Consider the following 144,179-nt stretch of genomic DNA (forward strand, 5'->3'; position numbering starts at 1 on the left):
TGTGGTGCCTTATTAAATATATTTTGAGCTTAATAAAGTAAAAATAAAAACCCAGAAAACTATTTAGCAGATCACATTAAGGATGTCCAAACTGTTCCTAAGTTCTGTCTATAGAACTCACGTCTATCTGAAGTCCAAACTACGCTCAAAAGTAGATCTCCTTTACAATGCCTAAAGGACCTAGTTTTACAGTTGCTATGCAACATCTTAGCTCATTGTGTAGCACACTGGTTAAACCTACAGCTTTTACCCTGTTTCTGGTTCGAATCCCAGTCACTCTCTCTGATGGAAGAGAAATAAATAAAAGCATTAAACAGATCCAACTCCCAGTATCACAATTATAATGAAAAACAACATAAAATTGCCATCCTAATAACATCCTAATAATAAAATATTATAACATTAAGGACATTGTTTGGACATCTAAAACTAATTCTCTAAAGGATGTCTCAAAATTTGGACGTCTAAACAGTGCTGAGCATGATTCTACAAAGGACGCCTATCTTGGATGTCCACCTAACTTTAGATGCGCTTTGCAGAATCAGGGCCTTAAGGTATTATTTCTTCTTGTTCAATATTACTGGTAACATTTTCAACGGAACAGGATAAATTACTGGTTTTGAAGAATTACTTTAAATATAAAAGATGTTTTCTACAGGCAGGCAATTCAAATCTTTCCAGACAAGGCAAGAGCTACTCAAGAACATAAGAAACAATTCCTGGCCCTAAAATCCAGGGTATTAGTAATTGTAGCAACATTTTTCATGCACTTCACCCACAGATGTATTATTCACCTAATGGGAAAACATTTGATGTTTCTCATATGAAGAAATTTGTTTTGGAACATGAAAAGGGTAAAAAAGAACTAGTAGGGAATGATATATATTTAAGCCTAAGTTAGTGGATGAGTTTATCTAGTGATTACCTATAATTATTATTGTATTCTTGCGCTCTCTCTCTATGATGTGGACTTTAGAAAAATCTAAATCGTTTCTTGATATTTTTATTTAAAAATGTGCTTATGGTCTGTTATTTCTTTTCATGATTATGCTTACTTTGTTGTGTATATTAAATAGTTGAATATTAAAAAAAAGATTTTAAGGTCCTAGCTTCTCTCCCCAGGGGCACTGAAAATTAGTCTTTATACTCTTGGCTCTTTCAAACAATGGATTTGACCACCATTGAATGGTGAGGAAGCTGTAGCTTCTTGAATTCTGAAACCTTTTTTTAACACTATAATCTTCTTTTAAACTGCTGTATGGGGGGAATGCTCCCACATATTTCTCTGTACTTGTCTCAAGATTCTGTGAGCAGGTACTGTCACAGCTTCCTTAGGAAGGTCATCAAACTGAAGGATCTCCAAAGTTTCTGCCCTGGGCTGATCTTCAGTCTCCAAAGGAAATGAAATAAACTTAAAACATGAGTGCCCCTCTAGGCAGATATTTGTCTGTCTTGTGGTGGGGAGGAGTCTGAAGGGAGATCTGTTGATCCTTCCTCCAAAAGACCACTGATTCTTCTTCAGATACCCAGGAGTGCCCAGACTCTGACTCATAAGGACACTCTGTAGATGTACTCAATTTTGAAAATGTACTGACTGAAGACCTAAACACAATCTAAGCAGGCCATGGAATAGAAAGGAAGAATGGAACATAAAAAAGGGGAATTATAAATGATCCTCACTCACCAAATGACAGGACTTAACACAATGGAATAAAACTCACAAAAATCAAAATTTTGACATCAGCTGAGAATAGGTCGTGTATAACAGCAGTGTAATATTGTAAAATGTTGTTGTAAACAAGCTGGAAAACATTTCCACATGGAATTTTGTTAGATAACATCACCCATAGATAAGGTTATTGTATCCTGCTTGACCTTGAAAATCTAGGAATGCTTTGAATCAGGAGAGCCCATTGCTGAACACTTTTTCACCGGAGGAGCCTGCCTTCTCATCAAGCCCCCTCTGCACCGAGGAGAGGAGCGTGGGAGCCCTGCTCCGCCCCCCTCCCGACACAGGAGAGCCGATCTTTGAAAACATCCACACCAGAGGAGATCGCCTCAGCCCGTTGTGGGCCGCTGAAGGTCCCCCCAGTGATTTTTCAGGCAGAGGAAGGTGGAAGCCTCCTCCATTCAGTCCCTCCTTCCTCCGTTCCACATCTCTCTTCAGAAAGGGCCGCTCTGACATACCTTGCCTGGTCCAAACCCCCATTGTTACCCCACTCAAACCTCTTACAGGACAGTATCCAGCTGCTTTGATATTATCCAGTTGCCTATTTTATCCTGTTTTACCTTGATCTCCAGTTGTTCTGACTTTTACCCCATTTATTGTTTCAAAATACTACTTATTATTCCTACATGTTATTATCCTGCTACCAAGTTTGATTTTCCAGCTGCTCTGATTCTTATCCCACCTACTGCTGATCATCCAGTTCTTAACCTAGCAGACTACCCAGTTCACTATCCTGTTGCTTACCCAGTCTAATTATCATAGTGCACCCTCCTCTAAGCTCGGGCTCTAGGCCAACCTTCTTCCTCTTCTGATACAAATTACCTAGCTCTTCCCCCCGATAAAGCACTCCCCCCAAAAAAAAATCCCCCAAAAAAACACCTCATCATGAAGCCGCCTTCATGGCTCCTTCTCCTCCTGCTCTGCTCTTCTCCATACACCACCCCCTGCTTGAAACCTCCTCCCCCCAACCTTCCCAACCCCTCAATTGACTTTAACATCTGCCCTGGCCTCAAAATCCCCACGTTGCTGCGCACCAGAAACCATCCCTCCAAAAAAAACCCTCAAAGAGTCAACCACGCATCCCTAAAGCCTGTTCCCTCCGCAAATCTCCCCAACCTTGCTTCAGACTCGCTCACCCCAGTCCCAACACTCTATTGCAACACCAGATCCGCTTGCAATAAGATTCAAATCCTGAAGGACCTACTCGAAGACTCTGACCCGGGATTCCTATGCGTCACGGAATCTTGGATCACAAAAGATGACACATTTACACAAAATGAACTCTGCTCCCACGGTTATCAAGGTCGCTTCTCTCCCAGAACTAACCGAAAAGGAGGCGGTCTGGCACTAATTTACAAATCATTCTTCGATGTCCAGCTCATCGAAAAGAGCAGCCACACCTCTCTAGAATACATGCTAGCCTCGGTCAATGATGAACTCCAACCTCACCCACTGGGCATCCTACTTCTCTATCGCCCACCTACCCCTTGGAGCAAATCCTCTGATCTCGTTCTCGAAACCATTTCAAACGCCTTCCTCAAATTTCAAAGACTTTTGATCATTGGGGACATCAATCTCCACCTTGATGACAACACCAACAAGGATACGATTGAACTGAAGAGCTTCCTCACCTCTCTTGGTTTTTCCCCCCCTTCACCTTCCCCAATCCATGAAAAGTTTCATTAGTTTCCTAGTTACCGCCTACAAAACCGCATCCGACGACACCCGCTGGGAACAAGTTCCCTGGTCTGACCACTTCCTTGGGACCTTCTGCCTTCCCATTTTCATGTCGCATCTTGGGGCCCCTTCCCCCTCCTCTAATCCCATCACCTTTCACAAAAAAATTTCAAGCGATTTGTTCTGGACAAACCTTCTCAAACAACTCTCCTCTGCTCCCAAGCCTGCAGACCCCGAATCCAACTGGCTTAACTGGACCTCCCTCTCCAAGTCCACCTACCACTTCCTCGCCCCCCTTTCCACCAAATCCATCTCCTACCCTCGCAAAGCCCCCTGATACCTCCCTTATCACAGAGAACTAAAGCAGAAATGTCGAGCCCTAGAGCGCAAATGGAAAAAAAATCTAACTCCCCTATAGACAGACAGTCCTGGAGAGCCAACATTAAGCTCTACAATTCAGCACTAAAAAAAGCTAGGAAGAACTTCTACGGTGAGAATATCTCCAGATCCAACAACCAGAATAGTACACTCTTCAAAATCTGGCGCTCTCTAACCTCCAAAAAAGACTCCACCTCTCTCCCCTCCTCTCCCTCAGCCGAAGTCCTAGCAAAATTCTTCAATGAAAAGGTCACTACCCTACGTTGCTCCTTCCCACCTGCAATCTCCTACAACTCCCTAGTGCTCACTGACTCCAACCCTACTCCATTGGCCTCTAGCACTAGCCCAGCCGACAGATTCTGGGCCGCCTTTGAGCACGTATCCGAATCCCTCGTCCTTAAACTCTGTCTCAAACTGAAATCTTGCAACTGTTCCTTAGACCCTTTCCCCTCCTACCTCTACGAGGAAATACCCACTCAGGCCATCTCTTCCATTACCACACTCCTAAACTCCGCCCTCCATTTGGGCCTTTTCTCCCCAGAAATGGGCCATATCGCCTTAACCCCTCTATTGAAAAAACCCGACCTCGACCCTTCCACACCATCCAGCTATCGCCCAATAGCAAATATTCCTCTCCTAACCAAGATGCTCGAGACCATCATATCGACCCAACTCTCATCCTATCTAGAGAAATTCTCCATTCTCCTACCTTACCAATATGGCTTTCGCCCCAATTTCAGCACCGAATCTCTATTGACCTCCCTAATCTCCAAGGTTCAACAACTCCACTCCCGCAACAAGTTCGCTGTCCTCCTGCAATTTGATCTTTCCGCCGCTTTCGAAGTTGTTCACCATGATATTCTGATCTACCAACTCTCTGAGATTGGCATCACCTCTACTGTCCTTGAATGGTTCTCAAAATTCCTCTGCTCCCGTTCCTACATTGTCAATAGGAATGGCACCTCATCCCCCCCCTGGATACCAACCTGTGGAGTCCTGCAAGGCTCACCTTTATCTCCTATCCTTTTCAATATTTATATGACCTCTCTAAAACTCATCCATCTATCCCCCCTTGAAACAATTTACACCTATGCTGATGACATCCTTGTCCTTCTCGAGATCGACTCGAACCTCACTAATCTCTCAGAGAACATATCCTCTTGTATCTCGAACCTCCAATCTTGGGCTCTCACCGTCCAAATGAAATTGAAATGAATCCAAGACAAAACTACTTTGGCTCGGCCCAACATTAGCTCAGCTACCCACCTCAATCCCACTGTCCTCTGGCTCCACTCTGCAACTCGAATTCTCCAGTAAGGTCCTGGGCGTCATCATTGACTCTACACTGCCCTTCAACGACCACCTCAACTCCCTGGTAAAAAAATGCTACTTCAGCCTACACATGCTGAGGAAAGTAAGATCCTGTTTCCATCAAAAACATTTTGCCGTTCTCGTCCAATCCATCATCCTCTCCAGACTGGACTACTGCAACTCTATCTTCATAAGCTTAACGAAGAAAAACCTTCACAAACTCCAATGGATTCAAAACGTTGCGGCCAAGCTTATCTTTGCAAAGAGTAAATTCAATCACGTCTCACCGCTCCTTTCCAAGCTTCATTGGCTCCCGATAATTTCCAGAGTTCACTTCAAATGCATCTGCCTCACTTTCAAGATCCTCCACGGCATCCTTCCTCCATTAATTCCACTCTCTTGGAATTCCTCTAATCTTAATACCACCAGACCTACCCAAAAATCGAAATTATCCTTCCCCTCGCTAAAAGGCATTTCCCACCCAGAAAAACTGGGCACTTCCCTCCCCTTCAGATTCATCGATCTCTGGAACAACCTTACCTCCCCTCTTCGGAACCTGAGTGCTCTCCAACCCTTCCGTAAACATCTGAAAACCTGGCTCTTCTCAAAAACCTAACACTCCCTCCTCTTCTGACATCCTTGCCCTCTAATATTCTTCTTTCCCCGATCTTCACCTAACCCTTCCTTGGAGTTCCTTTCTCATTACAATTCCTGTAAACCGCGCCGAGCTCCACAAATATGGAGATGGTGCGGTATATAAACCCAAGATTTAGTTTAGTTTAATAAAAGTACTCCAGAGATATCTGTTCTGCCTAGTCTTGATCTACTACTTTTAGTCAGGCCTTGGCCTGGGGTGCTGAGACATAGGGGTCCTTTTATTACAGTGCGCTAACTGATTTAGCATGCGCTAAATGCTAAGGCATCCATTATATCCTATGGGCATCTTAGCATTAACGGCCTCTTTTACAAAGCCGCCCTAGCGGCTGCGCTAATGGCCCCGAAGCCCATAGAGATTTAAAGGGCTTCAGGGCTGTTGCCGTGCGGCTTTGTAAAAGAGGACGTAAGTGCGTGTTAATCTTTAGTGCACCATAATAAAAGGACCCAACAGAGTCTTGATGTCTCAAAGAAGCTTCGATGCACTAGAAATCAACACTGGTGTGGTCAACATGAGTTCCAAGACCTTTCCTGCAGGCAGTGCATGGGTCTCAAGAAATGGCTGGACCAGGCCTCATCTCAACACCAATAATGTTAAATCTGTAGCATTTTGTCAAACAAATACATGCTCCATCCTCTCCTCAAACTTCTGCATGAGCTGCTCCTTGAATGCTGCCATAGACAAAGGCATGGGCATCACAATAAATTTGGTGTCATCCTTAAATACCTAGAAAGTATTGGAATCAGGGTCTCGGGTCTATGGAGGCTGTTGCACCCTCTATGATTACATGGAGAATGAACAAACCTCATATCGAGGGCACTTGAAGGACATCAGTGATTTTAGTGCTTCAATTCTCTTAGTGCTTTGATAAAGGGCAATGCTTTGATGAAGGGCAATGTTGAGACAACCAACCTCCAATGGGTAACCATCATCGCACTTCCTCGGCACTGGAGGAAATTTGATGATGATCAATCCTAGTGGCCTTTATCTATGCTTGATGTCAAGGGTGATTGATCCTTGTTGATGCATCCCCAGCTGATGCTGCCTAAGGTGTTATCAGCATCGTAAAGCTTTTTCTTCTGGTTTTCTCTCCCATGAATCCCTCCCTTGATAAGTGGGAACATAAGAGTATAGTGAGAAGAGTCACAGCCAGGACCAAGCATCAATTGTGAATATTGATTACAGATATAGTTTTGTTTCACCAGGAATACCTTTCGAAGGTGTAGAGGGTCTTTGTAGATATATTAACTGGAAAAATAGCTGCAGCACAATCAAATGATTCGATGATAAAAAATTATCTGAATTGGAGCCCAAGGCTTAAAAATGGCTAATGGTGAAAAAGAGCTTGAAAGACAGCTGGCAAAACTACCCAGGGATGTCTAATGGGGGGGGGGGGGGAGACTGACGGTGATGGGACTTACTTACATACAGTGAAAAAATATACTCAAGAATAGCACAGAGGCAAGCACAATGTAAAACATGTCTGTTCAGCTCCACAGAAACAAAGGATTGAAAATGTCCGACATGACAACAGGAAAGATTAGAATAGGTGCTCAGGTTTAGTGATGAATTCTCAAAAACTCTGTACATTTGTATATGAGGATTTAGCTGTCCTGCTTGTCCTCAGAGAGCATACATTATTAGTTACTATGTCCCTAGGACTTTCTATAATATGCATTAATGGTGTAAGCATGCACAGACAGTGCTTAGTAACAAAAAGGCTAAATTAGATTGTACAACTACAGGATATGGTAGCAAGTACAGTAAAACCTTGGATTGCAAGTAACTTGGTTTGCAAGTGTTTTGCAAGACAAGCAAAACATTTTATTAAATTTTAAATTGATATACAAGCAATGTCTTGCAATACAAGTACATTCAGTATACACACATCATTACTGAGCCGATGGTTCTTCTTTCTCTGACACTGCAAGAATGTAGTGACTGTTCTATACAAGCAAAGTCTTACAATACGAGTACATACAGTATACATCCGTCACTTCACAACTGAACCGATGGTTCTTCTCTGACGCTGCAGGACTATAGTGACTGTTCTAAATGAGCGAGATCTTGTAATAAAAGTACGAATAGTATTTTGTATTAAAGTTTTTGGGTTGTGGGACGAATTGTCTGAGTTTCCATTATTTCCTATTGAGAAATTTGCTTTGATATATGAGTGCTTTGGATTACAAGCATGCTCGCAAACCAAGGTTTTACTGTATTTAGTTTTCTTCATAAGAAAGTAGTAGAATACTATCTAGAGTGATATAGTTATTAAGTGATGCCATAAGGGGAAAGAAATGCATAACTAGACTAAAATGATAAAGACATTAGATAAATTGTGAGCCCACCGGGACAGATAGGGAAAATGCTTGAGTACCTGATTGTAAAACTGCTTAGATAACCTTGATAGGCAGTATATAAAATCCTAATAAACTTGAAACTTGATTATACCAACTTCTTTGACTTGAGTTCTCAGTTTCTAAACAACTGGTTGCAGATTAGTATTTCAGAACGTCAATGGTAAAACTAACTGCACTAAATGTTGTAGTAAACACAGATCTAGTAAACCCATTAAATGAATGTATACCCACATTAATTATCAGTACAATAATTTGCACTGCTACTGCATTCCAAGCCAAAAGAAGAACGCACAGGATCCAAATGTAGAAAAACTGTGTAGTTTAATTGGACAAATAAAAAGCTTAACAGAATTTATAACGCTTCTACAATGCATAACATCAAAGTTGCCTCATAAATCTTTGTAGCTACTACAAATCAAAGCAATACAGTTACAAATTATAGAGCATCTGTAACTAAAAGATGAAATAATAAAAACATTTAATACAAATACAAAATGTTGGTGATGCAGATTTGTAAAAGAATGATCACACTATTTTATTTTGAACCCATTGAGGACAAAACTTAGGCTTTTGAATGGCCACCATGGTTGGGCCTTACTGAAGTGGATCAAGATCAAAACAGTAATTTAGATATTACTGGACTTTTTTTGTTCTTAGATTGCAGATGAAGCCTTGTCTCTCCATTTCACCCTCAAATTAAAAAAAAAAAAAAATATATATATATAAACAAGTTTACAAATCTTTGAACACAACACATTGAACATTCAACAGATCTGGATAACCTGCACTAATTATGATGAGCTTTCAGAGAACGGAATCAAGAAGTTTCTATACTAAACAAACGTTAAGAAGTCTATGAATAATTATTTGCCATAGTAGGGTTCTCTACTTCTTTTTAGCCACCTTTTTTGGTGTGGATTTAGTTTTGGGTTTTGAGGACTTAGCCTTTTTCAGCTTTGTTGCTTTCATGGATTTTACTTTAACAGTCTTAGATGTCTTAGGAGTTGCAGTCTTCTTCTCAACAGTTTTCACTTTCTTCTTAGTCACTTTGGGTTTTTTTGAGGTGGCTGCAGGCTTTGCTGCTTTCTTAGGCTTAGCTGCTTTCTTTGGTGTGGAAGTCTTCTTGACTACTTTCTTGGTACGTTTTTCAGATTCATCTGCCTTGGCCAGCCGAAAAGAACCTGAAGCACCCACTCCTTTGGTATGTTTGAGAATGCCCGAGTTCACAAGTCTCTTAATTGCCAACTTGATTTGTGAGTCAGCGTTCTCCCCAACGTTGTAGTAGTTTTTAATGTATTTCTGGATAGACTGACGGGAAGAGCCAGAGCGACTCTTCTCAGCCTGAACAGCAGCCACAATCATATCTGAATACTTGGGATGGTCCACAGACTTCTTGGTTGCCTTGGCCCTCTTCGATTTTGCTGACAATTTTTCAACCATTGCGAATGGCCTTAGGACAGCTATAGCAGTTACGGTTATGTTCTCAGATCTCCTTAAAAAAATGGTCCCCCTTCTTCAAGTGTATTTCAGCTCCGATTCTGTGGGATCACAAACATACCGCGAAGAGTCTTGCAGAAGGGACCTTTTTTGTGTATACTGAGGTGAGGTAGCGCGCTTATCAGTCAACCTCCTTCCTTGACCCCTTGTCGAAGCGCTTTTTTTTTTTTTTTAAAGACTGTCGCGATCCTCCTCCCAGGCCTTTCTCTCTGCGGGCCTATTCTCCAGCAGCACCTATGCCTTTTAGAATAACGGTAGGGCCGCACTCCTTCTCTCTGCGCCGCTTACTCTTGTGGAGTGTGAGGCACGCGCCGCTCTCCTGCTCCCTCCCTCTCTCGCGCGCTCTCTCCAGGCGGCTGCAGCCGGGGCCTTTGTAGCTCAAGAGCGGACCGCATTGAGGACAGGGCGTGCTGGCTGCTTGCGAAGGGGCAGAAATGGCGCCGCTCCGCAGCTATCTGTGTTTCTTGGCGGCGGCAAAAAGACGATTTCCCCCCCTGTGCCCGGCCCGGCCTCTTCCGGAGCGCCGCCCCTCGGCAGCCCGGTCCCCGGGGCCTCCGTCCCCGTCGGTCACGGGCCCCGCCGCCCCCTCTCGCCTTCTCTAGGCGTCCAAAAGGGAGCCGGGTTCCGGTGGCCCCTGCCCCATTTGGCCCTTTCGAGCCGGCGAGCGCCGCCCGTCTGTGGCTCCGGAGGGTTGAGGGTCCGGTAGGAGGAAGAGGCATCCCTGGCCGAGCGGATGGACCTCGCCTGGGGTCTCCAAAGTCCCTTCTGTCTCGACTGGAGCCCCGAAAAGCCACTCCAACTAACACAGGGAGCTGGGAGCTCAGTCTCTCTCAAAGACGGGTTCCTCTCAGGGGAGGGAACCCCAAGGGTGGAGGGGGACAGCGACTTCCCAAAAACCTAATGGGGGGTTCTCAGAACTCAGCATCTCCATGCCAGCTACCCTCCTATAGGGTATTTAAACATTTCTGACACTTTCTGTGGCAGAACACTGCAATTACTTTATTAACCTTGAATCTGAAGGTGTGTGTTGGGGGGGGGGGGTACTTTAGTCCATCAAATCCTAGATGTTTCCGAGTACGTGGCTCACACCTTTACAACACGTGTCATAAAGCAAAACAAAAAAAAAAAATCTTACGGAATAGGTCATGTTTCAGCTATAATGATAAATATTGTTTGTCAAGGCTATAAAGAAGGAAGATGAGGGGATGTGGTGCTTTTATGGATTTATGCAATGTTAATGATTTGTTAGCTTAATAGTATGACATTTTTAAAATTCATATTGATTGTTAACTGCTGGGGATTGTGAAGGTAGGCGATCTATAACTAATACATTAAATCTCTTTAGGACTTCCATATTGGTTGCATGTCTCTGTGTGTATCGCTGCTGCTGTTGTCTAATAAACACAGGTTTGAGATTAAAATGTATCCTGAGAATTTTTCCGGGCTGAGGCTTTTCAATCACTTGTGTGGTTTCTTTTTTTGGGGGGGCATGGGGGGGGGGCGGAGGAGGGATACTGCCACGTCAATTTTTGTTTGTTTATGTTTAGGTACTTGGGAGCAAGTGTTTGCTGCCCTTGCTGTCCTTTTACAAACACTAGGTTTCTGAAACGCAGGGCAACGCTGTCTTTTCGCAAATTTGAGATGAGCCCAAGTGGTTGGGAAAAGGAGCATGCACGCGATTATTTTGACCTCCCCTTTGAAGAAAGACTATACGTATCCTCCAGGCTTGGTGGACTCTACAATAACTGTCCTTTTAAGGACCAAAACAAAGCTTTAGAGCTTTTTACCCTCACCTATTGTTGTTTTCCCCTTTTACTGTGCTCTTTTTTCCTCAAAGATTGTAGTTCTAGCCCTTTTTCTCCATTTGTGTGAAGTAAGTTCATGTGTTTTGTTATGTTTTATTAACCTACCCTGGTCTTGTTTAGTACTTCTAATTTTAATTTGTTTTTTTTATGGAACTTTTTGCATTGTACACCGCCTAGAAATTTGATGAAGCGGTATAAAAATTTAAACAAACTTGAAACTTAACAGTTCAGAATCCAGCTACATATGCTGCATAGCTGTCCACACAGGTTCCCATATAGTAAGGATACACTGTTGTCAGCAGTCCTGCTGCTTGTCTTGTCAACAATGATGCAACAGGTGCGCATGCGAAGACTGGGCTGAAAATGTGTGGTGTTCTTTTAACTTGTCTGTTGGGAGCCCCTCCTGGTCGTCTCTTCAAGCTGAAAGTGCAAGTACTTTCCCCAGTATCTGGGCCAATAGCTGCTCTATTTCCTCCTCCCCCTCTCTGCAGATCTTACATATAAATGCTAGCGGCGAATAGAACAGTTCTTCGTCTTTGAGTTGCCCTCTGCGAGCTCTGCCTCGCATATTTTTCTTCGTCCTATTAGTCCTTTTGATTGTTATCGGTCGAGCTGAAAACGGATTACGGTACCTGTTTCAGTGTGGTGTAGCATGTAACCTGATCTTTTGTTTTGTGTTGTATTTTTTTTTTTTTTTTTTTTTTTTGCTTAAAGATACAGACTAATGAACTTCCTACAGCTCCGTTGTCCAGGGTCCTGCACCTGGCGTCGGACCAGTCGGCTTCACGCTTTGTTCTGGGACTTGTTAGTCCTGGATTTCTCGTTTAAAGAAAAAAAAAAAAAAGTTGGCCTGCAAACCTCCTAGATACTACCGTAAGCGATGAGAATTTGACACTTACACCCAGAAATTGATCCAGAATCACTGAGGGGACTCGGTAACTTAAAATACAACCAATCCGGTTGTATTTAAATAATAAAAGTAAGGTCCAATTGGCCCTTCGAAATCTCAGTGCAGCAGGTAGCTACATTTCAGGGCCGAGACAGCCTGGCACGTCTCGCGCCCCGCCCCTTTAAATGAACGTGGCCTCTGCTTGGCGTTTGGGTGGGGGGGTGGTTGATGTTAACTGGGTCCTGATTGGCTGGTTGCTCTTTCGCCCCCATGTGTGTTTGGGATCGTTGTCTTTCGCTGGTGCTGGGCTGGAGTTGAGAGAATCGGATCTAGTATGTGGGGCTGGAGAGTTTTGCGCGTTCCCTTCTCTTTGGGGCAAAACGGGCCTGGCCGCAGGCATCAGTCTGCTGTTTCTCAGCTCAAGCACATCTTAGACGGGGAGCTGGAAAGCATCAGAGGTGCTGGGACGTGGAAGAGCGAGAGGATCATTACTTCCAAGCAAGGGCCACACATCCAGGTGGAAGGCAGAAAGGGAGGTAGGCATTGATGCTTGGATTTGGGTTCCCATGTGAGTTTGTTTTGCCCCCATTGCTTATATGGCCTTGTAGTTCCTGTTTGGAACAGTTCTGCAGTTGGATCCGCCTGTAACGTGACTGTACATATGCTTTCGTAAGAAATAAACTTTCTTATCTGATCTGAAACAGTTACCTCGCCTTTATCCATATAACGCGTTTTTCGCAATGCAGTTCGTAAGAGAAATATTTAAACTATCGGTGTTTCTTAGATTTTCCTTTTGTGATTTTTTTTTGTTCGTTTTCTTTTTTTCATTTTGTTGGGGGGAGAGGTAGATTCAAATAATTTTGTGGGCACGACAGTTTTTATGTTGCAAACTAATAGCATCTACTTGGGATCTAACTAGGTACTTGGGACCTGGATTGGCCACTGTTGGAAACAGGATTCTGGGCTTGATGGACCTTTGGTCTGCTCCAGTATGGCAATTTTTGTCTACCAATCCATTCTTTTTTTTTTTCTTTTCATGCCATCTTAAGGAAATCATTTAATTGACCTTATGTAAAGATTGAATCTGTCTTTTTTTGTTCTTATCTTGTTCTGATTTTTATAATATTTTATGTATGTAACTTTTTGTAAACTGTTTTGGAAAACAATGGTATAGAAATTCTAAAAATAAATAAATTTACAAAATAACATTCTATGACCCGTTTGGACTCCGTACTGCAGCCACAGACTTTCTTTGCACAGCTCTGTACAGACTTTCTCTGCACTTAGCCTAGGAGTACAGAGCCCCCTGCAGTTTTTATTTCTGCAAGCAAACTGTGCAAAAGTCGCTCTGCTTTGCTATATTTTCTTTTTTTTCACTAAAGTTTATTTTCTTTTCAATGATTTTGGTGCTTTGAGACCCTTGGAGAGGTTCTCTGCCTGGGAAAGGACACAGTTTCCGTTATTCCAGACTGCTACACAAGGCAAGCTTCAGGTGGATGTGTGGAGCCAGCCTACTATGTGCCACCTTTGAAGCTCGGGGTCTGTCACCCTGGAAGCGAGTTCACCTGGCCTTGTCGGAAGTGCAGCGCAGGCTGTTTTGCGCCCTGAGTAACAGCCCTTGGGGTATCAGGGTGCAGGCTGCGTTTTCCTGCCCCCGGCCATCTGAGGTGGTTCCGTAGGGCTGGAGGTCTCAGTTCAGGTCTGCATGACTGGCAGCCCGAAGATCCTGAAGAATGGACTATGTGGTGACATATTTGAGGCAGTAATCTTTTCCCTTCATTTCAGCTGCATCCACAGAGCTGACAGGCAGGCATATTGGAGACTGTGAATATAGCCCCATTACTTTCTATGGGAGATTCGGGGGGAAGGAGGGGGTGTCTGAAAACAAGGGTTTTCAGAAGGTTTTAAGGATAGGGGTTAGGTCTCCCACCCCCAAAAGTCCTAAATCACAGGGTTTGGGGGGTTTTTTTTTGTTTGTTTTTAGTAATTTTGGCTCCACAAGGCATTTTAGGTGTGAATTTCCTGGCAGTGGCCATCTTGGATTTTTAGCAACCTTTTTTTAAATTCTTCTGCCTCACAACCCTTCATTTTTGGTTAAAAACATCAGGGATGAACTTTCCCCGACCCATAGACACACATTCATGACTGGATTGTGCTGCTTTTTCTTTTTTTAACTTTATTTAAGTCAACTTGGAACATGACATTGCAATGTACAACAACCAGTGCGATCGACAGAGGAGTGTCCATGCAGGGGAGAAGGCTGGAGCTTCGTGCTCTTCTGGGTCCTCTAGGGATGGGGAACCTGGGTCTGAGAATTGGGCAGAAAACCTCGCCCAGTGTCTCCTTTTAGCGGTGAGACAAAACGCAGGCGTATGGAGTTTAGGGACCTTTTCCAGTCCATGTCTGGGACTCACAAGGAGCTGATGCTGCCTCAGAGATGTGACTTTTTTGCAGAATTTGTTAGGCTCATGTGGAGAGCGTTTTTGACAGATCCGGCCAGTTCTGGTCAACCGATGGGCGTGTCGCAGACTTCTATGCTAGGGACCAGGACTCCCTTAATTGGCATGCTGATACCATGGATGCTGCATCCACCCTAGATGATATTGATATGCTCTGCAGCACAGTTAGCTAGGTGGTCTCAGAGAGTCCTGATCAGGGTGATAACCCTTTTGCCCGCAGGCTGTTAAATTAGCCTTTGTTCACCGTTTTATAGCGGATGTCATAAGGGAACTGAATTTGGAGGTTCAGCCCTCCATATTTTAATGTATTGTCATCATTTTTTATCCCAAGACAAGCAGGCAGCCTATTCTCACATATGGGTGATGTCATTGATGGAGCCCAGATGCGGAAGCCTCACAAGCAGACTTGCTTGTAGAAACTAGAAGTTTTGAGTTGACTGCACCGCGCATGCGCGAGTGCCTTCCCGCCCAGCGTAGGGCGCGTCTCCTCGGTTCTCAGTTTTCCGTGGATCCGAGAAGTCTGTCTTTGACTCTGCATTTAACTTTCTTACTTCGTGCCTTCTCTCACCACGGTTTGTGTTATGTACTTTATTTTTTTATTTCTAGTTTAAAAAAAAAAAAAGTTATTTCTTCCGTTCGGCTGCCTGGGCAGGTCGCTCAGCTGCTTCGACCTTGCAGTGGCTGTGTTTCCTTCTATGTCCCGGCCAGCGACAGGCTTCAAGAAGTGTAGCCAGTGTCAATGTGCGATTTCTCTTACAGACCCACACACCAGGTGCCTCAAGTGCCTTGGGCCACAACATCATCCAAAGTCGTGCGAACACTGTGCTATTCTTCAACCGCGAGCCCTTAAACATCATTTACTTTCAGTGGGGAAGCTCTTCCAGATGGATTCGACCACTTCTTCGACTCCGAAGGTGACCTCGGTCTCGCCTTCGACCGAGGGACCTCCTGCCTCCACTGCTTCAACCTCGAGCCTCATCAGACTTTCATTTGCAGCGGCTCTTTCCTCGACGATGTCTGCTGTATCTCTCTTCCAATCTCTCCAGAGGCTTGCTTTTTCAAATGCCCCCTCATCAGAAGGGGATTCTTCGACCTATGCTTGGGGTGCTCATCTCGATGGTCTCCGTACACAAGGCTACTGGACCAGTAAGGAACGAGCAATCTGTTAGAACTCAGATCGATTTTCAAGGCTCTCAACGCTTTTCAGCTACTTCTTCACGACCAGGTAGTCCTCATTCGGATGGACAACCAAGTCGCCATGTATTTTGTCAACAAACAGGGAGGGACGGGATCTGCCTCCCTTTGCCAAGAAGCTCTGAAGGTTTGGGACTGGGCAATCTGCCACAACACCTTCCTCAAAGCTGTCTACATCCAAGGGGCAAAAAATTGCTTGGCGGACAACTTGAGTCGTCATCTGCAACCTCACAAATGGACACTCCATTCCTTGCCTCTTCACATTTTTTCACAGTGGGGAACGCCTCAGATAGACCTCTTTGCAGCTCCCCACAACTACAAACTGCCTCAGTTCTGCTCCAGGATATACTCTCCTCACCGCCTCAAGGCAGATGCTTTTCTTCTGGAATGGACGAATCTACGGTTGTAGGAGGATCCAGTTGGACAGACCCCTTGCACTTCGTGTGAGGCATAGTCGCTTGAGGAAAAAAATAAGACGCTGGCAAACAATTGCTCAATCTGAGGAATGGCAAGGTAAGTGGAGCTCAGGTTCCTAGCTGCTACCATGCCGCCGCCATCTTGTTTCTCCAATAATTGGAGTGGCCAGCATTTTAATGGACTGGCCACATTGACATGCCAGCAGAGCAGTGGACCACCCTAGGGGGACTCAGCTGTGAACTTCATATTAAGGGTGCCAGGTACACATCTCACCATACTCCCATACATTATATGGTGAGCCTTCTACAACTCCCCCAGAACCTGTACCCACCTGTCTACCACCCCAATAGCCCTTATACCTGCAGGTGTCACCTATATGGTAGTACAGTGGGTTTTGGTGGGTTCACACTTTCTACAAGTGTACTGAAGACAACGGTCCAGGATGAAAGAAGCACTAAAAATGGCACTTACCTTTACATGATGAGAGTTAATAAAAGCAAGAACAAAGAGAAACTGATATGGCTGAGAAAATAAAACCAAAATAATTGATGTTCATAAAATGCAGAAAACTGAGAAGAGGAACACAAAAAGGAATATCAGATGAAACTGAAAGAAACCAAAAGAGATACACATTTGGAGAAAACAAAAGCAGAAGAACAAATGACTAGTAATGTAAGGAGGGTGAACAAATTTTTTCAGGTATGTTAGTGAAAGGAGGAAGGCTAAAAATGGAATTGTGAGACTGAAAGATACTGTGAACCACTATGTGGAGAGATGATGAAATAGCAAATGTTGCTATACGTCTGTGTTCACGGAAGAAAATCTTGGTGAAGGTTCATGATTGGCTGCCAAAGGTATAAATGAGAATGGAGTGGATATCGCACCATTCACAGAAGAAAGTGTTTAGGAACAACTTGAAAAAATTGAAGATAGACAAAGCCATGTGACCGGATAAGATACATTCCAGGACATTGAGGGAGCTCAGAGAAGTTTATGCAAATCCTCTTAAAAGATCTGTTTAATAAATCCTTAAAGATGGAAGATGTTTTGCAGGATTGGACAAGAGTGGATGTGATCTTTCTTCATAGAATTGGTGCCAGAGAAGAAGCTGGAACCTACAGTCAGTAAGTCTCACTGCTGTTATTGGAAAAGTAATGGAAGCATTTCTGAAGGAAAGGATAATGATTTTCCTGGAATCTAGTGGATCACAAGATCTGAAAGCTCGAAGTAGAAAACAAGTCTCTGGATGTCCAGGAGATGTTTATTCAAATAATTAAAAACCAAATAAAAGCAACCTCAGGATTTATTTAGGTACAAAATATGGCACTGATGGTACATGCTCACGAAAGTGAGATTCTGACCTGAAACACTGTCCATGTTTTGGCAAATATTCAGCCTTCCTCAGGGGTCCTAGATCGATACACAATTGTGTGGTGCCTAATACCTCAAGATGAATATTTAAGATGTGTAGTATACGGGACAAAAGGCTGAAGTTGCTTTTATTTGGTTTTTAATCTGTTTGAATAAACAATATCTCCTGGATATCCAGAGACTTGTGTTCTACTTTGAGCTTTCGGTCCTCCTTCGTCTTTACGAGGTCTGAGGCAACATAAGGATAAATTGTGTTAAACAAATCTGATTGAATTCTTTGCGCTGCCAGAAAATTTGGTCAAGGATGTGCATTAGATGTAATCTTAGATTTAAGCAAAGCCTTTGACTTGGTTCCTCTCTTGGATAAACTTGACAGGCTGAAGTTAAGACCCAAAGTGTTTTTCTGGATAAAAAACTGGTTGATAAGAGATCAAAGGGTGTTGGTTAATAAAATTCATTTGGGGGAAGGAACGGAGAAATAGAGTACTTCAAGGATCAGTGCTAGGACCAATTCTGTTTAATATATTTGTGATCAACATTGCAGAAAGATTAGAAGATAAATTTAGCCTTTTTGCGGATGATACCAAGCTTTGTAATTGAGTGAGCACTCCAGAGGAAATGGAAAACGTGAAAAGGATCTGCAAAAATTTTTAAAAAATGGTCTATTTGGCAATTAAAATTCAGTGCCAAGAACTTCAGAGTGATGCACTTGGGTAGTAGCAATCAGAGAGTCATGTGCTAGGAGGTGAGAGGCTGATATGCACAGAAAGGGACCTTGGGGGTGATAGTTTCTGAGGAGAATGTTTTGAAATGTGTTTTTGTTAATGTGTACATGTTTGGTTGTTTGTCTGTTTATACTTATGCATGTTGATTGTAACCTGCATAGATTTTGGGATATGCAGGATAATACAGGAAAGGAAGAGGCAGGGAGTTACGGATGAAGCAGTGCAAAGGTTGAAGAACCTTTAGTGTTTGCACAATAATCTCATTAAAATGTTTTGGGAAGGTTCCAAAAGACAAACAAACCACTATAAGAGAACTTAAACAAGCTTCTGCAGTAGGGATGGGCAGCTAGAAATTTTCATTTTGTATAGCTTCCTGTGTCATTTCCAGGAATGCTGAAGTTGATTCATGTTTCACTGGCCATTTTGTTGTTACGGAAGCAATGTTGTTAAGACAGCACACTCTTTTGAAAAGAGGGTAAGGGAGTTGTGTTGGCAAATGCGAAACACAACTAGCCATTTTCATCTGTTGACAACATGGGATATGTCCTATGGCGTTGCAAACATCCCATCTCTACGTATTCAGCAGTATTAAACATCACCATACAAATGCTTTAAGTTTCAAGTTTTATTTAGAATTTGATTAATCGCTTAATCATACCTCAAAGCGATGTACATTATTAAAAACTTTACAATTTTCAGGGGGAACAAACACACAAACAATACTCAACAAACATGGCACATTTCAAAAAGGGGAAAAAAGTATAAGAAATACAATTATTAATAGAAAAGAAACAAATAAGGGGTTAAACATCAGGAGAGAATAAATAGCCTGTGGTATTCAGCTCAAGTTATTGTTAAAATCAGTTTCTCTGTACATTTTGGTTATTAAGGGATAAGTGAATCAGGAAGCACTAGGAGCTCTGTTGCTACCCTTCATATAATGAATGAGGTAGGAAGTAGAGAATGACACGGTGAAAAAATTGGTCCCCGTCCCCGTCTCACCATCCTCTGCACCGCCCCGTCACCGCCATTCCCTTCACCGCCCCGTCATCGCCACTGCCACCCCATTCACCGCCCCGTCACCGCCACTGCAACCCCATTCACCGCCCCGTCACCGTCACCGCTGCATACATAAAAGCCTCAAACGGGTACGATTTTATATATTTTTCTTTATTTACGTATAAAGGAAACATTCTTTAAAACTTTAAAACTTAGTTAAATATTAGTTAATAACTATACAAAAACAAACACGACATGTACTTTTAATGCTTACAATGTTAGCCTACATGGTAATTAGACGCGGCTGCTGTACCTAATCGCGGCAAAGATCTCCCTGCCGTGATTAGCATAGTGACCACGGCTACGGCTGCAAGTCTCCCCTCCCCCCAGCGATCACGACAGGAGGGCACCCAACCCCTCCTGTATGCTTCTCCTCTGATCCTCCTTCCCTCAACCAAGCATCTCTCTCTCTCCCTCCATGAGTCCAACTTTTCACTCTCTGCGCTCTCCCCCTTCCCCAGTGTAAAATTTCTCCTTCCCTCCTTTCTGTCCTCCCCATCCATCTTGCCCTCTCCATGAGTCCAACACTTTCTGCCTCCTGCACACTTTCTCTCTCTGTCCTTGCCTCTTCCCTCAGTGGTATCCCTCCTTCGCACCCCACAACCCAACATGCTCTCTCCCCATGCACCATCTCACCTTCCCCTCCAGTGTGTAGCACCTTTCCTTTCCCTCCTTTTCTGCCAGGTTCAGCAGTACCTCTTCTCCCTTCCTTTTACTTCCCCCTTGTCCAGCAGTACCCCTTCTCCCTTCCCTGTTCCCATTGTCCAGCAGTACCCCTTCCCTCCTGTCCAACAGTATCCTTTCTCCCTTCCTTCTTCCCCTCCTCCCCTTGTCCAGCAGTACCTGGTGTACACTGGGCAGGAAGAGAAGCTCCGGCATCAGCGTCAGCTGACTAGCAACTTCCTGCAGCTGCATCTTTTGCTGGGACTCCTGTCTTCGTGTATCCGGCAGATATGCGAAGGCAGGTGTCCCATACGATGGGGGGTTGCTAGTCAGCTGACGCCGGAGATTCTCTTCTTTCCCAGTGTGCAAGATTGCGCCAGCGTCAGCTGATTTGGAACTGCCTGCTGCCGTCGCGTATGCCGGGACTTCTGCCTTCGCGTATCCGGCAGATACACGAAGGCAGGAGTCCCAGCATACGCGACGGCAGCAGGTAGTTGCTCAGATTTCGGGATCAGGTTGCTCAGTTGCAGTTGCCCAGATTGCGAGTTCGGGTACTAGACTGTGTATTCCTGTAGACCCCCCCCAACGGCCCTCCCGACAATCGCAGCAGAAGGGTACCCAACCCCTCCTGCTGGACCCCCCCCCAACGAACCCTCCCACCCCGGAACCCCCTTAGTCTTACTTTCCAAGTTGGACCGGACGGCTCCTCACACGTATGGCCAGCAGGCTTGCCTCCGTCCAAATGAGGCGGGCCCGCCCCTACCCTGCCCAACCCACAGGATCCTAGGGCCTGATTGGTCTAGGAACCTAAAGCCACTCCCGCTATAGGAGGGGCTTTAGGTGCTTGGGCCAATCAGGCCCTAGGATCCTGTGGGTTAGGCAGGGGAGGGGAGGGGCGGGCCCGCCTCATTTGGACGGAGGCAGGCCTGCTGGCCAGACGAGCGAGGAGCTGTCCGGTCCAACTTGGAAAGTAAGACTAAGGGTGGTGTTTCGGGATGGCGGGGTTTGTTGGGGGAGGGTCCGGCAGGAGGGGTTGGGCACCCTCCTATTGGCGATATAGGGGGCCGTTGGGGGGGCCGGCAGGAGGGGTTGGGCACCCTCCTATCAGTGATCATAGGGGGGCTGTTGGGGAGCTGGCAGGAGGGGTTGGATATCTTCCTGCCGGCGATCGTCGGGGGGGGGGGGGGCGGGTTCTATTGGCAGGAAGGGTTGATCTGACAAATGCAAGTTGGATCGAGAGTAAATGCGGCAAAGTGCGAGTTGGATCGAAAGTTGGAGGAGACAGACAACATGGCGGAGACATCTAACACCCGGTCACGAACACGGTGAAACACAGGTAAATAGCGGTTCCTAGAAGGGGGGACATTGGCCTGCGGGGACAAATCTATTCACCGTTTTTGCGGGCGGTGAAAGGATTTGTCCCCGCGTCTGCGGCGATTTGCTAATGAGGTCACCATAACCCGCAGCCAAACCGCAGCCACGCAGCGGTTCGCTGCGGGGATCGCTCCCCTTGTCATTCTCTAGTAGGAAGCACCCAGTACAAACTAAGAAGCCTACTTTTGAATTTTGTTTTAGTTTACTAATTTTCGAGACCACATCAAAGCATTTTATAGCCTTGTAGGAAGGGTGGGGGTGTAGAGAAGGGAAAGCAAAGCCAGGATGGAAGAATCCACCATAAAAACAGACTCCAAAAATGTGCTGGAATAACTAGGTCTTCAAATCAGCCTTACATTTAGCAAGTAAGGATTCATATTTCAAGCAGAATAGCAGCTGGTTCCAAAAAACAAAGTAGCCAAAATAGCAATACATGCTCTCGTGACGGAGGGAACAGGCAGCAGTTGGACTTGGGAAGAGCAAAGTGCTTAGAGAACAAACCAGTCGGTCAAATACATTCCTGCAATTTCTTAAGTTGCTGCCCTGTAATTTCCTTCTGGAAGGTGTCACATATTAATTTCAGGTAGAGACCTCCAAGGTGGCCTTGCTTAAATGGCAGCGACCTCTCAAGGCTCTGCTGAGGTATTGCATTGTGACCATCCAGGAAAATGAATTAGGTGTCACTGTTGACAATACATTGAAATCATCCGCCCCGGTGTGCACTGGTAGCCAAAAAAGCAAATAGAAACATTAGAAATTATTAGGAAAGGAATGTGGCTGGACAAATCACTTAACCCTCCATTGCCTCAGGTATAAACCTAGATTGTAGGCTTCTGTGTACAGGGAAATACCTACTGTACCTGTATTGCTACTGGAAGAATATGAGCTTTATCTAATAAACATCCCAAATCCAAATTCCCCAGTAAAAGGAGTTGAGCTCACAGAGCAACACAAATCACATCTTACTGTTGGTTTGCTGTCTGAAATAATGAAATTTATATTATGGAGAATGCTTGATTTTAACTGATAGTTGCTAAATATTCTAATTTTAGGAGTGCCTTAGGGACACTCAGTTTTGATTTTGGTGAGCAAATTGACACAAAATATATTTCACTGAATCCTGCTGAGGTAACTGTTGGGACAACTGTTATTCCTGGCACCTATCTTTCAAGGTGTTTCTGCTACCAGTACTGACATTTTGGTAGAAGAGCAAGGAGGGTAACAGTAACATAGTAAATGATGGTAGCCAAGACCTGAATGCCCAACTGTCACACTCATTATCAATTTATGATTAAACCAACAATGAATTCCCCCCCCCAAAAAAAAAAAACTACTTGATCATTGTCTTTCTTTGGTATTTCAAGAACGTAGACTGTAGAGGTCTGCCTGGCATCATCCGTAGTTTCCAATTACTTGAGTTGCATTTGAAGCCCACTCCAGCCTATCCAAATCTATCTTGTCATTTGTGGTACACAGACTGTAAAAGTCTGCCTGGCACTGTCCTCACATACCAATTACTGGAGTCTACGTTGAATCCCTCTCTAGCCCATCCTAAATCGGATTACCATATACAAGGCACCGACAAGTCTGCCTAACACCGATCTTGGTTCTTCACAGCCAGTCACCATCTACGCATTACTTGACACATCAAATACACATGCAGCCATTTAAGTTTGGGGGTTTTTTTGTTTGTTTTTATAAAACATTCATTTTCTAATTAGGAGATCCTCTGTGCTCATCCCACACCTTTTTGAATTCTATCACCGTTTTTGTTTTCCAGGCATTCCAGACATCAACACCTTCTCTGTGAAAAATAATTTCCCGACATTACTCCTAAGTCTACCACCCAGCAACCTCAATTCCTGTCCAGTAATTTTACCATTTTTTCCTTCTATATTAATATCTTTGAAGTATTTAAACGTTTGTGTCATATGTCCCTTGTCCCACCTCTCCTTTAGGGTCTATTTAGGTCTTCCACTCTCTTCTACAGTACATCTTTTGGTGCCTTCCTCTGTACCATTTCAAGTCTTTTTACATCCATAGCAAGATACACTTCTCCCTCGGTATTCGCGGGGGTTAGGGGCAGAGCTGGACTGCAAAGTGTGAAAAATCGTGAATAACTTTGTGCCGGCTCTGACCCACCCCTAGACTTTACCTGGTTATCACCGCATCCTTCCGTTAGTGTTTGCAGGAGCCAGTGCGGGTGCTTCGGTCTCCTCTTTCCCCGCTTCAGTGTTGGGCCAGGCAGAGTGAAGCTCGTTCCTCTCTGGGCTGGGCAGCCTGTGCCGGCCTTACCTGGTGGTCTAGCGGGGTTTCGGGGGCAAGAGCGATCTTCCTACGCTCCTGCCCTGTTTCGATCGCCAATAGGAAATGGCTGCCGTGAGCTCCCGTAGTCTCTTGAGACTACTACGGAAGCTCACGGCAGCCATTTCCTATTGGCGATCTGCACGGGGCAGGAGCGTAGAAAGATCGCTCTTGCCCCGAAAGCCCGCTAGACCACCAGGTAAGGCCGGGATACCAGGGAGAAGGCGGGGAAGGTCCGAAACAAAGCTTTTTTTTTTTCCCCCCCTAAAAAAGAAATCGTGAATAACCAAATCCGCAGATGTTGAAACTACGGATTCGGAGGGGGAAGTGTATAGCCTCTAAACTGAGCACATTGCTCCTAGTGGGGCCTCACCAACAACTGGTTATGCCTCTCTCTATACAACTACAGCCAACATCTTGTCACACTGTTTCATTTTTATTTAAAACATTTATGGACAATGTATGATAGAACCAGATAGCCATTTTAAAGAACATATGAAGTTAAGTGGTTGTGATGGTCTTCCTGTTTTGGGGTTCTTTTTTATCCTTGCTTATTAGTCATTAAAATCTAATTGCCATGGATGGGCTGCAACCTCTTCACTTTGACATTCAGTTAGCAACAACAACACAGGCCAGTGAGAGGAGAACTGGAGGTGGTGTCAACATCTGCACTGCCTAGTGCTTACTCATGATGACTCCGAGCCTCACCAAAAAATTAATTCTGGCTATGTCACTTCAACTACCTTCCTTGATGCCATAGTATTAGTGGTACTTTTCTTTATTCAACTATTGGTAGTTGCTAATATATGAAATCTAAGTAACTTTGTTCTGATAGTCCCCATTTAAATTCACTCGACCTTCCCAAGTGTGAATTTAAAACAGCAAATGCCGCTGAAAAATCATAACTAATAACCTGTTTGCCCTGTATTGCTGTGGGTATATGAGAATTTGGTTAAATTGGAAGTAGAAATCAAAGCAAAAATAGACTGAAAGACTTTGAAATCAAGCAAATGTAATTATTTCTAGCAAAGAACACGGTAAATTACACTACTGGGTGCAAGATCGGTTTTATCTCAATTTTGGAAATATATATAACGCCTTGCTCTTCTTATATGGTTAAAAAAAAAAAAATGGTCAAGAAAATCTATAACAAACTGAATGGGACAAAAATGAAAAAAATCAACAAGAGATTCCTGATTCCTTACACTCCTTTCTCTTCTAGGAATTCTGAATTTTTGTGCAAATAACTATCTCGGGCTGTCCAGCCACCCTGAGGTGATCCGCTCTGGCTTGGAGGCCTTGAACCAGTATGGGGCGGGCCTCAGCTCTGTGCGCTTCATCTGTGGAACTCAGGTATGTTAGTGAACATGCTGCCATTGCTGGGAGAGGGACAGGGAAGAAGAGGAATCGAGGCTTGTCCATTGTATGAATGGTCTGGGGCTCGTTTATGTTTGTTGTTACGTTTTCCATCTGTGCAGGCTTTTGAGAATTTTTTTTACAAATGATCTTTACTGAAAATAAAAAAATATACAATTCCATAACCCAGGGTGTTTTACTCTCTGGAAGCTTCGGTCCATTAGAGCATATTTCGATGTTTCATATTTCATTTAGAATCCAAGTGTTCTTCAACCGCCGGTCTACGGAATAATTATTTTATTTCTGCCGGTCCATAGGTGTAAAAAGGTTGAAAAACACTGAGCTAGATTACTGCAATATCGCCTACCTGGCAATTTCCCAGAAGAATATGCGGCAATTACAATTGGTGCAAAGTGCGGCAGTCAAGCTAATTTTGAGTTGAAGAAGTTTGATCATGTAACACCTTCCTACTGACTTCTACATTGGCTACCGATGGAGGCACGCGTGAAGTTTAAGTTTGGATGCTTTTGCTTTAAGGCACTATTTGATTTAGCCCCTAAATACATAACTGACCTCTTCTCTTTCTCAAACAACAGACATAAGAGAAGCTCACACTCGAATTTTGTTTCCCCACCGGTTAAAGGATGTAAATTTAAAAAACACCATCAACATCTTTCACATCAAGCGGCATTATGGGGCAAAGATCTGGAACAATTGCTCATGCCTACTACTTATGGGGAAGTTAGGAAACACCTAAAAACATATCTGTTCCTGAAGTATTTAGGCAACTAACCTGTACAATCCTACTCCACAAAAATTGATCTCTAGCGCTGTTAATAACTATTTTCTAACCTTGTTAATTCTACTTAATTTGTAACATCTTTTAACCATTGTAAACCGCAGAGAACTTCACAGTCCTACGGTATATAAACTGTTGTTATTATTATTATTATGATCATTTGAAACAGAGGGGTTTATAGCCAGTAGTTCTCAATGCTTTGCTGATAGCCGCCAGCATTATGCCTGAAAATTCAGTACCAAGCCAAATACAAGGCTTCTGTACTGAATTTCCAGATTTTCAGATCTGGCTTAACCATAGCCCATTAAGTGCTATTTGACACTTAACCCGCTATGGGCCCCGCATAAATGTAGAACTGACTTTTATGTGTTCTTATTTATGCGGTGACATTGGCCAGTTATGTGCTGAATATCAGCACTGAACCTGCCAAGTGCCTTCTCCACCCCTGGAATTCCCTAAAATAGTTGGTTTTGCTTTAGGCACTAACTGGTTAATTGCCAATACAAATAACTGATTAGCCCTGAGCAAGCAGCACCATTAGTTTGAATATCAACCCCAAAGACTACTTGTCAGAAAATACAAATGGCCAAAGGTCCAACTCAGTTTTAACAGTTTTTCTCTCCTCTCCCCTCTGCCAAATTCGCCCCTCCTCCCTCTCAGTATTCCACCTAAATCACAGAGCTGGAGGTTTTTTATCAAGGTCCAGGACTAATGCTGAGTTAATTTATCCATGAGCGAGAGTCATGATTGACCATTAGAATAACAGTAGTACATTTAAAATGAACCAGAGAAAATATTTCTTCACTCAACATGCAATTAAACTCTGACAATCCCATCTACAAACAGTCTGTTCTCAGTCTCCAGAAGGTGGAGGTAGTAAACCTGTGCAGTCTTTCCCTGGTTTAGTGTAGGGCCTATGGATTTGTTTAGTGGCCTTCTTGTCCCTGTTGTGGGTGCCGGATTGAGCTTGGGAGACCCTTTTGGGGGTCTGTCCGACCTCGGGGATGCCACTCGACTGGTCGAGTCCCTCCCCCGCAATTACCCCATCTGCCCAAAATATTTTGTGGCAGTCTGGTATCCCAGGCTTGCTTTTGGTGGACCGATGACTGGTTCTTGGTGGATCACAAGGTGGCTAAAATTGAGCTCGGTGCTTCTTATCTCTCGGATGCTTTGTGTTATTTTAATTTTGTGGTTAACATTATGTATTAATAAGATTATATTGTGTGTATATGAAAAATGGATGGAGGAAATTGCATTACAATTAGTATTATCAATATGGGGGTGGGGTCTGGGAGAGCTTGGGTGGGGGTGCTTGGTTGATATTTGTTAGACTTAGGGGGTACTTGGCTTGAAGAAGTTGAGAAACTCTGTGCTACAGAATCCCCTCCATAAGCTTCTGGTGCATAAGTCTACTTGAATTGAGTAGAAGCATTCCTCATGGTTGGAATTGGGGAGAGCACGTATGTTTATAAACTTGATTTGGAAACGTGCATACTAAATAACAGGTGAGCATGTGGGCTACAGAGGGTAATTTTTAAAGGGAATGTAACTTAGTGTATACCTTCCACTGAAAGTCTCCTTAAAGCAACACAGAATCAGAATACATAACATAACATAAAATCATATTTGTATGCAGTTTAACAAATTAGAGACTGAACAATCACAGTGATTTACAGATCAGTTCTCCAGAAACTTCACAAACAAACTAGATTTCAACATTTTCCTAAAATGCATGCGAGACGAGGAGAGAGATAATAATCTACTAAAATCAACATCCCAGCTAGTAGCTTGATGAGACAATAACCATTGCAGAAATCTTTTGTATACATAACTATGAACAAAGGGAAAAACAAATGGAGCTGCAGCACGCAGCGAACGAAGATTGGCAAATGTAATTTGCTCCACAAAGTAATTGGGTGCAGAACCAACCACTTCTTGATCAAAAAAATACTGCAAAGATAAGTAGCATGTTATAACATTACCCTTACTGTGTTTTTATTGCCTGGGGATTCCACGATAATGCGCCTTTTCAAGCTGGGGTGTTTTGGCCTTTCTGTTGACAAGTCTTTTTTTTTTCTCTTCCCCCCCCCCCTTTTCCCTTCCTCATTTTCATGTTCTTTTTCTATGGTTTGGTCACTCACCTGGTCTCTACAGAGCATCCACAAAGGTCTGGAGGAGAAGATAGCTCGTTTCCACCATCGTGAAGATGCCATCCTGTATATCAGCTGCTTTGATGCCAACGCAGGGATCTTTGAGGTTGGTAGAGCATATGATCTGGAGAGAGGAGATTGAGAGGAGGGATATTGTTGTCTCTGGAGTTAAAAGAAAACTCTGTATTGTGTTTGGCTTAAAACATGTTTCTTTATCGTCCCTCCAGACCAACACAAAAACTGTGGGTTATAGCTCACCTCGACCAGCAGGTGGCAACTAAGACACAAATTTTTGGCTGTTGTATAAGTGGGCTATGCAGTCCCAAGTATAGTCTCCAGCAGGAGGAGGTGGTAAGCCTATGCAGTCTTTCCCTGGTTTAATGTAGGGTTGTTGTATGTTGGTCAAATTGGTCTTCTTATCGCTGGATGTGGTTCCGAATTGAGCTTGGAGGACCCTTTTGTGGCTGCCGATGGAGGCAAGGATCATCTTCAAATTTGCTTGCCTCTGCTTCAAAACCTTAACAGGCTTGTCTCCAATCTACCTATCGGATCACTTTGAACGTTCAAGCCTCACACGCACTCGTAATACCCACCTGTTTACCTTCCCATCCCTAAAGGGCTGTGTCTACAAAAGGTTCCTCGATAGATCCATGGCATTCCAAGCAGGCAAATGGAATAAATGTCTTACCACTTTCATCTCTAGCTCACCCTCCTGCCAAACTTTCAGGAAATCAATCAAATCCTATCTCTTTGACAAATTCCTCTGACTCCCCCCCCCCCCCCCGCCTTGTAACCCTGTCTTGTATCTCTGACATACCTCCGGATTCCCTGACTACTACCTACTCGCTAAGCTATGCTGACTGACTTATTTGTAACATCACTGTATATGTACAGTCTCTTACTCTGTTAACCGCTCTGAACTGTTATGGTACTGCGGTATACAAAAATAAACTTATTACTATTATTATGCCACACTCGACTGGTCGAGTCCCTCTCCCCATTTCCCCCACCTCCCCATTTTTCTTTAGAGGTGTCTCAGCTGAAAGCCTTGCCACCAACTACTGGCAAGGCATATGGCTTTGAGAGCCAATAGGATCTGTTCAAATTAAATTAGTTATATTGAAAAAAAAGAAAGTCCTGAGCCAGTGCCGGTCTGAAGTGAAGCCTTCAATTAAAGTTAATTGATTTTTATTGCTAACCAGCACTTTATTTTTCCCTTGTAGCGTTTTTTGAAATGAGCACTTTTAAGAAACTTAAAAAGTGCTCATTGTGTTCCAGGTGCGCAGTGGATGTAGCCGACATGTGGATGAAGTGCAACAGCCGCTGTGAAGGGGAGTCCTCGTTGACTTTAGGTGCAGGTGAGCAGGGGTCACCTTTGCGCGTGCACTGCTCGTTGGCAGCAAGCAGTGGGGTATCCCGGGCTTTCCCAAGCACCAATGGTCAGGGAAATGAGGTTTCCCTTATCACCAATAGTGCTGGGGACTCACTTTTCGAGGCTGCTGGCTTGCCTGCTTTAGCGGCTGGGTCTGTTATTTTTGCTGCTGCAGTCCTCGAGGGGAGTTTTTTCAGCGGGTTTTTTGCCAGTTTTGGCGGGAAGCTCCATGGCAGTCTCAGGTGACTTATCTCCTGTCTTAGAGAGAAAGGAACAGGTTTCTGCTGGGTCTCCTACCTTGACAGTGAGTCCTGCTTTGCCACTAGAGGAATTTGCCCCAGATTTTGTCTTCACCATGTATAGGGCATACTTGCAGGCAGCCGCAGGTTCTGTTTCTTCCCCGGGGGTCTCTGGTTTTATGGGGAGGCTTTTGCCTTCCGCATCTACCCCCATTAAGCCCTCCTCAGCATCGGCTCTGGCCCAGTCCCCACCCATCTTCGTCCGAACGGCCGTGGGTTTCGTGGGATGAGGAGTTTTTGTTTGGAGATATATTTTCTCCTGATGAGGATTTGGACCCCAGGTTGGACTTTCAAGATCCTTTCTGGGGACGGGAGGATGAATGATGCTGACATGTATTTGTCCGAGACACCAGCTGGCAAGGATGTATCGCCGGTGTGTTTTTTTCACCTGGAAGAGCTTCAGGAGCTTATTCTTCAGGTTTTGTTGATTTTGCGCTTTGAGGAGGATTCGAAAGAGCCCCTGGTGGACCCCCTGCTTCAGGGGATCTGGGCAGCCTCCTTTTCCTGTGCATCAGGATATTCAGGATGTGGTGCACACACAGTGGAAGTCGCCGGATGCACCCTTTTGTTTGGTGTGGTCCATGGCTCGGCTTTTTCCTATTCCTGATGGGGATAGGGATATCTTTAAGTCTCCTGTGGTGGATGCGGTGTTTTCAGCTATTGCGCGTAGGCATATGGTGCTGGTTGAAAGCGGTCAGGATCGTAAATTGGGGTATCTTATTAAGCAAAGTTTTGACGTAACTGCCTTGACGGTCAAGGCGGCAATTTGTTGCGGTCTGGTGGCCCGGGCTTGTTTTCGGTGGTCCAAGTGAGTTCTTGATTGCGAGTCTGATGACTGGTGCTTGGTGGATCAGGAGGTGGCTAAGATTGGGCTTGGCGCTTCTTATCTTTCGGATGCCATGTATAACATAACATAAAACTCACTTGTATACTGCAAATGCCATTAAGTTCTATGCGGTTCACAAAAAATAGTAATACAAATGAATAAGGATCCAGATTCTAACTTTCAAAAGATTCCCTAAAAATATACATTTTTAAGGCACAACGAAATTGTTGGTATGAAATTGGAAATGTAAATACAGTGGTACCTCGGAATCCGAATGCCCCAGAACTCGAATGTTTTTGGAATACAAACTTTTTTTTGTAGTATATTTTGCCCTAGAATCCGAACGCTGCTTTGGAATCCGAGCACCCTGCACATTGTGGCCGTGATTCTACAAAGTGCTTCCGATTTTAGGCAGCTGTAGGCGTCCTACAGCTGTTTAATCAGCCAATCAGGAGGCACTTTTTCTAAAAAAAAAAAAAAAAAATGCTCCCCAGGCATAGTGGCTGCGGCTATGGCCGCCAGTCTCCCCTCCCCAACCCCTTCCCCGACGATCGCGGCAGGAGGGTGCATAACTCCTCCTGCCGGACCCCCCAATGGTCCCTCCTAAGATCGCCGGCAGGAGGGTACCCAACCCCTCCTGCCGGACCCCCCAACAGCTCCCCCTAAGATCGCCGGCAGGAGGGTACCCAACCGTCCGGCCAAATTGAAGGTAAGCCCAAGGAGGGGTTCCGGGGTGGGGGCTTTCGTTGGAGGAGGGTCCGGCAGGAGGGGTTGGGTACCCTCCTGCTGGCAATCTTCGGAGGGGGACCGTTGGGACTGGCAGGAGGAGTTAGGCACCCTCCTGCCGGCGATCTTCGGGGGGGCCGTTGGGAGGTCTGGTAGGAGGAGTTAGGCACCCTCCTGCTGGCGATCTTCGGGGGGCCTTGGAGGGTCTGGCAGGAGGAGTTAGGCACCCTCCTGCCGGCAATCTTCGGGGGGGGCCGTTGGGGGGGTCCGGGGAGGGGTTTGGAGCTTTTAAAACCCGATTCTGTAACCGTTGTCTGCAACATGGACGTTGGTTACAGAATCAGGTTAACTTTGGGCGGGTGTAGGCACAATTCTGTATAGGACGCTCGGGACAGGCATCCTGTACAGAATCCGGGCTTGTATGTGTGTGTTTCTGCCCCTAAAATTCAGTGTATTTACTGTTAAAATTTGAGTTTGTGGGACCCAGGAACGGATTAATCCCGTTTCCATTATTTTCAATGGGAAAAATTGTCTTGGAACTCGAACGGGGTTCTGGAACGGATTAAGATCGGATTCCAAGGCATCACTGTATATGAGTTAAATCCATAGTTTATGAGGCTGCCTGAAAAGTCATTCCTGAAATTTCTTGTATTTACATCCCTTAACTGAGGGGAATGAAAATAGTGGATGCGATTTTCTAAGATGTTTAGAACTTGTAATAATAAAAGATTCCATGAGAAACATAGTAACATAGTAGATGACGGCAGAAAAAGACCCGAATGGTCCATCCAGTCTACCCAACCTGATTCAATTTAAATTTTTTAATTTTTTCTTCTTAGCTATTTCTGGGCAAGAATCCAAAGCTTTACCCAGTACTGTGCTTGGGTTCCAACTGCCGAAATCTCTGTTAAGACTTACTCCAGCCCATCTACACCCTCCCAGCCATTGAAGCCCTCCCCAGCCCATCCTCCACCAAATGGCCATATACAGACACAGACCGAGCAAGTCTGCCCAGTACTGGCCTTAGTTCAATATTTAATATTATTTTCTGATTCTAAATCCACTGTGTTCATCCCACACTTCTTTGAATTCAGTCACAGTCACAGAATTGAGCCTGTTAGTGCCTTAAAGCAAATGCAGCTGAGCTTAAACTTAACCTGCGCCTCAACTGGAAGCTAATGATACGTTGCGGGCTTTGGCCAAGTCTGTGGCTCTTGGAAGTGGCATATCCTGTGGCTCCAGGGTTAGTTGGCGATCTGGCATCTAAGGCTAAGCTTAGTAAATTTCCTTTTCGAGGCTCCTGTTTGGTGAGGAGTTGGGACAAGCTGGTTCAGGCCTTGACTGAATCTTAAGGTGCCCCATCTTCCCGAGGACTGTCCTCGCCCGCCTTTGCGGGGTGGCGTTGCCCAGGTATGTTTGTGTGATTTTCATCGATTTCATCCTGATCAGGAGATAGCTTATTTCCTTCTAGGGGTCATTTTGTTTAGCGAATGCAGTCCTTTCAGGGTGCCTGCTGGGGGGGAGTCATGACTCTGGAGGTCCCTCTGCCGCCCACCCAGCCCAGTGACTTCCCCTGGTGCCGGTGTGAGCTCGGTTGCAGGAGTTTTACCAGGAGTGGGCCGAGATTACAACGGATCAGTGGGTCCTGGAAGTGATTTGGGATGGTTATGATCTGGAGTTTTCCCTGCTCTTGCCAGATTGTTTCCTCTCTTCTCCTTGTCAGGCGGCTTGGAAGAAGTGGGCTTTTTGTGTAACACTGCAAAGGTTGCTTGACCTCAAAGCAGTGGTTCTAGTGCCCCCTTGGGAGATTTGCACTAGCAGGTATTCCATTTACTTTGTGGTGGCCCATTTTGGATCTGAAAGGTGTCAACAGAGTGTTCTGGGTTCCGTCTTTTTGCATGGAGACCCTGAGATCTGTCATTCTGGTGGTCCATCCTGGGGAGTTTCTGACTGCTCTCAATGTGACAGAGGCCTAACTGCATATTCCGATTTGGGCCTTCCATCAGCGTTTCCTTCGCCTTGCGATTTTGGGAAAGCACTATCAGTTTTGTGCGCTTCCTTTTGGTCTAGTCAAGGCTCCGTGGTCTTTCACCAAGATTATGGTGGTGGCGGCCGTACACAAGGAGGGCATTCTGGTTCATCCCTATCTGGAAAACTGGTTGATTTGAGCAAAGTCCTTTCAGGCGAGCCTCTCAGGGTACAACTCAGGTTGTGGAGTTCCTGCAGTCACTGGGATGGGTGGTCAACTTGTCCAAAATCCAGTTGACTCCATCTCAATGCTTGGAATACCTTGGAGTTCTCTTTGACACCTGCCTAGGGAGAGTCTTCTTTCCTGAAGCCTGAGTGTACAAGTTGCAGTCGCAGATTTGCTTCCTGATGGATTGTCGGTGCCCTCGAGCACAGGATTTTCTACAGATCGTGGGGGTCTATGGCAGTCTCCCTGGACGTGGTCAGGTGGGCTCAAGCTAATATGTGCCCACTTCAGTATGCTTTTCTTCAGCGGTGGTTGCCTCATATGCACGATCTGTACTCTCCCATTCCTCTTCGGGGGTTAGTTCATCGCAGCCTCTGCTGGTGGCTACAATCTTGGTGCAAGGAGTGAGTCTAGATCAGCCTCAGCGAACAGTACTTATCACGGATGCCAGTCTCTTTGGTTGGGGAACTCAATGTCTCAGTCGCTCAGCTCTGGGCAGCTGGTCTCCGGAGGAGGTGTTCTGGTCGATCAATGTTCTGGAGACCAGAGCCGTCTGGTTGGCGTAGCTAGCATTCCAGATATTGCTGATGGGCAAATTGGTTCGGGTTCTCTCGGACAATGCCACAGTGGTGGCTTATGTCAGTGATCAGGGGGGAACCAAGAGTTGTCTGGTGGCGCAGAAGGCTTCACTGCTGATGGCTTGGACAGAGACTCATCTAGACATCTCGGTTTCCCACATAGCGGGAGTGGAGAATATCCAGGCGGACTTCCTCAGTCATAACGTGCTGGATCTCGGCGAGTAGTGTCTTGGTTCCACGGCCTTCGAGTTGATTGTGCAGGTGTGGGGCCAGCTGGTCATGGACCAGATGGCCATGAGTGTCGCCAAAGCGCAAAAGTTCTTCAGTCGGCACAGAGATTTCCAGGCCGAGGGGTTGGATGTTGTGGTTCAGCCTTGGCCGATGGATAGCCTCCTGTATGATTTTCCCCCGTTACGATGGTGGGCAGAGTCCTTCTTCGTATTGATTGTTACATAAGCTGCCTGATCCTGATTGATCCGGATTGGCCCAGGCGCTCATGGTACGCAGATCTGGTTCATCTTCTCATGGCGGATCCTTTTCTGCTGCCCCTCTCGCATGATTTTCTGACGCAGGGTCCCATTCCAATGTTCAATCCGTATCCCTTTTGTCTTACTGCTTAGCTCTTGAAAGGGAATGCCTAAGTAAAAAAGATTATTCAAATAAGGTGATTTCCACCCTCTTAGGTTCCTGGAGACTTTAAAAAAAATAAATTATATTTTGCATATCCTACAATTCTATGCGGATCACAAATTATTCAGGTACTCAAGCATTTTTTCATATCTGTCCTGGTGAGCTCCCACTCTATCTAATGTACCTGGAGCAATGGGGATTAAGTGACTTGCCCAGGGTCACAAGGATTAGTGTGGGATTTAAACCTACAACCTCAGGGTGCTGGGGCTGTAGCTCTAACCACTGCGCCACACACTCCTCTCGGGCTTATGTGCGAGTTTGGTGTCTCTTTGAGGAGTGGCGTTCCGCACGTGGTGTGGTTCTGCTTTGCGCTTCTTGCAGGATGGTCTGGACAGCGACCTTGCCTGATCCTCCCTCCGGGTTCAGCATATGGCTTTGTCTACGTTTCTCAGTTTCTTGCATGTTCGGTGTTTGACCTCTAGATGTGATTCATTTTTGAATCTAATCTAATCTAATCCTTAGGTTTGTATACCGCATCATCTCCACGTTCGTAGAAGGCAGCAAAAATTGCTCTGTCCTCCAGTGCAGCCTTCAGTTCCAGCCTGTGATCTCAATCTGATTCTTTCTGTGCTCGTGCACCCTCCTTTTGAGCCTTTTGGCTCCTGCATGTTAAAGGACCTTACTCTTAAGGCAGTCTTCCTGATGGCCATTACTTCTGCGAGACACATTTCCAAACGGCAGGCCTTTTTATGTAGGCCTCCCTTCCTGGAGTTCACTAGGGAGTAAATCGTGCTATGGCCGGTTCCCTCTTTTCTGCTGAAGGTGGTATCGCTTTTTTATGTCAACCAGTTCATGGTCCTCCCGGTCTTGGGTAGTCGGGAGGGCACTTTGGAGCAGAGACGGTTGTGCAAGTTGGATGTCGGTAGGGTTCTTTGCTCTTATGTTCAGTGGACCCAGGAGTTCCGGAAATCGTATTGTCTTTTTGTCCTCTTAGTGGGTCTTCATAAGAGGGATGGTGCTTCTAAGGCTACCATTGCGTGATGGGTCAAGGAGGCTATCACTTTGGTGTACTTTCTTCAGAAGTAGTCTGTTCCCAAGTGGAATGAGCTTTGAGAAATTCTGGGTCAGGCAGCTTCTTGGGCTGAGTCTTCTCTTGTATCTCCGGTGGATATCTGTAAAGGTTTGGTCTTCCCCATTCCGTTGTGCGACACTACCGTGTGGACATTCAGGTGCGTTGGGACACAATGTTTGGTGAGTGTGTTCTGGTGGTGGCCCTTCGGGGGTCCCACCCATGTTGGGTACTGCTTTGATACGTCCCATCGGTTTCTGTACCGGTCTGGAGGGACGCTAAAGAAGGAGATATTTTCTTTCTTTTAGTCCCTCCAGACCGGCATAGACTAGAGAGTTGCGCGGGGACAGAAATCCCACCTGTCCCCACCAAAATCCCACCCATCCCCACCCGTCCCCGTGAGGAATCCCTCCGTCCCCACCCGTCCCCGTGAGGAATCCCTCCGTCCCCACCCGTCCCCGCGAGGAATCCCCTCCGTCTCCACCCGTCCCCGCGAGGAATCCCCTCCGTCCCCACCCGTCCCCGCAAGGAATCCCCTCCGTCACCACCCTTCCCTATAAACTTCAGAAATAGTTATTTTATTTAATTATGCTACTGAATTAAAGGCTCTGGTAGAGACCCATTTACAAATAAGCAAAGAGACTTTACTAATTTGGAAAAATTAATTGGGAAGAATACATACTTTGTAAATGGGTTTCTACCAGAACCTCTAATGTAAATATAAAATATAAATACTCAGCTGATGAGAACCCACAAACTGTCAGCTGAGGACTTCCTTTGCAGTTGGCCGGGGGTCCCTTTGCCAAGCTTGGCAGGCAGCAGTAGCGTCCCTGAGTCACAGATGCTGGCACCTCAGTGGCTCATGGATGCTGCCAGCGACTGCTGCGCTTAGTGAAGGGGAGTTCTGGCCATCTCTAGAGGAGGTCCTCTGCTGGCGGTGCTTGGGGATCCCCACCAGTCACAGCAAGGGTCAACAAGTACTTCAACACTGTAGAAATAAAACCAGAAATGCATTTCCTTTTCTTTTGAACACAATACAAAGACATCTGCCATATACATTTCCCAAAGCTAACATATTTTAGTCAATAAATTCCGTTTTTTACCTTTGTTGTCTGGAGACTTATTTTTCCATAAAGTTGGTCCCAGTTTCTTTTTTCCGCTTTCCCATCTTCTGTAAATTCTTCTGTTGCTGTCCATTGGTTCCCCCTACCATGGTCCAGCATTTATCTCTTTCTCATCTTTCGTGCCTGCCCACCAGCCCCACGCCCAACATTTCTCCTTCTATCACCCCTCTCCAGCATTATGCCACATCTCTCCCTCCATTCCCTTCACCACTGTCCAATATTCCTCCCTCTTGCATCCCTTTCAATCTGCCCCATTGTTCCCTTGCCACATTTCTCACTCTCATCTTTTTCTTCCCTATCATATTCTGTACCTTCCTCCCTACGACCAAAAATTCTCCTCTTTCTTCCATTTGCCGTGTGTACACAACCATCTCTCTTTCCCGCTCATTGACACACCCACACCCAATTCTCCCTTTCTATTCCCTCCCCCACCTCAGCATCTCTTTCCCTCCTTTCCTCTCTCCCCAGTTCATGACTTCTGTGTCCAAAAATGCACTCCCTTCCACCACTTCATTCGAGTCCAGATAACAGCAGGGGTTGGAGGCAGCCTGCAGCAAGCCATATGTAGCCGACCCAGAAGTCTTCCCCCAAAGTCAGAGCTGACATCAGAGGGAAGGCTTTGCATCAGTCTGGCGGCGGCTGAGGTGTCAGGTGAGAAGGGGTAGATACTGGATGTAGGAGGTGAGAGGAGACAGACTGTAGATAGAAATGGGGAGGGATCAGACACACTGGATGAAAGGGGAAAAATAAGACAAACTGGAATTCCTGGGGAGAGAGAAAAAGACAGATGATGGATGGAAAGAAAAGGAGAGGGGAGGAAGACATTGAATGGAAAGGAGGAGAGGGGGAGGATACGGATGGAAGGGAGGAAAGAGAAAGATGGAGCAGACACTGAATAGAAGGGGGAGAAAGAGAAATGAAGCAGATGCTGGGCTGAAAGTGGGGGAAAGATGGGCAGATGCTGGATGGAAGGGGGGGGAGAAAGAAGGGTGGATGATGGATGGGATGACAGAGGGGGCATAAAGGAGGAAGAGAGGAGACAGATCAGATGCTGGGCAGAAGCAGCAGACAGAGGGGCAGATGCTGGATGGAAAGAGGGGGAGGGGCAGATGCTGGATGGAAAGGGACCTCAGGTCAGCATCTGAATGGCCGTGCAAGTCTGCATGGGTCCAAATGGTGCCACACACTGCTAGACCCCCCCCCCCAGTCCATTGTGCTTTCTAGAAGCCAGTATTGTGGTGCAGCCTGGTCCCTGCTAGGTTTTCTCCCCCTAGAATGGGACAGACTGTGCTTTTGCCGGCAGAGGCAGAGTGGTGAGCCTGCACGATGTCGCAAACTAGCCCCCCTCCCCACCCCACCCCACAAATGTCCTTCACCCAGAACAGGATCGAATCTGGGTTCCCAGTAGCTGAGCAGTGAGCCTACCGAGGTAACCCTACCGAGAATGGAACCAACTCTGCAGTAAGAAGATTTAAAGAAGACTTAGAACCATAGAGCACGAGACTCCCACGGGGATGAAAACAGCCTACCTAAATTCTGGCGATGCAGGCATGCAGCTTACAAGTCCGGCGTCGCGGCAGGAAATAGCCATGCTGAGCACTGAGCTCAGCACGTACACAGATGAAAGCCTTGCTTGCTGATTGGTCCGGCAGCACGGCGGGGCGGGGCCGCCGGACCAATCAGCAAGCAAGGCTTTCATCTGTGTACGTGCTGAGCTCACTGCTCAGCATGGCTATTTCCTGCCGCGACGCCAGACTTGTAAGCTGCATGCCTGCATCGCCAAAATTTAGGTAGGCTGTTTTCATCCCCGTGGGAGTCCCGTGGGCCAGGCGGCGTCCCCGTGGGAGTCCCGTGGGTCAGGGGGGCATCCCTGTGGGAGTCCCGTGGGCCAGGGGGCGTCCCCGTGGGAGTCCCGTGGGCCTAGGGGGGGAACCCGTGGGATCCCCGTTCCCGTGCAGACCTCTAGCATAGACCCCCGCCCGCCCTGTCGTTTTTTATTTGGAGTTTTGTGCAAAGAGTACGTTCTGTAGTGTCTTTTTGTCTATCTGTGTTGTTAGGGGAGATTAAAAGAACAGCAGCGTTTTGGTTCATCTGGTGTAGCTGGCAAGCTTTTGAAGGTTCTTTTTTTTTTTTAAATCATTTATTTAAATACAACCAAAAATGGTACAAGAAATACTAAATCTATATAACTTAGTTAGTATTGACTAAAGAAAAGTATACAAAGCAATATATAACTCATATAGTCCTCAATTGAAGGAAAAAGGCAAGACACAAACAGAAAAGCCCCCTGGGGAGAGGGGATATAAGTACAATAAAAATAATTAAAGAAAGAGCAGTAATTAGGTGTTAACTTACTGTTTAACTAAAGTCCACACTGATCAACTTGATTCATTCTGGCTGCATTGGAGTCCCTTTACTCTCTAAGGAAAAACCTAATTGGGCAGGTTCAAAAAATATATATTTATTCCCTTGATAGGAAATAAAACATTTACAGGGAAACCTTAACTGAAAAGTTGCACCCAAGGAAATCACTTTTGGATGAAATTGTAAAAATTCTTTCTTCCTGGATTATGTCCATTTCGAGACGTCTGGAAATATATATACCCTTTCACCTAAAAAGGTGAAAATTTTAAGTTAAAGTACAATTTCAATAGCATTTCTTTATCTACAAGAGAGACTAACAATGTCGCCCGACCCAATGTTTCAATTTCAGAAGATTGAAATATAGCTGATACATCTAATTGCATAGTTCAGCTTCTAAAACTTTTTCTTTTTGCACATTCTTTAGATAACAGATTCTCTGCGTCGGGGGAAGGTTCAATTCCGGACCTTTTAAGACTGTTATCAAAAAGTTCTTAAAGAGTTCCTATGGAGTCATTAACCTGGCTATCGGAAAATTAAGAATCTTTAAATTTAAATTTTTCTGTTGATTTTCCAGGTTTTCTATCTTCCTTAGAAACATCATTTTATCAGTCATTTGTTTGGTCACCAAATTTTTATTCTCAATTGTTAATTTCTCTAATTAGAAAGTTCAGCCTTCTGCTGTTGAATTGAAGTCTCCTAAAGGGATATCCTGGATGAAGAGTTTAAAGTAATAGAAATAAAGTGTGTACAAACCGAGTGCAGGTTTTCAATTGTTGACCAGATAGAGTCAAGAGTCACTCCTGTGGTTTCTCAAGCGGCTTGAGGGGGGAGATGGCTGCCAGATTACCTTGGGCTAGCTCCCCAGAGAGCAAACTCCGGGCTCCCTCACCCTCCCCGCCGCTGGCTCCTACAGGTTCCAAGCTCCCAAAGTGCAATGGCTGCTGTCCAAGAGTCAGCATCGATAGAGTCACTTTCGGGTGCAGTACGTGCCGTGCTCAATGTGTTGGGCAAGCCCTCCTGTATTGTCTGTTCTCCCGATGTTTCCCCAGGCTTTGGGGACGTGTGCAGTCCTCATGGTCTCAGCGAGAGCTCGCCGTCCAAGCTGTGCTCTGCCCCAGTCACAGCAGCGAATACGCCCGCTGAGTAGGGTTGGACTGTAAAGGCTGTTATTACAGTCTTTCAAGGTGTTGAAGAGCCAGAGCTAGGTGGAGGAAAACCCCTCTGTTTTCCCTTTCTTTTATGCATAGAAACTAATTTACTAAGGTAGTTATTCAAGAAGAAAATCGCCGTTAGACTGGGAACTCACAACACTGCTTCTGCTCAGGGCCGTTTTTGAAGGTTTTCATTCTAATCAATATCTAACAGTATTTCTGGGAGTGAAGTTGCTGTTAGAGTTCACAGTTAGTTTCTTAGTTCTGCTTGGCTAGTCGTCAGACTAATTGTACTTGGGGCTGCACAGCCCACTTATACTACAGCCAAAAGTTTGTGTTTTAGTCTCCACCTGCTGGTCGAGGTGAGCTATAACCCATCAGTTTCTGAGCTGGTCTGGATGGACTAAAAAGAAAATTAGTAGGCAAGAACCTAATTTCTCCTTTGGCATTATGGATAGAGTGACAGAGGGCAAAGGTGCTCTTAGATTCTTGCTATCCAAGTGGACAGTATTTTTGCAGGAGCTAACAACCTGGCTGGCTTATTAGTATAAAGGAGGGCCACTTTTTTTTCTAAGGTACACAGATATGCTTGCTTATTATCAATCACCTATCCTTGTTGCTATTATCTTGTTCCTATGTCTGTGTTGTGCGGAATCTGTGAGTATATTTCTTCCCTCTCCCACTGTGTCTTTTTTGCGCTCGCACAGGTACTCCTGGACTCAGAAGATGCCGTGCTTTCGGATGAACTGAACCATGCCTCCATCATTGATGGAATCCGCTTGTGCAAGGCCAACAAGTATCGCTACAAACACATGGACCTGGAGGACCTGGAGGCAAAGCTAAAGGATGCACAGGTATGGAAAGAGTGGGGTTCCGATCTATAGAGGTTGTGACTCTACCCCTGACTCATTTTGAGATGCTAATATAAACCAATACAAAAGAATGCAGAAAAATACTGTTAACAGCTAAACACACTTCTGTTTGTCATCAAAAACAAAACAGGTACATATGTGTATCACAAACACTAATACAGGGGCACTACAACAAGTGCCCAGAGAAACAGAGGAACCAATAAAATGAATAATGAGGAGAGAAAAGCCTCAGATCCCAACCTCCACCCTGTAGAGCCAGTGATAGGTATAGCAGGGTAAAAAACCTCATAGGCATAAAAAAAACCCTCTTCATATACAAATTAAATTAGTGTTCTGTGCAATGCAAGTAAATCCACTGAAATTTAGAAAATAAATAAAGGCTTAACAGCATCTGTCATGGACCTTTTCTAACGCAGATAAGCCCTTCCTATCATATCGTAAAGCAATTCTCACCGTGTTTCTGAGTTCTGTGTTTGTTTCTGGCTGTATTATAAAGACACCTAGGCACCTGTGTGTCCTTGCAAAATAAACTTGGTAGGTTTTTTGCCAGGTACTAGTGATGTGGATTGGCTACTGTGAGGATGAGTTGCTGGGCTAGATAGACCATTGGTCTGACCCAGTAAGATTGGCTATCTTCTGAATAGGCACCAATTTGGCTTTCCTTCCTAGGCAAATTGTAACAGCCCAGTTGAAGTGGCTTTCCATATGTATTACCTCTTGTTTCTCACATTGGATCTCCTCTACCAACTGACTTTTCACTTGTAAGTGATCAAGATTCATATCCCCTCCTTCCTCTTCTCTCAGAAACACCGTCTGCGTCTGATCGCTACAGATGGCGTATTCTCCATGGATGGTGACATAGCACCCTTGCGAGAAATCTGCGCATTGGCCCAACAGTACAATGCTTTGGTCTTCATTGATGAGTGCCACGCCACTGGCTTCCTGGGACCCAATGGACGGTAAGACTTCGCACTGGAACTGCTTAAGCAGAACTGCATGTCTGACCTGCATTTGAGTTCAAGAAGGTTCAATTGCAGGAAGTGAGGAACCATAATTTGTTCAGGAAAAGGCTTAAAACTTACCTTTTCCCTTAGAACTGGACTCTGGATTACTTACTTATTTTTTGTGTAAGTACTGCTTTTATGGACACTGAGATGAGTGTTCAGCGATAGGCACTCTGTTAGTTATGCAATAGTGTTTATTAAGGTCTTTTGCAACTGTTGTGTTCATGGTAAACTGAGTTTTTTTTTCTGTCCGTCACTTTGAATTCATTTGGAGAAAAGTGGGTTATAAATGTCCAGGTCAATATTCAAAGTGATTTAACCAGCCAGAAATGGCTACTGGCCAGTTAAATCACTTGTTCAGGGCCAACTGAATTGTAGCGCAATCCCTAATTCTATCCTGACTAGACTACTTAATGTAACACTAGTTCTTTGCTCTAAAATGTTGCTAAATGTCTACAACTAGCTCAAAATGCATCAGTAAACTCATATGTGGACTATGGAAATCAGAGCACCTACAACCCTACTTACTATATGAAACTACATTGGCTGCCCATAACTGCAAGGATCAAGTTTAAATTGGGCATCACTGCCTTCAAGATCCTGAGAGGGAATGCCCCCGACCACCTAACTGAGCTGGCCGTTCTACTCCAGGGTGCCTCCCAATGGATATTCTACCAGATATCTTTTCCACTTAAAATTCCCAGCATGCAACAATATAAAGTCTACCAGGCAAATTACCTTATCAATCCAATATCAATTAGCAAAATGCTGGAACCAGCTACCACTTCGATCCTGTGACCACTATCTCAGATTCAGAAAGCTTTTAAAAGCATTTCTATACCAAGACAGGGAGCCAACCCTGAAGTGACTGAAATGGTAATTTGTAAAAGCCCATATCTAAACTGTCTAATGCAACTCCTGGGACATAACGATGAGCCAAAGATGACCTATTTAAACTTGTAACTATATTTATCCCAGGACAAGCAGGCAGCATATTCTCAACATGTGGGTGATGTCACTGACGGAGCCCCCTAGCGGGCGTTTTCACAAGCAAACTTGCTTGAAGACCTTCAAGCTTGCGATTTGCCCGCATGCCCCTCCTGCCCGACCTAGGGTATGCGTCTCCTCAGCGTGACCTCAGTTCTATGTTTTCCGCAGAGCCAGAAGCACTGCTCCCTTGCTGCGCGCGATCTCGTCCCTCTTGCACCGCGGCTTTCTTTGTTGTTTTTATTTGAGTCGCTGTGCTCACGTCTTTTTTTTTCTTATTTTTTTTCGTGTCTTTTTGACCGGACCTCTGGTCTTGCTCTGGCCACTTGGCCTCGCGAGGCTGCGGCTGTGTTTTTCTTATGTCCCGGCCTCGAACCGGGTTCAAGAACTGCACTAAGTGCAATTGGGTTATCTCCATCAGTGATCCTCATCGTTGGTGTGTGGAGTGCCTGGGTGCGGAGCACCGCGCTGAGTCGTGTCCGCGTTGTGCGACTTTGCAACTGCGGACTCTTCATCGGAGGGTGGCCAGAATTCTTCAACTTTTTGGCCCGATGGATCCTGAGGGACAGGCCTCGAGCTCGGCCTCGACACCGGTGTTAGGTGCCTCAGCCTCGAAGTCCCTCTCGACCTCCAAGGCTCCGGCCTCGGGTAAGGCTCATCTTTCCTCCTCAGGTGTGCCAGCAAAGAAGCCTACCTCTGAGTCTCATGCGAGTGCCGTCTCGTCGGCATCTTTGAGACCTCAATCTAAGCGTGCCTCCTCACGTAGGGAATACTCTTCCTTGAGGTCGCCCCCGAAGGAGCGCACTGCTGCATCTGTGACCCAACATCCTCTGGTCTCGGTGCCTATGTTCAAGGACATGCTTAAGGCTATCCTTACATCGCAGATTTCCTCGGTAGTGAGCCAACTGGTCCCGACCTCGACGTTTCTGCCCTCGGTATCGACCCAGCCCCGGTCTGACCAGCCTGAGCGTCCTTCTCTTGTGTCTCGGAGCCGTGCCCGCAAGACTCACAGGATTCCCTTGAGCGATTCTTCAACTCCGGAATCGGGACCTGTGACTTTACGGGGGCCCGTGACAGGGACCTGCTTCTCGCCCGCTACTTTGCTGAGGTTTGTCCCTTCTAAAAAGTTGCGGTTTTCTCCGCCTCTTCGGGGCAGGTCTCCGACCACAAAACCTTCCAGGCACACCCTTGTCCTCGAGTTAGACTCTACTATGCATTTCCCCTCGAAGCGAATGACTGCCTCTCAAGGGTCTTCTAAACTGGTGGAGGAATTTTCCTTTGCCCCGTCTTCTCTGGGGCTCCCCAAGTGGGTCCCTCATACTCCGGGGTCCTCCCCGACCCACCTTATGTGGGGGCATTCCTCGACGCCCCGAGGCGCTTTAGTAGAGCCTCCTTGATCTCCCATTCGCGGGACTCCGAGGCTCCAGCATGCTATTCAAGAGAAATTTCTCCCTCTTTCTCTGCTATCCCCAGATCTCGCTCGGGGTCTCCTCAGGAAGATGAGTCTTCTTCTCGCAACTCCTCCTTCACTCGTTTCATTGCTGACATGGGCAGGGCCTTGAACTGGACCTCCAGTCTGAGTCCCGTTATACCCAGGAATTCCTGGCGGAAATGGGTGTTGTTCATCCACTCTGTGAGGCGCTGCGCTTGCCATTGCACCAGGTTCTCCGGCAGACATTTCTCCGGAACCTGGAGACCCTTATGCGGTCCCGGCTATTCCCTCCAAATTGGAATCCCGGACGATCCCGGTCAAGGGGTTCGAAAGTTCTCAGCTTTCTCACCAATTCTTGGTGGTTGAATCTTCCTTAAAGAAATCCAACCCCTCGAAGGTATACGCAGCCGTCCCGCCGGGCTGGGAGAGCCGTACGATTGACAAGTTTGGTCGCCGTCTTTATCAAAACTCAATGATGGCAAACAGTGTCTTCAGCTATAACTTTATCTTCACGTCCTATTTCCAGTTCTGTGTGGAAGCCCTCCACTCATTCTGGGTGGATGTGCCGGATTCTCGTCATCAGGAGTTTTGTCTCCTTGAGGAGACTCTCTCCCAGCTCCGCCTCTATATGTTTCAGGCGGCCTATGATGCCTTCAAGTTGTCCTTGAGGGTCATGGCTTTTGCGATCGCCATGCGTTGCCTCGCTTGGCTCAGGATTGTGGATATGGATCCGAATCTCCAGGATCATCTAGCCAATCTCCCTGGCGTGGGTAATGAGCTCTTTGATGATTCCATTGAGGCGGCCACCAAGCGCCTCTCGGAACATGAACGGTCCTTCACCTCTCTGGTGAGACTTAAGCCGAAGACCTCTCTGGCTTTTCAATACAAAATTCCTCTCCGGAGGTATCTGCAGAAAACTACTGCGTTCTCTTGGCCTCCTTCGAAGCGGCCGCAACAACAGCAGCAGCGGCAAGCTAAGGCCCAGCTGCCAGTTCCAGCGAAGCCTGGGCCGTCTTTTTGACAATTACGGTATGAGCCTTCGGGCTCCCTTCCTTCTGGAGACTTCTCCCCTCCCCATCGGGGGGCGTCTCCATTATTTCTACACCCAGTGGGAAAGTCTTACCACCGACAGTTGGGTGCTTTCCATCATCCAGAAGGGGTACTCCCTTCACTTCAGTCACGTACCCCCCCAGACCTTCCTCCAAAAGAGTTTCCTTCAGCCAGGTCTCAGCTGCTTCTCCTTCTGCGGGAAGCTCGGGCTTATCCCAGGACAAGCAGGCAGCATATTCTTAACATATGGGTGACGTCACCGACGGAGCCCCGGTACGGACACTTTTAACTAGAAAGTTCTAGTTGACCGCACCGCGCATGCGCGGGTGCCTTCCCGCTCGACGGAGGAGAGCGTGGTCCCCAGTTTCTTTGTTTCCGCGGAGCGAAGAAGACGCATGTGCTTTCAACGGCTGTTGAAATATCCTACTTTGCCTTCCCGCTCGCGTAATTTTCTTCCTTTTTTGCTTTTTTCCCTTCGGGTTTCTATTTAGTCTTCAAAAAAAAAAAATCTCAATTTTGTTTTTTCCTTATTTTCTGGCCGGCCCCGGCGGGGCCTGTCGCCAACATACAGGCCTCCGGGTTTGATTTTGCAGAGGCCGTGTTTCCATTCATGCCCCCTCAGCCAGGTTTCAAGAAGTGCTAGCGGTGTGCACGCCCGATCTCTCTCACTGACCCGCACAATTGGTGCTTGCAGTGCCTGGGTCCAGAGCATCGGGCTGACACCTGCACCCGCTGTGCCACTCTTAAAAAAACGTACGTTAAAAAATAGGCAGATCCAGCAGAACATCCTTTTCGGTACCGGATCTGCCATGGAGTCTGCCACACCATCGACGGCGCCGTTAAAGTCGGCACCGACTACCTCGACACCGCCTGATCCTTCCTCGGGGTCGATAGCGTCAGGTAAGCCGGCTAAGAAGCCTCCCTCTTCCCTTGAGTGCCCTCCTGCCACAGCGGCGACACCGGTCCTCCCGGCATCAAGCCGACCCCGTAAACGCTCCGCCCCGATTTCGGTGAGTGCCTCGTCATCGGCTTCCTCATCGCCGGGGCGTAGAGCAGCACCTATGGTACCGAAAAAGAAAAAAGCGGTACCGGTGCCTCCTCTGGACGACCGCATAGCGGCCATACTCCAAACTCAATTACAAGAGCAACTACAGCAACAACTACAACACCTGTTGCAAACAATATTGGCCCCGCTCCTTCCGGTACCGGACCGGCCCGAGCCTCGCACCGTACCACCGGAGTCGACTCCATCGGTACCATTAAACACGTCTATGTCGGTGCTCTTGGCGGAACCAATTAATTCTCTTGTGCACTCTGATACCGATCCTCTCCGACATCGGGACCGGCAACAAGCACCCCAAGACCGAGACCGGCACCGCTCTTCTTCCCCCGGTACCGTCTCCATGCGTTCTGGCAAATCTCTTTCTAAGACTCGCCACGCAGAACCATCCACACCACCGTCCCGTTCTATACACACCGACGTCAGGGACCCGGACCTCTGGGAAGAATCCCAACCCGGTACCGATGATGAGGCTTCTTCATCCGACGAGGAACCCTCCACAATCGATACCAGCTCCAAGCCTGAACAATCCTCGTTCACCAAATTTCTTCGGGAAATGTCAACAGCTCTCTCTATCCCGTTAGAATCTGACTCTAAGAAGTCACAGGCTTTCTTAGATGCCCTAGACTTCGAGCAACCCCCCAAAGAATTTCTAAAGTTACCCGTCCACGACATCTTACGGGAAACTTTCTACAAGAATTGGGAGAACCCTCTCTCGGTACCGGGGGCCTCTAGAAAACTGGATAGTCTCTACAGGGTAATCCCTATCCCGGGGTTTGACAAGCCCCAACTGCCCCATGAATCTCTTCTTGTCGAGTCCACCTTGAAGAAGACCCAGGGATCCAGTGTTTATGCTTCTACCCCTCCTGGCAGAGAGGGTAAAACGATGGATAAATTTGGCAAGCGCCTTTATCAAAACGCAATGCTTGCAAACAGAGCTAATAATTACACCTTTCACTTCTCCTTCTACATGAAGCATCTGGTTCAACAACTCTCTTCATTACAAAAGTATCTTCCTGAACGTAAGGTCCCTCTTTTCCAACAACACATTTCCAGTCTGCTCCAACTCCGCAAATTCATGGTGCGCTCCATTTATGATTCTTTCGAACTCACCTCCCGAGCATCTGCCATGGCGGTCGCCATGAGACGTCTGGCCTGGCTGAGAGTTTCTGACCTCGACGTTAACCACCAAGACCGCCTAGCTAACGCACCTTGTCTTGGTGATGAACTTTTCGGAGAGTCCCTAGACTCCACCACCCAGAAACTCTCGGCTCACGAGACCAGGTGGGATACTCTCATCAAACCGAAAAAGAAGACTCCTCCTGCTCGCCCCTATAGACAGCAGTCTTCCTACCAACGCAGATTCTCAGCCAGACCTCTCCACCCACCTCCACAACAACCTCGCCGACCTCGTCAGCAACAGCAATCTCAGGCTCGCTCCCAATCTCATCAACCTGCCAAGCCTCTCCCTCAGTCAAAACCTGCTCAGCCCTTTTGACTCCTTTCTCCAGGGCATAGCCAGTCTCTCACCAGTGTTGCCTCTTCCTCAACCTATCGGAGGCCGCCTTCAACTTTTTCTCAGCCGTTGGGAGGTCATCACATCAGACCAATGGGTTCTCACCATCATTCGCCACGGCTACTCTCTCTCAACTTCCAGACTCTTCCACCAGACAATCCTCCCGTAGAGTCTGCTTCTCACTCCTCTCAAACCCTCCTCCTCCTCAAGGAGGTACAATCCCTCCTTCTTCTCAATGCCATCGAAGAAGTCCCCCACGACCAACGGGGTCAGGGATTCTACTCCCGCTACTTCCTGGTACCCAAGAAGACAGGAGACCTACGTCCCATCCTCGATCTCAGGGACCTCAACAAGTGTTTGGTCAAGGAAAAGTTCAGGATGCTATCCCTTGCCACACTTTACCCTCTTCTCTCTCAACACGACTGGCTATGTTCCCTAGACCTCAAAGAGGCCTACACTCACATCCCAATCCATCCGACTTCACGTCGCTACCTACGGTTTCAGATACAGCACCGTCACTATCAGTACAAAGTGCTACTCTTTGGCCTGGCATCATCACCCAGGGTGTTCACCAAGTGCCTTATTGTGGTGGCGGCCTTTCTCAGGTCTCACAACCTCCAGGTGTTCCCCTACTTGGACGATTGGTTGGTGAAAGCACCTACGTCTCCACTTGTGCTACAAGCCACTCAGAACACCATCTCCTTCCTCCATCTCCTGGGGTTCGAGATCAACTACCCCAAGTCGCATCTGCTTCCCACACAGCGCCTTCAGTTCATTGGAGCCGTTCTCGATACCACCCTGATGAGGGCGTTTCTTCCCTCCGACCGACAACGGACCCTGCTCCACCTCTGCCGTCAGGTGCTCCTTCATCACTCCATTCCAGCTCGGCAGATGATGATCCTCCTGGGCCACATGGCCTCGACGGTCCATGTGCTTCCTCTGGCACGACTCCACCTCAGGACACCTCAGTGGACTCTAGCCAACCAATGGTCACAGACCACAGATCCTCTTTCTCGTCCCATCTCTGTGACATCGTCTCTTCAGCAATCTCTTCACTGGTGGTTGAACTCCTCCAATCTTTCCAGGGGTCTACTATTTCATCTACCCCCTCACTCCATGATCATAACCACAGATGCCTCCCCCTATGCATGGGGAGCTCACATGGGAGATCTTTGCACCCAGGGACTCTGGACCCCTCAGGAGCGTCAACATCACATCAATTTCCTGGAACTCAGGGCCATGTTCTATGCTCTCAAGGCCTTCCAGCACCTTCTCTATCCTCAGGTTCTTCTCCTGTGCACAGACAACCAAGTCGCCATGTACTACATAAACAAGCAAGGCGGCACCGGATCTCCCCTCCTCTGTCAGGAGGCCATCCGCATCTGGACCTGGGCCACGGCCCGCAGTCTCTTCCTCAAGGCTGTCTATATCCAGGGCGAACAGAACTCCCTGGCCGACAAGCTCAGCCGCATCCTTCAACCTCACGAGTGGACCCTGGATCCTCCCACACTCCGCTCCATCTTTGCTCAGTGGGGCACTCCTCAGGTGGACCTATTTGCAGCTCCTCACAACCATCAGCTGCCCCAGTTCTGTTCCAGACTCTTCTCGCCTCATCGCCTGGCTCCGGATGCATTCCTGCTCAACTGGACGGCTCGGTTCCTCTATGCCTTTCCTCCACTGCCTCTGATGTTACGGACATTATTCAAACTCCGCAGGGACAGAGCCACCATGATTCTCATCACCCCTTGGTGGCCTCGTCAACACTGGTTCTCCCTCCTGCTCCAGCTCAGCGCCAGGGAACCCATTCCTCTTCCTGTGTTTCCTACTCTACTTATACAGCAGCATCAGTCTCTACTGCATCCCAATCGGTCTTCGCTCCACCTGACAGCTTGGTTTCTCTCGGGCTGACCTCTCCAGAACATCTGTCTCAGCCTGTCCGTCGTATTTTGGATGCCTCCAGGAAACCGGCCACCCTCCAGTGTTATCATCAGAAGTGGACCCGGTTCTCCTCTTGGTGCCTACTACGTCACCACGATCCCACCTCCTTAGCTGTGGAAAATGTTCTGGACTATTTGCTCTCTCTATCCAATGCTGGCCTCAAGTCCACCTCAATCAGAGTCCACCTCAGTGCCATCACTGCGTTTCATGAGCCTATCCTTGGAAAACCTCTCACGGCTCATCCGCTGGTTTCCCGGTTCATGAGAGGCCTCTTCAATGTCAACCAACCTCTGAAGCCTCCTCCAGTCATCTGGGACCTGAATGTGGTTTTATCAGCCCTCATGAAACCTCCGTTTGAGCCTCTTGCCACTACTCCACTCAAATTTCTGACATGGAAGGTGCTTTTCCTCATTGCCATCACCTCTGCCAGGAGGGTTAGTGAGCTGCATGCACTGGTTGCCGACCCCCCTTTCACTGTTTTTCACCATGACAAGGTGGTTCTGCGTACCCATCCTAAATTCCTTCCCAAGGTGGTCTCGGACTTCCACCTCAACCAATCCATTGTGTTGCCTGTCTTTTTCCCTAAGCCCCATTCTCATCCTGGGGAACAGGTGTTGCACACGCTGGACTGTAAGCGTGCCCTTGCATACTACCTTGACCGTACCAGAGCTCACCGCTCGTCCCCTCAGCTCTTTTTGTCCTTCGACCCTAACCGTCTAGGTCATCCTGTCTCTAAACGGACGCTTTCCAACTGGCTTGCTGCCTGCATTGCGTTCTGTTATGCTCGGGCCGGTCTCTCACTGGAAGGTGCTGTCACAGCTCACAGGGTCAGAGCTATGGCTGCTTCTGTGGCTTTCCTCCGTTCCACGCCCATCGAGGAAATCTGCAAGGCTGCCACTTGGTCCTCAGTTCATACGTTCACTACTCACTACTGTCTGGATGCCTTCTCCAGACGAGATGGACTCTTCGGCCGATCTGTGTTACAACATTTATTTTCCTACTGGCCAACCATCCCTCCTCTCCCTCTGTTAGCTTGGAGGTCACCCATATGTTAAGAATATGCTGCCTGCTTGTCCTGGGATAAAGCACAGTTACTTACCGTAACAGGTGTTATCCAGGGACAGCAGGCAGATATTCTTAGGACCCGCCCTCCTCCCCGGGTTGGCTTCTTAGCTGGCTTATCTTAACTGGGGACCACGCTCTCCTCCGTCGAGCGGGAAGGAACCCGCGCATGCGCGGTGCGGTCAACTAGAACTTTCTATTTAAAAGTGTCCGTACCGGGGCTCCGTCGGTGACGTCACCCATATGTTAAGAATATCTGCCTGCTGTCCCTGGATAACACCTGTTATGGTAAGTAACTGTGCTTTTTATTCCCAGTACTTTCTGGTACCCAAGAAGACGGGGGATCTGTGTCCGATCCTGGATCTCCGTGCTCTGAACAAGTTTCTGGTCAGGGAACGGTTCAGAATGCTCAACCTTCCTACGTTGTACCCCCTCTTGGATGAGGGGGACTTGCTGAGCTCGCTGGACCTCAAAGAGGCATACACGCACATTCCAATACACCCAGCCTCTCGCCGGTATCTGAGATTCCGGGTGGGGGATCTCCATCTCCAGTATCGTGTTCTTCCCTTTGGCCTGGCGGCCTCTCCGAGGGTTTTCATGAAATGCCTGGTTGTGGTAGCTGTGGCCCTGCGTCTCTGCGGCCTGCAGGTGTTTCCCTATCTCGACGACTAGTTAATCAAAGCGTCCTCTCGCCAAGAAGTTCTGCGAGCAACGAATCAAACCATCTTGCTCCTTCAGAGTCTCGGCTTCAAGGTGAACTTCCCCAAGTTTCACCTCTGTCCATCCCAGTCTCTAGAGTTCATCAGAGCGGTCCTGGACACGGTTCGTCTCCGCTCCTTCTTGCCTCGGCCTCGTCAGGAGGCCCTTATTCGTTTATGCCAGAGGGTGGCCAATCTGTCCTCGGCCCCGGCTCGGCTCCTGATGGTCCTCCTAGGTCACATGGCCTCCATGGTTCATGTGACTCCTTTTGCCAGACTTCACCACCGTATTCGTCAATGGACTCTAGCGTCCCAATGGAACCAGGATCGAGATCCTGTCTTTTGACTCATTGTCGTGACACCTTTGTTGAAGCAGTCTCTCCGTTGGTGGATGCTCTCTTCCAATCTTTCCAGAGGTTTTCTGTTTCATGCTCCTCCTCTGCAGAAGGTCCTCACAATGGACTCGTCGACCTATGCTTGGGGGGCTCATCTGAACAGTCTTCGCACTCAGGGTCTTTGGTCCAGTGCCGCCCGCCTTTGTCACATCAATCTGCTGGAGCTCCGAGCGATTTTCCTCACCCCGAAAGCTTTTTGTCACCTGCTTCGCAACCGAGTGATGCTGATCCGCACGAACAACCAGGTCGCCATTTATTATATCAACAAACGGGGGGGCACTGTCCCTGTGCCAAGAGGCGATGCGGCTCTGGGATTGGGCCAGTTGCCGCAACATATTCCTTCGAGCGGTCTACATTCAGGGCCAGCACAATTGTCTGGCAGACAAGTTGAGTCGTCTTCTGCAGCCTCATGAATGGTCCATCCATTCCTTGACTCTACATCAGGTGTTTGCTCGTTGGGGGGACTCCGGATGTCGATCTGTTCGCATCCCCCCTCAATCACAAGTTGCACCGTTTCTGCTCCAGGGTTTACACCCCTCTCAGGCTCGAGGCGGATGCTTTTCTACTGGATTGTACGAACCTGTTTCTGTATGCGTTCCCTCCATTCCCTCTGATTCTGAAGACTCTCGTCTGATTCTGAAGACTCATCAGGCTCAAGTCCACGTGTGCCACCATGATTCTGATAGCTCCTCAGTGGCCCCGACAACCGTGATTCTCCCTTCTGTTACAACTCAGTTCCAGGGAGCCCCTTCTTCTGCCTGTTTTTCCTTCTCTGCTTACGCAGAGTCAAGGTTCTCTTCTTCATCCCAACCTACAGTCTTTGCACTTAACGGCTTGGTTCCTCGAGACTTAATGCCCTTGTTCCAGTTCTCCCAGCCTGTGCTGGACGTCCTGGAGGCGTCTCGAAAGGAGTCCACTTGCCAATGTTACCTTTAGAAGTGGACCCGCTTTTCTTCCTGGTGTGCTACTCGGCAGCTGGAGCCGATTTCTGCCTCCTTGTCTGCTGTCCTGGATTATCTGGTACACTTGTCTGGCGCTGGACTCAAGTCCTCTTCGGTTCGAGTCCACCTTAGTGCCATTATTGCTTTTCATCAGCCGATTGACGGGAAGCCTATCTCTGTTCATCCTGTGGTTTCCCGCTTCATGAAAGGCCTTTTCCACATTCATCCGCCCCTTAAACCTCCTTCCATGGTTTGGGATCTTAACGTGGTCCTTGCTTGTTGAATGAAACCTCCGTTCGAGCCGCTAGCACGGGTTCACTTGAAGTATCTTACTTGGAAGGTTGTGTTTCTTATTGCTCTCACTTCTGCCCGTCGGGTCAGTGAGCTTCAAGCCTTGGTGGCAGACCCACCTTTCACTGTCTTCCATCATGATAAGGTGGTTCTCCATACCCATCCTAAGTTCTTGCCTAAGGTTGTTTCTGAGTTTCACATCAACCAATCCATTGTTCTTCCTGTGTTTTTCCTGAAGCCCCATTCTCACCCTAGAGAAGTGGCTCTGCATTCTCTTAATTGTAAGCGTGCGTGGGCCTTCTACTTGAAGCGCACCACTCTCACCATTCGGCTCCCCAGCTGTTCCTCTCTTTCGATCCTAATCGCTTGGGTCGCTCTGTCTCTAAGCGGACCATTTCTAACTGGTTGGCTGCTTGTATTTCTTTCTGTTACGTTCAGGCTGGTCTCTCCCTGCCGGGTTGAGTCATAGGCCACATGGTCCGAGCGATGGCGGCATATGTTGCTTTCCTCCGCTCAACTCCCATTGAGGAAATCTGTAAGGCTGCCACTTAGTCCTCAGTTCATATGTTCATCTCTCACTATTATCTGGAGTTTTCTCCAGGCGTGACGGCCACTTTGGCCAGTCCGTATTTGCAACATCTGTTCTCCTAATTTTCTAACTCTCCCACCATCCCATTCTGGTTAGCTTAGAGGTCTCCCACATGTTGAGAATATGCTGCCTGCTTGTCCTGGGATAAAACACAATTACTTACCGTAACAGGTGTTATCCAGGGACAACAGGCAGATATTCTCGCAACCCACCCACCTCCCTGTGGTTGGCTTCTTTGTTAGCTATCTGAACTGAGGCCATGCTGAGGAGACGCATGCCCTAGGTTGAGCGGGAGGGGCTCGCACGCATGCGCGGGCCAATCGCAAGCTTGAAGGTCTTCAAGCAAGTTTGCTTGCGAAAACGTCCGCTAGGGGGCTCCGTTGGTGACGTCACCCACATGTTGAGAATATCTGCCTGCTGTCCCTGGATAACACCTGTTACGGTAAGTAACTGTGCTATTTGTGACTATGACCTAACTGTATTAATAGCTGTATTGATCTACCTGTACTAGCAACTCTATTGAATGTCCTTGTCAAACTGTCCATTGTAAGTTTCTGGATAACTGATCCAACCTCTTGTAATGTAATCCGACCTTGGAAATGACTACGTAAAAGTGGAATAGAGAACCTGATTAACATAACATATCTGCTGATTGGCACTTAGCCAGTTAATGTCACTGAATATCACCACAGACCACTAACCTCAAAGCCATCTATTTTGTGGGCAGTCCATGGGCAGAGTAGGCACTTAGGAGTTAAGGCCCGGATTTTCTATAGTGCACCGATATTGGCAGCCACCTAAAAAACGATCGCCTTTCACGTGCCAATCACTGACGGTACCCTATAGAGAATCATGCCTCCATGAAAGATGGGCGCCAGAAATGTAGGCCAGGGTTTTCCGGGCCTACATTTCTGATGCCTATCTTTGACATGAATTGCATCTATGTAGGCACTTTAGACTGCCTAACGCCACGTTTGACATTAGCCACGCCCATAGTGTGTTCGGCAGCCTAAAGTGCCTACGCCGTTTCTAGAATTTCCCCCTAAGTGCTGAATATCGGCATGTAAATCAGCTAGTAAATCAGATTACGTAAAAATCGGTCCTCTTATTATGCAGTGTTGCTTATGAAGTTAAGGGCTTAATATCACACTTAACCATATAAGAAACAGCTAGATCATAAACTGGATATGCGAGTCTGGTGCTCAGGCATGGCCCAGTACTGAATATCCAGAAATAACACTAGTAGTGGTTACAGAAATGCTCACTGCTATGTTGGCTGAATATTTATCCCACCTTTTTTAATCTAAAGTAAATTTTAAATGTGACTTGTTGAACCAGTCATTGCAGGAAATGTGTTTACTATATTAATCAGGACTGATTTTTTTATTTAAATATAGAGTGCAGGTGAAAGCTTGGAGACCGTGTCCTGTTGTCTTCAAGAAACTGGAAGTCTCCTTGGGTGTTCTTTTTTGTAGAGAATTATGTAGTCATTGTTTCAGTGAAAAGGTTATATTCGTGCTATTGAGAAGCAATGGCTGTAGAAAGGGGGCATCCAATATGTGACTTGATTGAGATTTTTAGCAAAAAAAAAATTATTAGTTGGTACATGTGATACTGAAACATTGCAGAGCGACAATTTCAGAAGAGATTCATAGATTTTGATTGTATAAATCACATGATCAAAAATATTCATGTAGCCTACGTGCATTCACACATGTGGATTTCTCATCATGTGGCTTACTGTGAAAAATGTGGATGCCCCTGCTATAAATGCTTCTGCCTCCTCCCATCCCAGAGAAGGAGAGAGCTATTGCAATGCCTTACATATATGTACTAATGGCATCTCTGGAACAAACAAACCAAAACTGCAGATATGTACAACGATGTAGGCAAATTTTATTGTGACAAGCAAACTATATATTAAAACCTTTTTACCAAACGGTGGGACCCAACACAGTCCTTGTTTCGGACAACCTTCATCAGGGGTCCTATTAGGTACAGATATAACATAAAACACAATATTAAAAATACAATAATAAAAACAGTTGTAATAATAATAAAAATGAAAAGATAACAAATATTAAGAATAAGACAACATCTATGCGTCAAGATACTATTAATTTGGCAGCAACGTTTCTTCTAGCATACCCCTGCAAATGCTTGGTTAGGTATTTGGGAGTCAAATACACTTTTTTTTCTCCAAACCATCTGAAGGAATTCCTAGATGTGAAGAAGATCATCAAGGACTGAGGGATAACGAAACTTTATTAGCTGGTGCTTAGATACATTAAGCCTATTTGTCAATTTAATTCTTCTTTAATTTTTCTCTCATATATTTTCTTGAATGACCACCCCCCAAAATTGAGGTCTAAGAAGGGGATAAAGGAATATTTTTATTTTCATACGTATGAGTTTGCCTCCCTGTGTTCATTGTAGCAAGATGTATTCTTGTAAGTTTTGTTGAATATAGAAATAAACAATTAAAAAAAAAGAAAAGAATAAGACAACAAGATGATCAATTTGACCATAGACTATAATATTAAGAAATTTAAAAGCATGAGGACAAATATATGTTTTAAAAGATGATAAGTACGCATGCAATGTCAATAGAAATGCGTGCAGAAAAGATAGAATTGATAATAAATGACTGCTAGTGTTAAGTATGGTTCTAATGGCATCTCTTCCTACTCCAGGGGGACTGATGAGCTGCTGGGAGTCATGGACCAAGTGACTATTGTTAACTCCACGCTGGGGAAAGCTCTTGGTGGTGCTGCAGGTCAGTTTCTTTCCCAAAGCACCTACTAGTTTACACCTCCCCTTGCTCCTTCTCTCTACTCAACTTTCCCTGCCCTTCTCTCCATCCTCCCCTTTCTTCTATTTATTTCCTCACTCCTATCGCATAAGAATATATGGAAAGCCATGTTGTAACATGGTCTATCGAGCCCATCATCCTTTCTCCAGTAATGACCAATCCGGGTCCAAAGTAGATCCATTTCTCATAGCTCATTTCCAGGGATGAGGAATTAACTCTCTGAAGTCTATCTTGCAAATAAATTTTATGAATGTTACATGCCATTCTGGTGCCTAAAACCTAGGCAGTAGAGAGTGATACAGGGACAAAGATTTACCCCCATTCCCTCCCCACAACCAGAGATTTTTCCAGTTCCTACCTTGTCTCTGCAGTGAAGTGTACTTCATAACCCCATCCCCATGTTTTGAATTTCTTCTCATTTACCCGTGCTCTACTGAGCAGGAAAGCAACTGTGCTATTTGGGGATACAAACAAATATGGACCTCAGCAAGTTGTATGAATCAAATATTCTTTAGCAACTCTCCAGACCGGTATAGGTATCTTACAAGCGGGTATACCGTATTTTCACATAGATAACGCGCACCCGTGTAAAACGCGCACACGGGTATAGCGCGCGAAAAACACAAATTTATGTACAGAAATTTTTATATACCGCGCACACCCGTATACCGCGCATGCTGCCCGACTCTCCCGTCACCGCCCGACTCTCCTTTCGCCCGCCCCGACTCTCCTCTCCCCCTTGAAGTCCTGTCCCCACCCTGAAAGCCTGATGCCCCCCCCGACGTCCGATTCACCCCCCCACAGGACCGCTCGCACCCCCACCCCGAAGGACCGCTCACCCGCACCCCCACCCCGAAGGACCGCTCGCACGCACTCCCACCCGCACCCCCACCCTGAAGGACCGCTCGCACCCCCACAGCCTCCCAACCCCCCCCATCATGTAGAAGCTCCTACCGGTGTCCTGCTGCTTCCTCTTGGCGGTCCCGACTCCCCGACACGATTGGGGCAAGAGGGAGCTCAAGCCCTCTTGCCCCAGCCAACCGCGGCACCCCCGACACGATCGGGGCAAGAGGGAGCTCCACTAAATAGTTTGGTGTTGTCCGCAAATTTCATTATTTCGCACTTCGTCCCTGTTTCTAGATCATTTATGAATATATTGAATAGCAGCGGCTCGAGCACCGAGTCCTGCGGAACACCATTCGTTACCCTCCTACAGTCCGAGTAGTGGCCCTTCACCCCTACCCTCTGTTTCCTACCCGCCAACCAGTTTCTGATCCATCTATGTACGTCTCCATACTCCATGGTTCTTCAGTTTCCGGAGTAGACATTCATGAGGCACCTTGTCAAAGGCTTTTTGGAAATCTAGGTATATGATGTCTATGGGGTCTCCTCTGTCCATCCGTTTGTTAATTCCTTTGAAGAAGTGCAGTAAGTTAGTTAGGCACGATCTCCCCCTGCAGAAACCATGTTGGCTGGTTATCAAAAGTTAGTTTCTTTCAAAATGTTCATCGATGTTTTCTTTTATCAGTGCTTCCGCCATTTTCCCCGGAACCGAGGTCAGACTCACCGGTCTGTAGTTTCCCGGGTCACCTCCTCTTGATCCCTTTTTAAAGATGGGTGTGACATTGGCTATTTTCCAGTCCTCCGGGATCATGCCTGTTTTCAGGGATAGGTTGCAAATTTGCTGCAGTAGTTCCGCTATCTCCTCCTTTAATTCCTTCAGAACCCTTGGATGGATTCCGTCCGGACCCGGGGATTTGTCAGTTTTTAGTTTTTCTATCTGCCTGCGCACATCTTCAAGGCTCACTTCCATGGATGTTAAATTTTTTGCTTGATTTCCATTGAAGAATTGCTCAGGTTCCGGTATGTTGGTTGTGTCTTTGTTTGTAAATACAGACGAAAAGAATATGTTAAGTCTTTCTGCGACTTCTTTCTCCTTCACCATTCCCTTCCTGTCTCCGTCGTCTAGCGGTCCCACCTCCTCCCTAGCCGGCTGCTTCCCTTTAATATATCTAAAGAATGGTTTGAAATTTCGTGCTTCCCTGGCTAGCCTTTCTTCATACTCTCTTTTGGCTTTTCGAACCACACGGTGACATTCTTTTTGATACTTCTTGTGCTCTTTCCAGTTCCCCTCAGTTTTGTCCTTTTTCCATTTCCTGAATGAATTTTTCTTATTATCTATCACTTCCTTCACTATTTTAGTTATCCACGCCGGGTCTTTTGTTCAACTCTTTTTGCACCCCTTTCTGAATCTGGGGATATACAGATTTTGCGCCTTGGTCACCGTGTCCTTGAAAAAAGACCAGGCATGTTCTGCCGTTTGCCATTTTTTGGAAGTGTTCCTAAGCTTCTTCCTTACCATTTCCCTAATTGCTTCGTAGTTGCTTTTCCTGAAGTTCAAAGTTGTCGCTATGGTTCTCTTTCCTTTCGGTTTTCCTACTTCAACCTTGAACTTGATCATATTGTGATCGTTGTTTCCCAACGGTCCCACTACTTCCACTTCCTTTGCAGGTCCCCTTAACCCATTTAGGATTAGATCCAGAGTGGCATTTCCTCTCGTCAGTTCTCTAACAAGCTGCTCCATCAAGCAATCTTGTGTAGCCTCCAGGAATTCTGTCTCCCTAGTGCATCTTGAGCTTCCAAGACTCCAGTCTATCCCGGGGTAGTTGAAGTCTCCCATAATAACCATGTTACCGCTTTTGCATTCTCACTTCATCTCGGCTTCCATTTCTTCATCGATATTCCGGTTTGCCCGGGTGGACAATAGTATAGGCCCATCTTTATTTCAGGTCCTTTCCTACCCGGTATTTTAACCCATAGCGATTCCAGCTTGTTGATCGTCTCTGCCGTGTCCATTCTTGTCGATTGTATAAAGAAAATAGAATAATTATGGATACATGGAAAACTGCGATATGTTAGTAATTTAACATATATTCCAATCTATAAATCGACAAACCAAACTATATGGTTAAACTCCAAGATTCAAATTGCCGGATTTAAGGTCATCTGGAAGCATTTTCAGGCAGCCGGAGGTCCCGTGTGCGCCTAGTGGGTTTTGGGAAGGGGGTTCCCTCTGCAGCCCCTGTGGCTTTGCCTCCCTCTACGTCTTTGGCGTCCCCTCTTCTTTATCCCTTGTCCAAGCGCCTGAAGGTGTCTTTGGGATGAGGAGTTCCAGGTTCCTCTCAATGGGACGGAAGCTGATGGCGGGGCATCGGGTTTCTTGCTTTCCAGCGAAGAGGTGTCCGTGGTGCACCTTTTTCAGAGGGATGAGCTGCCAGACCTAATTCAGCAAGTCTTCTCGGTAGTGCTGTCTGATTCACAATTTGAATTGATTCACCGATTTCACTTCGATTTAAAAACAAAAATCGGCCTCCCGATTAGGTGACTGACCCTCGCCCCCTAAATCAGGAGCGGCAGCGCTGCCTCTTGCTGGCCTGCCGCTGCCGCTCCTGCTTTAGAGGGTGAGGGGGGAGGGTCAGTCGGGAAGTGCTTATGTCCAGCTTCCCCCCTGTCCTCCCGCTGGTGTCCATTTACGTAATGTCCCCCCCCCCGGAAGGCCTGTGTGTTCCCCCCATCCATTTACCTAATTCCAGCAACGGAACAGTCTGCACAGAGGATCGCTGGTACTTTAGCGAATCTTGCAGGTTGCCATCAGCCTCCGGAGCTGTTTGCTCTGCCACAATGCTGCCTCTGATGTCAGGAGGGGGCGGGACTGCAGCAGAGGGAAGACAGCTCCGAAGGCCTATGGCAACCTGCAAGGATCGCTAAAGTACCAGCGATCCTTTCTTCAGGCAGTGGGGGGTGGATAGGTTGCCGGGCCACTGAGCTGATCGTGCCAGCCGCCATCAGCTCAGCGGGCCCTTTTTCAGCACTTATACCTGTTTTGGCTCATCTCCCCTGCCGCAATGGCGATCACCCCTGTACCTGAACTGCCGCGACCAGTGGCAGGAGAGATGCCCAATTTCTCCTGCCACAGTTTGTAGCAGTTCAGGTAGAAGGGTGATCGCCATCGTGGCAGGGGAGATAGCCAATCTCTCCTACCGCGATAACGATCCCGTAGTGCCGTCAACCGTGGCACTTCGGATCGCTATCGCAGCAGGAGAGAGATAGCCAATCTCTCCTGCTGTGATGCATCACCCCCCCCTACAAGATCGGGCAAGAGGGAGCTCAACCCCTCCTGCCCGGCGACCCCTCACCACTCCCCGGCAACAAGATCCAGGCAGGAGGGAGCCTAACCCCTCCTGCCCAGGCGACTCTCCACCCCCACTAAGATACGGGCAGGAGGGTTCCCAGGCCCTCCTGCCCTGATGCAGCTCCCCCATGACTGCCCCCCGCAAACCCCTGATCGGCCCACTGAACACAGGGGTTCTTGTGTTGGGCGTTTTGGTTCATTATATGTTGTTACTGTAGACATAGTGGTGGTCTGGGTGTTTAAACAGCTGAATGTAGAGGCAGGCCATTATTTTTTTTAAAAACCCTCTTTTTGGACTTTTTTTAATAATGGACATTTTCCCTGCTTCTACTTTCAATGTTTAGGGCCTTAGACCAAAAGGGGATTTAAATGGTTTTTTTTTATTATGCCTCGCCACGTTCCTAGGTATCAGATTTACATGGAAGCTCTTCTTCCAATATGGCTGCCATTGATCTGTGGAGGTACACTGTAGGCATTATGATTCCGTGGCATGCTGTTGCCTCATTCTGTCATATTCTTGTGTTTCTTCACTGCAGGTGGCTACACAACTGGTCCCAAGGCCTTGATTGATCTCTTGCGCCAGCGCTCCCGACCATATCTCTTTTCTAATACCCTGCCTCCTGCTGTTGTTGGCTGTGCTTCCAAAGCATTGGATCTGCTGATGGAGAGCAATGCCATTGCACAATCCATGGCTGCCAAGACTCAGCGGTGAGTGGCTGGGACATGCACCCTCAATGCATTCTTTAGAGAAATGTTTTTCAGGGGGATTTCTCCTCGTTCTACAATGGGCTTTGATTTTTCATGGATGGCTTGGAAGATGAATGATGGTTCTTTGGGAGAAATTACTTTGACTGGTTAGTATTTGTTTTCTTGATGTTGGGGAGAAGAAAGTCTTTACGTTTTGGTTCCATGGATTCTTTAGAAACTTGACATTAGAATGTGATTCACTTTCCTTTGGAAAGTAGATTCCCTCTAAGTGAAATAAACCATTTTTGAGCTCTCTTATGTTTTGCTTCTTCATTTCTACACATTTTGCAGAAATACATACCAACTCATACTTTACAGTCTCATGCAGCAATGAGATTAATCATGGAACCAGTAAATGGGGTACGTCATATGAAAATATGGTCTGCGGCTATTTCAATAGCTGTCCCAATGATGTGAAATGCCCTGCCTGGTTCTTTGAAGCTGTGTAGTAATCAGATGTTTTAAAGAAATTGTTGGAGATCCATTTATTTGTTAAAGTTTTTTATTAATCCTTGCAGAGGTTTAGGTACATATTCTTTTGAGGTCTTGGCAACTAACTGTTTGAATTGGATTTGGTGAATTTCTATCTGAGTAGCATAACTGCAGCTAACAGTATGTTAAATTTGTGAATTTTTGCATCTATTTGTTTTACATGTAATCCACTCAGGTTTTAAGCAGAATACATTTTTTTAAAATAAATGAAATTTCTGTACACACCCATCTTGGTCCTTTAAGCAGGTGCGCTCTGTGATAACTTGGTCCTTATAGTATATTCAGGGTAGGGATGGTCTGGTGGGTTTGGTTTCCCTTGGTCAACAGAAATAAATTTGAAGTTACTGGAAAATAAACAACCTTTTTTCTTTCTCTTTCTATGCAGTTTCCGAACAAAGATGACTGCCTCTGGTTTCACCATTGCAGGTCACAATCACCCTATCTGCCCAGTGATGCTTGGAGATGCCCGGCTAGCATCCGTCATAGCAGATGACATGCTGGAAAGAGGTATTCTGGTGACAGTGCAGGCATTGCCGCAAGGTGGCAAAATGGGTTGGCAAGACCAGCCAGAAACAGACAAAACGTATAAACTAGTCTGGCTTTGGTTCGGCTGCAATTCTGGTAGTGGCAGTGGCAGTGTGTTTCGTGGCAGCATCTTCTTCCTTTGCAGAGTAGCCAGGATGTGCAATTCAAGCCAACTCAGTTTGATCTTTGGGACTCTTGTCTTTAGATGGTTCTGAACTGCAGGCCCTGAAATCGCACAAGCTGTATGTTCTGCCATGGAGGAAGGAGCTGCCTGTCTTGAAACCCACTGCAACCACCAGAACTGAAGCCCAAATCAAGCCAGAGAAACTTACAGGTGCTGGGCCAATGAGGATTTGGAGACTGGGAGTGAAGTTAGGGAGAAGAGGAACAGAGCAGAAGATGAAAGGCACTTGGAATTAGGGGACAGGGATAGGGGAGCAAGATGGATGGGATTTGAGGGTGGGGGTTGGAGGGAGGGAGAAGAGGAACAGAGCAGAAGTTGGATGGGACTTGGGGAATGGAGGGGAGGATGGATAAGATTTGGTGATTAAATGGGAGAGTGTTGTAGGTAAAGCAGGAAATTATGGATGGGAGATACTGTGGGAATTTCAAGGGAATAGTGAGGACCTGGTAACTGATATGTATGAGTGTGTTTGTGTGTGTGTGTGTGGGGGGGGGTGTTGATGGGATGAAGCATGGTGTAAATGACCTGGAGGACTGGAGAGAGGATGAGAGGCACCAAAAAGGGATTAGAAGTGCTGTGGAGAGATAAGAGAAGAAGGGGAGGGTTCTCTGAAGGGGCTGAATGAGAGGGGCAATAGGGTTTAAAAGATGTAGAGGCAGTAGGAGATGGGGTAAAGGGTAAGAGAATGGTCTGAAAACAAGGGAAGGAAGGAGAGACAAGGATGGAGCTGAGGCTGGTGAGGGGATGTGAGTTATTGGAGAGTAGAAGAGGGTTGAGAGGGTGAGTACAGAGGATGGAAAGTGAAGACTAGGAAGTGGGTGAAAGGAGAAAGACAGAGGGGGCAATGGGATTACTGGAGAGAGAATGAGGGAAATGGAAAAAGCCAATAGGTAGGTGAGAGGTGAAAAGGAAACTAAGGACTTCAAGGTGAGAGAAAGAAAGAATGAGGAGTAAAATCACGTATGGGTGGATATAGAGAAGAGAAAAGCGAAAAAAGAAACACAAAGAAAAATCAATGCCAGACAGATGTAGAGAGGAAAGGAAAGAAGGAGAAGAGGAAAGAGAAGACAAGGAAAGGGCAATCTGGAAAACAATTTAGAAGGGAACAAAAGGGAGATAGAAGTTCTGTGATATAAATACAGCAGAACAAACTGCAGACCAACAAATATACATGATAAAGGTAGTGGCATAGTGAGGTCGAGAGGCGCCTCCTCTTGCTGCGCATGCTCCCCTTCCCCTGTACCTCTTTAACATTAACCCCCAACCTGCTGCTTGCGCCAATGTCAGCTCTTCCTCTGATGTCACTTCCCTAGGCATGGGTTCAGGAAGTGACATTGGAGAAAGAGCCGATGCTGGCACGTGAATGTCAGAGGAACAGGGGAGGGGAAGAGGCAGAGAGGAGGACAGGTGCTGGCGCCCCCACCAAGATGTTACCCTTGGCAGTCCCCCCCTTATTACACCACTGGAAAAGGTAAATATTTTAATTCAAACTGTTGTATGCGCCCAATGTGACCACATTGGGCCTGTCTTCTATATCACAGGCACCAAACTAGAGAGGTAAGAACAAAAGACATGCTTCTCTAGTCTAGACTGATAATAAAGGTGAGCTAGTCTTGCAGCAAGTTTTTCCAGAATTACTCCAGTAATTGTTAACTTGTCTTCAGTCTAAAGGGAAGTGTGCCTTTTGTTTTTACTTTTCTAGTTTTGTGCCTCTGACATAACTGACAGGCGAAATGTGGCCACATTGGGCATATATGATAGTTTGAATTAACATCTTTGCCTTTATAAACAATTTAGGAGATCAACACGGAGATCAACACAAAAAAAAATTGGAACGGAAGTAATTGCAGAATCCACCGTTCTAGGATTTAAGGGTAAACTAGATGCACATCTCCCTTGAGAAGCATACAGTGATATGGGGACTAAAATTATGCCTGGGTACACCTGGAGGGGCCTCCATGTGTGCGGATCACCGGACTTGATGGACCCAAGGTCTGATCCAGAGATCGCAATTCTTATGTTCTTATGACTGGGTTCAACCCAATTTTAAAAAAAATAAAAGATCCAGATAAAAAAAAGGCTTTTATGTAATACCTTTTAAAGATTGGAATGTGTTTTCTTTGGGAAATGAGACATCTTTTCTAATCTATTATTTATGGATTGCACTATACCTGCATAGGCTCAAGGTAATTTACAAGTAAGAGAACTCTTTTTAGAACAGGGGGAGCATACAATTGAAGGTCTTATCAAAGTTGCAATAATCTCATTATATAGACTGAACAGATATTCCAACAAAGGGCTAGATTCACTAACTTGCCCGAATTGGAACAATCCGATTCAGGCAGGTCCAACTGATTCACAAATGTGCGATCCCCACTCATGCGCAGCCCCTGACAGTAGTGACAGGAGAAGCAGCCTCCTGTCACTGCTGTCAGGGCTTGTAATTTTTTTTTTTAAATCGGGCAGATATTTTGCGTGTTTTACACACACAAAATATATGCTCGGTTAAAAAAAAAAATAAAGCTCCCTCCCCAAACCCCTACAAAATACCCCCCCCAAACGCGTCCCCGCCGATACCCCAGAAAAGGCAGGAGGGATGCAACTCCCTCCTGCCATGTGAAACCCCATCCTGATCTGATGATCTGTCCGGTCAGCCGGCCCACCTCCCTCCCTTCCTCCCTGCCGCTCTACCTAGGTGGGGCGGGCCGGGCCCACCCGCTCCCCGCTACCTTTAAGAATGTTGGGAGCAGGAGAGATGCTCATTCCCTCCTGCTCCAGGCCTCCTCCGAGGGTGGCAGGATGACCGGGCAAGGCCCACCCCCTCCCCCTACCTTAATATTGTTGGGAGCAGGAGGGATTCTCAGTCTCTCCTGCTCCACGCCTCCTCCGCCGATGAGTGCAGCCTTAGGCCATGCCCCGATGCATCATCTGATGTGCGGGGAGGGGCCTAAGGCCCTGATTGGCTGAGGCGCCCCAGGTCCCTGCCTATTTTGCATGCAGTTCCCCTCATTTACATGCGCGGATCAGAAGAGGGTTGCTACACAGGTTAGTGAATTGTGTTGGGGAGAAATTCGGTCACAAAGGGCTCACAAATCGATCGGTACATGATCGGTTTGCTTAGTGAATTTGGGCCATAGATAGAAACAAATAGCAGCAAACCTTTTACAATTTGATTTGATATTGGGCACCACTGGAGTGGAACTGATAGTATTGTTGTAGTCGAGCAGGATTACTAATCGGTTACAGACTGATGAGCATTAGGGATGAGAGTTGACTTCAAAGTCATTGGATCTGTCCAATTGGCTTCAGGTTCAAAACAGGTTGCAGTTTTCAGGCGGCTTCTGAATTTTAAAGAGCAGAATTCTTTCCTTTGTGTTTATAGGTAGACTATTTCAGATTTTAATAGCAACATAAGTTGAACAAACCAAACTTAGCTGATTTAATCAGTGTCTTGCAGTGAAAGGAGCATGTGCTGCTCCTCAGGTGATGATCAAAAGCTAAATATTTTAGGTATAGTGAGTTGGAAGAGGGATAGGGTTGTCAGATTTCCTCTTTAAAAAAAGGACACCTGGCCCCGTCTTATCCCACCTCCAGTCCCTCCCTGTTCTGCCTCCAATTCCGCCCTGTTCTGCCCCAGCCCCGTCCCCATACAATCCTCTGGTTTCCTTCCCTGAGCTCAGGGCCACTTCAGGAGGGCCTCTGCGCATGCGTCGATGCGATGACATAATGAGCGTGTTCATATGACATCATCACATTAATGTCCGTGCATGTTCATAGGGCCTCCAGCTGCAGCCCCAAGCTCGGGGACTTCTAAAATCTGGACAAACTGCCAGGTTTTGGAAATCCTCTGGGCACCCGGATAGTCCTCTAAAAAGAGGACATGTCCGGGTTTTCCCAGATGTCTGGTAACCCTAAAGAAGGATAGCACCATTGTTGGGGAATATGGAGTTTGTGTGATAGAACTGGAGTTATATTGAGTTATATTGAGATTCAAGTTTAAGTTTATTAGGTTTTCATATACTGCCTTTCAAGGTTATCTAAGCGGTTTTTACAATCAGGTACTCAAGCATTTTCCCTATCTGTCCCAGTGGGCTCACAATCTATCTAACGTACCTGTCTAATCCTTCAGAGACTCCAGACTCTACTCCAATATAGAAGAATTTGTTGAATAATGCTATCAGTTTTAATGGCAGCCGGATAGCTGAGACTGGATCAGGGAGAGCAGGTTTATGCATGTCCTATTTCTAAGTAGAGGGAAACAGGAATATGATGTGCTGAAGTGTAACTTTGACTTGCACCCCCACCATCATTACCATAGCTAGCTTGCCCCTTCCTGTTGCCATCCAACCTGCTTTCTTCCTTATATTGCAGGGATATATGTCATTGGCTTCAGCCACCCTGTGGTGCCCAAGGGAAAGGCACGGATCCGTGTGCAGATCTCAGCTGCCCACGATGACGAGGACATTGATTGCTGTGTGGATGCTTTTGTGCAAGTGGGACGCAAACATGGTGTGGTATCCTGAAAAGCGTAATCTCCTCACTTTCAAACTTTGAATATTTTTTTACCTTCTGACAATCTTCCAACTGGAAACCTTTGGGAAAGATGAAGAAATGAATGATAGACAAGTAGCATTGATCAAAAGCCCTCCAGTTGAGCCTGTGAGCACTTATCTGCAGAAGCTTCATATTCTCAAAATAAATCAGAAATCTCTCACATGTATTGATATCCTATCAGTATCTTTCTTGTGTACCTCATACCAAAGATGTGAGGTTTATATTTCCATCCAAGCATTCTTTCCTTCCCAGTGCTCTCACTCTGTTCAGTTCACATGTTGTGTCTCTTTTCCCCTCTCTCCCTCTCTATTCTAGCATGTGCATTCTCATTCCCATTTCTGGTGTGCTTTTTCCTATTCCCTCTTGTCTTTCTTCAAACTTGAAATGTTTCCAATATACTTTGCTTCCCCAGGGGCATTCTCACCCAACAGCATCCCCGGAGCATCTGTTTCTGGAGAACTGCAGGGAAAGCATGCACGCCAACCATAGGAAGCTGAAGGAGTTGGCACAAATGTGAAACCTGAAAACGCTAGCTGGATTTTCCCCCTCTGGCACTCAGTATGTGACATGCAGATTAGCTTTGAGGACTGTTACTGTGAATTGGGGGTTGGGAAAGGTTTATGAAAAGATATCAAATGCCACCTTGCCACGTCTACATTTCTACCCTTCCTTAGATCAAATACAGTGTTTCCCTGAAAATAAGACAGTGTCTTATATTTATTTTGGGTCCAAAAAAACGCACTAGGGCTTACTTTCGAGGATATCATCTCTCCTTCCTCTCCTCCACCTCAATTCTTCCTCTTTCCTTTCTCCCCCCCCCCCCCCAAGTGCAGCATCATTCCTGCCCTCTCACCCATCCCTTTGTGCAGCATCTTTCTATCCCCTCCTTTCCATCCCCCTGTGTAGCAGAACCCCACCAACCCTCCCACCTTGAGACTGACATACCTCCGCTCCAAGGCCTCCTAAAGCAGCAGGAGTAGGGGTTGCTGAATCAACGAGTCAGATTTTTTCAGCAAATCAGGCAGCACTAGTGTCAAGGATGGAGTCAGGGAGTGTCGGGGACATTCGGAGGGAGGGGGGCTTCGGGGGGGTCAATCTTAACTAGGGCTTATTTTTGGTGCATCTTTAAAAATCAAGCTAGGGCTTATTTTCGGGATAGGGCTTATTTTGGTGGGAAACAGAGTAGCATTTCTGCTGGGGAAAGGGAATAGCTGACCTCTATGATATTGGACAGCCTCAAAAATGCCTCCTTTCCTAGTGCATAGCCCTTTCATCTCTCCCATGGACATCCGTGCTCTGGTATTGGCTTCAGGAACTGTATGCACACTGAGAGGCTGATTCTGGAAGTGGTAACTGCTATGGCAGGGGGCCTACAAAATGGGTGCTTACTGAGTGTCAAATCACCGACAGGTGCTGCTTCCAGAATTTCAGCTACTACAGACCCTAGGTGCTATAAATGTAGGCCAGGGTTTTAAAGGCTTACATTTCCGGCATCTAGGTACGTCAGAGAATCGCGCATAGTGATGCCTAGTGACAGCTAGTTCTGGCGCCACCTCCTAGCCATGCCTCCTGCTTTAGGCATCATTAGGCATTGCTATGTGCCAGGGACGTAGGTGCCGGTCGCGGAAGACACCTTGCGCTACCTAATTTTTTATGTTAGCTGCTTTTAATGGTGTGTTCAGTTAGGTGCTGGTAGGCATGCTTTCAGATGCCTGCCACCGCCTAGAAGAATCACATTGGCACTCTCATATGCCGGACGTGTCCTGAACCAGTGGGTGGTGCATCTTTACCCGCGAGGGATGCAGAAGCTATCATCTTACATTTTCAACTCCACCTCCCTGCATCACTGCCCTCCTCAATTTTTACCTTTTGCAAGCGAGGAGAAGGTGTCTTTTTTCATCTGCTCTGCTTAATATTTATTATTTTGGGGTATTAACCAACATTTGTTCAAGGCTTTGGGTACTTTAGAGCTCCTCATTAGTCCTGGGTCAGCTCTGCCTGGAAAAGCTGCAGACTCAGGGTTCTGAAGTCTGTAACTCCAACCCACCTACTAAGCACCCATATCTGTCTTATCACTCCTTCTGTATATTCCACACCTGAGCACTGTGTATAGATGCACCTTTTTGTCCAGTTTGTCTGTCATAACTAGATTGTAAGCTCTTTCAAGCAGGGACTGTCTCTTCCATGTTTGGTGTACAGTGCTGCAAATGCCTGGTAACAGTATAGAAATGATTAATAGTTGTAGTCTAGCTGGGTGGGCCACCCTTGCAGGACACCTGTCTGACCAGCCTGCCCTAACACTTGAAATCTGCTTAGGATTCGGCCCCTGTGACTCTGCTCACTTAGTTTTGTTTGAAGTGCGTGAGCGCAAGCTGTTTTTGGAGCCTCGCGTTGGTCGGGAGACCTGGCAGGTATTGGCTGCATGTCCCTGTCATTCCCCCTCTCCCCCGAAGACTCTTGTGGAGACTAAAGGGTTTGAGGCTGGTTCAGCCTGTGTAGACAAGCCTCTGGATATCCTGTTTCCTTTTCGGAGGCAGATCAGTTTTTCCTCTATCCATCTATAGTGGAGCTGATACAGGCACAACACATGGCAGCACAGTGAGTACAGCTCATTACTGTCTATGAGAGGTATCGGGGTGGAGTTGAATTGGGTGGGGGGGGGGTTTTGAGGATTTTCTGGGGCTTCCTTGAAGGTTCCCCTCCCCTAAAATCTTGTTTTTGAAAATTTTTGTCCATTTTTATAGCTCCCATAGCTGTTTTTGGTGCCAAAATTACTCTAAAAGCCTCTACCTGCTTCAAAACACCTCAGTGGGGTCTAGTCAGGAATGGATGTCGGGAATCAGTCAGGATGGACTCCACAGGTGGTTTAACCACTATATCATGCTAACTTTGCACTGGATGGGCGCCTGAGGAACAACTGTTTGCCACATGCCAGGGCACACATTAGAAGGGGATGGGAGTGTTGGGCTTAGCCCCCCTGGTACCCTCCAGAGGCTCAGAGACACAGAAAGGTTGAGAAGTGAGACATAAATCCCTCCTCAAGCCCTCTAATGGTGATTCAGCACTGCCAGCACATGTGTGGACGCCACTTTTACAGGGAGATCTCCTGAGGGAGTCCTAAAGACAAGCTCGGGTAGGAGCCTTTGGAAGAAACCCACAGGCAAGTCCGAGGAGAGTGGAAGAAGAGTTCCTCAGAGGGGAGGAGGCTGCCAGAAAGAGAGAGAGAGAGACTGGCTGCTGAGACCCTGCGCTATGAGTTGAGTCCAGTGGCCGATAAAGACGCCGATGATCATGGTACCCAACGCAAGACAGCTGCAATGTTTACAGAGACTCTACTAGACCGGTAACACTGTGCACACACATGTACTATACTAGACAATATTCATCCTAGTGAAAACACACTTCAGTTCTGTAAGTTATTGATAAGTTATCATGCATTGTAGTGTGTCTGTCTTGAGGGACACCTGTTGAATGTGAATTTACTGACACCTGTAGGGGGATGATTGAGAGTATTTGTGGACTGAGGCTCATAGTCCTAGTATGTAAAGGTGACAGCCACATGAGAACAGAAACTTATATGTTAGAAACCTCGAATGTGGTCAGTTGAAATATTGGATAGCAGTAGTCATAGGGGTTTAGGAGTAAATTTCTACCAACTCTAAATGGTAATTACAACATCCTGTTTACCTTTGTAAGCTTACCAACTGCTGAATGCTATCCCGCCTTACAAATTGGTACCTGCCCCAAAGAGCTTACCTTGTTCTCTTCATAAATTTTGCTTAATAAACTTTATACTACTTTTCTTCTGGAATTCCTTGGTTGTGTGGAGTTATTTGGGGATCCTAACCATGACACTTCCATTAATTTGTATTTATATGTGTCTACAGTTAGCAGTAATACCTTACTCCACCACTAGGGGGTCCACAGCACTGCTAGGACTAGGACTCAAATATTACTAACACTGCCTGTGAAAAAGGCATCTCCACAAATATACCATGCCCTAAAACACCAATTTACCTAATACTGTCACCTCTGCCACCTTTGTCACACATGCAAAATGCAGACACCCCAACAAGAGGTCATAAATCAGAAATAAAAATATGCAGACAAAACTGCACTGGAAACCACAAAAAGCCAAACTGAATGTATTACAACACTGGAAAAAGAGGAAATAACATTTCCTCTTACTGAGCAAAATACAAAAATATTATAGATGTACACATTTCCATTTTACTCAGTCAAAAACATTTCCAGTTGTGTCTGCCCCAGTCTCTCATTTCTGTTTTCCTTTGTCCATCTTCTATTAGACAATGAAAACTAGAAAGAGAACTTTTAGCCATTTCTCTTTATGCAGATGCTTAAGGCCCTGCGCTGGCCAGCTATGCAATGCCTCTTGATGTAGCTTTGAGTCACCGCCCTGCAGGAGCTGGGTAAAAATAAAGACCTTGCAGGGAGAGAGAAAGGGTAGCAATACTAGGCCCCGCTGTTCGGGCATCTCCATCTCCCTCCCTTCCCCTCACCTTTGCAGTGCTTTTCCAAACCAGTTTTCTCTCTCAGGGGCCCTGATGTGGTAGCCATTCTCACTAGTTGCACTTGCCTGGCTGCCCCAAATCTTGTCCTCTGACACGATCTGACAAAAACCAGAAGTTGCATCAGAAGGAAAGCTTCAGGGAAGCTGCATGCAACTAGTGAAAATGGCTTCCCCATCAGGGCTCATCTGAGAGAGAACTTTGGTTTTGGAAAGCGTCTGCGAAGGTGAGGGGAAGGGAGTGAGATGGCCTGATAAGGGGAAGAGGATGAGTGGTGCTTTAAGTTTATTGTGTGGAGAAAGAGAGGGATGGCACTGAATGGAAGTGAGGGATGGGTGAGGTGGATAGACACTGAATGGAAGTGGGGAATGGGTGAGGGGGTAAGACGCTGAATAGAAGGGATGGGTGAGAGGGGGACAGACATGGAATGGAAGGGGAGGGGAGCAGATGCTTGGAGAAAATGAGTAGAGAAAAAAGGACACATGCTAGATTGGGAAAGAGGGTAGAGTTAGAGACTGGAAGGGTGAGGGAAAGAGGTGGCAAGCTGTAGATAGACACAATGAAAGAGGGAAATTGAGGACTGAATAGTAAGAATTTAGACAGGCAGAAAATAAATTAGGAAGAAAGAGGAGAGAGAGGCCAGAGCATGGGGGGAGGGGGGAAGGATAAGAGGACACATACCAGATCTGGGGTGTGGAAAGGAGGAGAGAGATGCTAAAATCTGCTGGGAGGGAGGAAGAGATGGAAGGGAAGAAGACAGATGCCACACCATGGTGGGAGCAGAGGGAAGTAGATGGATGCTGGGAGGAGGGAGAGAAGGAAGGGAGAGGCATACAGTTTCTGAAAGGCATTGAAAGAGAGCAGATGCGATATGGAAGAGGCAGAGAGAGGGCAGATAGTGGATGGAAGGAAGAGAAGATAAAAGCAGAAATCAGACAACAAAGAAAAAAAATTCTATTTCTTTTTGCTTTAGCATAAAGTAGCTTTGTTGATAAACATTTATAAATAGAAAATGGAAATAAGGTGATCCTTTTTATTGGACTATTTTAATACTTTTTTTTTTTTTTTTTTACTAATTCAGAAACCAAAACTCCTTCAAGTCAGGACCGGGATTCTGTAATGGCAATATAGTTAACTGACCTGAAGACAGAGGTTTTAACCTCTGAAAGCTAATTGAGAAATGTATTAGTCCAATAAAAAAGCAAACATTAAATTTTCTTCCCGCCATGCCCCATGCCTCCTACCCAAATGCAAAATATAAATTGACGGGCTTCCCAGAGCCCTGCCAGCTGAAGATCTCTTCCTCTAGGAAGGAAGGGGGAATTTGTTTAGAGATGTTTGGGGGTTGCATAAAAGAAATACTGTACATAAGAACATAAGAATAGCCTTACTAGGTCAGACCAATGGTCCATCAAGCCCAGTAGCCCATTCTCACTGTGGCCAATCCAGGTCACTAGTACCTGACCAAAACCCAAGGTGTAGCAATATTCCATGCTATCGATACAGGGCAAGCAGTGTCTTTCTCAATAACAGACTATGGACTTTTCCTCCAGCAACTTGATCAAACCTTTCTTAAAACCAGCTATGCTAGCCACTCTTACCACATCCTCTGGCAATGCGTTCCAGAGCTTAACTATTCTCCGAGTGAAAAAATTTCCTCCAATTAGTTTTAAAAGTATTTCCCTGTAACTATCGAGTGTCCCCTAGTCTTTGTAATTTTTGACTGAGTGAAAAATTGATCCACTTGTACCCATTCTACTCTACTCAGGATTTTGTAGACTACAATCATATCTCCCCTCAGCCATCTTTTCCATGCTGAAGAGCCCTAACCGTTTTAGTCTTTCTTCATATGAGAGGAGTTCCATCCCCTTTACCATCTTGGTCACTCTTCTTTGAACCTTTTCAGAATTGAAAGAAATACTCCAGGTATGGTAATCTTTGTTGTTTGTTTTGAATTTTAAAATAATAAAAAAAAGAAATCAAGTGGAAATAAAGAAGTAAATAAGAATGGGGGCAGGGGGCCTAGTGTACTTGTGTGCCTAGGGGCCCTCAAAATTAATCGTGCCCTGGGTGTAGACCCTGTAAAAGTGAATCAACTTTTTTATTCTTTCAAAATTTACAAAAAGACATTCACTGAAGTTACATGAAATACCTTTAAAACAAATAGGAGGAAATATTTTTCCATGCAAAGAATAGTTAAGCGCTGGAAATTGTTGCCAAAGGATATGGTAACAGCAGTTGTTATAGCTGGGTTAAAAAAAAAAGGTTTGGCCAAGTTCCTGGAGGACAAGACATAAGAGGAAGTAAATAAGAATACAGGTAAATAAATAGGGGTACATGGAGGAAGCCACTGCTTGCCCTGGGTTGGTAGCCTGAAATGCTGCTATTATCTTAATTTCTTGCAACCTGTATCGGCCACTAATGAAACAGGATATTGGATTAGAATAGACCATTGTTCTGATCCAGTATGGCTAGGATTACCATATGGCTCCAGAAAAGGAAGGACGGATTGAGACATTCAGGTTTTATTTTCATTGAAAGCAATGGAAGTAAAACCTGGATGTCTTAATCCATCCTCCCTTTTCTGGAGCCATATTGGCAACTCTAAGTATGGCTGTTATGTTCTTACTAGTGTTTTAGTCCGTTACATTCGTTACAGTAACGGGTGCTAGAATAGCCCCATCTAGACCCTGACCCCACCCATGCCCTGCCTCTATCATGCCCGGACCCTGCCTCCCATTGATTCCAGTCCCACCACCTCACCTTTCACCATTTCCTTTGTACCCTTTTGGCCCTCCTGACAGGGTCTTTACTTACCTGAGGCGGCGGCAGCAGTCCAGACGTACCAACCTTTCCTCCCTCTGCCCCAAAGCAGCAGTGGTCCTACCATTTCCATCTCTCCCTTTCGCCCTTTCACACCCTCTACCATCTCTCTCTGACCCTGTTTCATCTCTTTTGCCATCTTTCCCTTTCCTGTCCTCCTCTGTCCTTCCCCAAGACCATCTCTCTCTCCTACCCCCTCCACACTCCCTAATGTCGATCTCTTCCTATCCCCTACCATCTCTCCTGGTCCCCCTAGTAGCCCCTCTGTCCTTCTCATCCATCTGTCTCTGTCTCCTCACCTCCTGCCTCTGCAGAGCTCTCGCAGCTCCTCGTCCTCTAGCCAGGCTTCAGCCATCTTCTGCCGCGGCCTGCAGCCACCGAACGACATCCGCCTCAGGGGATTCTCGCGCATGCGCACTCCTACCTGCGGTGCCCTACAACGCACGGAAAACGGGAGCACGCAGGTGGGAGTGTGCATGCGCGCTTAGGGCTTTATTATATTAGATGAGAAATTGCCATTGTTGCTGGTAGTGCAACACCATGTTTAACCACAAGGTGTCATTGTAACATTCCATTAGCTTTTTCCCATTGTATGCAATACAAGAGGCCTCAAGGATTCCTTGAAGAATGCTCAAAACTCGCTGCCCTCCTTCAGGGCAAAGCATTGAGTGGGGAGAACAGTTGGCTTTATACATTACTTTTAGGTGTACTTGTACAAAATATGGACTGAAGGGCCAAAGCAGAAAGGTTCATAGAAGAGCTACACATATATGTCTTGAGTATATGCTTTCTACCACGAATGTATTATGCAATGCAGAACCTAAGAGCATGTAAATTTTATGCACAGAAAATGTGCAGCTAATGGAGGGGAAAGTGTGATGGACAAATATGCACACAGGTTTCATGGTAAGCTGACTTGTGCGCAAGTTTAATCAAAAATTGAAAATCAAAGCACAATTTGATGCCTGTTCTACACCTACATATAGGCCTCAGAAAAATCATGAGTAAACGTTAGGCACACAACAGGCACCGATGTGTGCTTTCACTTTTGGTTTTGTTCAGGTACATGCACACATGGTGCCGAATAGTAGTAGTAATGTCAGTGGAGGAAATGTATGTAAATTTTGCTTTCACTGGCTTTTGGCCAATTGCTCACACCAAAAAGTCAGACCACCCCTTATGCAGATTGGGGCTCATTGGTTGTCTTAGCCTTTCATTTTATGAGTCATTCTGAAAGCAGTGTAGGTGGGGCTCTTTTGTTCCAAACTTATCCCTGGCAGAAAGTGGCATCCTTATTGAACTTATTTTGAAAAATGAGTAGTCTGAACATCAGTTGCCCAGGGCTTTCAATTTTCTTACTGTCACACTCAGTGGTGTAGTGAGGGAGGTTGGCACCTAGCATTGCCATGCCATGCACTCCCCTCTGTTCAAAACTTGCTGTGCTTTACAACCCCTGCACACCTCTCAATACTTTCTCATTACTTAATTAAATTGCACCTGCAAAATGGGCGCATAGCCAAATTTGCATGCGGAATTTTGGGTGCCATTTATAGAATCCGGGAGTTTATGACAAAGACCACTGACCCAGAGGAGTAGCTGGCATGGGTGCAAGGAGAGTGGTCATGCCTCCAAATGGATTTTGAATGAAATGGTGCCTCCATGGTATCTGGACTGGCCCTTCAGCCTTGCAATGGCACCTATATTACAAAAGGTCTGCTCTCCCTGACGATAAAACCTGGCTATACTTCAGCATCATGTGTGCATGTTCCTGAACAAAACCAAAAGTGGGCCTGTTAAAGTGCTGAAAGGTGTACACAGCGCTGTACATTTTGACATATATAGATGGTCCCTGCTCGGAAGAGCTTACAATCTAACATGGACAGACAGACATGACATACAGGGTTGGGGATGCAGAACCCAAGGTAAGAGGAGTTAGTAGTTGAAAGCACTCTCAAAGAGGTGGGCTTTTAACTGGGCCATGAACAGTCAGACTGAGCCCGCCTTAGGGATTTGGACAGCTTGTTCCAAGCATAAGGTGAAGCAAGGTAGAAGGGACGGAGTCTGGAGTTGGCAGTTGAAGAGAAGGGCACAGATAGGAGGGACTTACGGGGGATCATAGGGGGAGATAAGTGAAAAGAGAGTGTAGGGCAGCTGAATGACTGCATTTGTAGGCCAGTAAGAGGAGCTTGAATTGTATTCGGAAATGGATGGGAAGATAATGAAGTGACTTTAAGAGATGAGTAATGTGAGTAAAGCTGCTCTCCCAGAATATGGCCTTCCCTGTGAATTTGGACAAGTCACTTTGTTCCCTGTTAATTTAATCACCCTGATTGGTGAAGAAACTTAGTCAATGTGAAAAATGCTGTCAACTGTTTTCACCTAAAAATATGAAATTGTTATTACATCTACCCAGGAGCAATTTTTTTTTTATTAGGTGATATGAGGTTGTTTTCTCAAACAGCAAACTTTGGGACGTGGCAGCAGGCATAGGCACCAGAATAGGGAAAGCCACAGGTGCCATGGCACCCCCCAAAAATCAGAGCCAAACATCTCTCCCCCCCCCCCCCCCCCCCGACTCAGCCAATGTTCCCTCTAAGCTGCTGGGGTCGAGACCATTACCTTCTACCTCCCACACCACTCTCCCACCCTCTGCCACCGCTGCTGCTTTCCCGAATCAGGAGCAGCAGCGGCAAACTGAAATAGAGCGATTGTGGGACCTTCCTCTACATTTCAGTTTGCTGCTGCTGCTCCCAGTTCAAATTCTGATATCACCTCAGTAACAACAAAATGAAATCCATTCAGTGCCAAATATTTGGCGAAATAGTGCAAACCCTGTAAATAAGTTAATCAGTATCTATGAGTAAACCTTCATCTGGCTTATCTGCCCTATTCTGCCTGGGGCTTGTTATTTGCTTGTTTTTGTAGTTACTTGTTATACTTTCGACCAATCCACCAATGCCACAACAACCAAAATACATACAACACTAGAAACAATATCACAATGGATGAGAGACCACAGACTAAAGTTGAACCAAGACAAAAACAAATTCCTACTTCTAGAAAAAAACAAAACACCCTCCATAACAAACCTAGAATTAAACTCCATACTATACCCCCTACAACCGAACCTAAAACTGCTGGGAATAATAATAGACAAGAGCTGTACCATGCAACTTCAGATTAGCAAAACGGTCCAGAAGGCATTCGCAACCATGTATGACCTAAGAAAAATCAGAAAATACTTCAACAAAGAACAAATTCAGACTCATGGTCCAAGCGCTAATCCTGGGCCTCCTGGCCTACTGTAACATCCTATACCTGTCATGCCCTGCCTATACCTTAAAACAATTACAAACGGTGCAAAACACAGCTCTCAGATTGATATACTCATTGAAAAAATACGATCACATTACCACTGCTTACCAAGACTCACACTGGCTCCCAATACAAGCACGCATACAATATAAATTCTTTTGCACCCTCTTCAGAGCCCTAAATGGAACTGGTCCCAGCTACCTAAACAAACATCTGATTAGAAATAACACATCAAGACCAAGGAGAACACAGGCTCTCTTCACCCATCCCCCAGCAAACGGCATACAAAGCAAAAAAACTATATGACGAACTACTAGTCACCAGAGCAGTGAAAATAGACTGCCACCTCTCCAAACTGACCGAGAGGACCAACTACAAAACATTCAGGAAAGAACTGAAAACTATACTTTCAAAAAATTTGTCAAATGAGCTAATCAAAACCCTTATAAACTCTCCCCCAAAACCCATCGCTCATGCTAGTCTTCAATTTGTGTAAGCTCACTCTATCTATCAACTCTGTAAGTTTCCTGGGAATGCCCAGGCCAACTCTTTTTGTAAGCCGCCTAGAACTGAAAGGTATTGGCGGGGATAGAAAACACTAATGTAATGTAATACTTTTTAGTGGTTGTTTTTGTTATGTATATATTGTTCTTTGCCTCGGATAAGGGCAGACTAAAAATAACAAAATCTATAAAAGTACTAATTCTTAAGATAATATGTGCATTCATGAGTGTGTGTTCATTTCGAGTGCCTCAAAGTTTAAAGCTTATGTAGATTACATGTAAATTTGTGTTGAATATTTTCATTAGAGATTGAATGTATACAAAAGACATAAACATCCAACACAAATAACACAAATTTAAAAGAAAACAACCAATTATCATCTATTCAAACCTCCTCCTCCTCCCCATTCCCAAAACAACTTTCAATCCTTATCCCATCCCCCATCCCAACTCCTCCCTCTTGTTTCTATTCTAAGAGAGCACCTAAACATTTGCTTCCAGAAAGGTCACACTTAAAACAGTCAGCCTGGTCTTCAAACAGTATATTTATTAGTGCCACAGCAGCAGTGACAAATCAGCTTCCTTTCAGCTTTGAGGCTGGCCTAGCAGTGCCACACCAGTGTGCAGTGCTCAGACTTCACTCCCTGCTTCAGTCTCAATCATATCATCCAAGAAAACATTGTCTCTGGCAAAATATCTGGCAGTGAACTAGAATATCTGTAAAATTTATTCTGCCAGCCCTTACAGCTGGACCAGTTCTCATATATAATTTCACACACATTCTGAGTCAACACAGTCATTAGCCCTTAAACCTTGTTACTATCAGTCAGCAAATTTTCCTTGTGCTAAACCTCAATATTTTCTCATGCTATTCTCCAAAATTGTTTTCTCTCACAGGAGCACGTAAACACATACTTTGTCTCTATTCTCTCAGACCCTTCTCTCCAACTACGATCGCATGTTTCCTAGGAGGTGGGGTCACCAGTGATGTTGTTTTTAGCTAGGGGCCCATTGGTGGGAATCACAGACATATATTTTAGAAATACCTTTACTTCTTGCAAGCAGGTCCAGGCACTTTGTAGACCAGTTTGAACTTGAACTTACAGTTCTAAACTGACTTTTCCATTGAAAGCCATTACCAAGACTTAAGTTTACGCCCCCCCCCAAAACAAAACTGTTTTTTTTTTCACATATTACTGTCACTTTTCCTTCAACACTAATGTTAATCCATCTTAACCCTTTAAATCCATTTCCAAATTTAAAATAATTCCCATAACAATTTTTACACAAGTTTCACCTAAAGTTAGTTAGGTTCCATTGACTTGTGGTCGAGTCCTAGGAACTTGATGAAATACAGATCTAAAAAGAGATCGGTTTTGTGCTAGTCCGGTAAGGTCCTCCAGAATCATCCCCATGGTTGTTTTCAACATGTCCAGCCATCTGATTGCAGGTCGCCCTCTTTGGTTCCTTGGATCTTCCTAAACATAATGTCCTTCTCCAATGATCTTTCTCTTCTGACAGTGTGACCAAAATAAGACAGTCGTAACTTCATCATTTCGGCTTTGAGTGACATAGCAGGTTTGATCTATTCCAGAATCAACACGCATAAAATCCTTCTCCAACACCAAAGCTCAAAATAAGCAGTCTTCTTTCTGTCTTGTTTCCTTAGTGTCCTGCTTTCACATCCATAATTGACCACTGAGAAAATGAGTGCTTGAACAAGTCTGATCTTCACCTGGAGTGTTATTTCCTTATCTTTGAATACTTTGGCAAGAACCTTCATTGAAGAGCGACCCAGTGCTATTCTGTGGAGTATTTCACCTAAAACCCCTGACGTCTCCTCACATCGGTATATTATCATTTAATAGACCACCCTGATGCGGCATGTTCACAATTTTAACCATTGTTTTAATCATTTAAAACCCTATAACACAAACATCACTTTTCACAAAACATAAAATTTTACAATGTTCAAACTCCTGAGGGAGTCCTAGAAAGTCTAGCAGTGTCTATGATGAGCTGTCAAGGCTGAAGGTTAACAAAGCAATGGGGCCGGACAACCTACACCCCAGGGTGCTTAGGGAGCTGAGTGATATCTTGGCAGAGCCACTGTTCGAGCTCTTCAACCTCTCCCTTAGTACAGGCACCGTCCCGTTAGACTGGAGGACGGCTAACGTCATTCCACTCCACAAGAAAGGCTCAAAGCTGGAGACAGCAAACTACAGACCAGTGAGTCTAACATCGATAGTGAGCAAACTAATGGAAACTCTAATCAAACGCCAATTGGATAAGATCCTGGATGAGGAGAATCTACAGGATCCCCGTCAACATGGATTTACTAAGGGGAGATCATGCCAATCCAACCTGATCAGCTTCTTTGACTGGGTGACGGGGAAGCTGGATATTGGGGAGTCCCTGGACATCGTGTACCTGGACTTTAGCAAAGCATTCGATAGCGTACCACACCGCAGATTGCTGAGCAAGATGAGTTCTATAGGATTAGGTGACACATTGACGAAATGGGTTGGGAACTGGCTTGGAGGTAGGCTTCAAAGTGTAGTGGTAAACGGCACCCCCTCCGAAATGACGGAGGTGATCAGTGGAGTGCCACAGGGCTCAGTCTTGGGCCTGATCCTATTCAACATCTTTATAAGGGACCTGGCAGAAGGGCGAGGTAAGATAACATTATTCGCCGATGATGCCAAACTAAGTAATGTAGTGGGCAAATGCACAACGGACGAAGATTTAATGCCCGACAACATGATGCACGACCTACTCCTACTGGAGCGCTGGTCTAGGATCTGGCAACTCAACTTCAATGCCAAAAAATGCAAAGTTATGCACCTGGGCAGCCAAAATCCATGCAAGTCCTATACCCTTAATGGCGAGATCCTAGCAAAAACGGTAGCAGAACGAGACTTGGAGGTAATCGTCAGTGGAGACATGAAGTCTGCCAATCAAGTGGAGAAAGCTTCATCCAAGGCAAGACAAATCATGGGTTGCATACGAAGGGGTTTTGTCAGCCGTAAGGCGGAAGTCATTATGCCATTGTATAGATCCATGGTGAGGCCCCACCTGGAATACTGTGTGCAATTCTGGAGGCCGCATTATCGAAAGGATGTGCTAAGGCTGGAGTCAGTGCAGAGAATGGCCACCCGGATGGTCTCGGGACTCAAGGATCTCCCTTACGAAGAACGGCTAGACAAATTACAGCTATACTCGCTCGAGGAGCGCAGCGAGAGGGGGGGCATGATCGAGACGTTCAAGTATCTTACGGGCCGCATAGAGGCAGAGGAAGATATCTTCTTTTTTCAGGGGCCCCACGACAACAAGAGGACATCCGTGGAAAATCAGGGGCGGGAAACTATGAGGTGACACCAGGAAGTTCTTTTTCACTGAAAGGGTGGTTGATCGCTGGAATAGTCTTCCACTGCAGGTGATTGAGGCTAGCAGCGTGCCTGATTTTAAGGCCAAATGGGATCGGCACATGGGATCTATTCACAGGGCAAAGGTAGGGGAGGGACATTAGGGTGGGCAGACTGGATGGGCCATGGCCCTGATCTGCCGTCTATTTCTATGTTTCTATGTGTCTATGTTACCAATAAAAATTAATAAAAATTTAGAAAATCCTTGGCCAAAATGCACAAATTATATAAAATTAACATCACCAACACCACAAATATATGTCTTTAATCTAGCCTTTACAGCAGGGTTTTTTTTTTTTTGTTAGGTGCTAGGCTCCCATCATGTATGAAGAACCGGATTCTGGCATCACCATAGTTGGCATTGCAGTTGCTGGATGCTGTGTTGCCACCTAGGGTTGTGGATTTTAAGGTAGCTCCTTCGTAGTGGAACCTACACCTTCAAGTGGACGGAAAGCAACTGCATTAATCCACTTGGGACAGCACAATATATAAGTGGTTGGCCATTTGATGTGTGGACAGTGTTGTACCATTTCAAGAGTTAGGTACCTGAGGCGTCTTCCTTTTTCTGAGGTACAAATGGTTGCAGCTCATCCACACACTGAAAGCATGGGAAAGATTTAGTGTCAATCACTGAGGTGTCCAGACTACACACCTTGTGTAATATTTCAGAGGTTTTGTAGGTGGCGGTGTCTAGTTTATATAAACTGTTTCATCAGTCAGCGCAGTGTTCCAGAAGTGCATCTCTGTGTCAGATTTGGGAGTGGGAAACTGGTGAATATATAAAACCTGCTAAATAGAAGACAATCTGAGCTAGTATTGTGCATTGTGCTATTTCTGTTTTTCATGGTGCATAGTCATATGGACACTAGTTCGTCTCCAGCACCTGGGGACATGTATATCTAATCAGTCTTGGTCCTGTGCATCCTCTGTTGGATCTCTGCAGCATATGCTTTTTCTTCTGTTCCATCGTGGGTGCATTTTGGGAGCAGGTGTGGCAGAGAATTTGTGACAGCTTTCAGCTAGAGACACTGCTGACATATGCAGGCCTCTTAATTGAGCCTCCGGGTGACTCTTTAACTAAGACCCAACAATGTGGCAAGCTCTATTGTCTTATATTGCTTTATATTGCTTTCCAACATATATTGCAGAATTGGAAGAAAAAATCTGTGCTGCATGTAACGTTGTGGTGAAATTCTGCTTGATATATAAGTAAGAGGCAACAGTGGCAGAGCGTGTCGCACGTTTTGAGAACTTCTTGAGTTATTTGGACTCCTTTGTGGCATTATATGGGGTTTATGGACTAGTTTAAGTTGACGTTTGCTGTGTTGGAAGTAGGGAGAGGGACAAGAAGGGTTGTACCACCTGGTAGTGTTTTATGCAAAGGTTGCTGTGCTGTTTTGTATATTAATAAGTAAAAAAGTTGTGAACTTAAAATAAAACAATATATTTTAATTTTCCTAACCCAGAACCCATCTTACCTGGTCCCCAGGACATGATTCTGGCCTCCTCCATCTTTCTCTGTGGTCTGGATTAGAGAATGACACGGTGGTTGTTACCCGCGGCTAGCCCGCCAAAACGGTGACCCAAAAAAAGGTCACCGTGAGTTCGGTGACAAGGCCATTCACCGCCCCGTGGAGCAGTGAATGGTAGCACGGGGCGGCGTAATCTTATCCGGTGTGACGTCGCACTGAGCTTTTCTGCAGCATTTCCCATTTGCTGCAGAAGGAAGCAGATACATAGATTAGGCACAGCACGCCAATCCTTAACTGCATGGTTATGTGACTATCGCACTGGAACGAGGCAGGAACCTTCATTTATGGCTGCGTTGGGTGTTGAGTTGGTTGCTTGATTGAGAATTATTATATCCCTTGGCCATGAGGAGTGGGAGGGTTACTCCAGACAAGAGTATCCTAGAATCGGTACGTCAAATGCACAAATGTCAGATTCCTCAGTTGTTCAAGCGAAGCAACACTGACCGATGGGGGACCAATGTCATATTTTCATTCTAACCGTGATCCGTCATTTCCTTCCCCCTTCCTTTCTTGCAAAATCTTGCCAAGATTTTTGGGTTTTTTTTAAATTATTTGCACTTTCATCTGCTCTTCTTAATGGTCCTTTCATTGTTCAGATTACAACCAGGCATTGTTTCACTAGTGAAGTAGTGAACGCCCAGTGAACGAGCGTTCGATCCGGCAGCCCACTCTCTCCCGCCGGCCGTCCATGCATCTTCCTCCCTCCTTTTCCCTTACCTTTTCTTCTTGAAACTGGCAATTTCTTTAAGGCTACGAGCTGTATTACAGCTGGAGCCTTGAAGTCGTGTCACGTTGCCTGCTGGAAAAAGTCTCCTCTGACGCAACTTCCTGTTTCCGGTTGCATCGGAGGAGACTTTTCTAGCAGGCAACCCGACGCAACTTCAAGGCTTCGGCTGTAGCCTTATAGAAATCGCCAGTTTCAAGAAGAAAAGGTAAGGGAAAAGGAGGGAGGGAGGGAAATGCACGGCTGGCCGGTGGGAGGGAGCTGCTGGACCATGTGAAGGGTGCTGGGGGTGGGGGGATGGAGAGGAGAAGATGCTGAAGACGGGGCCGGGGCCAGGGCGGTGAAAGGGACGGCAGAGAAAGGGACGGCAGAGACAGGGACGGGGTGGTGAAAGAATCAGCAAGGACAGGGCGGTGACGGGGACATAATTTTTCCCCGTGTCATTCTCTAGTCTGGATCCCTCAATCAGAATGTGAGTCCACTACGGACAAAGAAAGTACCTGTATATACTATGTACAGTGCTGCGTAGGTCTAGTGGTGCTATAGAAATGATAAGTAGTAGTAGGGTATTGGACAAACTTGGCAGAAAGCCTGCTGGGAAACCTCAAAATTAAGGCCCCAGTTTAAATTGTGTCCTGCTCCAGGGTGTTTCTGAACATAGTCGGAAGGTTTTTTAACAAGCTGAGAATGCTCCCAATCTTCACACTGGTAGCATCTCTGGACCTCTCCTCTGCGAAAGTCATGTCATGTTAGTGCCCTGAGGTGTCTCCGTCCCACTGTACACAAACAAACCAGGACAATGGACCCAACAAGTCCACGGAGGCAGCACTAATGCTGTTTCCTGTGGCGGCAGCCAGACATTGTCACAGGAACAGTGTCCAACACTTGTCCTCACTCTCTGTAAGCTCAAGGATCAGGAACACTCCACCCCCATCAGATTTTTTTTAAATTAAATATATATTCAACCCTTGCATTACAATTTTGGAGATGGTTAGGAAATATTTACGAGAAATGCCACAAATCACTAATGAGGCTAAACCACCTATAGTTAGAGCTCAATTTTTGTCTGAAACTAGAGATGGAAGCTCAACTCCAGTACAACCAGGACGAGGTATAGAGGAACTGGGTGTAACTGTTTATTGGAAAGTTTCCTGAAAATTGTTAATGCTAGAAAACGTTGTTAGGAATTTTTTCCTCTGAGGCAGATAGGAATATGATTTTGTGGCTATCCTTTAGAAAGTTACAGGAGCAATTTTTAGGTTACGAACATAAGAATAGCCTTACTGGGTCAGACCGATGGTCCATCAAGCCCAGTAGCCTGTTCTCACTGTAGCCAATCCAGGTCACTAGTACCTGACCAAAATCCTAGGTGTAGCAATATTCCATGCTACCAATACAGGGCAAGCAGTGGCTTCCCACTTGTCTTTCTCAATAACAGACTATGGACTTTTCCTCCAGGAACTTGTCCAAACCTTTCTTAAAACCAGCTACGCTATCCACTCTTAGCGCATCCTCTGGCAACGCGTTCCAGAGATTAACTATTCTCTGAGTGAAAAAAAATTTCCTCCTATTGGTTTTAAGAGTATTTCCCTGTAACTTCAAGTGTCCACTAGTCTTTGTAATTTTTGACGGAGTGAAAAATCGATCCACTTGTACCCGTTGAACTATTCATATTTTTCCTGATCTATCTCAAATGACTCAAATGCCATAAAGACTTTCCAGATTTACACCAGAGGGCCTTGGTAATTGTAGCATCATATTTTGAGATTCCCTGAAATTTTCTGTATTGATTATGGCGGTAATAATTATGGACTCGATATTTGATCAGCAGTGCTCAGCATTTTAGGAAAGGGATTGGGACTTGTGTACCACCTTTTTGTAGTTTTACAATCATACTCAAAGCAGTTTACGTACAGGTACTTCAAGCATTTTTTCCTATCTGTCCTAGTGGACTCACAATCTGTCTAATGTACCTGGGGTAGTGGAGGACCTCTCTTTTACAAAACTGCGATAGTGGTTTTTAGCACAGGCTGGCATGCTGACAGTGTCGGTAGCAGCGCAAAGCATTCAGTATGCTGGCATGCACTATAAACCGCTATTGCGGTTTTGTAAAAAAAAAAAAAAAAAAAAAAAGGGGGGTAAGTGACTTGCTCAGGGTTACAGGAAACAGCATGGGATTTGAACCCACAACCTCAGGGTGCTGAGGCTGTAGCTTTAGCCACTATACCATACCACCAGCATTATATGTGGAAATTCAATACTAGGCCATGTCCAGGCTTCTCAGCATTACATTTCTAGGTTTGTGAAGCTGGCGAAAGTGCAGCCAGTTAAGTCCACTGAAAATTAGCAGTTAGCCCAAACAGGCACTTTAACAAGCCAGAAGCCATTTCTGGCTGGATAAATTGCTTTGAATATTGAAACATATGTGTTTTTGAAGTTAAGGAATTAGATTTTCTTTTGGCTTGGTGATGGTGGGCGTCTCTGCCTCACTTGTAAGGCCCATGGGATAAACCACAGAACTTACTACTACTTTTAATCATTTTTATAGGGCGACTAGATATACGGTATGCTGCACTGAACGCATTATATGCAGGTACTTTCTCACAATCTAAGTTTTGTATCTAGGACCAACATCTAAAATGGAGTACCTCTATCCTTTTGGTGGGAAACATTGTATTATAGGTATGAGAGAATGTATGCGGAACAAGTGGGAAATAATAAAAAATTCAAAGAAGTCTGGGGTCCGTTAGAAACATTTATTAAATTGTAGATTGGTTAATTGGAACAATCCTTAATTTTTGGATTTTTTTTTTTAATTTTTCCACACACATTCAGATAGGGGGGAGGGGGAGGGTATAAGGTATTTTGTTTTTTTATATTTATGCAATTGTAAGTGCTATTAATTGTTTATATCTGTATGTTTATCTGTATGGACTTTTTCTTCAGTTTGGAAAATTAATAAAGATTTAAAATGAAGTACATCCTAAGCTCAGCTGAACCAGATCCATTGGATAAGGTGCAAAAAAAATTGCTTGACCAGGCCAGAGACTGCACATAAAACCATCTACATCCACTGGAGACAGCGTATAGTAAACATTCTATCACTTCTCCCTCCATATTCGCTGTGACAGGAGATTAACAGACCTCCAAATATAGAAAAACCGCAAATAACTTTTTCATATGTTATTAGCTGTTTTCTATTAAAAACCATCGGGAATATGGTGAAACCGCAAATAACATGGTGGGAGACATTACATTACATTACTGATTTCTATTCCACCTCAACCTTGCAGTTCTGGGCGGATTACCAAAGAGACATCTGGACATTTCCAGGATGATTACAAAGAGACTTCTGGACTTTTCCAGAAGAGTTACAAGAAGAAGAACATTTCTAGAGACCTGGCCTGTTCCTGAAGGAGAGGCAAAATACAGTGAAGAAAGTGCTGGGAATTGGCAATTTTCTCTGTAAACGCTTGGAATCAGCAATTTCTCTATGTAAGCTGATGTAATTTGGAGGGAGAAGCCAGCAAGCTAAAAACTGCAAATAATTGAAACCGCGATTGCTGAAACCGTGAATACGGAAGGAGAAGTGTACTCTTATGGGGCAAATCACTTGGCATTACTTTGCTTCTCTGTCCACTGATTGATGGATACAACACCCACTTGTTCTGGGATTGGTCTAATATGTATCAAAGGAAAGCAGGATAATTCTGCCTAGATTGCTTGTTTGTTTGTTTCTATTCGGATAGGAATGTTCTTTATATTTCCATCCGGAAGTTTCATTACCTGTGGATTAACAATTGAATCCCTTTGTTTTTCTTTGTTATTTCCTGGTTTATTTTTTCTGATTTCCTGAATGTAAGGCTGAATTTTCAGTTGGAAAGAAAAACCCCTGCAGGTGTAGATCTCCACACAAATTAGATGTCAACAGAATTCCTTACCTTGATCACATACAAAAAATACAGATCGGCCCTCACCATATAAATAAATATGGTAAACATGATAAATAAAGGAGAAAAATTCAGAAATAGAGATCTTGAGCAGTCACAGCTGTGAGAGCAGTACAAACCAGGAAAATAAATAAAGATAAGATGCATTTTATACTGTACTGAGCAAAATGCAACCATGTAAGGAAAGCAAAATCCCCCAAATGATATTTTTCCAATCACTAAGGGCTCCTTTTACTAAGGTGCGCTAGCGGTTTTAGCGTGTGCTACAATGCCGCCTGCGCTAGATGCTAACGCCTCCATCGAGCTTACGTTAGTATTTTTTTGTTTAGCGCGGGGTCCTGACAGCCATGTTTGTGAAGAGGAGGGGGAGGGGGGGGCTGCCACTCCTAGGGTTCATCTCCTGTACTGAGATAGCCTGTTGATGCCTGCTCTTTTATGTCCCTCCAGGTTCATCCCACTTCATGCTTCCCACCCATATGCATATCCTCTCTTTTTCACTTTCAACACAGCCAGTTTCTCTTTTAAAACCTATACCCTCTATCCAATATAATCAGAGTCGACAGGAGAGAGAATCAGGGGATGGTGGTGAATCCAAATTTCTTTTTGCACAGTCGGATTGGAGAATGAGAGGTCATGCAGAAAGCCACACTGTGAGCCATTTGCTGCATTGGGTCGGCAAATGCAAACGTCGCTAAACCAGTCAAAACTGATTTAGCGACGATTGTTAGATGATCGCTGACTTTCTGTTCAAATCTATTTTATTAAGCAACAGTAAATACAACAGCAATAACAACCATGGTATGCAGTTTCAGCAAACACCCGTGGAGGACTGGACTCTTATGTCCTCCCCGGACCCACCATACCCCCCCCCCCCCAACAAAGAAGCCCCTACCCCCCCCACCCACCCCTCCCCATCCCCCCACAGATACAGAAAAACTTTGATCGCTGACTTTAGTGCATCTGGCCCTTCTCTCCTTTTTCTTCTAATTCTTCATAGTACCTGCTTGCTGCTTTCCTCTCAGCAAGAGAGTCCCCCTTCAGCAGACTCTCCAAGCTCTGCTGCAGAGATCACCCCATCATTAACCCTCTCTCTAGGGTTACCATATTTGTGAAGTCAAAAAAGAGGACATATGATCCCACCCCTACCGCACCCCTGCCACACCCACAGTGCCCTGCCCCTTCCACCAGCCCCTATCATCCCCCCCCCTCAGCACAGCCTCCCTCTCTCTCTCCAGCTTCCCACCCAGGTCACCCCAGAGTTGGGTATGGCTCTGAGTCTCCCCAGGAAGTTGCTGCAGAGCGAAGGCTTCCAGGGCAGGCTAGCAGCAGCAGGATCATGTCGCTAATGCTGCTGGCTACCCAAAGTTTGATCAGGGCAATGAGAGGTAGCCAGGGAGTACCACTATTCTCTGTGACCTCCAAGGAATGGGCTTCAGTCGTGCAGACTCAGCTCGGATGCACTCTAGTCTGCCTTATTTTAGATTTGTTTGGGTTGTTCCTCAGGCAAGCTCTCCCTCTTTGGCCTTCACAACAACCCAAGCAACAGATAATGCAGTGATATCACGGGCAGCTACTGCTCTCTGGACTTCCCTTCAGTTTTCTCCCATCCCAGGCTTTGCCCAGGCATGCACAGGAATGAGGTTAAGAAATAAAACCAAAATTATATATTGAGATAAAGACATAATTTATTTATACTGTACAAATACATGTTATATATCAATCTCTATTACTTTGATTTCAATAGTAGCTGAAGGTATACTTTCACATTTAGGCCCTGATTCTCTAAATGGTGCCCAACTTCCAAGAATATAAGCATAACCTTACTGGGTCAGACCAATAGTCCATCAAGCCCAGTAGCTGGTTCTCACGGTGGCCAATCCAGGTCACTAGTACCTGGCTAAAACCCAAGGAGTAGCAGTGGCTTCCCCCATGTCTCTCTCAATAACAGACTTTGGACTTTACTTCCAGGAAATTGTCCAAACCTTTCTTAAAACCAGCTACGCTATCTGCTCTTACCACAATCTCTGGCAATGCGTTCCAGAGCTTAACTATTCTAGGTGCCGAGGAACGCAATCGTCAGTCATCTAGGAGCTACTTATAGAATTGTGCCTAGTGATATTAAGCAGTCTAAGGAACTGATAGGTGTTGAAACTTTAGACACCAGTGGCATAGGAAGGGGGGGGCACCTCTTCGCCCCACCCATACCTATTTATATTCTTTGCAAGCACGAGCATCTACTCAAGCCTGTTGCTCATGCATGCCTGGCTCCCTGTGAAAATCACTTCCGGGTCATCAGGAAGTGATGTCAGAGGGAAAGCCAGCATAAGCAGGAGGCAGAGAAGCTGTTGGAGAAGATTTAGAGGTACAGGGATGGTAAGGGATGGTAAGGGACAGCACGAATATGGCGTGGGTGCGCGGAAGGAGAGGGGGTGGTAAGGATGGACAGGATGGCATGGGGGAGTTGGTGCAGTGGGGTGGAGAGGAGGGGTGGGAGGGCGCCACCATCCCAGGCACCTCCCACCCTTGCTATGCCACTGTTAGGAACACTCCATTTATGTCTAAATGAGTGTGCCCTAAATTAGGTGCCTAAGTCAAACCATGCCACTAATCTGCCTATAATCTGATCCTAGCCATGCGTGCTTCCTGGTAGGTGCCTCGGGAGTAGATACCTGCTTTGAAGTGATAGGCAACTAACTACCGGATAATTGTTTTTGGTTATTAATTAACAGTGCTGATTAATTGAATAACTATGTTAGGCGCGCTGATCTAGATACCTAACTTCAGGCGCTGTTTATAGAATCTGGGCCTTAGTTTGCATATCAACTCAGGTTGCGAAAGAACAAACTCCAACCAGCTTCCCAGAATCTGCTTTTCAAGGTCATGAAAATATCACTGTTGTCCTTGCTTTTCCCTTGACACCCTTGCATACCTGCCAAGTCTCCTGCATTTAGTGGGGAACTCCTGCACTCCCACCGGGGAGCTAAAACTCTTGCTCCAGCAGCCTCCCCCTCTGTCGACAGCAGGAGATAAGTGAATAAAACGTCATCTGCTGCGGTGAGACTAGTCTCATGATTATTGCCTCAAACTCTCACAGCTCATATTGTGAATGGTTCCATGGCAGCAGGAGGTGGTTTTATTACCATATTCTCATGCTGTCAATGGAGGGGAAAGCAGCATGCAGGTACTATGAAGAATTAGAAGAAATAGGAGAGAAGATAACCCTTAAGGGCCAGATGCACTAAAGTCAGCGATCTAACAATCATCGCTAAATCAGTTTTCACTGGTTTAGCAATGATCACATTAGCCGACCCAATGCAAAAAACTGCTCACCGTGTGGTTTTCTGCATGATCGCTCATTCTCCAATCCGACTATACAAATAAGCTCATTAATATTGAAATGCCTTGTAAACTAGTAGAGCAATTGATGCTCTAATTTGGCTTTCTGATGCACAAAAAAAAACAAAAAACGATCGCTTTTAGTGATCTAAAAAAGCGACTGGTCAAGACCGGTTGCTTACCTGTCCCACCAATACAAAAATATTTATAACACTAGTATTTTAGCCCGTTACATTAATGGGTGCTAGAATATATGTCTGTTCCCTCTTTCTTTCTGTCTGTCTCTCTCCCTGGCCCTCTTTGTCTGTCTGTCTGTCTTTCTGTGTCTATCCCTGCCACTTTGCCTTTCTTCTTTTCTTTTCTGTCTCCCTTCCTTCCGCTGTCTGTCTTTCTTTCTGCTCTGCTGTGGCTCCGCACACTTCTCTCTGTCACATCCAGTCAGGAAGAAAAGAGGAAATGATGTCAGCAAGGCAGGAGGCAGCAGAGAGAAGCCTGCAGGGTTGCAGTAGGCAACGAATATGAATCTATGGCCATTGGTGACATATCATTCCAAAAACTGAAGAATTTTAAAATTCAAAATGTCTTTGATTCCGAGCGTTTTGGATAAAGGATGTGAACCTGTACTCTGAAGTATGAGACATACTTCTTTTGTTATATTAGCCAAGCTCCTCTAAGTAAAATTATGTCCATATAGGGTTTAATTTACAATCTGAATTGTAGGCCTCTATTTAACAAATAGAATTCAACATTTGAATCTTGCTAAATATCATCTATAAAACCTGCCTGTTATTTGTGTACCAACTGTCCCAAAGTCCCACTTAGTTTCTCTGCTGTGATCTTGGCATAAATCTTTATCAGCAGCCACAGCAGCAGCATTCCCTCCCCCTCCATTTCCCTCCCGCACACCACTTCCCTGTGCAGCAGCAGCGTTTCCCCTATCCCCCTTTCCCTTCCCGCGGACTGGCCAGCTCCCTTAGTCCCTTGCTGGCCACGGAACTACAGATGAGGCAACACGGTGGTAAGAGTGCGCATGCGCGCTTAGCGTTTTATTATATTAGATAACAAACCTTTTTTTTTTTAATAGACACAGATGCTGTGTGTGTGTTACACATGCAAAATATCTGCCCCCATGAAAAAAAAAGAAAAGAGCCACCCCCCTCCACTGCCTATGATGGCCTTCATAAGAGCATCATAAGAACATAAGCAGTGCCTCTGCTGGGTCAGACCAGAGGTCCATCATGCCCAGCAGCCCGCTCACGCGGCGGCCCATCAGGTCCAGGACCTGCATATTAATCCTCTATCTATACCCTTCAATCCCCTTTTCCTTCAGGAAAACATCTAATCCTTTCTTGAAACCCAATACCGTACTCTGTCCTACCACACCCTCTGGAAGCACATTCTAGGTGTCCACCACCCTCTGGGAGTAGAGGAACTTCCTAGCATTGGTTCTGAATCTGTCCCCTTTTAATTTATCCAAATGCCCTCTCGTTCTTGTGGTCTTTGAAGGTTTGAAGAATCTGTCCCTCTCCACTTTCTCTATGCCCTTCATGATTTCGTAAGTCTCTATCATGTCCCCTCTAAGCCTCCGCTTTTCCAGGGAAAAGAGCCCCAGTTTCTCCAATCTTTCATCATAGGAAAGGTTTTCAATACCTTTTATCAATCTCGTCGCTCTTTTCTGAACCCTCTTGAGTATCGCCATGTCCTTCTTAAAGGTGACCAGTATTGGACGCAGTACTCCAGATGCGAGCGCACCATCGCCTGATACAACAGCAAGATAACTTCCTTCGTTCTGGTTGTAATACCTTTCTTGACGATACCTAGCATTCTGTTCGCCTTCTTAGAGGCCGCTGCACACTGGGCCAACGGCTTCATTGTCTTGTCTACCAATACCCCTAAGTACTTTTCTAGGCTACTTTCTAGCCTACTTTTCTAGGCTACTTTCACCCATTACCAGCCCTCCCATCGTGTAGTTGTACCTCGGGTTTCTGTTTCATACGTGCATGACTTTACATTTCTCTACATTGAACTTCATCTGCCATCTCATCGCCCACTCCCCTAGTTTATTCAGGTCCCTTTGTAAATCTTCACAGTCCTCTTTAGTCCTAGCCCCATTAAATAGTTTGGTGTCATCTGCGAATTTTATTACTTCGCACTTCGCATCCCTCCTGCCGGTGATCGTTCAGGGTGGGGTGGGGGTTCCTGAAGGAGGGATGCCCATAGATTTTTAACCTGCACCTGTTGTATATCACCTTGGGTGAATCTCTTAATGGCAGTTAATAAATCCCTATAAATAAGTTATTTCTAATTATAATTTAGGATAATCACAAACTGAACTGTAACTGTCTTTTATGTAATGTTCAACATGTAACCCGTTCTGAGCTTTTTGATGCCAACGGGATAGAAAACGAGTTAAATAAATAAAAATAAAAATAATATACTGGAAGAGTTTGGACCTCAGTACCTGGTAGCTATAAAAAACCAAAAGGCAATATAATGGTACAGATGGAGAGACTTATGTACTTGCACTGCGTTATAAACATAGTAGATGACAGCAGATAAAGACCCGAATGGTCCATCCAGCCTGCCCAACCTGATTCAATTTAAATTTTAAAATTTTTTTTTCTTAGCTATTTCTGGACAAGAATCCAAAGCTCTACCCGGTACTGTGCTTGGGTTCCAACTGCCGAAATCTCCGTTAAAACCTACTCCAGCCCATCTACACCCTCCAAGCCACTGAAGCCCTCACCAGCCCATCCCCCACCAAACGGCCATACACAGACACAGATTGTGCAAGTCTGCCCAGTACTGGCCTTAGTTCAATATTTAATATTATTTTCTGATTCTAGATCCTCTGTGTTCATCCCACGCTTCTTTGAACTCAGTCACAGTTTTACTCTCCACCACCTCTCTCGGGAGCACATTCCAGGCATCCACCACCCTCTCCGTAAAGTAGAATTTCCTGACATTGTCTTTGAATCTACCACCCCTCAACCTCAAATTATGTCCTCTGGTTTTACCATTTTCCTTTCTCTGGAAAAGATTTTGTTCTATGTTAATACCCTTCAAGTATTTGAACGTCTGAATCATATCTCCTCTATCCCTCCTTTCCTCTAGGGTATACATATTCAGGCTTCCAGTCTCTCCTCATACGTCTTCTGGTGCAAGCCTTCTATCATTTTCGTCGCCCTCCTCTGGACCGTCTCAAGTCTTCTTACGTCCTTCGCCAGATACGGTCTCCAAAATTGAACACAATACTCCAAGTGGGGCCTTACCAATGACCTGTACAGGGGCATCAACACCTTCTTCCTTCTACTGACTACGCCTCTCTTTATACAGCCCAGCATCCTTCTGGCAGCAGCCACTGCCTTGTCACACTGTTTTTTCGCCTTTAGATCTTCAGACACTATCACCCCAAGGTCCCTCTCCCCGTCCGTGCATATCAGCTTCTCTCCTCCCAGCATATACGGTTCCTTCCTATTATTAATCCCCAAATGCATTACTCTGCATTTCTTTGCATTGAATTTTAGTTGCCAGGCATTAGACCATTCCTCTAACTTTTGCAGATCCTTTTTCATATTTTCCACTCCCTCTTCGGTGTCTACTCTGTTACAAATCTTGGTATCATCTGCAAAAAGGTACACTTTTCCTTCTGTACCCAACAGTGTAGTGAGCACAGGCCCATTACCAGCTTTTTAAAATCCAATAATGAGAGGTAGCAACATTGAAGTAATTCTCAAAATACTGTCACTACTCTCAGCTTATCAGTGGGTTTTTCAACCATCAGTGCACCCCCTAGAGGTAGAGCTTTGTATGTCCTGTCATTGCTCAAATGTGGCTAAGTGGTTCCCAACTCAAGAAAATATAATCACCTTTATCCATAAACTTATTTTACACACTTATACCTATGTGCACGTGAAAAGCTCAGACCCACAACCAACCTAGAGTGATAAACACGGAGCTGGTTGTTAACGAGACCATCACAGCTGTTCACTGTCTCGATCCACCGTATTCTTTAACAAAGTTTGAACACTACAAACAAGAACTCAGTGTTGTGCGATTTATTCAGTACTTATCTTATACAGTGCAAAAGCTGTGGCCCGTCTCATTGCTGTTCCGGTTTAAAGTGCTGTGTGCTAAAAACGTCTGACAAATTCTGTTTCAAACATCCCTCGAAGTTTTTAGCACACAGCACTTTAAACCGCAATGAGATGGGCCACAGCTTTTCCACTGTATAAGATAAGTACTGAATATATAGCACAACACTGAGTTCTTGTTTGTAGTGTTCAAACTTTGTTAAAGAATACGGTGGATCGAGACAGTGAACAGCTGTGATGGTCTCGTTAACAACCAGCTCCGTGTTTATCACTCTAGGTTGGTTGTGGGTCTGAGTTTTTCACGTGCACATAGGTATAAGTGTGTAAAATAAGTTTATGGATAAGTATTTTCTTGAGTTGATACAACATCACCTAAGAACATAAGAACATAAGCAGTGCCTCCGCCGGGTCAGACCATAGGTCCATCCTGCCCGGCAGTCCGCTCCCGCGGCGGCCCAAACAGGTCACGACCTGTCTGAATCACCAGAAGGGGCTCCCTTGCCACCTTGGTTTCTCATTGAAGTCCTATCTTCCCATCGTAGTCCTAACCCTCCGGTCTTGCACATGCACGACCTGTTGGGTTTCTATACTTATTACCTGGTTAGCTTTCTATACTTGTGTTACATCCCAGCTCCTCCCTCAGTATCCCACGATCCCTTTATCCCTCAGGAATCCGTCCAATCCCTGTTTGAATCCCTGTACCGTACTCTGCCTGATCACTTCCTCCGGTAGCGCATTCCAAGTGTCCACGACCCTTTGGGTGAAAAAAACTTCCTTGCATTTGTTTTGAACCTATCTCCCTTCAGTTTCTCCGAATGCCCCCTCGTACTTGTTCTCCCCTTCAGTCTGAAGAATCTGTCCCTATCCACCCTCTCTATGCCCCTCATGATCTTGAAGGTCTCTATCATATCTCCCCTGAGCCTCCTTTTTTCCAGAGAGAAGAGCCCCAGCCTATCCAACCTCTCGGCATATGGGCAGTGTTCCAGCCCTTTTACCAGTTTCGTTGCTCTCCTTTGGACTCTCTCAAGTACCGCCATGTCCTTCTTGAGGTGCGGCGACCAATACTGAACGCAGTATTCCAGATGTGGACGCACCATCGCTCGATACAATGGCATGATGACTTCCCGCGTCCTGGTTGTTATGCCCCTCTTTATGATGCCCAGCATCCTGTTGGCTTTTTTCGAGGCTGTTGCGCACTGTGCAGATGGCTTCAGTGATGCATCCACCAGCACACCCAAGTCTCTCTCAAGTCTGCTGTCTCCCAACAATGCCCCCCCCCCAATTTGTAGTTGAACAACGGGTTCTTTTTCCCTATATGCATGACCTTGCATTTTTCCACGTTAAAGCGCATTTGCCATTTGTTTGCCCAGTCTTCCAGCTTGTCCAGGTCCCTTTGCAGGTCCTCACACTCCTCCCTGGATCTAACTCTGCCGCACAGTTTAGTATCGTCTGCAAATTTTATAACCTCGCACTTTGCCTCCTTTTCCAGGTCATTGATAAATATGTTGAAGAGTAACGGCACCAGCACCGATCCCTGTGGCACACCGCTTGTGACTGGGACCCCGCCAGTCAGAATATTGGCCCTTCACTCCGACCCTCTGCAGTCTACCCGACAACCAGTGCTTGATCCATCTTATTTGAGTTTTGTTTTTCCTTATATATATTAACTGTTCCCAAACCATTTCTGGAGGCTTTGTGTTAGTTCTGTGTGTGTTTGTGACTGAGAGGGGAGGGGAGCAGGGACAGTTTGAAAGAACATAAGAGATGCCGCTGCTGGGTCAGACCAGTGGTCCATCATGCCCAACAGTCCGTTCACACGGCGGCCCTTTTGGTCAAAGACTGAGACTAGCCCTACCAGCGTACGTCCTTATTCAGCAGGAACTTGTCTAACTTTGTCTTGAATCCCTGGAGGGTGTTTTCCCCTATGACAGACTCCGGAAGAGCGTTCCAGTTTTCTACCACTCTCTGGGTGAAGAAGAACTTCCTTAAGTTTGTACGGAATCTATCCCCTTTCAACTGTAGAGAGTGCCCTCTCGTTCTCCCTACCTTGGAGAGGGTAAACAACCTGTCCTTTTCTACTAAGTCTATCCCCTTCAGTCCCTTGAATGTTTTGATCATGTCCCCTCTCAATCACCTCTGTTCGAGGGAGAAGAGGCCCAGTTTCTCTAATCTTTCACTGTTCGGCAGCTCCTCCAACCCCTTAACCATCTTAGTCGCTCTTCTCTGGAGCCTTTCGAGTAGTACCGTGTCTTTCTTCATGTACGCAGGGCTCCAGTTGAGGGCGCACCATGGCCCGGTACAGCGACATGATAACCTTCTCCGATCTGTTCGTGATCCCCTTCTTTATCATTCCTAGCATTCTGTTTGCCCTTTTCGCTGCTGCCGCACATTGTGTAGACGGCTTCATCGACTTGTCGATCAGAACTTTCCTGAGAGGTCTCTTCAAGTACCGCCCCGGACATCCTGTACTCGTGCTTGAGATACCGACATGATTCACTTTACACTTATCCACGTTGAATCTCATCTGCCATGTCGATGCCCATTCCTCGAGCCTGATTATGTCACATCGTATCATCCGCAAATTTAATCACCTCGCTCGTCGTACCTATGTCCAGATCGTTTATAAAGATGTTGAAGAGTACAGGTCCAAGCACTGAGCCCTGCGGCATCCCACTGTTGACGCTCTTCCAGTCCGAATATTGCCCATTTACCCCTCCCCCCTCTCTGTTTCCTATGCTCCAGCCAGTTTTTAATCTACGTGAGTATTTCTCTCTCGATTCCATGGCTCGTAATTTTCCAAAAAAGTCTTTAATAGCTATTTTTTCAATGTTGCTGTACTTTTCGGTAGAAATGCATTGCATCATCTTTAGGAGGGAGTTTATTGTTCTGGAAAACCAAGTCTGATGTGGCCCATTTTCAAACTTGTGTCTTTTCTCATCCCCTCCCCCTCCCTCCTCTCACACACACACACACATGCACACAAAATTTGTTCCTGCTTGATTACATTTTTGAAGAATTTATTTGCTCACAGACTGGTGGACTTACCATTCTTTACCCATGTACAATTTCTTTCCAATATTCAATTGGGTTGGAAAGAATAAAAAGGAGAAGGGGGTGGTGGTGAAGGGCATCCCCAGACTAAAACCCCTTTTTTCAGTAAATGGCTGTGCTGTTTCCTGCTCTTCCAGTGGATCTGATACAATATGAAACAGACAGAAAGACATCCTAAGACTGAGCTTCATATACTGTGGGTCAGTACCCCATATGGGGACACAGAACTGACATTTGGGTTACCACTTTGATGGGCTCTCCATAGGTTCTGTACCTCGGTGTGTGTGTGTGTGGAGTGTCACACAATTTTATTTGGCTGCAATCTAAACTAAACTAACTAAACTAAACCTTAGGCTTATATACCGCAACTTTTCTATAACAATAGAGCTCGGCATGGTTTACAAAAAATTAGAAGAAAGAATAAATACGATATGAATTTGAAATAATATGGAGAGGAGCAGAATTTACAACTTTGAAAATGGCCAAGTTTTCAGATGTTTTCGAAATAGTTGGAATTAGCCCAGGTCGTGCAGTTGAACAGGAAAATTATTCCAGAACTCAGTAATTTTGAAAAGCAGAGATTTCCCTAATTTGCCAATGTAGATAACGCCTTTCGACGTTGGAAAGGACAATTTAAATTTTTGAGTAGATCTGGTGATATCAGATCTTACAGAATTCCAGGACAGGGGAATTAAAGGGGGAAGGATGCCAAGCAAGATCTTGAATGTTAAGCAGGCACATTTCAAATTATTGGAAGCCAATAAAGTTTTTGCAGAAGTTTAATTGTTTTTAATTGGCGTGGTAACCATGCCATTAAAAACCAGTTCCACAACATACTGCATGGTGCCTAGTGATGCCTATCACGAAAAGTAGGCATGCTTAGGGGTGGAGAATAGGTGTGGTTGACGGGCATCACTAGGCATGTGTGTTAGGTGCTGGTACATCAGGCTAGGAAAACCCTGACCTGATGTAATAGCACCTACCGCTAGGATGCCTAGTGATGCCTAAGCTTGCCACTAGGCGTGATTCTGTAAATGGTGTCGCATGATTGATTGATAACCACACTGACCAGTGCCTACAAATTAGGTGCCTCTTATGGAATCATGCCCTTACCATAGTAACATAGGGCTCCTTTTACTAAGCTGCGTTAGCATTTTTAGCACACGCAACATTTTAGAGCGCGCTAAACCCTTGCTAAGCAGCTAGAACTAATGCCAGCTCAATGCTGGCGTTAAGGTCTAGTGCGCGGGGCAATTTAGCGCACGTTATTCCGCGCGTTAAAGCCCTAACATGGCTTAATAAAAGGAGCCCATAGTAACATAGTAGATGACGGCAGATAAAGACCCGAATGATCCATCTAGTCTGCCCAACCTGATTCAATCTAAAAATTTGTTGATCTTATTTCTTCTTCTTCTTATCTATTTCTGGGCAAGAATCCAAAGCTCTGCCCAGTCCTGTTCTTAGGTTCCAACTAGAGAATGACACGGTGACAAAATTCATCACCGTTCCTGTCCCCGCGGATAACCGCGGGAAATAATCCCATGTCATTTTCTAGTGTCTATTTCAACCTCGGTCCTTCTACACCAGCATTCTTCAGAGCAAAGCTTGAGGGTCAGTGGTTGTGGCCATTCATACTCTGATTCTTCCCTCTCTCCTTAAAGAATGACATGAAGATGGTTTCCCACGGTTATCCGCGGGGACGGGGACGGTGATGAATTTTGTCACCGTGTCATTCTCTAGTTCCAACTACTGAAGTCTCTGTCAAAGCTCACTCCAGTCCATCTACACCAGTGGTCTCAAACTCAACCCCATTGCAGGGCCACATTTTGGATTTGTAGGTACTTGGAGGGCCTCAGAAAAAAAATAGTTAATGTCTTATTAAAGAAATGACAATTTTGCATAAGGTAAAACGCTTTATAGTTTATAAATCTTTCCTTTTGGCTAAGTTTTAATAATAATATTGTCATTTATAGCTAAAGAGACATATGATCAAGAAACTTTTATTTTACTTTTGTGATTATGATAAACATACTGAGGGCCTCAAAACAGTACCTTGCGGGCCGTATGTGGCCCCCGGGCCGTGAGTTTGAGACCACTGATCTACACCCTCCCAGCCATTGAAGCCCTCCCCAGCCCATCCTCCCCCAAACTGCCATATACAGACACAGACCGTGCAAGTCTGCTCAGTACTGACTTTAGTTCTTCAATATTTACTATTATTTTCTGATTCCAGATCCTCTGTGTTCATCTCACACTTTTTTGAACTCCGTCACCGTTTTCCTCTCCATGCTCATGTATTGAAAAAATCATTGCATGCCCATTAATTCAAAACTCAGAAAAAAATGGCCTTTTTTCCCCATGCAGAAAACAGCCTTAGCACACAGGAATGACCTGCGTAAGCCCACACTAAGACCACTTTTTTACTGCAGTTTGGTAAAAGAGCACTAGTAGTGTGTCCAGTGTGAATTCTTCCCTTTTTCAGCCTACCCCACTCTTCTTGCCACTGTCAGTGAGAGGAGATGGTGGTCTGGGTGCAATGTATGTGCTCCTCTGTATGTTTGCCCTGTGCAGCTAGACCACTCACACAGGCCTTGGTACAGCGCTACTCATAAGTTCAATGCCTAGGAAAATGGATATCAGCTCTCTTTTTTTTTAATTAATTAACACTGAATAGAGGACATGCAAGACATTTGCAATCACAGAACAATGTTGCTGACTGTCATCCCCATAATGAAATGACAGTATTTTAGTCAAACAGAAGCATGCACATGAAAATGAATAAATACAAAATAATAATAGGAAAAAATTTGATGTTCCAGAGAGCCTTTGTTTAACCCGCCCCCCCCTCCCCCCCAGTATAATCCTCTTCCCTTCCTCCTTTCTGGCCCACTACAATCCAACATTTCTCCCTCCTTTCCCTCCAGTCCATTTCTTTTGCTCTACCTCCTGCATGCTTCTTCTTCTCTGTTCCTTATTCCCTCCACCAATCAAAATCTCTTTTTCTCCCTCTTCCTCCATGAGTCTAATTTTTCACTGCTCTCTCCCCCTTCCCCTGAGTGTAACATTTCTCCTTCCTTCTTTTCTTCCCTCCACATCCAATATCTCTCCCTCTCCATGAGTCCAACACTTTCTGCTTCCTGTACACTTTCTCTGTCTCTCTCTTCGCCCCTTTACCTTTCTGAAATTCACGTACATATTTTGAAAAGTCTGATGCTTTCCTCCTTACTCCCTAGAGCTTACTTCGACAGAAAGCTTCGACAGAAAGCTGTAGAGTTAGGTCCATCCCTTTCAAAGTTGTAAGGGAGAGGGAGGGAACATAGACATCCAACACAAACTGCATGCATTTCTTCTGAGAAAAAAAAAAAGAAGTCAACTCTGCCCCCTCCCATACCCTCCTAAACCATTCACCAGTTTTGAAGAGTGGTTAAGTCAGATGCCAACCCAAGGACCTATGCCCTGGTGGAGCTAGATCCAGTTGTTCCAAAGTTATAATAGGGGAAAAACAAAGGAAAACCACACCACATACACCCCATGTTTTACCATCTAATAAACCTCTGCTTTAAATGAACTGAGGCAAAAAAAACCCTAAAACAAAACAAAAAATAAGCCTGCAAAGAAAACCAAAAGGAGAAACAAAAGTTTGTGTACATGTATCATTCCCCACTTGTTAAGGGTAAATGGTGACTGAGATGCCAACCCCTACCGCTTGTTTACTTTATCTGTAGCATCCCGTGGTGCACAGAGGCAGCAAATGTTGGCTAGGCCAGTCATTCTTAAGCTAGTCATCAAAACCAGGACTGGAATCTGTGAAAAAGGAGCCTGTTAGTTATCTTCCACAAAAAAGGGTAAGAACAGCCATGGACTGAATATGTAATAATGCTGGAATAATCAGGTGAAAACACTGTAGCATGTATCCAACATTGCACTTTAAACCACAGAGCAACAAGAAACTCATTTCATGAAGGACAAGGAGCTCAGAAACGATCAATCTTTTGGGCACTGTCCAAAACCGGTTTTGGGATAATGTATTTCATTCTGGAGCAGCCACAGTTTGTGAGTTAGGCATCGCTGTCATCTCTATAGGCCAAATGCATTTAGCATTTCCCCTTAGGCACAAAAAAAAGGGCCCTACAAACACAGATTGAGAGTGACAACAGATTTACAAGGATGGAATCAGAACTCCCTGTAGAATGTCATGAGAACATAGGATGCTGGGTGGCTGTACATCCTTCCAGCTGAAACCTCGTCAACGGCAAGAACACTTGCATGCAACCACCACAGGATAGGGGACTTGTCGCCAGGTGCACTGGTGTATCGATTTGCTGGTGCCCAAAGTATCTTGGCTTGTCCAGCAGTGCCAGGCTAAAATCTTAAGTTGAGTGACCTGTGCTTGGCGGCACACCATGCCAGGTGGCCACGAGCAGCTGGAGTAGGAAGTGTTGCAGTCAGTGTGGCGGACCCAGCGTGGCCAGAAGATAGGTCCCAGGTGCACCCAGGAAGAGGTAAGTTTGCAGGTGGCAATGTCCACCAGCCACTGGTGCAGGTAGGCACCGATGGCCTCTGTTATGTTGCCAGATTCTCCTTGGGACAGAAGGGAGCGGAGGTTCAGATCCTGGGCTTCATGCAGAAGCTTTTTGTGGTACCGTGTTGCTCCATCTGACAAGTCCTGGCTCAGGGATGCCAGATCTTCAAAATTGGTACTGAGGTTCTGTGGTTTTTCCAAAGACATCCAAAAGGGGTCGAATGAGGGTCCCAAGATCCTCAGTAGCCGGGTAGCACGCAGATGCTTGGGTTTTGGAGAATAATGATAATCCTCTTTTAAGAGGGACAGGCTGTAGGGTCTCAGGTTGGATGATGGCTTCTTCCTTATAATATGGATATCAGAGTCTAGCACAGAAGCATCCCCCATCTTCTTTTGGAGTGGCACTTTGGTTAGGGACTCCTCTGGCAGAGACAGATCTCCTGCAGTGGAGGGAGGTGCAGCCCCCATTGAGAGTGGCCACAAAGCCCAGGACCAGACTAGCAAAAGCAAGCAGCCACTGACCTCTCTTCTATCCATGACTGGTAAATCTCTCTATTCCTTTCTTCTTCTAAGTGCTAGGGATTTAAAAACTGCTGTGGTTTCAGTTATCAGTAAATCCTTGAATGAAGTCTGACTTGTTTTATACCCCCTCCCTTCCTCCTCTCACCTTCACCCTTGCAATGTTGAGTCTGAGATTAGTAAAGACACAAGGCAAAGAACAGACTTATATACCTCAGAGGATAGACACTATGGACCAGTTCTGCTGAGACATGCCTTAATTTTGGCCAATGGTTTGTGCAACAGGCTTTCAAGCATGTGGTCTAGGGTTCCATAATGGACTCCCATCTCATGCCCCTCTGTCATGAGTTTCCCCTTATGTTCATGTGAAGCTGCATGTCAGTAGCTCGTGGGGGGTTTCTGGAGACTGCAGACTCAAATTCACTCTAAGGAGGGTGGCGAGAGAATTGCTGCAAAGCCACACAGTGGAAGAGAGAGGCGGAGGGAATTGATGGAGTGGGGTGGAGGTGGCAGTTGCAGATTCAGTGACTAGCTGCTTGGAGTAGGGGCAGCTGGAGATTGGTTGGTTTGGGCATCAGAAGGAAAGCTTCTAGGTTAGCTGCTGATGGCCTGTGGCTACTGGGTGGCCAGGCCTGAAACCAAATTGGGTGGGCCAGGCTCACCCTTGGTTACGCCTCTGCCCTGATGGTATGAATAATATGAGGAAAGACCTACAGAAGCTTGAAGAATGGTCTGAAATTTGGCAGCTCATAAATGCAAGGACATGCATTTGGGCTGCAAAAACGTGAAGGAGCAGTACAGTTAAGGGGATGAAGAACTTTTGTGTACAAAAGAGGAGTGGGACTTGGATGTAATAGTATGCGATGATCTTAAGGTGGCTACAATGGCGAAAGCTAGAAAGATGATAGGGTGCGTAGAGAGAGGTATGGCCAGTAGGAAAAAGGAGGTATTGATGCCCCTTTATAAGACTCTGGTGAGACCTCATTTAGAATATTGTGGGGGGTTTCAAAGATGTCAAGGCAAATGACTTTAAAATATGCAATGTCACCTCAGTAACTATAGAAAAATAGACAAATATAGTGCAAAATATAGACAGCAGATATAAATTCTCAAAACTGACACATTTTGATCACTAAATTGAAAATAAAATAATTTTTCCTACCTTTGCTGTCTGGTGATTTCATGAGTCTCCTGACTGTGCATCCGTTCTTTCATTTCTTTCTTTCTGCACTCAGGCCCAACAATTGTCCTTTTCTATTCCCTCCCTTCTTCCTTCCTATGTCCTTAGTGCCCCCAGATCCAGTGTTAGTTCTCCTTTGTTCCAGGTCTCCCCCTCTCTCCCTCCCCTGTTATGATCTTGCCTCTATCTGCACTTTCTCAGGGTCTCTCCCCCTCTGTCTGTACCTCCCATAGTCCTACATCTACCTCCTGTCTTTCTCCTTTGGTCCCTTAGAAGCCTACTGCCAATTCTTCTGCTCCCTCCCCCCCCGGTCCGCTGCTGCCCGCTGCTACTTCCTGCCCGCCCCCAACAACCGCAGGAAAGGCATGTCCAGATGCCGGTCCAGAAGCCTTCTCCCCAACGTCAATTCTGAGAGGAAGTTCCATGTCAGCCAGGCAGTGATTGGCTGGTCCGGAACTTCCTCTCCAGCGTCAGAATTGATGTTAGGGAGAAGGCTTCTGGGCCGGCGCCTGGACATGCCTTTCCAGCTGTTGTTGCGTCGTTGGGCAGGAAAGCAGGGAGAGAGCCCATTCTTCCACGATCGCCTGTTCTGTTGTCTCCACACACAATTTCGGGACCCCGTCACTGAAAACGGAACATTATGCTGTCCCAAAGCTGTGCACGGGGACAACGGGACAGGGGATCTGAAAAAGGGACGGTCCCGTTCAAAACGGGACGTATGGTCACATAAGAACATAAGAACATAAGAACATAAGAAATGCCTCCGCTGGGTCAGACTTGAGGTCCATCGCGCCCAGCAGTCCGCTCACGCGGCGGCCCATCAGGTCCAGGACCTGTGCAGTAATCTTTTATCTATACCCCTCTATCCCCTTTTCCAGCAGGAGATTGTCCAATCCTTTCTTAAACCCCAGTACCGTTCGCTGCCCTATAACGTCCTCTGGAAGCGCATTCCAGGTGTCCACCACACGTTGGGTAAAGAAGAACTTCCTAGCATTCGTTTTGAATCTGTCCCCTTTCAACTTTTCCGAATGCCCTCTTGTTTTTTTATGTTCTGAAAGTTTGAAGAATCTGTCCCTCTCTACTCTCTCTATGCCCTTCATGATCTTGTAAGTCTCTATCATATCCCCTCTAAGTCTTCTCTTCTCCAGGGAAAAGAGACCCAGTTTCTCCAATCTCTCAGCATATGAAAGGCTTTCCATCCCCTTTATCAGTCGTGTCGCTCTCCTCTGAACTCTCTCGAGTAACACCATATCCTTCTTAAGGTATGGTGACCAATACTGGACGCAGTACTCAAGATGCGGACGCACCATTGCCCGGTACAGCGGCAGGATAACTTCTTTCGTTCTTGTTGTAATACCCTTCTTGATTATCCCCAGCATTTTATTCGCTCTCTTGGCGGCCGCTGCGCACTGTGCCGTCGGCTTCATTGTCATGTCCACCATTACCCCCAAGTCCCTTTCTTGGGTACTCTCATTCAATAACATCCCTCCCATCGTATAGCCGTGCCTCGGGTTTCTGATTCCCACATGCAGTACTTTACATTTCTCAACATTGAACTTCATCTGCCATCTCTCTGCCCATTCTCCCAATTTGTCCAAGTCCCTTTGCAATTTTTCACAGTCCTCCTTTGTCCGAGCTTATATATACTGCAGTAACAGTGCATATACTGTAACATGGTGCAGAGCCAATACTTGACCCCCTCCCCCATTTCCTGCATTTACTGTACAGGCTTTGCATTTACAGGCTTTGCACTAGTTTTTACAGCTAATGCATGGTAAATGCAAAACCTTACTATACTAGTGAAAGAGCCCTGTGGTCATTCTTTTTCTGTAACATATCTGACAGATTTTTTTCAACAAAATGAAGACTGCAGTAGAGAATGTGACCTTCTAAATATGTGCAAACTAGCCTCTTGCACTGAAGGCACTCTCAGAGCGTACGTATTCAACCAACATTCCCTTCCGATAACTAAAGTGGATGACGCTGGTCTAAGAACTTCCTTGTGATTGGTTTAAAAGATCACATGCCCATGACGTCCGTGCTAGTGAAAAGATGTTGCAGCCACGTTTAAGAAATGAGAAAATGTATTGAAGACTTTAATAGTAAAGTTTGGAACATCAGAAGGGATTTGTCGGCTAGAAAATTTTTCCTTGTGAATTTTCCTTGTAAATATTTCAACGTTTGTTTGCCTTTTAGGGAGAACTGGCCTTGAAACAGTGATTAGGTGAAACATGAATTCATGTCGGCAATAAATATCCCCCCCCAATGCAACTTAAGATAAGTGAATGTCTTGTTATGAAGTTATAGATGACACAGTGCTTTAGTATCACAAGTGAGAATTGAGAACCGAGAACTACTGAAACAAAATTAGAATAGGTGAATAAATTTCCTCATTGATATTACCTTGAGAATCATCTCACCTCTGATGGCCCTGAAATATTTTTTTGGATAGTGATATCCTAAATTTATAAAACCAATTTAATATTTTTAAGCATTAGACCATTTATTGCAAAAAGAAATTTCAGTTCCCAGCTCTTCACCCGCTCACACATTTCTTAGTCACCCTTAGGGCAGATAATCGACATGGTCTGCCAGTGAATTAATGTTAATTCATTCTCACTTGTCATTTTCACCTAACTGGATATTAAAAACATTTCAAACTAGTCACAGACAGTCAAACATCACAAACTGTATTTCTTTCCCTTATAAAACCAATAGCAACTTATGTGAAAATTAGATTTGCTCCCACAAGGGCTAGTTCTTTCTTAAAAACTCCTTTTAGATTACACCAAATGTTCTCTTCACAGAACAGTTCCTGACAATTGTTCTCTCATTCGTTGCCAGGTTCCATCTGAAAAATAGGGATTTAAAAAGCTATAATTCAACTCATTTCCCCCTCCCCTTGAGTGAGAATTCCTAGGCAACACCACCATGAGGGCAATTCTATAACTGAGCACAGTGACTTAGTAAGGGTAGAAGGCTTCCAGGGCCCCCTCCCCCCGTGCTCATTTCTCTGCTGCTGCTCCCGCTCTTTCTGCGCCAACCCCCCTACTTCTTCTGCACCCCTAAGCCACACTTGCACCCTCCCTTCCCACCCTTCTATTTTTTAAAATCTTCGCTAGAGAATGACATGGGGAAAAAAATTTATCACCGTTCCCACCCCATCCACGTGAGCTCATCCCCGTCCCCGCCCCACAAGTTCGGTCTACATCCCCGCCCTGCAAACTGTCAGATCCCATCCACACAAGCCTCGAATAGTTATGATTTTATACTGAACTTATTTTATTAAAGTATAAAAAGAGACAATATTCTGTACAATTGTCATTTTATAAACACAAATAATACAGAGCAAGGATCAACAAAACCCCTGTCTCCCCTCCCTTTCACAAATATCCCCTGCACTATTGTGAAAACTGAACAAACCAAATTACTACAGAATGCTACAGAGAAAAATCAAGCTAACAGAATACTTCAGTCACACATAGCAGGAATAGTATTAGGGGAGAGCAACTAGGGCAGGGGTGTCCAATGTCGGTCCTCGAGGGCCGCAATCCAGTCGGGTTTTCAGGATTTCCCCAATGAATATGTATGAGATCTATTAGCATACAATGAAAGCAGTGCATGCAAATAGATCTCATGCATATTCATTGGGGAAATCCTGAAAACCCGACTGGATTGCGGCCTTTGAGGACCGACATTGGACACCCCTGAACTAGGGCAACTGCCCCCTGGTCAGAGAGAGCCCTAAGCCAGCTGGAAGCTAAAGAAGCACAGCCTGGGCTTTGCAGTCCCCAGTTATGTCTAAAACCAGCTCTAGCAGGATACATATTTCAAATCTGAAATATTCTAATCACAAAACATAAAATAAATTTATTTTTTCTACCTTTTGTTGTCTGGTAATTTTATTCTTCAAATCACATTGGTCTCAGGCTTTGGTTTTGGGTTCCTTTTGTCTTCATCATGTCATGGCTGGCTCCTGAAGGTAAAATAGGTGCAAGAGGAGCTGGGGAGGAGATGCTGAGTCTGACACAGGTGCAATTTTTTTTATCACAGGAGCAAGACTTTTCACCGCTCCCAAGGGGCAGTAAAAGGTCTTGACCCCATTCCTGCGGTAAAGTTGCAACTTTCTCCATTCCTGCAGATTTACTGCAGTGACCATGCTTTACCGCGGTAAATGGTCCCCATGTCATTCTCTAATCTTTGCCAGTGTAAGTACCTTCTCCGGCCTGTTGCTCGCACTGGCTTTCCCTCTGACCTCACTTCCTGGCCCCGTGACCTGGAAGTGATTTCAGAGGGAGCCAGGCCAGCGTGGGCATCAGGCTAGAGTAGTTGCTCGCGCTGGCAAAGATTTTAAAGAGGTATGGGGGCAGGGATGGGAGAACGCAAGCAAGGCGTGGGGGGCAGAGAGGTGCCAGCACCCTCCTTACTAAGTCACTGACTGGGCACATCCAGTTAGGCATCTGAAGGGCATATGATTCTATGAGGAAAAGTAGGTGAGCCTTTGTGATCTTTTTCTCCCTGCTGCTTCCTCGAGCCAGGCCTGGCGCGTTTAAGCGCTGGACTCACAAGACTTCACTTCCGACGTCAATTCTGACATCGGAGAGGAAGTCCTGGGCCAGCCAATTGCTGCCTGGCTGGCCTGGAACTTCCTTCCTGAAGTTAGAATTGGCGGTGGAGGTGAAGTCTTGTGGGCCCGGCGCTTGTACGCGCTTGGCTCGGGGAAGCAGCAGGGAGAAATCAGTGTGGTGGCTTGGGGGTGGGGGTAGGGAAAGAATCGGGGAAGTGGAGAAAATGGCACGATGGCTGGAGGGACAAGGGGAAAGAGAAAGAAAGACAGGCAGACAGAGGGAGAGAGAAAGAAAGGCAGAAAAAAAGAGGGGGGCAGAGGGAGAGAGAAAGAATGGCAGAAAGAAAAAAAATATTGGCTCATGAAATCACCAGACAAAAAGGTAGGAAAAATGATTTTATTTTCAATTTAGTGATCATAATGTATCCGTTTTGAGAATTTATATCCGATGTCTATATTTTGCACTATGGCCCCCTTTTACTAAAATGCAATAGTAGTTTTTAGCGCAGGGAGCCTATGAGCATCGAGAGCAGCGCAGGGCATTCAGCGCAGCTTCCTGCGCTAAAAACCACTATCGCGGTTTAGTAATAGGGGAGGGGGTATATTTGTATATTTTTGTACAGTTGTTACTGAGGTGACATTGCATATTTTAAAGACATCTGCCTTGACCTCTGAAAAAAGCCCCAAATACAAATGATAATTAACATTTTCTCTGCGTACAGTGTGCTTTGTGTTTTTAAAATTTTTTATTGTTGGTAGACCATTTTGACTTGGTTATTTTAAAAGTAGCTTGCAAGCCAAAAAAGTGTGGGCACCCCTGGTATACACTGATCTGTGTTCATTGCCTGTTCCTACACAGATGACAGTTTGATTTAGACCTTGTGAATCTTTGCATTCCACACGGCTAAACAGATAAGACCCACCGGAGAAGGATTTTTTATGCCGATGAGGTTTCCCCACCCTGTTTGTAATCCACTATCTGGTCTTTGCAGGGTGGTGGTGGGCTTCTGAGTCTTTCTCCTCCCGTTCTTGTAGGCTGTATATGGCCAGATAGAATGCTCTAGATTCAATTCTAATTCAAAATTAGTATATGTTCATTGCACACCTGTAATTTCACTGTATACACACAATTTTGTTGTACACAAGTTTAGCAGTTTGCTTAGTAGAAGAGTTTTTTGTACCTCCAAGAATATACACATAAATATTTATACTTGGTACACTTTTGAAGATCATTCTGACATGAGCAGTTTGCAGCTGATCTATGACAAGAGCCAAATCCTTGAAATAAAAATTAATTTATAAATATTTTATCAGGCAAGCTGCCATCATGTATTGTCTTATGCAGTTGCAGGAAGAATTTTCTGGGTCCCTGCTCCAGAAAGTTGACAATAAAACCTGAATAGAAGGTGGTCTGTTCTGAGACAATGACCATAGAAACATAGAAGATGACGGCAGGTAAGGGCCATAGCCCATCAGGTCTGCCCACTCTACTGACCCACCCCCAAGTCTACTATCCTAGGGATCCCACTCCTGGTGACAGGTTCCCTTGGCTTAACCCTCTAAGGGATCCCACATGGGCATCCCATTTGCTCTTAAATTCTTGCACGCTGTTTGCCTCGATCACCTGCACCGGGAGTTGACTGACTGATTTGAAGCTTAAGCTTTTGGAGGGAAGTATAAAACTCTGAATTCAGGAAGGAACCTTGTCGTCTTCACCCAGGAATCCATAATAAGGAGCATGAAGAACTATAGGAGGTGTATTACTCCACAGTGAGCGCATATGTGGCCCCCTCCTCAAGGGCTATAAGGAGAGAGAGAAACACAGAGGCTGCCACTCTGGTGTAGTTTGAAAGAATCCAAAAACAAGAATCCAAAAATTAACAACCAAAGGTTACAAAAATCAAAACAAAATCATAAAACTGTAGATGTAAGACTGGAAAAATATTTCAATTATCTCTTGTGGAAGGAGGAAAGCCTCAGACCATGTGCCCATTTTCACATGCCAGCCCACTGGCCATTCAGCTAATGTAGATAATAATAAGATAAGTGGTTTTTACACTTTGGATATTTTATATATTATCAATGCTAGTTTGCACAGCATGATTTTTGCACAGTAATTAAGGGTGGTGGAGGATGGCCAGTGATTGAAATTGACATCCACATTAGCTGAATGGCCAGTGTGAAAATGGGCACATAATCTGAGGCTTTCCTCCTTCTACAAGAGATAATTGACATATTTTTCCAGTCTTACATCTACAGTAGTTTGAAATAAGCCTGTTCCCCAAAAGACTGAACTAGAGGTTGCCAGTCTGGCCCCAGCTCCCCCCAGTACATATTGAGAGCAGAGAGGCCTGCTCCTATAAAGACTGAACTAATCAGAGGTTTGTAGTCTGATTCACAGCTGCCCCCTGAAACAAACAGTGCAAAAAATTTAAAAGGAGGGAATGTTCATCCGGAAGATATGATCCTGATCCTCTGAAGGAGAGAGCAACCGAGCAGGGCCTGCTCCCAAAAGGCAGTCCTTACAGGGAAAGGATTTGAAAGCTGAGAGCAGTGAAACTGGTGAGTTGTGATACCTTAAAGAGGCTTGTTCAACCTTATTCTATTGGGAGCCATCTTTTATATTTTACTAGTATTTTAGCCCGTTATATTAACGGATGCTAGAATATATGTCTGTGTGTCTTTATTTCTGTCTCTCTCTCCTTCCCGCTGTCTGTCTCTCTCCGTCTCTCCCTGCCCCTGTGTCTTTCTTCTTTTCTTTCTATCTGTCTCTCTCCCTGCCTCCTATGCAGCAGCATTTCTCTCCCACCACTTCCCTGTGCAGCAGCCACAGCAGGATTCCCTCCCCCTCAATTTCCCTCCCCCCACACCACTTCCCTGTGCAGCAGCAGTGTTTCCCTACCCCCTCTTTCCCTTCCCACGGTCTGGCCGGCTCCCTTAGTCCCTTACCGCCCCCCTCTCTTTTCCTTCCCTTGGTCCCGACTAACTTCCGATTCCAGCAGCATCTGCAGCACTCTAGAGTGCTGCAGACGCTGCTAGAATCGGAAGTTTTCAGAACCCGCTGCCCTTGCCGGACCTGAAGCGAGCTCTGGGTTTTTTTTGGTTTTTTTTTTACGCGGCCCAGCCAGAGCAGGAGGAGAAGCCTGGGAGGCAGCAATTAAAGTCCGTTTTGGCCCCCGCTGACGTCGCCCTGGCCAGTTCACATCCTTCAGGCTCCGCGCTGCCGCACGCATGCACACTCCTACCTGCGGGTCCCTATAGCTCACGGAAAACGGGAGCACGCAGGTGGGAATGTGCATGCGCGCTTAGGGCTTTATTATATTAGATAACACTCAGAAGGCCAAAACATACATGTTGCGTTTTGCCACATGTTTCATCAAGTAGTGGGAAAATACAACAGTGCATCTCTAGCTCCCCAGCTTTTGCCCTGCCTCTCCAGATCATGTAACCTTCTACCCCCACCAGCCTTCAGCCTTCATCCACTCTCTCACATGTATCCCCTCCCTGTGGAACTGGAAAAATTCCACCTTAGAAATATACTTATTAATATATCTCTAGTATTAAGCTAGGATCCTTCTGGAACTAGTAAGATCAATAACTACAGGCACTCTCTATGACCTCTTTGCTGAATCTGCAGTTCACTGCCCTTCTAGACAGGACAAACATAACAAGTCACTTGTATCTTGAGTAGTGACCAGTTTATAACCCTAATAAATACTAGGCCTTCAGATGGTCAAAGGGGTGAAGGAGAGTATCATGGAAGAGTAAACTAACTTATGTTCTTTTAATAATTAATCTATTGTTATGTATTCATGTGATCCCTTTGTGTTTAAGATGTCAAATTCCCTATATAAGGGGCTGACTTTTGTCCAGTGTTTAGAACATACTATGTCTGCCTTTAAGATGTGTGTGTTCTCATATATCAATAGATTAATAAACAATTGTTAAACTGAGCACAAGCTAGTGTTTATTTCCACATCTCCACTAGTCTTCACCCAGTTTATTTTCCCTTGCCTGACTTCAACAGCAGAAGAAATAGTAGGGTTTCTGCTTCCCCATCATGACATGACTCTCTGTGAGCTTGAGGCACATGAGCAGATAGCTGAGTTCTTCTCACAGTTCTGGGTCTCATGGCTATATGGTTCTGGCTCACATGAGTGAGAAAATTTCCTAATGCAGGAAAGGGTATCAAGGGTTCCAGTGTATTAGCTATCAGTGTCAGTTTGAAGGGGAGTATTGAGAGAAATCTGATAAGATAGCCATGCTGCATGATCTTAAGGATCGATATGTCCGTAGTGATTTGTGACCATGCTTTAGTAAGCTGTGTAAGCTAATCCCTAAGTAGAATAGATTCCCCTGAGAGCAGTCAAAAACTGGGTGTTGACTTAGAGGGGACTTAAAGCTGGCTATTTTGCTGGTTTGTGTTGATAAGAAGTGTTGTATGGCTGAAGATTTGGATAGTGAGATTGCCACCTGAGGTTGGTGATATAGAATCTGTAGATGTGGTAGGTTCTATAGTGATGACCAGGATATTATCTCTGTGCTATAGTTGAGCAGATCAATTCATCAATGCAAAGAGTTTTCAGAATGGTGCATTGGTCTTCAATGGTGTTGACAGTCTCCTCAACTTTGTTAATTAAGAGGTGTTTACCAGTGCATGGGGCATCAGTGAGTCATTTGTAGTCTTTCAAGTGACCCGAGGCTCTGAGCCATGCCATGCATTGGGCAGCAATAGAAACCCTGGCTGAGCGAGAGAAAGTCTCAAAGGTGTTGAAGGCAGCTCTGAACATGAGTTTGCCACATTCCTCCATGTCTGGAAGGGAGTGGAGGAACATGGACCTTTAACTTCTGGGAATCTTGATAGAGGATAGATTGGAAAAGGTGCACTGCAATGCAGGCATTCAGCATGGAGCTATGGAATACCTTCTTGCCTATGGTGTTCAGGGTTTCTTAGATCTTTTCCTGGAGGAATAATGACATGTGAACTATAGCTCTTGGACTTCTTGACAGCAGATTCTACAATGATGTATTGGTATGATAGCTGGAACCTGTTGAAGCCTGAGGATGTATGGACTTGATATTTTGCAACCAGTCTCTTGGAGATCACTGTTTCCTTTCTTTCTACCAATCTCGTTCCTGGCATTCACATCTCTCTGTCTCCCTCCTGCTGCCACTTAACCTCTTTTCTCTCACCCTCATCCCTTCAGACTAGAATACCTTTCTTTCTCTTCTTCTGGCTAACATACTAGAGAAAGGGGCCTGCCAGAATTTGTCTCAGCTTTCCATCAGGACTTTGTGCATTGGTATGGCGGTTAGAGATTTTGGGGTGTCCAGGTATTTAAGGAGGCCAAGGACTTCATTGCATGGGTCCAGAGTGTTGACTGGGTTTATTGAAAGCCGGGAAGTTTTCTTTTGTAGGAACATTTTATTTATTTAATTCAATTTCTATCCTGTCTTCCTGGGAGCTGTAGGTAGATTTATGGGTATAGCTAATTAGTGCAACATAAACAAGTCACGTGCATCTCGTATCTAGGATACAGCATAACTACACCACTGATTCTGTATTTTGCCAGTTTATACTAAAACAGAGACCAGGGCTATATGAAATATTTTATTATAGAAATAGAAAAATATAATTCACAAGCCAGCAGTAAATAATGACTGATTATTTGTTCACAATGTCTCTGAATACATACATATATCTCATTACATAATTATCACACAATAATCCCTAAGTAAATGAGTAAATACAACTAATTCTCACACACTAGGTAATTCCTTATAATAATAAGTTCTGATTAGCAGCAATCTATTACAGTTTATCACCAAGAGTAATTAACATCTCCTTTCCTGTAACCAATCAGAGATCTATTTAGCCCCGCTTATAAGAAAATAAGATTCCTTTCTCACCATCCATCAGGCCAAGCCTCCTTCAATCAGGGAGAAGGAATTTGTCCGTTTTCTTTGGCGTAGCACCTTGTAGAATTTCTTCTGGTCAGCAAGAGTCTGTTATTTACTGCAGTGAGCTGTAAAGTCTGTCAGCAACAGTTCCTTTTGTGATGTATAAATCAGATCTATTTCAAAAACAGTTCTTTGTTTTCTTCACTCTCTGGAAGAGAGCTAATCACCAAGAGGTAGCTTATCAGGTCTTAAATATTAGAAAGTGTGCGTAGAGAAGTTATGCATGGGTCTGAGCTCCCTCACATCCAAGCATAAACTAATAATTAATTAGACACCTTCTCCTTAGTTTTTCGTCAGATAACCTCTCGGGACCAATCCAGAAACAGAACTTGGATCAATAGCCTTTCTATGTAAAGTCTCAAACAGGCCTTGAGAGAGAGGCGCCTTCGCTAGATAAGAACAGCATAGAAGCAATGCCTATCCCAAATTCACATGGGCTGAGCATGTAGGCATAGTCAGATGTACTTGACTGGAGAAACACATAGTTCTGGTGAACATGCCCAGAATGCATCTGGCAGGCAGCAGGCAACAAAGATGATTTCTTCTTTTCTCTTCTTGCAAAAGATGGTTCAGGCATTGTGACATCATAGAGGCCTAACCTTAGGTGTGAGGAAGGAACCACTCCTACAGAGCTCAGAATGGGTTACAAGCCAACATTCACAGTATGTTACATTGGACAGTACGTTTGGCAGTACAGTACAATACAATACCATATAATACAGTAGCATAATGTCAAGGCTGGACAGTACAGTAACTTCACAGTGACATTCATAGGAAATTCCTGGGGAGGTAATACAGTAGATTGGACCAGAAGGTCACCACTAGTGGTTGTTGGTGAGAGAGAGTTGAGGGGATAGTTGAAGAGAAAGGTCTTCACAGCTTTTCGGAAGGTCATTAATGAGTTGTGTGATCTGATTTGTGGGGGGGAGTTGGTTCCAAAGCTGTGGGATGAAGTGGCTCTAACATAGTAACATAGTAAATGACGGCAGATAAAGACCCGAATGGTCCATCCAGTCTGCCCAACTGTACATGCTCTATAAATTAATGATTTACTGTAGGAGCATTTTTGGGCGGTTTCCATCAGGAGAGACCTTCCTGGGGGGATGCACAGTTGTCTCTCTGCTCTAGAGCAGAGGGGGCGGATAGTGGTGTACAGGTGTAGCTTGGAACTTATGTAGGCTGGGGTGGTGGCATGGAATCTTTTATGGGGTATGTTAGGTCTTCAGATGGCAATGATGTTTGAGTCACTGGGGATGGATTGGAGGGGAGACTAGGGGTGTCCACAGCTAAGGCTTGTGAGTTTTATCTAATCCTAGGAAGGGTTTCTAGAGTCCCATTCTTGCTGCCTGAGATGATGGAGCTTGAGGGCGATGATCCTGTTAGTGAGTGGAGGGACAGAGAGGGGCAGATTCCTCCCTTGATAATCCCATGGAGGTCTGTAGAACATTTTACCCATCTGGTGCTGATAGTTGAGCCAGAAGATGCTGGGTCATTAACTTATTGGAGAGCTGCAGTAGGTACTGTTAGGTTGCAGTTGTTGGCCTCTGGGCATCCTGGCCTCTTAGCTGATATTGTTGGGCATGCATCCTGGTACCATTTGTTAGGGATTTGATGGCATCTGATGATACAGTGCCTGGAGTGTTAGTGGCACCTATGTGGCCTTCAGCTCTGCTGAGGGTTCAGTGAGGAGAATGCAGATGATGGGGGTGTGGTAGTGCTTGTGCTTATGGTTCTCCTGATGGTCCAGAGAAGAGGGAGGAAGAGTAATGGTGGCTTTGTTCATGGCTTGTATGGTTGGAGTCTTGGGTGATGGAATACAGTGATTCTTAGTGTCTCCATACTGTCCTGTGGATGTGCTTCCAGATGCTGCCTGATGAGCTGCTGTTGGGTTGCAGGTACTGGGTGGTTCTTTGTGCCTTTAAGGAGGCAAGTTTGGAGCTGATATCAGTGCCAATGGGCATAGCCATGATTGGAGCTGAGTTTCATGGAGTAACATGGAACTGAGGGAGCCTGGAAGGTGCTCTGCAGTACTGCTCTGCATTGATGCCCAGATAGGCAGGGAGGAGGCCTCTGCACAGATTGAAGTGCTGGTGAAGCAGGAGAGAGGTCCTGAATGATGATGTCCAGGCTGCTGGGTGGAGGAGGCAGAGCTTTGGGCAGCAAAACTTAAACTGGAGCTGGATCCATGGTGGGGAGTGCTTTTGCTGGAGGTTGAGCCACACTGTTGCAGGGGTGCTGGGAGTACTAATCAGGATGGCCCTGATGAACACAGTATAGCCTCCTGGTGATTAGGGGCAGTCAGCATGGGCTAAGCAGCAGTCTTCTTCTTTTTTTTTTTTTTGTTTCTTTGGCAGGGAGAGCCAAGGGAACTCTGCCTAGCATGGAGGACTTTAAGACACGCTGTGGCTCAGTGAGCAGGTATCCATAGAATATACTGGCACAAGACATCAGATGCAGTCCTCATGGGGATCCATGCAGCTCATTTTTCACCAACAACGGGAATAGGATAGCGGCTACTAGCACATGCTTAGAGGGAACCTTTTCCAAAGGTTTCTTCTGAGCAACAGGAGAGCAAATCCCACTTTATTCTCATCCGATGACATCACCAGTAAGTAGCTGATTTATCATGCTTGTCCATGGAGAGCTTCACTTACATAACATACAAGAATGTCCCCCAGCTGCCTTCCTGTGACTAGAGCAGCTTTGACTTTAGTGGTGCACATGGGGATGGGGACAGTGGAGAGGGAGGAGATGGATTGAAAGTAAATGGGATAGGGACCAGATAATGTCAAAGATCACTAGTTAAAGCAATTACATAAGGGGCTGAAATGTAAAACACAGGCTAAGTCTTGGGCCTAATTTTTTATTATGATACTTACCCCCCTCTTCTATTAAACTGTGCTAGCAGTTTTTAGTGTAGAGAGCTGCGCTGAATGGCCTGCGTTGCTCCTGATGCTCATAGGAACTTTATGAGCATAGGGAGCAGTGCGGGCCATTCAGCGTGGCTCAAACCATTCCAATTATTATCATGGAATGTATCAGGCATAATGTCCCTGATCAAATGTACTAAGATTCTCACTAGACTCAAGCACCAAAGGGTAGACCTGGGTTGCTTACAAGAAACAAGGTTAAAGGATTAGGAGCATGCAAAGTTGAAGAGAGGCTGGGTAGGTCAGCTTCTCTCAGCTCCTTCCTCACAGAAGTGAGCTGAGGGTTGCCCTGTTGGTTAGGAAAGGCTTTCCTAGTAAGATAGATTTACTTTTTTAAGATCCTTTAGGCTGGATCTTGTATTGCTATGTCTCGATGCCGGGTCTTACCTTCTACCTGTTGGTTGCATATGCTCCTAATAATTATGATAATCAGTATTTTCAGTCCCTGGCTCGCTTATGTTTGCAAAATCTTACTCAACTCTTAATAGGTTTGAGAGACTTTAATCAAGTCATGGATTCAGGGCTGGATAGGACTGGGGTAGGGCGATTTTTCCCACCTAATCAGACATAAGATGCCTGGCTTTTTAAAACTTGAAACTGAACTTTATATTGTTCTGGTTTTCCTGCCTTGCACTTTATGCTGATTTGGTTTCCCTGCTGCTGCGTATGTAGTTTTCGGGTAAGTGCAATTAGTCTGTATGTGTGCTGATCTGAGGGGCGTGGGAGCAAGCTCTGCCCACTGTAGTGACATCAGACACTTGGCTTTTTAGCCGGTGTGTCGGACGGCATCTTAGTGAGCACCTTTGTGAAGTAAAACCCAGATGTCTCTTACACCAGCCTTGAATGAATCTCTTCATTGAGGTGGTTAATAAATCCCAAGAAATAAACCTGCAGCCATATTACTTTCATGATGACCTCTGGTGGCAGAAGTAGAAAAAAGGTAGGAAGTTTTCTCTGCTTTGAGTTCCAGCTGTGTTTCTTTATGGCTCTCATTTTTCATCTGGGTTGAAGGGGAAGACTTAAGAAACGGAGTTCAGCGGTGACAATATCACCACAAGGCAAGGCAAGGGAAAACACAGACCCCATGTTCACAACAGAAAAAAAACCCTAAAGGGAATTATTGTGTCAGTTACAAAATCCTAGCAGGCTAATGGAGAATTAGAAGCAGGTACAGACTCTGCAGCCAAACACAGACAATGAAAATGGCTTCTCATTTTCTATGTATATCCAACATGCTGCTAAGACTTGTTGCTTCTATCTCTTCACTATCACCAAAATTCGCCCCTTCCTTTGAGCACACTACCCAGATCCTTGTCTAAGCTCTCGTAACCTCATGCTTAGATTACTGCAATCTACTCCTAACTGTTATCCCTCAGTGCTGCCTCTCCCCCTTGCAATCGGTGCAAAAACTCTGCTGCGCGACTCATTTTCTACCAACCCCGCTATGCTCATGTCGCCCTTTCTCCTTAAGTCACTTCACTGGCTCCCTATCTGCCATCGCATACAGTCCAAGATCTTATTGCTGACCTGCAGGATCAATATTGTTGACCCCTCAATATCTCTCCTCGCTTCTCTCTCCTTATACACCTCCCACAGAACTCCATTCCTCAGATAAGTTTCAAGTTTTATTAAAATTTGATGTACATGCAATATGAAACATTTCAATGTGTATTACAAATTAAAAAGGGGACAAACGATAAGAGAATTTATTGCAAAATAAAATATATACATACAAATTTATGCCGATACAGAAGGAAATGGGGATGAACTACAATCATTGAAGAAAATGAAGAGACATCTATGGGCAACATATTAGAGGGGATGACAAATGAAGATAAGTCACTGTTAACATTACCCTTCTCTTCCACTGCCAATTCCAGACTTCGTTCCTTTCATCTAGCTGCCCCCTATGCCTGGAATAAATTACCTGAGTTTGTCCGTCAGGCCCCTTCCCTTGTTTAAAAGCAGACTGAAAACCCACCTTTTTGATATAGCTTTCAATCCTTAATCCTACTCCTCTGCCCTCCAACCCAGCCAGCTGATTAACCGTTCCCCTTAACTGTATCCATGACATCCTGTTTGTCTGTCTTGGCTGTTTAGATTCTAAGTTCTTTCGCGCAGGGACTGTTTTCTTCTTTGTGACTCTGTACAGTGCTGCGTGTGTCTCGTAGCGCTAATGAAATAATTCATAGTAGTAGTATGAAGAGTTTCAGTCTTTGGAAAGCAGAGCTGTGATTCTGATGTCATAATGCCTCATTCCACCAATAAGAGCCAACCTCATCAGTGATGTCACAATGGTTTGATTGTCCTGTACTCCCCTTTGCTCTCCAACCCAGCCAGCTGATTAACCGTTCCCCTTAACTGTATCCATGACATCTTGTTTGTCTGTCTTGCCTGTTTAGATTGTAAGCTCTTTCGAGCAGGGACTGTTTTCTTACTCTTTGTGACTCTGTACATCGCTGTGTGCGTTTGGTAGCGCTACAGAAATAATTAATAGTAGTAGTAGAAAAAGAGAAAGAAGCAGTAAGAACAGAATTCCTGATTGAACAGAGAACCCTCCACCACGAACATTCTAAAAAGGAAGAGTAACAATAAGAATGGAATGTAACGGACACTATGACATCATAATGCAGCAAGTTCCTGCTGAAAGCCCATAGCTCAGCAGTGGAATGTTAGAAGTAAGTAAGAGAAAAGCTTGGCTAAGTGACCAATCAGGACTTACTTGATATCCTAATTGCAGTGCAGACTGCTTTCGGCTCAGTTTCTTAGCCTCATTTTCACCTTCAACCCGGAAAAAAAAAGTAAGAACGGTAAAGAAACACAGCTAGAACTCAAAGCAGAGAAGAAACTTCCTACTTTTTCTACTTCTGCCATCTAGAGGTCATCATGAGCCATCTTTTCTCAGATGTTCCAAAGTTGTGCTGTTTGCCGGGGTTTATTTTTGGGAATGTCTTTTTTTTTAGTCTTTGTATTTTTATTAATAAAAATAATTTTGAATACCTATAACTGTACAAAGATGTATAACAATAAGTTTCAAGTTTAATAAAATTTTGATTAATCGCTTAATCGTAATTCTAAGCGACGTACACAGTATTAAAATTACAAAATTTAGGGAACAATACAACGCATAACAAGAGCTAAGCCTTGGAGGACTATTGACAAACTTGACAAACCTATAAAACACTAGGGAGGGAAGGAAAAAAGAACTACATGTTATTTGAAAGTAAGCAAGACATTCAAGGAGAATACATGAAGGTATGGGAAATCAAAATGCTAGAATGAGGTTATACAGTAGAGTTAAAATCAGCTAGAAAAATGGCTAGCTAAGTATCAAAAGCGTCTTTATAAAGGAAGCTTTTTAATTTACTCTTAAATTTTTCCAAGTCGCATTCTTCCCTCAAATGAATAGGAAGCAAATTCCATGTTTGGGGGGCTGTGACAGAGGAAATAAATTGTCGTCTTGTATTAATAATTTTGAGAGAGGGGATCGTCAATAAGTGCTGTTCATTGGATCTCAACGTTCTATTTAAAGTATAGGGAATTAATAATTTATAAATGAAAGCAGGAGTTTTATAAAGTAGGGATTTGAATGTAAGCAAACATAATTTATGTGTAATCCGGTGAGCTACCAGGAGCCAGTGTGCCTTTTTAAGGAGAGGTGTTACGTGATCAAACTTCTTGGCTTTTGATATAAGTTTACTAGAGGCATTTTGGATAATCTGTAAACATTTAATTTAGTTTTGAGCAATTCCCTTAAATAGGGAGTTGCAATAGTCAATTTTAGAAATCACCAGAGAATCATTACAAATATTTGTATGACATAATACATATCATAATATATAATATTCCATTCAATTTTGGAGGTGCATCTATAGAGTCATATTACATATGACACCTACTCTTAATTCTCTATTCAGGAAAAGGCCTTAGAATTCAGTCTTATCATCGACTGAAAGGTCAGCGTAGTTTTCACTGCTCCATGCTCTAGTCATTGGCCAAAAAACCTGAAATCTATATTTATTCTTAATGTCTTCATTTTTTATTTTTTCTTATTTTTTTATAACTTAAACTATATCTTAAAATATCATTCAGCATTTCAAACTACTAGAGATGCACTGATCCATTGATTTGAAAAACATTTGATAGTTGATTACTTATCTCAATCAATGTTTGTTCAGTGTTTGTTCTACAATGCCGTTCAGTGTTTGTTCTAGAATGCCGACGCAGCCAGTGTTTCGCGGGTGTTATTTTTTAACCGCTGCTTCAGGGCCAATATTAAAGCATCCGAACATCTTGCTGAAATGAAAGCATGAACTGTTAACCACAACGGTTCCATGTGCTGTTTTAAAGTTCAACAGAACTCCATTTCAAAGGTAACTCCCTTCTTCTTTGGGAACTGAAGCACTGAGTCGTTTGCTGGTACATCTCTGGCAATAGCTCTTGTATTCAGTAATGCTTAGAAGCCAAACCTATGTCCATCAGTTCTGGCTCCTGAAACAGCTCCTGTGGAATCAAAGTTTCCTAGAACTCCATTTGCTCCTCTTGGGCTGGAGCGGTTAAAGAATAACACCCACGAAACACTGGCCACGTCGGCATTCTAGAACACACACTGAACAAACATTGATTGAGATAAGTATCAACTGTCAAATGTTTTTCAAATCAATGGATCAGTGCATCTCTAGTAGTTTGAAATGCTGAATGATATTTTAAGATATAGTTTAAGTTATAAAAAATAAGAAAAAAAATAAAAAATTAAGACGTTAAGAATAAATATAGATTTCAGGTATTTTGGCCAATGACTGGAGCATGGAGCAGTGAAAACTACGCTGACCATTCAGTCGATGATAAGACTGCGTAGGCTCCAATTCTAAGGCCTTTTCCTGAATAGAGAATTAAGAGTAGGTGTCATATATATATAACTCTATAGATGCACCTCCAAAATTGAGTGGAATATTATATATTACTAGTTTTCTAGCCCGTTACATTAACGGGTGCTAGAATAGATGTGTAGACTTAGGCATTTCTTTCTCTCTTTCTGTATGTGTGTCTTTATTTCTTTCTCCCTGCCCCCCTTTCTTTCTGTCTTTTCTTTCTGTCTGTCCCCCCTGTCCAGCAGTAGCCCTTCTCCCTTCCTTTTACCTTCCCTCTGTCCAGCAGAACCCCTTTCCTGCTTCCCCTGTCCAGCAGTAGCCCTTTTCTTTTCCTTTTACCTCCCCCTGTCCAGAAGTACCCCTTCCCTGCTCCCTCTGTCCATCAGTGGCCCTTCTCCTTCCTTTTTATCTACCAATATTCCCATTTCCCCTTTTACCTTTCCTATTTCCACCTTTTTCTACCCCATCCAGCATCATTAGAGTACCTGTTGCATTGTTGGTGTTCCAGTGCCTCCTCTGCCTTGGGTTTGAGCCGACTATTGTGGGCCAGGATTGCCAAGGGCAAGGGTCAGCAGAGGTGGGGGAGTTCTGGGTGGCAGCGTGAGTTCACTCTGGTGCGGGGCCTCTGCCGTGTCGCGGGGAGCTGGTGTCTGCACTTCTAGCCACTTCCTCTAGAGTCCCTACTGCAGCGCGCAGGCGTCACATTGCGCGGCGGTGACGTCCAGGCCTTGCACTGCCACGTCTCTCCTGAGCTGCGACGAAGAGGGCAGGGGGTGCTAGCGGCTGGCAGCCGCCCCTCCGCACCGCCTTTCACCTCAAGCTGCCGCGGCCTCCTCCCGGCAGCCGCCGCTCCGCACTGCCTTGCCGCGGCAGCGTCTAAAGACACTTCGACCGGTAGGGCCGTATTGTGAGGTGGAGAACAGGGAAGCTTGTCTGGCACGCATGCGCACTCGTGCCGCCGTGACAGATCAGGGAACACACGGCGCGAGTGCGCATGCGCGCTTAGCGTTTTATTATATATGATGATATATTGATTATCTATGCCACTCAGGGTGATAATACTTTAAGTCGTATGACATAATACAAACTGAAACAATGTTAAACCTAAGACATGGGGCTCTTTTTACTAAGGTGCGTTGGCCGTTTAAGCGCATGCTAAGCACTAACGCACCCATTATAAGCACGTGCTAAAACGGCTAACGCACCATAATAAAAGGATCCCATAGTGGGGGGAAAAAAGCATCTGTGGTAATATAAAAAGACAAAAAAGTCAATTTTTCAGTAATTCTAATAATAATAATAATATAATAATAACTTTATTCTTCTATACCGCCATAATCTTGCGACTTCTAGGCGGTTTACAACTGAAGAAAGCTGGACAATCAGCGATTTACAGTATACAGATAAGAGAAATTACAGTATACAGAATCTTAGAAATGCAGCAATTACAGTATACAGTTTGTTTAGAAATTCAGAGAGGTCCTTTTTGATAAAGTGGTGAATGACATAAATACTGTTTGTTTAGAATTTTTTCAGGGGGGACATATTTGGTAAAAGAAAAAGGAAAAAGAGAGGTGTTAGTTGAAGTTTAGTTGACATATTTGTCGAATAAGGCAGTTTTTATGGTTTTTCTAAATAGGAGATAGGAGGTAAAGGGATAAGAAGGGGTGAAGGAATGAAAGCGAGAAAGGGATGGGGCAAAATTATTTGACAGAATGTTTCAGCCCCGCAGACGAGGTTGTTTTCTTGATACCAGTGGTCTCAATGCAAGTTTCATATCGATATGTTGTTGTACATACCACATTCCACCATTGGATATAATGGATGTTAGTTAAATCTTTCCAAGAATTCAGAATAGTTTTTAAAGCAATAGATAAAAGCGAGAGTCTAAACATGTATTTTTATTTATTTCTACATTTCTGGGTGGATTACAACAGACACACACAGCGTTATACCCTCTTTTACAAAACCATAGGGCAGTTTTTAGCGTCGGCCGTGGCGGTGACAGCGCCAACACTTGTAGAATTCCTATGAGCTTCTGAGCTGGTAGCGCCGCGGCCGACGCTACAAATTGCACTACGGTTTTGTAAAAGGGGGGGGGGGAATGAAACAATAGAACAGTTAGTGATAATTAACAAGAAACACTGAATCAAGACGGTTAGACGGTGGGTACACTCTGATCTGAGGAAGAAGGGATTACCTTCAAACGCTAATCATAAACTACATTAAGTTAGTCCAATAAAAGAGGTATTTTTTTTCCTTTGTGTTTTTTTTTTATTTCTACATATTACCTTGAAGAGTGGGCTAACATGGCCACCGCACCATTTCACTCATGAAAAACATTGTTATTGACTTAGAATAGGTTGGAGACGTATAGAATGTATAATAATGTGTAATGGATATATATTAAAGAATTAAAGCCAGTACTGGGCAGACTTGCACAGTTTGTGTCCCCTATATGGCCGTTCGGTTGAGGATGGGCTGGGGAAGGCTTTGACGGCTGGGATGGTTTACAAGGACTGGAGTGAGCTTTGACAGAGACTCCAATAGACGGAACCTAAGCACAGTACTGGGCAGAGCTCTCTGACCCAGAAATATCTAAGAAAATGGACAATTTAAATTAATTTATAGAGCATGTACAGTTGGACAGACTGGATGGACCATTCGGGTCTTTGTTTGCCGTCATTTACTAGGGGGCTCATATTCAAAAAGCATAAACATCCAAAAAGCATCCTAAATCAACACTTGGATGTCCTAATTGCTAGGATGTTCAAGTGCCGATAAACGAAATAATCTTTTTGTACATCTAGCAAGGTATTCCAGCCTCTGTACGTTCAGAACACGAGATGGGCGCGGTGGAGGTAGGCTTTGGGCAGTCTCAAGGGCGGGTTAGACATGGACGTCTTCCAGTGATAGTCAAATATTTTGCAAAACATCCTGGACAGAACTTATACGTTTGGAGCTAGACCTTTTTAGAAGGGTCTAAGTGCCACAAAGGTGCTCAGTTTGAGCAGATGACCACTGCACGCATCAAGGTAAGACACGCCCACACTCCCCCAGTGCTCACTGACCCCCTTCACCATGCAAACATGAAAACAAAAAGGTACATTCTGTACATGGCTCTAAAAGAGCAGCGTCTGGTATGGGGCAACCTAGTAGAGTTGCACATATGTCTTAAGTAGCCTGGTGGGTGGGCTAGTGAGCCATAGAGAGGAGGACCCAGGCCCATAAACCACTCTAAACACTATATATATATAGTGGAAATGTGAGCCCCCCGAAAATCTACTCTACTGCCATATAGGTACCACCTGCAGCCATAAGGGCTATTGGAGTTGTAGACAGGTGGGTATAGTAGGTTTTTTTGGGGGGGCTCACCATAACCTATAAGGGAGTTTTGGTGAGATGTTTAATTGGCACCCATTTTGTGAAGTTCACAGCAGTGTCCTCTAAGGTGCCCCACTACTCTGTTGCCATGTCTGAGCAACCAGTCCATTACAGAACTGGTCCCTCCCACGTCCAAATGGTCTTGTTCTGGCCATTTGAGACATGGACAAAATTTTGTTTAAAAATGTGTTATAATGATAGACATCCTGGCGGTCTGGGCATTCCAATGGCCTGGACGTTCAGATAGAGGATTTTCAAAAGTATATATATTTCTAGACGTATGGTGGTGTGCCTTTCGAAAAGGGGCATTTTCTTACTGCTGACTTTGGATGTCTAGTGCCATACCTCCATATCAGACTCCATGTTACTATGTTAACTATATATGCTAAATCAGTTGATAAATTGAAGATCATAAAAATAGTACACCACTTCGTTCCAGAAGGATTGAACATAACTACATTCAAATATCATATGTTTAATTGTGCCTCAAATGGATTTACAGGTCCAACAGCTAAGAGATATTGATGGATTAATATGATGTGATTTAATTGGTATCCACCAAGGCTTATGGGCTATATAAATCATTGTTTGGGTAATAGTAGGGTTACCAGATGTCTGGTAACGAGAGAAGACACATCTGGTAATGAGAGAAGACACATCCAATATCCCAGAACCCGAGGAGATCATAAACGGAGTCCATGATGAAAAGCTGGTCCAACTAGAGGTAAGCAAAGAGGATGTCCTCCGACAGATAGACAGGCTGAAGAGCGACAAATCACCAGGTCCGGACGGCATCCACCCAAGGATACTAAAAGAGCTGAGAAATGAAATAGCGGAAATACTTCGCCAAATATGTAACCTATCATTAAAAACTGGGGAGATCCCAGAGGACTGGAAAATAGCAAATGTCACGCCTATCTTTAAGAAGGGATCAAGGGGGGACCCAGGAAACTACAGGCCGGTGAATTTGACCTCGGTCCCAGGAAAAATGATGGAAGCACTGGTCAAGGACACAATCTGCGAACACATAGAAAGCAAGGGACAACTGAAGACGAACCAACATGGCTTCTGCAAGGGAAGGTCGTGCCTCACGAACTTACTGTACTTCTTTGAAGGAATAAACAGACATATGGATAAGGGGGAATCCATAGACATCATTTACCTTGACTTCCAAAAAGCCTTTGACAAGGTATCACACGAGCGGCTACTTAGGAAGCTGTGGAACCACGGGGTGCAAGGGGATGTCCACCGATGGATCAAACACTGGCTGGCAGGCAGGAAACAGAGGGTTGGAGTAAAGGGCCATTACTCAGACTGGCAATGGGTCACGAGCGGAGTTCCGCAGGGGTCGGTGCTGGGACCGCTCCTGTTCAATATATTTATCAACGACCTGGAGACGGGGACGAAATGTGAGATTATTAAATTTGCTGATGACACCAAACTCTGCAGCAGGGTTAGAAACACGGAAGACTGTGAAGACCTGCAAAGGGACCTAACGAGACTGGAAGAATGGGCAAAAAAGTGGCAAATGAGTTTTAACATAGAGAAATGCAAGGTCATGCATGTAGGGAAAAAGAACCCGATGTTCAGCTACAAAATGGGGGGATCATTGCTAGGGGTGAGCAACCTTGAAAGAGATCTGGGGGTGATGGTGGACTCAACATTGAAAGCATCGGCACAGTGTGTGACAGCATCAAAAAAAGTGAACAGAATGTTGGGTATCATTAAAAAGGGTATCACAACCAGAACGAAGGAAGTCATCATGCCGCTGTATCGTGCAATGGTGCGCCCACATCTGGAATACTGTGTCCAGTACTGGTCGCCGCACCTCAAGAAGGACATGGCAGTACTTGAGGGGGTCCAGAGAAGAGCGACTAAACTGATAAAAGGTATGGAAAACTTTTCATACGCTGACAGATTGAAAATGCTGGGGCTGTTCTCCCTGGAAAAGCGGAGACTTAGAGGAGACATGATAGAAACCTTCAAGATCCTGAAGGTAGAGAAGGTAGACAGGGACAGATTCTTCAGACTGAGGGGAACCACAGATACTAGGGGTCACTCAGAGAAACTGAAAGGAGACAAGTTTAAAACAAATGCTAGGAAGTTCTTTTTTACCCAGAGGGTGGTGGACACATGGAACGCGCTTCCGGAGGTTATGATAGGCCAGAACACAGTACAGGGGTTCAAGGAAGGTTTAGATAGGTTCCTAAAGGTTAAGGGGATTGAGGGGTTCAGATAGGAGTAGAGGTAGGTTATAAAAATGGTCAGGAACTACTTCACAGGTCATAGACCTGATGGGCCGCCGCGGGAGCGGACCGCTGGGCGCGATGGACCTCTGGTCTGACCCAATGGAGGCAACTTCTTATGTTCTTATGTTCTTATGGCCTCTTTTTGAGGGTTCTGTCAGGCGTCTGGACGGCTTTTTTATTTTATTACTTTTTGTTCAGGTAAACCCGGACATCTGTTAACCCTGGCTGGTCCCTCGACAGGGTTTTGCAGGGCCTCCGCGATAGCACTAGAAGGTGGTGTTCATTTGCAGGAGCGCTGGACGGTCGCACTTGAATGGATACAGATATGTCCTGGCTTTGCATTACCAATTTGGTAGAGATGTATTTTTGCGCCTTTTAAGTGTTTTCCTGGTGCAAGTTGCCTGTGTCGTTCATCTGAAAACAGTGATTTTTTGGATAAGTCTTGAAAGTGTACTATTGAATCATTGAGTATTAGTGGAGTTTTTTCCCCCTCAAAACCCATGAAGCTCAACTGAGGTTTTTTCTCCACTCTTATATATCTTTCCAATGATTCTTTGCTTCACTTTTATATTTATATGATTTGGCATCTGCCGGGAGCACTACTTGCATATATTTTTTAGGAGCAGACATTTTTTGTTATACAGGGCTCCTTTTACAAAGACGTGCTAGCGGTTTTAGTGCTAGCCGCTACCGCCTCCTTTTAAGGAGGCGGTAGTTTTTTGGCTAGCACGCGCTAATCTTGTGCGTGCCCAAAAACGCTGGCACACCTTAGTAAAAGGATCCCATAGTGATTATCGTGCTCCTTCCTTCACTTATTGTGGTAGTTGAAACCACCCATTATTATACTGTTGTTCAATTTGCCAGATTTTCTAATCTCTGAAAACATGTCTTCATTTGTCTGCTCATTCTGTCCCGGGGGATGGTAATATAACCTTACCTTTATATTCCTTCCTTTCACACATGGAATTTCTATCCATATGGATTTCACACTGCTATCTGTGTTGTGCAGAATGTTTATTTTGTTTGATTCAATTCCCTCTTTAATATATAGCGCAAACCCCCCCACCCTCCAATTTGATCTACTCTATCATTGTGATATAATTTGGTCTCATTGATTGTCCTCCTTCCACCAGGTCTCTGAGATGCCTATTATATCTACCTCATCATTCAGTGCTATACAGTATGGGGCTCATAATTGAAAGAGAAAAGCGTCAAAAAACCGGCCTAAGTCGGCACTTGGACGAACCTTTACCAAATACGTCCAAGTGTTGATAATAAAAACGGGTTTTGGATGTATTTATAAACGACCTAGGCCTTCATAGTGCCGCTGAAGGACCAAAGCTAAATGGGGTGTTTCAGTAGGAGTGTCGAGGGTGCGAGTTGGGTGGAATGTGGGCTGGCTTAGACTTAATCGTACAGTTATACAGGCTGGGATCGACGGAACTTGGACGTTGTGACTTAGACCATTTAAAACATGGTCTAAGTCACAAAAACCCACCTAAAGTCACCAGATAAGCACTGCAAACACATAAAATAGACCCCCCACACACACTACTCCAGTGATCACCGACCCCCCCTACCCCATAAAAATATTAATCACACTTTTAAAATTCAGCCTCCAGACCATCATCACCTGGCCGCCTGGCATAGGAAAGCCTAGTCGTCCAGCACAGAGTCGGCTTAAGCCATTTTGGGGGTGGGTTAGGGACTCATGGAGAGAAGGATCCATGCCCATAAGCCCCTGCAATCACTGCATTGATACTTAAACATATGCACTCCCCTATACACCCCCAAAACCCTTTTCTACTGGCATATAAGTGGCTCCTGCAGCCATAAGGGCTATTAGGGTGGTAGATAAGTGGGTCTAGGGGATTCTGAAGGTGATTTGGGGGGCTTACCGTAACCTATAAGAGAGCTGTAGGGAGGAGAAGACATGGCACCCTTTTTGTGAAGTTCACAGCAGTGCCTTGTAAGGTACTCCACTATTTAGGTGGCAATTCTGGGTGTTCAGTCCATCACTTTGCAGACCCCTCCCACATCCAACAGGGCTTGTTCTAGGCGTTTTGGACTTGGATGAAAAGTTGGATAAAAATGTGGTATAAAGATGGACGTATTTTTCAAAAATGTGTCCTAGGCTGTTTTTTTTAATTTGGACGACTTGCGAATTAGACGAAAATGGACTTAGACGTCCCTTTCGATTATGCCCTTCCACACTCTTAACTCTCCTACTTTATTTTTTAGACTTCTAGCATTTGTATATAGACACTTCAAATTGTGTTTTTTTTCCTTGTATCTACAGGCTGCTGAGAAGATGACAGGGATAACTTGACATCTTTACTCTGCTTCCCTCTTAAGCACTCTTGGCTTTCTTTTACCATTTTTGAAACCTCTCTATTGGGACTCCCTAAGGGCTCCTTTTACAAAGGTGCACTAGTGTTTTGAGCGCACGCACCAGATTAGTGCGGGCGACACCCAAAAAAACTACCGCCTGCTCAAGAGGAGGTGGTAGCGGCTAGCGCATGCTAAGCGTGCACTAAAAAACGCTAATGCATCTTTGTAAAAGGAGCCATAAATGTTTTGATTCAACAGTATCCGTCAAGGATACTCCGCACCGAAGTATCTGTTCCACACTGAACCATCTGCCCCTGAGCATTAAACATTAGTGCCGGCAGCCAGGTTCCATCCTGGTTAAGGTGGAATCAGTCCTTTCAGAATAGGATCCCCTTTTCCCAGAAGGTAGCCCAGTTCCTAACACATGTAAATCCCTCAACCTTATACCGCGGTCTGAATCACGCATTGAGACTTCAGAGCTTCACCTGCCTCTTGGGTCCTGCACATGGAATGGGAGGCATTTCTGAAAACTCCACCCTGGAGGATTTCAGCTTTCTACCTAAGAGCCTAAATTTGGCTTCTAGAACTTCCCTCCCATATTGTCCTGTGCCATTAGTACCTACATGTACCAAAACAGCCAGCTCCTCCCTAGCACTATCTAATATCTGAAACGACTAGGTCCCAATTTGTATTAGCCTCGTTCTGCTGTCCTGACTACAGATACATCCGGGGACAGAAAACACACACACACAGATAGCCAAAGAGATGTGTTTTTATTCAAAAGAACCACACATATTTATAGTTCCCCCACTTGGTACATGCCCGGTCACAAGCTAATAATGGGTGTAGCTTGGGGAAAGATAGGTTTCGTTTCTCTTGAACACAGGGAGGGGGGTGGGAAATTCCACAGCCAGTAGTCATAGTTACAGATAACAAAAAGAGACAATGTTTTTGTGTGATTTCTTGCATAGCAAAATAAACTTATAAAGAATATACACTTACAATATCTTGTCTAAAATCTATTTCTATGAGGCTCATCCCATCTTAAGATTTAAGATGCACTGTATAGTCTAACGCATACGCTGAAAGATATAGATGACAGATAAAAATACCAAAGCAATATAACAGTGCAGGAAATGCCAGTTAAAACCTTTAGAATTATTCTGTAATGTTAATGCATTCTTCAATATTAGTTTCCTTTTCTATAATAGTTTTTACTAATATTTTCTTAATAGTTTTTCCTTCTGACCCTCCTGGACGTTCATATTCACTTTCTTTCTGTATCTCTTGTATGAACCTTCTGGTATGTCTCTAAATGTGATTTCCATTTAAGCTTTTACCACATTCTGGTCAGTATATGGTTTTACTCCAGTATGAATCCTCTTGAGCAGTTTTTAATTTGATTGCTGATTAAAGCTTTTACCACATTTTTTAAAAATATGATTGCTGACTAAATCTTTTATCACATTCTGGACAAGTATATGGTTGCTCTCCAGTATGACTCCACATGCTTTTTTAAAGCTGGGAAATCACTATGGGCCTCTTCTATTCAGTGGCATACCTCGCATATGTGGCACCACCCCATCTACATGAACAATATGATTTTTAGTAACAATCCACATATAGCACAACAAGTGTGTACCTAGGAAAAGGCAGCATCTTAAACACTGCAGTGAGCACTAGAACACCAACACATATATTGTAAAACTAAACAAGCCAGATCCCGCACAGTCAATTGATCCTGCAGTCAATACCAACTGAAAACTATGTTCTTTTCATACACACAGAACAACCCTCGCCCAATATGGAATAATCACAAACTAAAAATAGAAATATGTAAACAAAAGTTAAACTGAACCGTCAAGAAACCAGACTCTGTGTACAATGCAACACCACAAAAACAGTAACACGTGTCCTCTAATACTGTGCAAAATATAAAGACAGTAGATGTAAATTTGAAAAAAAACTGATACATAATAATCACCACTTTACAAATTAACAAATAAAAATAAAACAAATAATGAGAAATAAGAAAATACCATTTTAGTGGACTAATCCATTTTTCAATTAGCTTTCAAAGGCCAAATCTTTCTTCAGAACAGTACTATTATGGTATCCTGTCCTGAGGAAAAGAGGGTTTAGTCCAAAAAATTGCCTTATTTCCATTTCCTATTTATAAAATTTTATCAATACAGTTACAATACTACTTGATTCTAAGTAAAACAACAAAAAAAATCTTTCTACCTTTTATCGTTTCTGCTTTAATCAACTTCTCTTTGCTCTCTTCTTTCTATACAGCGTTTGTCCTCTCTCCCTTCCATGCAACATCTGCCCTCTCTTTGCACCTTCCACCCAGCTTGTGCCCTCTCTCTCTCTCTACACCTTCCATCTATTGTCCACCCTCTCTCTGCCCCTTGCATCCACTGTCCACCCTCTCTCTGTTCCATATGGCATCTTCCCTCTTTCTATGTCCTTTCAATAAACTGTATATCCTGTGCCCTTTCTCTCCTTTGTACATGATTCATTTTGGCTTCACCCCCTTCCCTATGCTCTGGCATCTCTCTCTTCTCCTTTCCTTCCTTCCTTCCCACTCCACCCCATGGTCTGGCATCTCTATCTCCTTCCCTTTTCTCCCCCATGCCCTGGCATCTCCCTCCTATCTCTCTCTGGCACCTCCTCTCCTTTCTTTCCCTCTGGTCTGGCATTTTGTCTCCTTTAATTTCCTTTCCTTCCCCTCATGCCCTGGCATCTCTCTCCTCTCCTTCCATCTCCCACTCCATTATCTAGCATCTCTTCTCCTTCCTTTCTCTCCTTCCTTTCACCTGGTCTGGCATCTGCCTCCTCCCCCTTCCCTCTGACATCTCTCCTCCCCCCCCCTCCATGGTCTGGTAGTTCCTTTCCTTTATTCCCATGGTCTTGGCATCTCTTTCCTCTCTCTTACCTGGTATTCCTTCTCCCTACTCTCTCTTCCCCATTTCCCTTCAGTATCCTCAGCCCACACTCTCTCTACTTTCCTTCAGCGCACGCACATAAAAACAAGCAAGTAATTTTAAATCATTTTTATTCTATTCATTCATAGAAATTAAAGTCTAAATAATGCCAGTCACATAACAAAACATGATTTTACAAAAATAATTCCCTGCACAATCAAGCCTGCAAGGATTACTAGATGTCTTTCAGCAGCTCCCCTCCCTCCCTCCCCCTTACCTTTGTGGCCAAGTCAAAATGATCTACCAACAATAAAATTTTAAATACACAAAGCACACTGTACGCAGAGAAAATATTAATTATCATTTATATTCCACGGGTCAAGGCAGATGACTTTATGCAATGTCACCTCAGTAACAACTATACAAAAATAGACAAATATACCCCCTCCCTTTTTACTAAACCGTGATAGCGGTTTTTAGCATAGGGAACTGCGCTAAATGCCCCATGCTGCTCTCAACGCTCATAGGCTCCCTGCGCTAAAAACCGCTATTGCGGTTTAGTAAAAGGGGGCCATAGTGCAAAATATAGACAGCATATATAAATTCTTAAAACGAACACATTTTGATCACTAAATCGAAAATAAAATCATTTTTCCTACCTTTGATAATTTCATCAGTCTCTGGTTGCACTTTATTCTTCTGACTGTGCATCCAATATTTCTTCCCTTCTTTCAGCCTCCTGTATGCTTCCTCTCCTCCAGACCTCATTCCCTCCCCCAACTTTTTCTTTCACCCTGCCCCCTTCATTCTTTCTCTCTCCATGCCCCCTTTCTTTCTGTATGTATGTCTGTCTTTCTCTCTCTCCGTGCCCCATTTCTTTCTTTGTTTCACCTTGCCCCTTCTTTCTTTCTCTCTCCATGCCCCCTTTCTTTCTCTATATCTGTCTTTTTCTCTCTCTCCGTGCCCCATTTCTTTCTTTGTTTCACACTGCTCCCCCTCTTTCTTTCTTTCTGGCTCCCTATCCCCCCTTTCTTTCTCCCTGCCCTCCCCCATGCCACCGCCATTGGGAAACATGCTGCCACCGCCGCTGGGGAATAGGATGTAACTGCCGCCATCGGAAACAGACCAGCGCTGAGTTCTCCCTGCTTCTCTTCCCCGCGAGGCTGACCAACTCTCGCCACCTGATGTCAATTCTAACGTCAGAGAGGACGTTCTGGGCCAGCCAGGCAGCGATTGGCTGGTCCAGAACGTCCTCTCTGATGTCAGAATTGACGTCCGGTGGCGAGAGTTGGTCGGCCCCATGTGGAAGAGAATCAGGGAGATCCGGCCTGTTCCCTGAAGGCGGTGGTGGCTTGGGGGAGGGCAGTGAGAAGGGAAGCAGGTTGGGCACCCCTGCTGTAGACGAGCTGTGAGCCGCACTCAAGTGGCTAAAGAGCTGCATGCAGCTCGCAAGCCCGTCCACTGCCCTAGGGAGAACACTGGAGGGTGGCCAGCTGTGCACCCCCTTGGGGCTTGCTCCCGGGGCGGACCATCCCCCCACCCCCCCTTGGTATGCCACTGCTTCTATTAAACTGCGCTAGCAGTTTCTAGCTCGGGGAGCTAGAGGTCCTATGAGCGTCGGGAGCAGCGCAGGCCATTCAGTGAGGCTCTCTGCGCTATAAACTGCTATCGCAGTTTAATAGAAGAGAGGGTATATCTTTTACCACTTTCTGAATATGTATATGGTTTCTCTCCAGTATGAATCCTGTCGCACACCCGGTACTGGCTGGTCAGAATGGCTACCGGGTGCTGCGCACAAACATAGTCCTGGACGTGCCTTCGCGAATTGAAAGGCCCTGCTGGTGGTGATAATGTCAGGAAACACAAAAATGATCAGGATACCTGAGCTTTTAAAGATAGCAATACTTTATTTTAACCACAGCGTGGTAATACAGTCACTGTGTTAATGTCTAAAAGAAGAGTAAAGAAAAACCCAAAAGGTAAGCTCAGAAGTCCCTCGGGTACAATAGCCAAACATGAGCAGCCCTTTCCTCAGGGTAAGTAGTCCTTGTTATTGAAACTTAAAGTCAGTCTATTGCAGTAAGCACACTGTGTTAGCCTGAGTTTACTACAGGCTTCTCCCCCTTGTAAACCAGACAAGCTGGCAAGGGGTGGGGAGTTGGTGAATCCACTTAATTAACTTGCCAGAAAATGGCTCCTCTATCCCAACCTAGGATCTTTGTGGATTCAGACCCCACAACTCCCACTGGAAAACAATCAATAGCTAACTTGTCTTTATCATCAAAGAAAAACAAAACACAAAACAGAGTTCACAGTCCTTCCAGGAATAGAAGAATTTCTTTAGGGTGAGTCTAAACAAAAATGCTCACACACACACAGTCCCAGCCAGCACAAGTTCCAGGTGCCTCAAAACACCAATCAGTTTTGTCAGAGAAAAACCAACACAAAAGAAAAAACAACTTAACTTTCTTCCATGCAGTCTTCTCCAGGCTCACAGGTAAAATCCATTGCTTCCTCAGGCAGGTTTGTCAGAGGAAAATCACTCAGGTCCTTCATTTCAATCTCATTCCCTTGCTGAGCCACAGGAGCAGCACCTGGCCAGAAGTCTCCTTCCAAGGTTGGATCCAGACTGAATCTTCCTAGCTTGGACTGCTGGTTATGACCAGACCTGAGAAAGCCACGCCCTATCCTGAAAGGGGAATGGGTTGGCTTTTGCTGAGCCTTCTGGTGTTGCTCAATTAGTCTCAGCAGCTGAGTGCTAGATTGATTAAGAAACTGCCTACCAGAGTGCTTTTTACCAGGGACTGCTTTAGGTTCAGGGAAGTTATCAAACTCATCCTGTTTCCCCTCCCCCCAGGGCTCCTGCTCTTGGGCGCTCTCATCAGGGCTAGAATCCTGTTCTCCACTGTTAGAACTGCTGCCACATTGATCAGCCCTTTTAAAGATTAGGGGTTTTTGTATTCTCACAGGCACAAACCTGACCTCAGTATCGGGTTTGTGACAATCCTCTTGTGTTTTCTTAAAGCTGATTGTTGAATAAAGCTTTTCCCACATTCGGAAGAGGCATATGGTTTATCTCCAGTAGAAATCCTCTTGTGTGTTTTTAAAACTGAGGGATCACTATATCTTTTACCACATTCTGGACAGGTATACAGTTTCTTTCCGGTATGAATCTTCTCATGTTTTCTTAAATTTGATTGGTGATTAAAACTTTTGCCACATTCTGGGCATGTAAATGGTCTCTCACTTTCATAGAATCACTGAAGACAGTTTAAACCTGTTTGATAATAAAATGTTTTATAATATACAGATGTAGAATGTTTCTCTCCCATTTGGATTATTTTGTACATTCTTAGAAATGACATAAATTTTTGATAAAAGCTTTTTTAAGTAATTAGTTTTATTCCTGCTTTATTAATTGCTGAATTGGGTCAATATTCAGCCGGGAGCAGTGAGCATTTTCTATAAAGCTGATAACTGCTAACTAGATTATTCCTGATAGTCAATACTGTGCCATAACTGGGCACCAACATAAAAAATCTGGTTCATCAGTGATGGCTGTAAATTATGTGGGTATGGCTGGCATTCAGTGCAGTGCCCACATAGCTACCAGACACAGTTAGGATTGGTATGTAAGAGGTCTTACTTGTCTAGTTAGGTATGTGGGTGGCGGCATTAAATGTCGCCACTGTATAGCCACATTATTTCAGGGTCTAACCTGACTCCACCACTGCCTGGATCGTGCTGGGATAGTCTGCACTGCTACTGCTGCTTCTATGATTGATTATTGACTAACGATTGCTGATCTGCTCCTCATTTTTGGTCTTGAATGTTGCCAAATGGACTTTGCCGCATGTGGGTCACATGATCCAAACATGTTCTCTACTCACCAAAGAGTGATTACATAGAAACATAAATGACAGCAGATAAAGATCTAATGGCCCATTCAGTCTGCCCTATAATTACATACATTAACATTTCATGATTAAAATGTATTTTTTTTTTCTTTCTGGGCTATAGACCTAAGAAGTCCACCTGGTACTGTCCTCAGGTTTCAACTATTAGAGTTGCCATTAAAGCTCACTCCAGCCTCTCATTTGTGAGATTTAGACTGTGAAAGTCTGCCCATTCATATTCTAAATAGAGATCATCTGTGTTAATCCTACACTTTTATGAATTCTGTCACCATTTTCCTCTCCACCACCTCCCTCGGGAGGGCATTCCAGGCATCTTTGTTTCTATGTTTCTATCCACCATCCTCTCCTTGAAAAAGAATTTCCCAACATTACCACCCCTCAACCTCAATTTATGTCCTCTAGTTTTATCAATTTATGTCCTCTAGTTTTATCAATTTCCCTACTCTGGAAAAGATTTGATCTTATATTAATACCTTTCAAATATTTAAATGTCAGTATCATATTACCCCTGTCCCTCCTCTCCTCCAGAGTATACATGTTCATGTCTTCTAGTACTTCTTCTGACGTTTCTCAAAATGCAACTGCGATGTTTGATTATACGTGTTCTAATTTTCCTTTTAGTTTTGCCGATATAATATAAATTAACTGACAAGGACAAACAATATTATAAATCACAAAGTCAGTATTGCAGGAGCTTATAAAGTTTAATTTATAGTCCTTGCCTATTCTTGGATGTTTAAAGCAATTTCTCAACATGCGGTACATGTACCCCTTGGGGTACCCGAGCTGCATGTAGAGGGTATGCGGCACTGCCCCCCCCCCCTTCCTCTTCAATCCAGAAAAAACCCACATCAGATGGAAGGCTTGCAGGTCAGCCACATGCAGTATGCATGAGCTGCTGCCCATGTCCCTGCAAACAAGTGTGGCTGAAGGCAGGAAGGAGCAGCCCAGCTGGATGGCCCTGAAGGAAGCGAGTGGGCCCTGGAGCGAGCAAGTAAGGAAGAGAAGGAATATCAACGTTGGACAAAGGGAGAATGGGTGTGGAGGTGTGGGAAGGAGTGCATTTGGACATGGGATGGGCATGAATTTGGGACAAAGGCTGGAAGGCAGGGAGGGGGGCACGAACTCGGGACACTAAAGGAAGGGAGAGGACATGAACTTGGAACACAAGTGAGGGAGGAAGGGGGCACTAAACTTGGACATAGGAGGAAGAGAGGGAATAGGAATGGAGAATTGTTGGATATGGGCATTTGAGTGAGAGGGAAAGAGATGGTGCACATGGGGAAAGGAAGAATGAGGAAAACTGGGCAGAGACAGAGAGAGGAGTGAGGTAGAGATGCATGGGGAACAGAAAGATGAGGGAGAAATGTTGGATATGGCAGTGGAGAGTGAACAGAGGGACAGATTGAAGAGGATGCAAGGGTGAGGAATGATGGACATAGTGATGGAGGGAGAGATGTGGCATTGTGCTGGAGAGGGGTGATAGAAGGAGAAATGGGCATGGGGCTGGTGGGCAGTGGTGAAAAATGATGCACATGAGAGGGAGAAATGTTGGATGTGGCAGTAGAGGGTGGGAGAGATGAACCCTGGATCACTCTCTTTCCCCACTTCCTTTTAGCTTTATTTTTTCCACCACTAATTTGGAGAACCATATTGGTTTCTTTTTTCTCTTGTTTTTATTTATTTTGCTCACATAAAGGTCACTAGCTCTATTTATTGCACCTTTCAACTTGGACCACTGTTTTTCCACTTCCTTTATATTTTCATATCCAAGCAGCTCTTTCTTCAGGTACTCCCCCATATTACTAAAGTCCGCACATTTGTAATCCAGGACTTTGAAGTTTGTGTGGTCATTCTCCACTTTGGCTGTTATATCAAACCAAACCATATGATGATCGCTACTTCGCACGTGGGCCCCCCCTCGGACATTAGAGACACTTTCCCTGTTTGTGAGCACCAGATCCAGTATCGCTTGTTCTCTCATCGCTCCTGTCACCATTTGTCTGAGCAGAGCTCCTTGAAGGGCATCCACTATCTCTCTACTTCTTTCCGATTCCTCTGACAGAATTTTCCAATCAACATCCGGCAGGCTGAAATCCCCCAATAACAGCACCTCTCCTTTCTTTCCCAGATTTCGGATATCTGCAACACGATCTCCATTTGCTGCTCTTGAGTCGGAGGTCTGTAGATTCAAGATTTCAAGATCAAGATTGATTTAAAATCTGATTAATCGCTTAATCATACTTCAAAGTGATGAACATATTAAAAAAACTTTACAATTTTCAGGGGGAACAAACACATAAACAGTACTCAACGAACAAGACATACATTACAAAAAGGGAAAACGGTTAAGTAATACAATATTTAAAAGAAAAGGAACAAATGGATTAAACATCAGGAGGGTTAAATAAAAACAACAGAGTATAAAATTCAAAAGGGCAGACTACATTTTAAAAATAAAAGTAAATCAGTCAAAGGCATCTTTAAAAAGAAAGCACTTTAACTTGCTCTTAAATCTATTTATAAGATGTTCTTCTCAGATAAATGGGCAAGGAATTCCAGGTTTGTGGTGCTGTGACGGAAAACCCACGTAGATAGAAGTTCCATCTTCTCTTTTCAAAGCTATCCATATCGCTTCTTCTTTTCCCCAGGCCCCCTTCATTTCAGTTGCTTGAATAGCAATCTTCACATAGAGAGCTACTCCTCCACCTTTTTGACAATCTCTGTCCTTCCTAAGAAGATTATAGCCCGGTATGTTTGCGTCTCATCCATGAGAATCACTGAACCATGTCTCTGTGATCACTACTATGAAGGTATTGGGTGTAACATTGGACCAGAGCCTAACCATGAAAGACCAGGTAGACTCCTTGGTTAGAAAGAGTTTCTCACCCTCTGGAAGCTTCGGTCCATTAGAGCAAATTTTGATGTTTCACCATTTAGAATTCTGGTACAGTCCCTTATACTGAGCCAACTTGATTACTGTAACATCGCCTATTTGGCAATTTCCCAGAAGAATATGCGGCGATTGCAACTGGTACACGATCGAACTTCTTCAACCCACAAAGTAGCCTGACCGCCGCATTTTGTAACACCTTCCTACCGATTTCTGCATTGGCTGCCGATGGAAGCACGTGTGAAGTTTAAGTTTGGATGTTTTTGCTTTAAGGTACTATTCGGTTTAGCCCCTAAATATATAACCGACCTTTTCTCTTTCACAACCAACAGACATAAGAGGATGTAAATTTAAAAGACATCATCAACATCTTTTCTTACATCAGGCAGCATTATGGGGTACAGATCTGGAACAACTGCTTATGCCTACTACTTATGGGGAATTTAGGAAACACCTAAAAACATATCTGTCTCTGAAGTATTTAGGTAACTGACCTATACAATCCTAGTCCACAACAACTGCTCTCTAGAGCTGTTAATCACTAACTACGGTACTGGGGTTCAAGAAAGGATTGGACAATTTCATGCTGGAAAAAGGGATACAGGGGTATAGATAGAGGATTACTGCACAGGTCCTGGACCTGTTCGGCCGCCGCGTGAGCGGACTGCTGGGCACGATGGACCTCAGGTATGACCCAGTGGAGGCATTGCTTATGTTCTTATGTTCTTAACCCTTAACTTTGTTAATTCTACTCAATCTGTAGCATCTTTTAATCATTGTAAACTGCATAGAACTTCACAGTTATGCGGTATATAAACTGTTATTATTATTATTATAATATCCAAGTCAGCTTCTAACATTAGGGCTTGCAGATCATGATTTTTTTTGCTTAGATTGCGAACGTTTGTGGTCATTTCTTTTCAGCTACTTTTCTGTAGCAATTTCATTTTTTTGTCTAGCTTAGAAACACAGAAACATAAAAAATGACGGCAGAAAAGGGCCACAGCCCATCAAGTCTGCCCACTCTACTGACCCACCCCCCTGACTCTACCCTCCTAGAGATCCCACTCCTAATGACCCATCCATAACTCTACCCTCTTAGGGAACCCACATAGGCATCCCATTTACTCTTAAAATCTGCTACGCTGTTGGCCTCGATCACCTGCACAGGAAGCTCATTCCAATGATCAACCACTCTTTTGGTGAAGAAATACTTCCTGGTGTCGCCATGAAATTTCCCGCCCCTGATTTTTAGCGGATGCCCTCTTGTGGCCGAAGGTCCTTTAAGAAAGAAAATATCATCCTCCACCTCGATATGACCGGTGATGTATTTAAAAGTCTCAATCATGTCTCCCCTCTCCCTACGTTCTTCGAGAGAGTATAGCTGCAATTTGTTCAGCCTCTCCTCGTACGAGAGATCCTTGAGCCCCGAGACCATCTTGGAGGCCGTCCGTTGAACCGACTCGACTCTCAGCACATCTTTACGATAATGTGGCCTCCAGAATTGCACACAGTATTCCAGATGAGGTCTCACCATGATTCTGTACAACAGCATAATGACTTCAGGCTTGTGTACTCTCACTGCCTGTTGCCTTACTAAGAAGTGTATTGCTAATATTGTTGTGTGCACTGTTAGCTTTACTACTGACACCGCCTCTCTTTTGCCACCGTAAGTGTCCTGCATACATATGCCACCCCCCACCTTCTAGTTTAAGCGCCTAGAAACACATTGCCTGAATTTCTCAACAAGGATCCCTTTACCTGTCATAGTATGATGCAGCCTATCATTACTGAGAATGAAACCAAGTGGGGAGTGGAACAGTACACATCAACCTGGGAGAAAACAAGATTTATTTATATAAATACAAATAAAAGCTGAATACATATATATATATATATATATATATATATAGATACAATGTCCTTTGCCTTGGTGACCCAACACAGTCTGTGTTTCTATTCCAAATGGAAGCCTGCCTCAGGGGTGTAGTGATTAATCTGAAAAAAATACATGCGCATTACATAAATACAAAAGAAACAACATCAATAAAAGGACTGCAAAAACGATCAACCTCAAAATAAACATGAATAAAAAACAATTTAAGAGCATATTTCAAATGGGTAAAAGGCAAAACATAGCAAAGCATAATTACAATAATTTTAAAAAGGTAAAAACAAATATAAATAATGATCACCAAGTAAACATAAATATGGACCATAAAACAGCATAAATTAAACAGAAATAAAACCAGTCTCAAAACATAATTATGAACACAGTATAAATAAGGACTTGGAAAGTTTAAGTATCTAAAAGTAGCTAAGAGAAAAGGATGAAAACATCAATAAAAGGATGAAAAACGATCAACCTCAAAATAAACTTGAATAAAAAACAATTTAAGAGCATATTTCAAATGGGTAAAAGGCAAAACATAGCAAAGCATAATTACAATAATTTTAAATAATTACATAATTACAATAATTTTAAAAAGGTAAAAACAAATATAAACATAAATATGGATCATAAAACAGCATAAATTAAACAGAAATAAAACCAGTCTCAAAACATAATTATGAACACAGTATAAATAAGGACTTAGAAAGTTTAAGTATCTAAAAGTAGCTAAGAGAAAAGGATAAAAGCATCCCAATGAAGATGGCAACCAAAAACATATGGTGACTAAACAAACAATATGGACCGTCTGAATTAACAAGAATGTGCCAAGCCTACCCACTAGATGGCGCTGTTGTACTTGAATCACACGCTACAAAGGAAAAGCAAAAGCAAAAAGACTTGGAG

At 45.0% G+C, this 144,179-nt stretch overlaps 3 protein-coding genes across 3 annotated transcripts; 1 reads left to right on the forward strand and 2 right to left on the reverse strand.

Moving 5' to 3' along the window:
• Positions 1 to 8,412: 8,412 nt before the first annotated feature.
• LOC117353705 (histone H1.0-B-like) lies at positions 8,413 to 10,057 on the reverse strand. The gene has a single exon (XM_033929927.1). It carries the CDS (start codon positions 9,548 to 9,550, stop codon positions 8,996 to 8,998), a length of 555 nt encoding a protein of 184 aa, XP_033785818.1. The 5' UTR covers positions 9,551 to 10,057; the 3' UTR covers positions 8,413 to 8,995.
• A 2,456-nt stretch (positions 10,058 to 12,513) lies between these two features.
• On the forward strand, positions 12,514 to 68,008 carry GCAT (glycine C-acetyltransferase). Its single transcript, XM_033929928.1, has 9 exons — positions 12,514 to 12,837; positions 25,090 to 25,220; positions 28,177 to 28,278; positions 41,213 to 41,359; positions 42,182 to 42,336; positions 57,034 to 57,116; positions 61,881 to 62,052; positions 62,969 to 63,090; positions 67,664 to 68,008. Exons 1-9 carry the CDS (start codon positions 12,636 to 12,638, stop codon positions 67,813 to 67,815), a joined length of 1,266 nt encoding a protein of 421 aa, XP_033785819.1. The 5' UTR covers positions 12,514 to 12,635; the 3' UTR covers positions 67,816 to 68,008.
• Positions 68,009 to 102,629: 34,621 nt separating this feature from the next.
• LOC117354880 (noggin-like) lies at positions 102,630 to 104,118 on the reverse strand. Its single transcript, XM_033932840.1, has one exon. The coding sequence runs from the start codon at positions 104,116 to 104,118 to the stop codon at positions 103,375 to 103,377; it is 744 nt and encodes a 247-aa protein (XP_033788731.1). The 3' UTR covers positions 102,630 to 103,374.
• Positions 104,119 to 144,179: the final 40,061 nt, after the last annotated feature.

Source organism: Geotrypetes seraphini, chromosome 2 (genome assembly GCF_902459505.1).
Source record: "Geotrypetes seraphini chromosome 2, aGeoSer1.1, whole genome shotgun sequence".
In the NCBI taxonomy this organism is placed as follows: Eukaryota; Metazoa; Chordata; class Amphibia; order Gymnophiona; family Dermophiidae; genus Geotrypetes; species Geotrypetes seraphini.

Bases quoted from the DNA above. Each gene is read 5' to 3' on its own strand.
- LOC117353705 (XM_033929927.1), bottom strand. From the start codon at position 9,550: ATGGTTGAAAAATTGTCAGCAAAATCGAAGAGGGCCAAGGCAACCAAG.
- GCAT (XM_033929928.1), top strand. From the start codon at position 12,636: ATGTGGGGCTGGAGAGTTTTGCGCGTTCCCTTCTCTTTGGGGCAAAAC. The intron at 28,279-41,212 runs GTTGGTAGAGCA...GCGCTCGCACAG, and splicing joins CCAACGCAGGGATCTTTGAG to GTACTCCTGGACTCAGAAGA. The intron at 41,360-42,181 runs GTATGGAAAGAG...CTCTTCTCTCAG, and splicing joins CAAAGCTAAAGGATGCACAG to AAACACCGTCTGCGTCTGAT.
- LOC117354880 (XM_033932840.1), bottom strand. From the start codon at position 104,118: ATGGGGGCTGCACCTCCCTCCACTGCAGGAGATCTGTCTCTGCCAGAG.